Source organism: Lepisma saccharinum, chromosome 16, assembly GCF_977018435.1.
Source record: "Lepisma saccharinum chromosome 16, izLepSacc3.1, whole genome shotgun sequence".
In the NCBI taxonomy this organism is placed as follows: Eukaryota; Metazoa; Arthropoda; class Insecta; order Zygentoma; family Lepismatidae; genus Lepisma; species Lepisma saccharinum.
Window position 1 is genome coordinate 8,364,917 of NC_139244.1, and position 126,146 is coordinate 8,491,062.

At 38.5% G+C, this 126,146-nt stretch overlaps 2 protein-coding genes across 2 annotated transcripts; one reads left to right on the forward strand and one right to left on the reverse strand.

The window, feature by feature from the left end:
* Positions 1 to 13,922: 13,922 nt before the first annotated feature.
* On the reverse strand, positions 13,923 to 34,750 carry Rab1 (RAS oncogene family member Rab1). Its single transcript, XM_083137666.1, has 7 exons — positions 34,567 to 34,750; positions 29,486 to 29,558; positions 26,828 to 26,875; positions 23,675 to 23,722; positions 20,630 to 20,857; positions 18,827 to 19,039; positions 13,923 to 14,797 (listed from the first exon to the last, which is right to left on the reverse strand). The coding sequence occupies exons 1-6, from the start codon at positions 34,587 to 34,589 to the stop codon at positions 18,842 to 18,844; spliced, it is 618 nt and encodes a 205-aa protein (XP_082993792.1). The 5' UTR covers positions 34,590 to 34,750; the 3' UTR covers positions 13,923 to 14,797; positions 18,827 to 18,841.
* Positions 34,751 to 39,039: 4,289 nt separating this feature from the next.
* LOC145999877 (uncharacterized) lies at positions 39,040 to 97,970 on the forward strand. The gene is made up of 7 exons (XM_083137147.1): positions 39,040 to 39,107; positions 63,627 to 63,809; positions 73,637 to 73,789; positions 74,782 to 74,996; positions 93,943 to 94,036; positions 96,595 to 96,828; positions 97,767 to 97,970. The coding sequence occupies exons 1-7, from the start codon at positions 39,050 to 39,052 to the stop codon at positions 97,850 to 97,852; spliced, it is 1,023 nt and encodes a 340-aa protein (XP_082993273.1). The 5' UTR covers positions 39,040 to 39,049; the 3' UTR covers positions 97,853 to 97,970.
* Positions 97,971 to 126,146: the final 28,176 nt, after the last annotated feature.

A 126,146-nucleotide genomic window follows, 5' to 3' on the forward strand; every position in this document is an offset into this window, starting at 1 on the left:
ATTGCAAAATTATGAATGAGTACTAGAAAAAAGTACACGTAACTCCCACCCACATTCGAAAATAAATAACTATTTGATTTGACTCTAAGCCAGAGATCCTGGGTTCGAATCTCGGATTGGCCATTTGTATTCTTTGTGTGTGTGTCCTTTCATCAATTTTGTCGTACCAAAGGTGGCGGAAAAGCGAAGTAAAATAAACCAAATTGAGAAATCAATCAATGATTTGATTTCATTTTTGTTACTTAGCGTCGCTTTTTTGTCACATTTGGTTAATTGCGAAGATGATACGATGAAATTGATGAAGCGACGAGCTCAGGGAACGCCCATGCCCGGGTCGGGGTTCGAACACGGAACTCCTGGTGTCGTAGTGCGCTGTGATAACCACTCCCGCACGCTTCGTTCATTTGGTGACAGATAACAAAACACAACACACTTTTTTTGTAGTTTCTTCAATGATATTCATTTGACTTTTCGAGTTCTGAGATACATTTTTCATTCCAAATTATTTCATTATTCACTGCAACACATAGGACAAGAATGCACATCATCACGGGTTCGAATCCTGGCCTGGATTGTTCATATGAGGTCCATTCAACAATTTCATCATATCATCACTCAATCCTCATTTTCGCGATAACCAAATATGGCAGAAAAGCGAAGTAAAATAAACCAAACCAACAACAATATGAACACGCGTTCTCTTGCCCAAATAAATACATCCGTATTTATGACTGTTAGAGACCAAGAGTAGTATATTTAAATAAAACACTACTAAAACGAGAGTCAGAGAGAGCCTGAGCACATATTTGTAATTTAATCATTATATATTTCATATTTGGAAAGGAAAAAAAGAAAGAAAGCATAACATTATTGTCTGCACATAACACGTTCCCATTTCATAAATAATAAAACTACATCCCATATTATACATACGCACATATTGTACAACGTGTAAAAGGTTGTGTAAATACAGAGAACATAAGTACTGCAGAAAATTTTACCCTGTGTTCTTTATAGGATTTACAAAAAGTTATGAGAATCCAATCCCCTATCTGTCCTATAGGAGATAGACTGGGGGACCTGAAAGCCTGGGCTTTCAACCATTGCAGCGGGGGACGTGGGGGCAAGGGAAGTAGAGGTAGAAATCTTCCTTTTCCTTGGGCCGGCCGTTTCTACCTGGAAACTGGCCTGGCTGAAGAAGAGCGAGCTAGGGTATCCAGCCAGCTTTGCCCGCGGAGAACACCGATGACGAGAAGAGCGTGGAAAAAAAGGTGTTACATATGAGCTGTGGTGGCTTTAACAAGACAATAAATATTGTGATTTGAATATAATTCGAGATGTGAGATTGATTGATCTATCTCTGCTAGACTAGCTACTCCTCAGTGCACGTCACTGCTCCTCCTGAACTCTCATTCTTTCTTTCTTTCGCTCGTTGGCATCCAGGCTGCAAACTCCTACGAAATCAGGGTACCAACTCCTATAGCGTTCTGTATAGGCCTCAGCTCACAGATAGCCTATCTAGCCTAGTCAAGTAGTCGCTTACATGATATCGATAATAAAAAGTGGGAAGGCGATGTAGAGTATATCTTGGGAGTTGCACATGTTGTAACTGGCGGGAAGGGTGGTTAGCTAATTCTTGAACTCTTCCACTCCACTTTTTACCTATCTAATGATAACAGCTATAATATTGTAGATCAGTGGCGTGCCCAAGATTTTCGAAAGAGAAGGGTTATGTATACCTTTTCTTGGTAGTCAGCCCTCATTTTGTCATATTGTTCTACTCTACCTTTGACGTTCTTTTTTTAAGGAATACTAGACCAGAAGGAGTATAACCCCCACCAACTCCTCCTTGGGCACGCCACTGTTGTAGATGATTTTAATGCGGTTCTCGTATAGTTTCTTGATGGTGGAAGGGGAAAGGACACACTGCCCTGTGCAACTGCTCACACACAAATATATAACTGCAAATTTCTCTCCATATGCTCTCTCTCTCTCTCTCACACACACACAGACACATACACACTATTTTTTTTGTACTTACTAAAGTAACACTTTCGCATACTTCTCTCCAACATAGTATCTTTCGACGAGGTACTCATTCAAGTCCATGTTGTAGAGTTCCGTGATCACATATCATCGCTACAGCGCTGTACCATCGCTTATTGTCGTTACTTCTAAAATCAACAACAACTTTCAGCACGAAGTCACATTCCAGGATGTCGTGGAAATGATTTCGTGCTCCTGCGCATTTGTCATGCAGGAGCTGCAAAATATTTTTGCTGCCAAACGATTGTTTGGTTTTATTATCGGTAACGCGATGCACTTTGGCAAAAAAAAAAAAAAAAATCTCCATTTTTTTTCTTTCAGCCTGTATCCGAAATCATCCAGATTATAGATGTCTTGGTTACCGCCAACATCACATTTACCACTGCAGTCTGTTTCCATTATTTCTCCACGCGAAAATTACTTACACATAAGAAATAAGAAAGTCACTCCACACTAAAAACTAACAATCGAAGGGCATACATAGGAGCCAGCGAAATTGCTATTAGTAGGCACCGGCAGGGGTTTATCCAGGATTTTTTACCGGTGGGCAGGGTGCGGGTGGGGGTTTAAGTGAATATTTTGAGCAATTTTGAAATTGTTCGCCCTGATCAATTTGTGCGGATATGTTTCGAGATAGAAGTCTTAACGCCAGCGACGTGCGGTGATGTCGACACTTGGGGTAGCAATCAGTGGCGTGCCCAAGGGAGGTTGGTGTGGGTCATAATCCCCCTCCCCCCTTTAGGGCCCAGTATTCCTAAAAATAGAACGTCAAAGAAAGAAAACGATTGCAAAATGAGGAAGGACTACTGAAAACAAGTACACGTTAAGCGCACCCACTTTCGAAAATCCAAAACATGTTGATTTGACTATTAAGCCAGAGATCCCGGGTTCGAACCCTGACCTGGGCATGGGTGTTATTTGTGTTTGTCCCTTCATCAATTTTATCGTACCATCTTGACGATTAGCCAAAAGTGTAGGAAAAGCGAAGTAAAACAAACCAAATGAAACAATCAATCAATGATTTGATTTATGCTACTTAGCGTGGCTGTCATATTTGGTTAATCGCGAAGATGGTACAATAGAATTAATGAAGAGATAAACACAAAAAACACCAATGCCGAGGTCGGGGTTCGAACCCGGAACTCCTGGTGTCATAGCGTGCAGTGATATCCACTACCCCACGGTTGGTTGATTTGGTGTTTAAGTCCACTTTATGTACATAAAAGCTAATCGGGACTGGACCCACAGTTTAAAGTTGGATACAAACCACTATGTGCTTCCACCTGGTACCGATCCGGGGCCACTTGCACTCCCCCACGGAGGTCGGCCGACAACAAAGATGAGTGGAAAGCTCTAACTATTCAGATACGAGAAATTTACCTATGAGACAAATAATTTCCTCCCAGTGCATCTGCAGGGCACTATGAAATCAGGAGTCCAGAGTTCTCTGTTTATAATTGTCCCTCGTGACTTCCATAAGGTCATTAGCTACTTATCGCTGGAAGGTGGCAAAAATTAATATATTAGAGGGGATGAACAGGTAACAAAACACACTTTTTTGTAGTTTCTTCCACAATATTCATTTGGCTTTTTTAGTTCTGGGATACATTTTACATTCCAAATTATTTTATTATTCACTGCAGAGTACAACACATAGGAACAAGAATGCACACTAGTCACGGGTTCGAATCCCGACCTGAATTGTTCTTTGTGCGGTCCCTTCATCAATTTCATTATATCATCACTCATCCTCAGTTTTGCGATGACCAAATGTTTCAGGAACAACAATTAGAATGCACGTTTTCTTGCCCAAATTAATACATCCGTATTTATGACTGTTTAGCTTACCCATTTTTTTTATTGGAGGCCAAATTATTAGTATATTTAAATAAAACACTACTAAAAAGAGAGCGAGAGAGAGAGCGCGAGCAAATATTTGTTATTTAATCATTATATATTCCACTTGAAAAAGAGAAAAGAAACAATACAATTTTTTTCTGCACATAATACAAGTATGTTCACATTTATATACAAATATAACTACATCCCATATTATACATACATATTGTACAACGTTTAAAAGGTTGTGTAAATACAGAGAACATAAGTACTGCAGAAAATTTTAGAGGATTTACAAAGGAAACGAAGGGAAACCCATCCCCTATCTGTCCTATAGGAGATAGACTGGAGGACCTGAAACCATGGGCTTTCAACTTTGGGAGCAGGGAGGAGGGGGCAAGGGAGATACAGGCAGAAATCTTCCCTTTTGCTTCGGGCGGTTGTCTATACCTGGATCTGATAAGGCAGAAGAAGGGTATTCAGCCTTGCCAGCTGATCACATCGAGGGGCGAGAAGCACGTAGAAAGAAATGTTGCATCTGAACTGAGGCTTCAAGATAATAAATAATGTGATTTGAAAATAATTAGAGACGTGAGATTGATTGATCTATCTCTGCTAGACTAGCTACCCCTCAGTGCACGTCACTGCTTAACGCACCCAACCCCCTATCACCAAACTTCACTGGCGTACGCAGAACTTTTTTTTCGGAAGAGGCTAAGTTAGGGGAGCCGGATAAGCAATAAAATATATTGTAATTACCATTGGCGTAGCAGTTGCCCCCCCCCCCCCCACCCTCTAGCTACGGGCCTGTGCTTCCTTCATTTCTTGCACTTCTCTTTCTCTCTCCCTCCACTAGCTCCTTTTCTATTTCGATTTTGTTCTTTCTTTCTCTAGTCTATCTTTCCCTACTGTTTTTCTCTTCCTTGTTCCTTTCCTCTCTATTGTGAGATATGCTTATCTTTATTTCTCTCAATCCCTCCCTCTGATACTCTGTCTTGGTTTTTCTCTTCCTTTCCCTCTTTTAGTCTGTCTAGCCTCCTCCTTTTCATTTTTGATGTATCCATTGAGATGTATGGTAATCAGGAAGCACCATGCTCCAGCCTCCCTCACCCAACCCCTCCCCCCTCAGGAGTGTCGTCCCCCACTGTACCTATTTATTTCAGAAAGGGTGAACCCCAGCGCCGCTTTATGTAGAGAGAAGGCCGGAAAAATCCGACCTTAAATAATTATATAACCCGGCCAGGAATCGAATCCCTGCCTCTCGCTTGCCAGCAAGATGCCGAGCCGAGCAGACTTCATTTTTTAAAAAGGAAAACTTCCCTGTCATTCTCCATCAATACTTTCTTCTTTTTAAAATCAGTTTTAATCAATTCTCTATTTTCTCACTTAGGACAAACACAAACATCTGTGTCTCATCCGTGAACCTTGTACATGTATAATACAGATTCCCCCTAATACCGGTGCGTTCAAATTATTTGAGGCAGATCGAAGTCTAAAAATGGTGTTCTGAACTAGGATATCAATATAGTAACGTCACATCTACGTGTTATCCCAAAAACAATCGTTTCCGAGAATTTGAGATTATGAAAAGGAATTCACCTTGGCTTTTCTGTGGCTCTTGAGCCGAGGATGTGTTTAGAGGGGTTCCAGGGAGTCTGCTACCCCTAAAGATTTATCAAGTACTGAAATTAAATAATAAAAATATATATTTTTTAGTATTTGTTGTATAATCGAAATTTATTTATTTCTGCCGAAGGTATTGGGAGGCAAGGATTATATTGGGAACATACGGTTGTGAAGGGCAGTATTAAAGATTTAGGCACACTGCTACTTAAAATAATATGCATACAATACAGAGGTTGATTAATTTATATTGAGCCGAATTCGAATGTGCCACGTACCTAAGAAATGCCATGTTTCCACCACCGGTTGTGTTCGATCTGCAAGCTACCACTACTGACTAGGTCCCGGCATCGGAGTTTCCATTGCAGGAGCTGGACCATGGGTATTGCATCCCACTCCTCGTTACAGGCTTTCCACAGGTTGGAGACTGTGCGGACTCGACGATGGGACAGGTGCTGCTTGAGGAGTCCGAAAGCACAATAGTCCATTGGGTTGGCATCTGGACTCTTGACGGGGATGTCAGAGAAGGGAATTGCAGAAATTCCAGTTTCCTGTTCCATACGGCGATAGAATTCCAGGGATGTTTTCGCCGTGTGGCTGGATGCCTTGTCTTGGTGCAGTTCAATCTGGTTCACATCTTGTCTGGTTTCAGGGTGTGCACACTGCTCTTGTGAACAACCTTGAGGCGTAAATCTCTGTGAATGGCGCGGTTGATTGTCGCCTGCAATGTGCGACATTTGCTGGTCATCGCAAGGAGGTAGCCATACGCTGAACAACACACAATAGTGGCGGTGTCCTCTTCACGGGAGGCCGGTTTCTAACTGCAAGCGTCGGTGTGGTGGGCCCAGGACTCTGTGCCGCATATTTCCGTATAATACGAATTACAGTGGCACGACCTACATGAAAATTACGCACTTTACACATTTCTACGATGCAGTGAACTTACCGTCGGAAAGGCAACAATGTACCCCTCCCAGAATCTGTTAAGTTTCGGCGGCATCAGACTACGCTCGACCACACTGCTCTACTAACGAGATACTGTTGCTTGCCTCGTGCCAATCTCACGGCAATGTGTTGTGCATGCGCGGTACAGTCGCACATTGAATTCGGCTCAATATAAATGAATCAACCTCTGTATTAATCAGGAACTTTACTTTTGTCTACTGGATCTAATATTTTGGTTATTAAAAAAATATTTAATTTCCTAGCCAGGTTAGGTGTTTCTACACATTTTATTGTGATATTGACTACATGTAAGCTAAATATTAAATACGTGCTTTTATATCCCTGTTCTTACACTTCTTTTCTACCTATTCAAGTAATAATAATACATTATTAATTTAATGTGAATACTTAAATTTAATCATTTATATTATTATTATTTCTGAGACTTGGTTCGGACCCACTTCCCCGAAATATGTTTCTTGGTACATGCCTGCTTTTGAGTAATAAGTGTCCCGAGCTCGATACCTACTGGAGGCACGTAGTGATTCGGATCCAATTTTAAATTGTAGGTCAAGTCCCGATTAGCCTTACTGATAAAGTGGACTTAATTCAGCAGACGAGGCTTCACGATGGACAGTATTGAGAAAACACATTCAGAGCGACACACAAGCAACACGTCCAGCTTGTCGTTTTCTTCTGAAAGCTCCCTTCATCTTCTAGGACAGTCAGATTTTGAGCACGCCATTGCACAATATGATGATAATGAATTGAAATAAAGACGTCAATAAGCAGAGGGCAATGCCTGCTTCGAACCAACACAGTTTCATTCCTCAAAACACCACAGGATGTAGAAAAAAAAAGTAATCAAAATAGCGGTGGACAATTTGCCTACCATTTCCTTTGCCGTTGACTGTACATTGCACTCATAATTTTATAACACGCATTAAACTCCTAAAAAGCAGAGAACTGGAAATAAATACAACTGTAGGAAGTTCGTCACTTCCTACATGAAAGAATCGCCCCTGGCTGATATGCTTTCGGGGTACAACACCTTCGACATCTTAATTATCAGGTTTATTCATGTCCCTGCATATTTCATGCATTCCCTTTGTATGCCCACGTATCCCCCCCCCCCCCTCTCTCTCTCTCTCTCTCTCTCTCTCACACACACACACACACAAAATACATCCGTTACCTTAGTACATACCCAAAAATAGCATTACGTCCTCCATGACGGTGCAGTGGTAGCAGCGTCGCATTGTAATCAAGGGGCCCAGGTTCGATTCCTGGTGGAGGGACATAAGTGTTTGGTCAGATCCAACCTTAAACTGTAAGTACAGTCCCGATTAGCCTTACTGTGCATAAAGTGGGCTCCAAACACCAAATCAACCAACCAAAAATAACTTTGTCAATTAACACACCCCTCTTCTTCCACCTTGGTATGGAGTATTCGATGGATGTCTTGAAGGTTAAAAGGAACGTCAAAATTTCTGCTGAGTAATCGACCCATCTTCTAATTCAGAGATATCATAAAGATCACCGGAGTTCACTTACATTACACTGGATGTATAAGATTTCTGCTTAGTCGTTTAAATTTAGCCTGGATCTTCTACTGTAATACACAATTAACTGAAAAAGCTGCTGCATTTTAAAAACGAACATAGATAACTCTTGTTCGCAGAAAGCTAAGTGGATTATGTAGTTGCCTTGTAATCATGAAGTCCCGTGTTCGATTCCTGGTGGAGATGAATTGCTCAGTAGACTACACCCCAATTATAACTGTACAATTCGACATAATTAGCCAATATGAGTGTGGAATGAAGTTCAAACAAACAATATGGCAGCCAGTATGTCCATTAGCATAATGGAAAATTTAAGGGATATGTATTTTGAAATGGCTGAAGTTCAAATTCTAATTCTAATTCTAGTTGTCAATGCGAGTGAAACAGTGACGGCGTTACGGGGTGGGGGCTAGGGTATTCATGGATCTCAGCCCCCTTGTAGCCTCTCCCAGATTTTTAAACTACAAATTTTCTTACATAATATTTTCCATTAAAAAACTTTCATTGGGCAGGTTAGCCAACACTGCTGAGGTCCGTGACGCCGTTGAAGATTGGTTCCGCAGTCAACCACAGACGTTCTTTGCTCAGGGTATCCATACCCTTGTAATGCACTGGGATACTTGCTTGACTGTTGTAATGCACTGGGACACTTGCTTGACCAGACAAGGTGACGACTATGTGTAGAGGATATGTCATCCATGGATCACTTTTACTTCCTGTATGTTCATATATTCCAACCAATAAATCGTTACAGAAAAAACCAAGAGTCTCACTTTCATTTGGGCAACCCTTATATATCCAGAAAGTTGACAGCGAGTCAGGCGCAGTTGACCCTATAGCGCACAGGATCAGTGAACCTCCAGTAACATACGATAATCACCTTGAGAATAAACAATGTCTTTACCTTTTCACATTATTTTGCTAACATTTTTACACAATAAGTCATGTATTTGTGTCCTTAACATGGCAAACTCTTTTACTGAGAAGGAGAAACCACGAGTCAGCCCAGGCTAGTGCAGACTCTAAGTTGAACACCCCACAGGACAGCTCATGCCATTGTGAAAGCTTCGAGCGGGAACAAAATACATGGAAGAGGATATTGCCGAACCATATCTCCAACAAACGGTCATGCGCAGTTCGTTCTCTCACAGCTTCCTCCCTTCCAGCGTTGCCTTGTGGGGTTCTAGTTCGAAGCACACACATTGCATATTCAATCTTCTCTTTATAATTTTTTACGCTGAACTTCTTGGAATAAATCCAAGATTGTGGCAGAGATGGATGAGTAGAAATGAATAAAAGCTGGAATTAGATGCAATGAATTAAAATAAAAGACATTACATTACCAAAATAGCTCGTGCATGCATTCACAGGTTTTTCCTTAAAGGTGGAAACAGTTTGGGTTTGCAAAAGAGAAAGAATGGCACAAAGACCTATACCCTGAACCAGCTAACTTTAGAAGAGGCAAAAGAGAACAAACAAGTCTCTGCGCAAGTAGTGACGTGAGACTGCTCCACCAATGAACAGTGAGAGGAACGGGATTGCAGAATGGGAGACTGGAGTTACCCACATTAGCTGCTTTGCTCCGGCTTTCACCACTCAATGCAACCCCCCCCCCCCTCCTTTTTTGCCCGCAATGCGCGGACCTGCTCCACAGTTAGCTGGGACAGCTATTAAAATCTTTTGGGTGCGTCAGCACAGGCTATTTTGCACCCGTCCAGCAAGGCCTTGAACGTGTTGCAAATGAAGTGCACCCCCGTCGTCCTCGCACCAGTGTGACGAATAACAACATGGCTCGTGTTCGTGAGCTTGTCAACAGGATCGCCTAGTCACTGTGAAGCAAATTGTGGCAAAACTTTGTGTGAGCTATGGAAGTGTCCAATCAATCATCACAAAGCACTTGGGCTTCCGCAAAATCAAGCTGCTGAATGTTGCTAAAAAAGATGACCGAGTTCGCATTGCTCGCCAGCTTCACACTCGTTTTGACGTGGAAGGGGAAGCATTTTTGCATCGCATTGTTACCTGTGACAAGACATGGTTGCATCATTACACCCCAGCATCCAAGCGTGCCAACATGGAGTGGAGGAGGAAAGGCGAAGGAAACCCCGTGAAGGCCAAAGTTCGGTTGTCTGCGGGGAAGGTGTTGGCCACGGTGTTTTGGGACTGGAGGGGGATCCTACTGGTGGATTGCTTACACGAATGTCGGACCATCAACGCACCCTACTACTGCAGCCTCCTGGATCAAGTTAAGGTGCAGTATCGACGCAAACGACGAAGGTGTCCCATCCGCCAGGTCTTGTTCCTCCACGACAACGCCAGACCCCATACAGCAGGTGTTACGCGGCAGAAACTGGTGGAAATTCACTGGGAACTGCTCCGCATCCACCGTACAGCCCAGACCTTTCACCATGTGATTTTCACCTGTTCGGACCCCTCAAAGCAGCACTTGGGGACGAATGATTTGCGACCAACGATCAGGTGGAAACCTTTGTGCACAACTGGTTGGCTACCCACCCAGCTTCATTCTACGAGAATGGCATCAAGAACCTACCACAATGTTGGGAAAATGTATCACTAAGGGCAGAGACTATGTAGAAAAATAGGATGTGGCAATGTGTTTCCTTCAATAAATTTTGTTTTTCCGCACAAGGCTCGTTCATATTTGATTCACCCTCGTATTTAAAAAATTAACACAAACAATTTATAGAAGGGGAATCTACTGCATTGTACAAAAAGAGAAGCCACAATGATAATGTAACAAAATATGAACTTTGTGTTTAAGATTCAATTTAGCTAATCAAATATTAAAACAGGAACATGCTGTTGATAACAGCATCTATAAGTGTAAGAGGCACGTTCAGAAAGAAAGTTCTGATGGCGTTCGAATACTGCTATAGTAGTTTGAGCATGACACAACGTGTATATGCAGATCGAAAGAAGTGGCATGTGTAATGTAGTGCAGGCACAGTGCTGTGAAGGGGGTTGATTTAGAACAGTGATGTACCTGGTACAAGCTATCTCCCTGTCTCGATTCACAACACACAACAATTATTTTGACAAAATCATGTTTCCTGCTGGCTGCTTTGGGAAGGAGGGGTTATAAGATTGCCACTTGTCCAAACAGGGAGGTAATGTTAGGTTTAACTGGTTGTTTGCAAAGTTTCTTGATAGGTAAACGTAGCAACAGTGGGTAACTGTCATAAAAGTGGGAGTTAGCTTTCGCTCGACTCTAGGAGAACAATGGCAGTTCTCATATCTTCCACCAACTGCGAGGCATGTGCCATAATCAGATTTTTGCATGCTCAGAAGTGGGGGCCAGCAGAGACCCACCAGAAATTGGGAGAGATGTAAGGACAGGACGTGAAAAGCGACATTATGGTCAGAAAATGGTGCAGACAATTCACGGAAGGTTCTTTTGTGTCACTTCAAGTTGGAGACCTGACCTCATGTGTCCCGATTTACATGTCATCCTTCAGCTGAAGAGGATTCTGGCAGGTCATGTGTTTCGACAGTGAAGCTTACTTTTTTTGAAGGCAAACACATAACATGTACCAAATTTATTGCCATGCTACAACACATTCCTGAACAACGGTGGTGAATATACTGAAAAGTAAGAGATGTGTCACTAACTAATACAATAAATGTCAATTACTATGTTCTGGTTTTAATTTATGGCTAACTGGAACTTACTTTCTGGACACTCCTCGTATAAAGCTCCAGCCTATTAAATTCAATAAGAGTAGACGTAAAGTGAAAATTCAGTAGAGCTGGCACAGGAACATCAATTACTTCCTTCAGTTGTATATTAATAATATATCATGAGGTTAAAAATACAGGGGGAAAGGAGTGCAATCCAGATGTTTGAATCTACGGATCAACAAAGAAATTGTCAATCAAGAGAAAATTCACTGACATTTCTCACTTTTTTTGACCTCTGAAATTCCATGACTTTTCCCGGTTTTCCAGATCTGTCACCACCCTGATCATATTATGCACCATAATTTAGGACTCTGAATTATGTTTAAAAATTGCTAGCAAACCATCATCTTAGTTTTAACAGTGAAATTTCTACTGCCAATACAATCCACTTCTTTAATAGTTTAGTGTCTAATTTTAAGGTTATTTGAGCAATGGAATGAATGTATCTATTTGTAAATGTATAATGCAACTATTCTAGCTCATGAATGCTGCAAAATGAAATTTGAACTGAAATGTTTAAATTTCACTTCATGCACAGATAAACTATCAATGAGATTACAACTCAGAAGTGGCCAAGACTGTACGATATGCCTCCACCAGGATCCCTATGATTAAATGGTGACTTACCACTATGCCATTGGTGAAGCTCACAAAATGTAATTATATTCTAAATATACAATCGATGATTTTGATATAAGGAAAGAAAACTCTCTCTTACATGATTGCATGCTAGGTCTTGAAACCTGAAAACTACATAAGGTCACAGGCACACAATGGAGAATATTTATTTAAAAAATAAGTGTTTCATTGGCAATGAAATTAACTATTTCAATTACTTACTGGCATTTTAGTGTTTAAATGTTTAGTTTAGTGTAAATGCTTGGTGATGGTTTAGTATTTAATTTTATGGTTACCTAAATAACGACACAATAAAGAGGTGTTAAACAATGCAGCTTTTCTTGTGTGGCATGAGGCACAAAGTCATGTGTTGACAACCAATGTCGGGCATGCTTGGGAGTGTCATATAGGACCCACTTTTCGTAACTGGTGAGCACTTGACCAAATATGGGTGTGTTGCTGTGGCAAGAAAGCAACGAGAAACAGGCTGTCACTTGTTGTTGCTTCTTGCCTTCTAACAGTGTATGAGGTACCCTCTTGCTCAACTTGAACGTCTTTCCTATGTGATGCAGGTGCAGACTGGCTGTTTTATCATAAACCTGGAAGTGGTTGGCAAGCTCACCACACCTTAAACTGCTATCCTCCTGTATGGCTGCCTTCAGGGCCTCATAATCCAGGACCTGTGGTTGGCCACTGCTGGGTTCATCACAAAGTGACAGATCTCCCAACCTGAACTTCTGGAACCAATTCCTATTGGTGCGTTCATTCACAGCATTATCCCCAAAGGCTTGATGTATTCGGCAACTTGATTCTGCTCCGGACAAGCCCACCTTCAAGTCATAAAGCAGACAACCCCAAACGAGTTGCTTCAACACTGCTGCTACGAGTCCGCAATATGTGTGTATTGGGCAAGACCAATGTCCCCACTCCTACCCTGACCACTTTTCCGGCACGTGGCACACATATTTTCCTATCTGTGATCACTTCTTCCCATGTGATGTTAAAAACTGCAAGAACTTTTTTGGTTACCTTGTACTAACACTGGAAATGGTTGGTATGCAAGGCTTTTACAAGTACAGTTTTCTTAGTATCACATTTGAATATCAAAAGATATGATAACACAGGACCAGAAATTAAATGTGTTTATGTGGAAAAGGTAAAATCTGTGTACAAGTGTCTAACATTTCAGGTAATTAGTCTTTAGTTTTGTTGATATTCAGTGGCACAGGTATATTTAATTTGGGGAGGTACAAGTTTGTGTAAAGTTTTGGAAAATGTGCTTGTTATACATGTGTATATATGGTACATTTTAGTTTCTAAGCCTGAAACACAAGAGTGTTGGATCTTGGACAAATGTGTTGATATTTGTAAAAAAGACAACGTTTTGCATTTTATGCCAAATTCATATTATTTTGTGATTTTGAATGGACGAAAAATGTGTTCATAAAATGTGCATGCATATTTAACATTTTTGAGTGTTACCACAGTTGCAAACAATCAAGATATCCAAGTCTTCAGTAAGTCTTATTCATGTTAATAACTGGATCCTCGTAATTCTGATGGCACTCTAACAAGGAAAAGAAAAGCACGAAAGATAGATGGTACATTTATTTTCAGAAGAAAACACTTACAATAAACTACACAAATTTCTATGCCTTACTTTCGTTTTATGGAATGACGGATTCGTACACTACACTCCTCTGCCATACAGGGAGTGAAATTCATTAATTCTATGGTTGTTATGGTGAAGATATAATTTAAGAAAAATTAACAATGACAAGCAAAGGCGTGCAAAATTTTATTTTATCTGTCACCCAGATATCAATCCTAAACCTCAACAAAAATTTTCACAAATGCGAAGGTTGTGTGTCTTATAATATATATAGGTATATATATAATGCATATCCAATATATTTGCGTGCATGTGTGTGTATGCCATCATTTCCTTAGATGTCGCACATACAAAACACACAAACAAAATACATATATACATGCTCGCACACATACACTCATTACACACACATACACGCACACATTTGCTATGTATATATTATTTTTTACAGGTGTGTATCTTTAGAAATATCATTTTTTTCTTTAAAAATACAAATTACAATTTGGATTCCTCCCAAATGTAAACGTACAGGGCTATTCCAGAACGAGCACTCACCAAAAAACTTTATAGAGCACATCTAACAATGTTTTAGAAAAAAAAAAGTACATATTATATATTAGTGCAGGACTGCCACAATATATCACTTGCTACATGTAGCAGCTTTCCGGGTCAAACCTGCTGATAAATAATGAAAAATTGTCTTCAGACTTGACGTAACACTCACGTTAACTTGGATCTACTCTTTGGATGAATCTATTCGCAGAAATCTTGATACCTTGCAAGGATTCTGGAACAGCCCTTTCCGCAGCACTTCAAGAAAACACCTCCATAAAAAGCATGATATCCTCTGAAGAACCTGATCCAGGGGAAGGAAAAAGAAGTTATGTAGAGCTGACTTACGACTTCTTAGTACTGATGTCCATATACTTACTTAGTCAAGTCACACACATGGAACTGTCAAGTGCATTATTAAATATTGAGTTTGTAACATATCATTATTTCATCTCAATATACAGGATTATTAAAAATGATTGAGTTTTTCTGGTAGGTCACGAAAAATTTGGCATTTATAACTGGATCATGAGACACTCTCAAAGTCTCCTTTCATAACAGGTAGTGTCCTGTACAGTGTGTCTTAAAAGTCCTGCAGGATTCTAAAAATCTATAACTTTAAAATAATATTACAATATTATTATTGTTTTTTCTTTAGAGGAAAACTTAAAATGTTCTGCTCACACTGTTGGATGACGTGTGTCCAGGTGATCACATGATTCCAAGATCGCATAGATGAAGGAAAAACCTCAGTGCTAAAATTTTGTGTTTTGGTGCAGAGAAGATTCCAAACAACATTTGGAAAGTATCCTGAGATACAAAGGTTGTTTGCTTTACATCAGACCATTTTCGATTCGGTGCTGCCACTTGGCGTATCATGCTGGAACTATGGGTCTGCTGGCGGGAGCAGTGTTGTGTCTGACCTTGTAGGTGCGTGAGTGTTGGTAGTGTGTTATCAAATAGCGCCGAAAATCAACCGGTATTGGAAGGGTTACGAAATGGCCCTTTTTCAAATACTGCGAAAGCTATTGTGGCCCATTGTACACAACAGACTCTCCTTGCGAAACATTCACCCACGAAAACCACCAGGAGAAGGGCTGCAAGCAAAGTGTCACATACCGTGACATTGACGGCAAGGGGCGCAGCAACTTGGTTCGTCAGTGCAGGGAAAGTTTCCCTCGTGGCTTTATGGTTGTGACGGGATTCAGATATGAGGGTAAGTTGTTGATACTCAAGGTGGACAAAAACGTGAAGGTGAATGCCAGCTACTTCCAAGACTCCATTCTGCCACCTATCTATCGGAGACACATCCCAAAATTGTATGGAATGGACGCGAACCAGGTGATGATCCAAATGGACAAGGCTTCAAGTTATCCCGCCAGAACATCACTACGTTTTTATCAGGAAATGGCAGAGGAATTAGGAATTCGTGTCATTCCGTTTGAAGACATTCCTGTGAAAAGCCCAGATGCCAGTCCAATAGATTTTTGCGCATTTGGACTGTTGAAACGTCGTCTTCAACATTGCCACCCGCGCACCCTGAATGGTCTATGGAAAGCTTGCAGGGAGGAGTGGGACAGAATTGCCATGCCTGTCCGGCACAGGAGCTTGCTGCAATGGAAACTGCGATGCCGGGCAATAGTCCACAATGCTGGGGGTCCAATAGAACATGATCGGTGGTGGCGGTGCGGTATCTCTTAAATCTCTTAAGGTGAGTACCCGTGAAAAATGGTCAGATATAAAGCAAACAACCTTCTGTAGCATGAAAAGTTTAAGGTTATGGGAAGCTTAGCAGGTTTGTCAAATAGTGGGAGGCCAAGAACGGATGACGATGTGGTGGATGTAGTGCAGAAGAGTGTGCGGAGTCCAATGAAATCTCTTAAACGAAGATCCCTGGAACTGTGAGTTACGCAGTATGTTATGCAAGAAAATGAAAGCCGGACCCTACAAGTTGAGATTAGTGCAGGACCTGTTAGAAGAGGACTGTGACAGGAGAAAGGAATTTTGTGAATTAATGTTAACCCGAATAAATGGTGATGGTCCCTTTCAGTATCTCTGATGAGGCCACGTTTCATATTTTGGGAAGAATTGAATGATGGACACAATTGCCGAATTTGGGGGTTGAGAATCCACATGAGTTCAAGACACACAAGTGGGATAGCCCCAACGTCAATGTGTGGTGCACAGTTTCCATGAACCATCTCATTGGTCCATTCTTCAAGGACACTGAACAACACCAAATACCTAAACATATTACAGATGTTCCTTGTCCCTGATCTTTAGAGGTTAGGCATCATCAATGATGTCCACTTCCAGCAAGATGGTCCCCCCTACCCCAAAAAACAAAACACTTTGCCCTTGAAGTTCGTGAGTTTCTTGGTCAATTTGGGGAGAGATGGATTGGCCACAGAGGACCCACACCTTAGCCTGCAAGGTCACCCACCATTCCTTACGCCTTGCGATTACTTGACATGTCAAGACCCAGGAGTATGCACAGATTTTGATGACCTGAAGTTCAAGATTCCAGATGAGCACAATCAGAATGCAAATCTCTGATTCAAAATGAAGATTGCAAGTGTGTTTGGGCATGAATGGTGGCAAGCTGGAAATGACAAATTTTTAAATGATGAAAAGATTCTCTCGGGCTATTGACGAGGTGAGTTGAGCCAAAGAGAATCTTTTCAATCATTTGTCACGGGAAAGCTTCAAAACTTCCTTATTTTTAAAGTTCCTCTGTGCAACAAACAATATTTCATTGTAATAAACCTATTACTTGATCAGACAGGTTTTGGAAGATGGCAGGTCACAGTAGTGAGGTGTTTTTGTGCTTAAATTTCACCATACCCATTTATCATTGTTCAATGACAAGTTCCATTCATTGGCGGTAAGCACAGTTTCAGAAAACAGGGTGCCAGCATGAAAGACCAGATGCACAAGTAGACCAGGCTGCCGAGGCTTTCAAATGGAGTAATACAAAATCCGAAGGAACTCTGCAAACCACAACCAACAGTGTGACGTATCTTTGTGGAAGTGACTAATGAAGTCCTATGCTGCTACGAGCCTTTATGATTACAATTGAAAGTAGACTGACTGAAAAGTGCATTGGACAATCATAAAGGACTCTGATGAAAATAAAGCCCAAAAATTGATTTTTAGAGCCGTGACACACCATCTTGTAAAGCCTGCCTCCTAATGGCCAAATGCTAATCTACTGGGTACTATCTGTAACAGAATAAAACTTTCAAGCATCTCCATTAATTTGCATGGTTTTAAATACCATATGTTTCATGAGAAACAGAAAAAAATATTGAAATCCCAACAATAATTTTGAATAAGCCTGTATTTTGCAACTTTTATTGCTGAGAACTATTTTCTGTTAATTTTGTGATTCACCTTGTCTTTGGACAAGCAATGCTTTATGATCTGACATGCTGGAAAACTAGTGTTGAATAGTTATTTCACAAGAAGTCACGTTTCTCAGATGTTAGCCCTTGCAAACTTCACACTTCAGTGTGCAGCTTCCATACAAATCAAAATTACTCTTGAATCCAGGTTAAATCTATAACATTTGTTTCATACCATTTCATAGTATTAACGTATCTCAGGTCAAATGAAAAATATTTAGTTTAAATATGAGAATATGGATCAGGCTGATACCAGTTACAACAATTATAGAGCCTGCGTGTCCTGCAGAGTTCACAAAATAAAACTTTTGTGAAGTTGAAATACACTGGAAATTATGCAAAATTTTCATTAATTTTGCACCAATATGGCACAGAACAAGTAGATCTCATGACACATATGCTGGGGCTAATTTAGTGGTTTCCACTAAATTAACTACTCTGGGTGCTTCTCAATTTAGAAGAAGAAAGTCCCTGACTTCTCCATATTATTTTACAATAAATCTCTTGTCGTTTATGGTCGTTTCAATTTCAAGCATAAAAATCTTATTTTTTTTTTGCAACGTTGAATCAACAATCAGTTGAATTTTGTTCATCGGTATCAGCTGATGCTTCTCCAGCATTCTCATCATTCGTGGGGTCCCCAAAAATGCAGCATGACAGTGTGTGAAAAAATGTATTTTGCGATTCTGTAACAGGTATTTTAAAATTCTGGTGTAATTTTTGTTTAATATACATTAGGTTGTCACACATGTTTTAGTAATTAAAAATGAAATAAATTATTAAAAAAAACTTCCCAAATAATTAATAAATCTTACATTGTTACATATACTGGAGGATTTACACTTGAGATATTTCAACAGTGTCAAGATTAAAACAATTATGCAACTAAATATGGTTAAAAGACCGCAACTAAGATTCCTTTTACTTACGCACTCAATCTAACTTCAGCAGCATCCTGATGATTTAGTCTCTATTGGTCGTCCTTGATCAATTTTCACTTTGTTTGTAGTGTCAGCAGCAGACGAGGGAGGACCAACTCTATTCTTAATCTCAGCTGCCATGGTCATGAAAGCCTGCTCAACATTTGTAGCGTTCTTGGCAGAAGTTTCCAAGAATGGAATTCCCAACTGGTCAGCATACTCCTGAAAATACAGTTTTACAATGAACACTCATATCCTACTGCTATTCATGAAAGAATTTCTTTCTTTTAAAAAAATATTAAGTCACATTCATTATCTCAGTGGATCAGAGCATAAGAGATGGGATTTCTTAGTTTTGGAAATGAAAATTTCTCCTCGTAAAATTACACAAACAATAGTACATCAAAATGTCATCTTGAAATTGGTGCATTCTAATTTGCACATATAAAAGCTATTTTCACTTAAATCTGCAGTTTATTAACAGTACACCAACAAAACATACAAGAATACTATTACAATCTCTGAAACACACAAGAAAAAAATGGTTTTTCATCAAAACAATGCACCTGACCACAAAAAGTGTTTTGGCAATGGGAAAATTAAGGGATTTGCACTACGAATTGTTGGAAGACCCATTCCCCAGATTTGGTTCCCTCCAACTTCTCTCTCTTCGCAAATCTCGAAAGTGCTTCTCACAGGTCGGCATTTTTCATCAAATCAAAAAAGATCGCAGCTGTAGGGGTATTTTGCAGACCTTATGGGAAAAAAAAGCACTTAAGGGAGAGGAGATGGCAATGGAGTAATGTATTGACCTTACGAAAAATTATATTGAAAAATAAAAATTTGAAATTATAAATTCATTCTTTTATTGTTAGGCCAAGAACTTTTCAGACCACCCCCTTATTGTGTTAAAAACTGGATATTGTGAATGCATAATGTTTAATTCTCAAATATTTTAAAGCAAAAGGCTGATAAAATTAATGCATGCAATTGGAGTTGATTACTTTCAATTGTTACAATTTTCAAACGTCTGTATCAGTAATAGCTTTTGTACAGCCATCAGACTTTAAAATAGCTGCCTCGTTAGGCATCAAGCTGACTGATTGCCCCTCTGAAGGTTCTAGGTTCAAGTCCTGGCATTTAAATTTGAATTTAAAATTTTGGATGCATCAGCACTAAGGCTATTTTAGCCCCTTACCATGACTAAATAACATAACTGTAATGTTGTACAAGTAAAATAATAATACATTCTGACTTTGATTAACAGCTGAGGCTGTAAAGGGACACACTACACACATGAGGACAAAAAACAGGACAACGCACAGAATTATACTGGCTATAGGGTCAGATGGCAGAGCCTCGTTAGTCTGCAAAATGCAGTCCAGGGTGTACTACGTGGAAGGATCACCCTAAACACCCTGGCATTTACATTTGAATGTGTGTGTGTGTGTGTGTGTTTCCCTTCATTAACTTCACCCAATCATCCAAATTTATCTTCACCACAGCCAACAGATGCAAAATATGAAAAACTCGAAGCTTATTAACAGATTTTTACTTGAATGGATCTAATGGAAACTGGTAAGGATGGAAAAGATTGGATTGATCTCGACAGATGGAAGGCTTGTGTTGCTGCAGCCATAACCTTCAGGCTTAGAATGAGTTACTTGGAAAATGGCATTGCGTTTCTGTTAAATAATTATCCAGATCGCAATCTGTTCAAAAATTATTGGGAAGCACATCAGAATCTACACAATTTCTGCTTCGTCACACCACTAACTCGTACTAACCATGAGAAGGTGATGCAGTACTTACTTTTGCGGTTGTGTAATCGACCACCTTTTTGGTTGTGAGATCACATTTGTTTCCTACAAGCAGTTTATTCACATTATCACAAGCATAGCGATCAATTTCTTCTAGCCACTGTTTAACATTGTTGAAGGACTCTTGGTCAGTGCAGTCATACACTACAATGATGCCGTGTGCTCCTCTGTAGTAACTTGATGTGATGGTTCGGAACCTTTCCTGTCCTGCTGTATCCCACTGAAAGGAAATTGTAATGTAGTACACCTTGAATGTGCTAGTGTTAAAAAAATTTGTGCATTAAAAATTGTGTACAAAATTAATAAAAATCCTGCAAGAACAAAAGATAAAAAAATTTATAGAGCACCCACAAGGAAAAGAACCTTCGACGAAAAGTCTCCGTGCACCTTTCGCTTTCTCTGTTCAGCTTGGGCCATAAGGAAGCATGCTCCACTCTGCCCCTCCACTCCATGCGGGAGTTTGGTGCACAGGAGTCGTGGGTCTGCACAGTTTTTTTTGCTTGTGGTTCCACTATACCTGGGCACCCCAAAAAACTTTCTAGTGTCCCCCTCATCTCCACTTTCCTCCAATAAAAACAAGACCATGCTACACATTTATGGATTTAATGATTAAAAGTGCTGCTATTAAAAAACATGTTTGTAGCCTGTAGGTGCCACATGATACTGCAACATACTTATTACGTTATGCAGCAGTAAACAATTCTTGTTACACATATCCAATTCTTTTAAATATAAATAGCCATGCTTCTGTCATCAGAAATAAGGGTTTGGTGATACTCAAGGGGGCACAGTGGGTAGCTGCCCAGAACCCTGACTGAAAGAATTCATATGCAATGCAAATAAACTTAAATCAGGTTGCTTTCAACACGTTATCTGCCACATGCTAGTTTTATGCCCGGGTACACCTGCAACTCATGCAGCATGCTGTAACATGCCCGATATGTCAAGGGTGGCCCCATCGACAAAATTTTGCAGATAGTTAATGAAAATCTTATTTAGTGATGCTGTTATTGTTACAAATAATACAAAGGCAGCCAGGGGCATGGTGCTGATCACATCACCTGCCACCCACCTTTGGCAGTGATCAAGAAAGTGTGGGGCCAACTCCACACCCCCTATATGCCTTCACAGCTTGGTGCAATGCACAGGGGAGCCCTTTACTTTAAAAAGCATGGATGAACATTAACTTATTTTATATATATTTTTGCCTTTAAATTTCACTTAAATCTAATTAAAAGAAAAAAATTCACTCGAACTGTTTTCAAGTCTTTCCAATTGTACGTTTGGCTTTGAATTATTGCTGGCCAGCTCCTCAAATGATATTGGTAGAATAGTATATGGCACTCACATTACAAATAACAGAAGACTGAATACTAAGGAAAAAACAATAATGCTCAGAAATAAAACAACAATACACAAAAAATGATGCTTGAAAAAACAATATGCTGAGAGTCAAAAATAAATAACTAAATATTAGTAATCATTGATTCTAGAACTGCACATGACTCCCACACATAACATAATTTAAAAAAATGTCATCCAATCATTAAGAAACTTATTGCTTTCAAGGTTTTTATTGTATTCTTGGGGGAAAACATCATGGCCCGAGAAATATATTTTTCTTCAATTGTGGCAGGCAATGTTTAAAATTGAAAGGAGAGGTACTCCAGCTTGATGATAGCAAATATATGGCATGTGCTGCCTAACCTATTAACAAAATGGCCCAGACAGAGCAACACACATGCAGACTGCTGTGTCACTTCGGTATGAAAAGTTGCATTTATCTGTGAAGGTTCATTTCCCAGCAGCACATGTCACCTGGCTCTTGTCGCTTCGATCTGAAAGCTACCTAAGCTAAATGTACTGCTATCCTTCCCAATAATAGGCTTTCATGTTTTCGAAATAGAGGACATGGTTCTATAATAAGTACACACACGTTTTAACTCGTCTCAGTACTACCACAATTTGCTCCTTTACATAGCATTTTTGTCCAAGGTGCAGTGCGACATATTATTTGGTTGTCTTACGTAGAATTTTCATTTACTTTGTGTCTCATTCCCTGTGAGACTCACACTGCATTTGACACCACTTTGTTATTGTCACACATTGTATAACTTATGTTGCATACGGAACAGATATTTCTCTAATTGAATTTTCAAGTACAAGTGTTAAAACTATACTTTGGTACAAAAAATAAAATACTGCATGCACATTGATAATTTACATTGCAATTAGTATGAATGGAAAAGTTTTTAATTCAGTGTAATTTGAATTTTCTCCAAATTTCACATTAAAAAAATACAATTTGATACTACCATCTCAGTTTACATATAATAGAGAAGAAACCCCCAACAGTTAAAATGTTGATAATGTAAACAATGAAGTAATAATCACAAATTAATCACGTGACTCGCACTACTCTTCCTTTTTCAATAACCAAAAAAGTGGTTCTTCAAAAAATTCTCACTCCATCCAACAGTGTTGCCCGATTGTTTCTCATACATTGACGTCAGCTGCTGATTCTTGCTCCTTGAGTATTTATCAACAACATTTTGTATTTCATTGAGTTGGCAAAAAATATTTTTAAAACACTTTGGTGTACATTTTTGTGGAATTAGCCTTGTATAATTAGTCTTAAATTAAACTTTTCTAATTTTATAAAATGTTAATATCATTTCATTATAATTGCACTAAAAATTACACAGTACTACTACAATCGTTGACTGTACTAACTTTATACGTGAGATTTTCAAAATGCTTACAGTGTTTATAGCTAACTGTCTCCTTCCCCAACAGGTTAATTATTTGTTGTCTGAAATTCATACATTTTTATAACCGTTGCATATCAGATTCCATCTCCCACATTCTTGGAAGTTATTTAATATTTGTGTGCATGATGGGGAAAAATAGTATCAAGAATAAAAGTTAACAATTTTAAACATTCCCTTCCACAAAAAAACAGAACTTTAGATGGATGACATTGTTCAAGATATAGAAATCAGACAACCATTGTCTTATCAAATGATACTGTACTTACAATCTGAAGTTTTATCGTCTTCCCATCCAGTTCAATTGTTCTTATTTTCTGAAAGACAAAATAGAATACATTGTAATGAAGTAATATCCAGAAATGCATAAACAAACATTTATTTATAAAACAAGCACATATAGGGTCCGGCAACTAAACTTGGCAGTTTTTAATTACAATTAAAAAAAAAAAAAACTCTTGCAACGAAGTCAATTTGATACATGTTGTACCACATCTCAAAGCATTTTAGGAATATAATTTTACTGTGGATAAGGAACTTCAAAGAAACTGCATCAGCAATGAACGGAACACCTGGTGGACATCGTGCCCATTTCTGTACAAAGCAGCTATCAATTGTAATGTTTTCAGCATTGGCTGGTTTTCTTCTACAAGGTAAGAGTATAGTTCCAGTTTCCATTCAAAAACAGGGAAGATGACATTACCGCGGGACAACCAATGTGAGTTGCAACAATACAGAATAAGATAATGTTTTTCATTAACGCATTTGAACGCATAACTGTGCTTCGCCTCCTGTGCGAAGCACAGTTTGAATACCACTGCTATAGGGTATTTCTGAAAGTTAAAGTGTGGGGTTTGGTAGTAGAATACTCCTAGCTTGTAGACGGAAACAGCCAGAGAGCACGTTGGTTACTTGTTGAAATTCATGCTCCCTCCAAGATTACCATGTAAGGATTTTATCTAATACGAGGGTGAATCAAATATAAACGAGCCTTGTGCAGAAAAACAAAATTTATTGAAGGAAACAGAAACATTGCCACATCCTATTTTTCTACATAGTCTCCGCCCTTTACATTTTTCCCAACGTTGTGGTAGGTTCTTGATGCCGTTCTCGTAGAATGAAGCTGGGCGGGTAGCCAACCAGTTGCGCACAAAGGTTTCCACCTGATCGTTGGTTGCAAATCGCTCGCCCCCCAGTGCTTCTTTGAGAGGTCCGAACAGGTGAAAGGTCTGGGCTGTACAGTGGATGTGGAAGCAGTTCCCAGTGCATTTCCACCAGTTTCTGCCGCGTAACACCTGCTGTATGGGGTCTGGCGTTGTCGTGGAGGAACAAGACCTGGCAGATGGGACAGCCTCGTCGTTTGCGTCGATACTGCACCTTAACTTGATCCAGGAGGCTGCAGGAGTAGGGTGCGTTGGTGGTCCGACGTTCGTGTAAGAAATCCACCAGTAGGATCCCCCTCCAGTCACAAAACACCATGGCCAACACCTTCCCCGCAGACAACTGAACTTTGGCCTTCATGGGGTTTCCTCCTCCACTCCATGCTGGCACGCTTGGATGCTGGGGTGTAATGATGCACCCATGTCTCGTAAGAGGTAACGAAGCGATGCAAAACGCTTCCCCTACCACGTCAAAACGAGTGTGAAGCTGGCGAGCAATGCGAACTCGGTCATTTTTTTAGCAACATTCAGCAGCTTGAGAACCCACCGAACTGTGATTTTGCGGAAGCCCAAGTGGTTTGTGATGATTGATTGGACACTTCCATAGCTCACACCAAGTTCTGCCGCAATTTGCTTCAGTGACTCGGCGATCCTGTTCGACAAGCTCACGAACACGAGCCATGTTGTCATTCATCACACTGGTCCGAGGACGATGGGAGTGCACTTCATTTGCAACACGTTCACAGCCTTGCTGGAATTCCTTACACCACACCTTCACTCTTGTCCACGAGAGGGTACCATTCCCAAACTGGGCCTGCAGTCTCCGGTAAATTTTGGCCGGTTTGACGTTTTCCTGGGTGAGGAACTTGATGACTATGCGTTGCGCAACAGACACTGGCACACTCTGCTCACTCATCATGAGAGCTACTAAACGAAGCATGCGACACGCCGGCTGTTCTGGTTCCTGACTCACGGCAGCCCCACCTACCGGCCGCACATGCCCAATCACACCCTGCTACCCATTCCGATGCTTAGCCAATCAAGGCTCGTTCATATTTGATTCACCCTCGTAGCAACCATCTGCTTCACCCTAGCCCATTGGGAAGAAAAGAGTGGCCTGTACATATTCTTTAAAATATGAGGATGTTAATGTAAATTAAAAAAAAAATATGTACCTTCTGGACCACACTAGAACAAATAAAAATATTACAACATAAATTTAAGCATACTGTTTATGCAGACATGGTGGCCTAGTCGGTAGGGTGTCTGATTGCAATGTGGGAGACACGGGTTCGATACCCAGGGTGTATGAACTAAGGTTGGAATTTTTTCGGACTTGTCTTCACATAAAGCACCTCTGGGGTTCACCCAGCCTAAAATCAATGGGTACCTGGGGGCAACCCTGAGGGGTAAAGACAACCAGAGAATGGTGCTGATCACATTTCCAAAGTGACACACCGAGAATATGTGAGTTGTCTTCATGGCATGGTGGTACATGCATGGTGAAATTTACTATTACTGTTTATGTACTGAAACATTTATTGTGAAGTGAAATATTAGTCCGCATAATGCTTCAAAAATATATCGCATCATAATTCATTGTACAGTAGAAAGATTGAGTTTGTGTTCTAATGCCACTTAATGCACAATAAGACAAATCGGGACTGGACCTACAGTTTAAAGTGGGATTCAAAACACTATGTGCCTTCACAGGGTATCACCTGGGACCCCTTGATTATAAGATGACGATGCCACTACTGCGCCATCATGGAGGTCCCATATGGTAGGAAGAGGAGCACAAATTGATTCATACCGTTAAGCTACATATGGATAAGAATCCAGGCTGTGTGAATTTCAATGAACACAGTCTAAAACTAATTGAGAAAAGAAATGTAAATGAAATTACCCACTTTTCAATACTGAGAACATATCAAATAGCCCATTCTATTGTATTAAAAAGACCCCTCATAACCAAACTAAAAATTGGTCATCGTTTGACACTTGGGACAATTTCAAACACCGCTTTTGGGTGGACAATTACTTACGAGCAAAAATTATCAGAACTACCTGTAATTTACTGGTGGCAATTTCACTCCTAACTTACCACCCTTTACACAAAATAAAGATAATTTAGAATTCTAATAACTCAATCCATTAATGACAAATAACATCCATTATTCCTACATGTTAATCATGTCTTCTCTTATATTAAAGTAACCTATAATAAAAATCTAATGAATATTAATAATTTAATATACTTACAAAGTCTACTCCAATTGTGCTGATATAACTTTCTGTGTATGTGTCATCCTGTAACAAAGAAAACAATTAGTACTTCTATAATAAGTACTACAAGTAAATTTTATTCTCGACAGGTAACGTATTATCCATTTATCCATTTTCTGTATAAACAAAGTGATGAATGCTAACAAAATTTATCGGTCATAAAAATATGCACAAAAGTGCACACATTAGTTTGTCAGAGAAGAGAGCCTGCTGTATGGATTTTCAGAGGAGGAGGTCGTCATATATTGTTGGGATGGATTAGAGAACCGCTTTCACTTGCTCGTACTCGATCGAGTCGCCCACACTAGTGTTTACAATGGAATATCATTTTAACATCACAATAATATTGTTAAAGATCAGTCCTGGTAGTTTCAGCCCACAATCATCTGTTTCATTTTCATATATCACTGTACTGGTAAGATACTCTAAACTACATTTTAACACTGAGATAACGACTATGTTTACTGTCCTTCATTTCACGATTCATACTTGAGGCTCACTACCACAAACTAATTACAGATATTAGTGTACTACTAGGCTTCGAGTAAAGAAGCTCTAAATTCCAAGTGCTTTCTAGCATCGTCCATGCGAACTATTTGGTGCTAGAGCGAAATCCTCTCACTGATGCACCCTAGTATGAAGGGCATTCCAGTGTTACGTGGGTTATTTTACACACAAAATTTAAGGTTCTACACAAGAGATTGGATTAAAATATTCATAATGAAATGATTTCATAGAATTATGAAGTACTTTATGGTGTCCAACAAATGAAAAAATCTTCAATATGATTGCATAGGCTGAATGCATGAAAAGCATTAACAGAAGTGTGTTGCATGTGTGACACTTTAAAAATGTAGCAAATTTTGACTTCATTTGTCTGAAGCATATAGCATGCAGATGCTAGTAACATTTGTTGGTGAAATGTGCAAGTTATATGCATTCACAATATCTAAGCCTTAATGCAATTAAAAACAATAATTTTCATATTAATTAATTTTGTTATTAACATGGAGTAGGGCCACTTTTCATGGAATGGTCCTATAACAGGTGATGCACAAGGGAAAGTAATTAAATAACAACAATGTTATTAATCAAGTTTCTTTACAAGAGTACCTAAAAAAAATATTGTATTATTTTTCAACATAAGTCAACCTGCTTCGTGACACACTTTACACTCTAGAAAAACTGTCCCGCTGCACCATCATTTAAGGTTGCTTAAGCTTAACGCTGACACGTTTCACTAATCGTGATGGAAAGGATGAATGTTGATTAGATGAAAGGACAGTCACAAAGGGACATTCACACCCACGCTGGGAATCAAACTTGCAACCTTACGCGACAAGACTAGTCAAACAATAGGCCACCAAAGCAGCAACGAATAGGAAATCAGCCACATCAGGCATGTGTAATTCATTCCATTGTGCCAGGCACAAAAATAAGGTATCTGTGTTTATAGGCTCTCCACTAGCAATAAGCAACGAACACTACAATGATAAAAGGAACCCATATGCTTTAATGCTTCTTGAGGTACAAGAGAATAATCAGTCTTGAATTGCAGCAAAATATACTTTTGCCATGTACATAAAGGCACCTATTTAATTCCACCCATCACATTATCATCAGAACTGACAAATCTGCTGCGACATAACAAAAATGGCATACATGAAAGGCACCTCATATCTCCGATACATTATAAACTCACATTATACAGGATTCAGAAACATAAGAGAGAAGCATGTAAAATAATGATAAATACATATAATAGATGCATTCCATGAAAATGTGGCTCTACTCCATGTAAATATAAAAAAAATGAATCAATCTTGAAATTATTGTTTTTCATTGCACTGAGGTCTAAATGTTTGTGAATGCATATAATTTGCATATTTCACCAACAGAAATTATTAGCATCTGTAGCATATATTCCTCACAGGCAAATGAAGTCAACTACATTCTTAAAGCGTCACACACAACACATTTTTGTTAGCAGACACCACACCGTATTTCATATTTCTATGAAATCCAATCGCATGTCTAGAACCTTACATTCTGTGTGTGAATGTAGCGCTGGAATGCCCCAACAGCGTGTGACACACACAATCAATAGAATTAATAATTCCTATTAACTAGATAAGGTAAAGGTTCCTGTGCATACAGCACCATGCCATGAAGGCACGTTTAAGGGATGAGGAGTAGGGCTCCACATCTTATCCATCTCTGCAACTTCAAAATTAATGTGAACTCTCACTGTTAATCCCAGTGATTTTACTAATATGGCGTGAGACTAAAATTTACCCACAAAATACAACGAAGTCATCAATAGAACAATATAGTCTTAAGAACATTTATATAGTAATAACCAGGAAACAGATCTACATGGGTGAGAAATGTTTTCTATATTCTGAACTGAAAAATAATGCAAACGTTACAATTCCCAGAAAAGATGCACCCTATTGCTGTACAGTCACAGACACTTCTGGCTTGTGATCCCATTGACTTTAAATTCAATTGTTACGTTCCAGTACTCTATTCAAAGTGCCAGACTGTACAAAGAACTCTTATTCAGTTTTAATTTTTTAACATCATTCATATGTATAATTATTACTGGCAGATCATTGAAAAGAATATACTTACTGCAAATCTTAGCAACAGGCAAGACTTTCCCACACCAGAGTCTCCAATCAGAAGCAGTTTAAACAAATAATCACTGAAAAAAAAGGAAAAAACTATAATTTATCTCTTTATAATTTAAAATTTAAAAAACAATGAGAATTATATTGACTAAGACAAAAGAGTGATTATTTCTCTTTGGTTATAAAGTTGCACATCTGAAAATAGAAGTTAACAGAAAACACAAACTTAGGCATCATTTCAGGGCCGTTTACCCACTGTACCCCCCCTCGAGAATTATGTCAAATTTTCTTTAAATCGACATATTTCAATGTTTTACGTAATATAAAAGTGGTTCCAGCTTTAGCAAAGCACAAATAACGGAACTGCTTATAACAACGAAACCTGAAGAAGAGAGAAGTTATCTCTCGAAACGTCGTAATTGAAAACTTATAATACTCGCAAAAAAAAATAAAAAATTGTAATTTATATTGATACTAGGCTCATCTAGTTCATGCATTCCTTTACACTCGCACATCTACTTGCTTACAAAGTGCAACACTGAGCTGTCTACTTCAGTGATTTTGTTGTCACGCAAGTATCTCGTATATACACAGTTTGCACTACAGACAGTGTAGTGTATAATCACAGGGTATGTGCTAACAAATCAAATGAACAATGGAAGCAGCAGACAGGCATTTGTTGAATCTCTCGAACTTAAAACACCACTATCGTCTTCTTGGTTGACATGATTTCTATGCACCAGCCAAACACTGGGGTGCACCTGCACTACACCTTGTGAGTGAACTAGATGGTGCTATTAGGTGTAGTGTATACCAGTGCCAGGCAATTGTGTTCAACCAAGTAGACGATGTATGCAAGAAAAATGTGTGTGGTGCTTTCATAGTTCATTTCATTGTTTAGCATACACCACTCCAGAATAGCCCTGTCTAGTTCATTGCACTTTTTGAATCTCTCTGCACTCGTGCATCTAGTTGGTTACATGGTGCAATGCCAACTCCTGCATTTCGTTGATTTGGTATCAAGTACGGTGTCTGCACCATTTGCACTACATTCTCGAGCAGTGCAATGTGTGGTGTTAAAGTCATGTGGTGCATGCTAACTAAGCAAATGAACGTTCAAAGAAGCAGACAGGCATTTATTAAATCTTCTGAATTTGGAACACTAGTTTTTATCAACTTGGTTGAAGATCATTTCCTTGCACCAGCTTGACATCGGGATACACCTTCACTACACCTAGTGTCAAGAAGTGCAGCAAACTAGAAGGGCTTTTAAGTACAGGAGTCATAACATCCTTAAAAAAAGAAAAAAGAACTAAACAAAAAAAAAATCTTAAGTCCCCTAAAGAAGGTAAGATGTAGCATATAGGATTAACTTCTAGTTGGTTGCATGGTGCAACACCGAGTCGTCTAGTTCGTTGATTTGGAGTCTAGTAGCGTATTTGGTGTCTGCGCCACCTTCTGGACTGGCGTATGGTCATGTGGTGTGTGCTAATCACATGAACATTTAAAGCAGCAGACAGGCATTTGTTGAATCTTCTGAACTCTAACACCGCTTTCAGTCTAGTTGGTTGAGCGTAATTTCCTTGCACCACTCGGACACTGGATACACCTGCACTGCACAGTGTGTTAAAAAGTGCAGCCAACTAGACGGGGCTATTACTGCCTCATTTTATTATCAAATCACATGTTCAAAATGTTTCAAAGTTGGCCTCTCCCTGAAGGCACGCAGAATTTCATCCCACTCTATGGAAGAACATATTTAAGCAACGGTTTCAACTGCTTATAATGATTTTTTGAATTTTTTTAAGAATATTAGAAAGTGATTTAGAATACTGGAAACAACTGTGGAAGTTTGAAAAAACTAAGGTAAATTTCTCGTATCGGACAAACAGCTTAAATTTCCTAATTTTCTTTATTTCGATATTCGTACTTACGTATTCTGCATTGACGAACATTGCTGAAGGTGACATTTCGCTTATTTCACCGAAAATAGCTATATTTGCGACATATCGAGTAATTTTTCTTGCTTGCTTCTTCCCTTCCTTAACACGGGAAATGGCCGTCACAGTTTCACCACCGTAGTCAATATGCAATGTTTCCACCCCACCTAGCGTAGAAAGTGCAAGATCGGCACAATTGCTCATTATTTACTGGTGAGGAGGAAAGTCGGAAACGTGTTCGGGAATGTAGTTTTGATCCATTTTAATGCGAATGCATGTTGTTTTCTACTAAAATCTATTTCCGACGAGCTATTGCTGCTGCCGCCATTTGATTTCTGCAGGAGAGCACAATACACTCTATTGATGCTGCTAGAAGCCGATGTTGTCCGAATGTCGGAAACGTGTTCCGGAATGAAGTTTTGATCGATTTTAATGCGAATTCATGTTGTTTTCTACGAAAATCTATTTCCAAGGAGCTATTGCAGCTGCCGCTATTTGCTTTCTGCACGGGAGCACAATACACGCTATTGCTACTGCTAGAAGCCAATCTTGTCCGTATATGCTAAATTGAATGAAAGAAGTGCTAATGGAACCTAACCTAACAGGCCTAACCTAACCTAGTAGGCATACCTCGTCCCCGTGATGGTCCGTGGGGCTATCGTGAACTTTTGGCCCAAAAATTATGCCTACTAGGTTAGGTTAGGCCTGTTAGGTTAGGTTCCATTAGCACTTCTTTCGTTCAATTTAGCATATACAAAATAATGTATATTTCTTACATTAACGAGTAATTACTGTTGATCCTTATTTCCCAGAAACCATCCACGGGTAGCACCAAAAACCATTGACGTTAGCCCAAAAATTCACGATAGCCCCACGGACCATCACGGGGACAAGGTATGCCTACTAGGTTAGGTTAGGCCTGTTAGGTTAGGTTCCATTAGCACTTCTTTCGTTCAATTTAGCATATACGGACAAGATTGGCTTCTAGCAGTAGCAATAGCGTGTATTGTGCTCCCGTGCAGAAAGCAAATAGCGGCAGCTGCAATAGCTCCTTGGAAATAGATTTTCGTAGAAAACAACATGCATTCGCATTAAAATCGATCAAAACTTCATTCCCGAACACGTTTCCGACATTCGGACAACATCGGCTTCTAGCAGCAGCAATAGAGTGTATTGTGCTCTCCTGCAGAAAGCAAATGGCAGCAGCAGCAATAGCTCGTCGGAAATAGATTTTAGTAGAAAACAACATGCATTCGCATTAAAATGGATCAAAACTACATTCCCGAACACGTTTCCGACTTTCCTCCTCACCGGTAAATAATGAGCAATTTTCAACACGTTGATCACGTTCAAATTTAAACGTGTGACCAGTTACATAAACGCATGTTTGGAAACACTGGCCCGGATTACGTCATCACGCACAGGCTACATCCACCTGGAAGTAAATGGATGCAAGAGCTTTCGTGCAACGGTCACACATTTATATCGAAAAATAGATGATTTACCGTCAAAATTCAATGAACGATGCGAGAAAACACTTCCCCGAACTTCCAGAAGTATAAAGAAACTGCATTCGGTAAGTAATTTCTCCTGTAAATTTGATGAAATCCGTTTGTCCCTTACGAGAAATTTACCAAAACGAATTAGCACAGTTCAGAGCTCCACTAAATATTATTAATTTAAGAAATTGTGATTTGAAAAGTAGCTTACACAAGAGTGTACACTTTGGTAGAAAGCAGTTGCTCTTGGTTTAAGGTCAACGCAGATATTTGTGCAAGGTTCAAGGGGGTTGAGACCAGATAATATGTGATCAGATATTGGAAGCAATAGGGGCTTTATTTTAATAAGAGCCCTAACCCTGACCTTTCTACCCTAACAAAACATTTAGTTGATGTAATACCTTTTCACACACTGCATGTGAAGTACATGGTAATTTCTACCCAAATGAATGGCTGCGCACACGCAGTAAATATTCACTAACATCAACACATATGTACAGATGTTGAAACATGTAAAAAATGTCTGTGTATCATGACTAAATTTGGAACTAAACAATCTTGTTCAACAAAAGCATGAATTGCCAAAAGGTCAAGTTTCCAGTGAAAATGAGATGCAGTCTCCTTTAGCAACAAGCAGCTACATAAATAAATAATCTGTTTTCCAGGTGGCCTTAGCAATGTAACTTGGTGGCAAATAGTCTCACATGACTAGAACTTTCATTTCACTCTTATTGCATGAACTACTCAACAATTCTATCACATGTGGCGAACTATTTATACCAAAGTGTATAGTTGCATTGTTTGGTTCATTGTGTGGTGCCATGTATTGCACAATCTTAAACAACTACTGCAATAACAGAGCTAATGCAACTGAATGAAAATTGAATAAAGAGGTGAACTGTTTGCAAACAACACATTCATCACCATGGCTTATGCCCATCACTAATAGACAGTTAGCTATTAAATATTTCACTGTAATGCTTTCCAGTTTGCCCAAGATAGAGCATACAGTTAGTCCTAAAGCAAACTTCATTCCCTTTGAAAAATTGGTTCTTCCTGTTGCTTGATCAAAATGCACAAAACATTACAGGGAGACTCGAGATTTGCTTTGGCCAGCACGTATTATATCATCGTACTTTACTTTTTTATGTGTATGTACAATTTGAACGAAATAGATATTATCATCTATTTCAATGAGTCATAATTGGTCCGTCGACCAATGATCATATTATGAAGCCACATTCGTATTACAAATTGCCACGAATGCATGGTACGTGGTAGACACTGAATAAAGTAGTACAAAACTTTTCCCTTCTTTACTAAAACACAGGCATTTTTTTCCATGATCAGGAAGTATGACTTTTATTTTCCCATACTGCTACCAGATCCTTAGTAGTTTTTACGCTTGAACGAAGAGAAGCATTCACAATAAAATGCTTACTGTAAAGCTACGTTATGGCCCTTTCTTATAGGCACCTTAAACATTTTGATAAAGCTTAATCATTTAAAATTCTATGTATAATACAATGTATTTCTCATTTACAAAAGAGTGTAGTTTATGCAAGAAACTTTCATAAGATGGCTGGTCGTATGACAATTTCCTCAACATTATTCCACGTAGAAATAAACTTAAGGGTACTTACTATTCTGGGTTCATTGTAGACATTACCGTACACAAATAACGTTAGGGAGCACTGTGGATAGTTTCTTAGTTCTATCTGATCAATATTATACAGAATTTGTCTCACTGTACACAGTTCCACTATGGCTTCCACCACCCCAAGGCCAATCCAATCCTATTGGGGTCTGCACCATTGACGTAATGCCAAGGTGGCAGCACTGATGAGAATATTACGTATCATATCCAGTCATGTCTGTTGCCTGTCAAAAACAACAAATTTCGCAATGAAACTCTTTCAATTCTTCAAGTGAGACAATCGTTAAGTATCTAAATAATAACTGAATTGAACTAGTTACGGAGGGAATATTTTACTAACATGAAATTAGTTTTTTGGTTCTAAATTACAGTACAGTTACCTCAATGACTAATCATCGTAACACGTCATTGAGGCGTGATGCGTACCTACGCACAGTACGATGACGACAACCACCAATCGCAAGTGATCGGTCGTCTGCTCCACAGTTCCCTCTTTTAATATCCGCAATGATTTTACTTTTAATGTCATTGCGTCGGGAGGAATTGCCTAATTGTCTCACTTGTATGTCTGTCCGCATAAAAAGTAGTTCCCCAATTGTTCTCACGACATTGGTTCAACACCGAAATGTTTAGCCCCCACCGGGAACGTAACCCAGGACCGTACACACCAAAGGCAAGAGCGCTGAACGTCAAGATTCGGCTCGGCGCAGGAGTTTGTCCAGGATTATCCGCCGGTAAATCTAGAGCCAAAATGACAATAAATCTGTCCTTTAGAAAAAAAATAGAGGATTTGTGGAAAATCACTGTTTCATCGGGAGTTCAAGTCAATTATTGTTTTGAAAGCACTTTATGGCCAGGTAGGCTAATGGGTGGGATGGCGGAGATTGGGTCCCAAAACCAGGGGGGGCAAGGTGACAAAACTGGGGGGCAAAGCTAGTACATTTCCCTTCGTAGATATGATTTAGCATAGTGCGGGGGCAAAAGTGGCGAAAACTGTCCCCCCTAATCGCAGCCACTGGGTGGGATGTGAACCATCGTAAATGTGCCTCCACTGAAGGGTCAAGCCCTGTACACTTAGGTGAAAAGGCGATAGCGTTACAACTACGCCATCGGAAATCTAGAGAAATAACTTAGAAATATGCCCATAATCATCCAGCCATAGGGTATCCAGGAAGAATGTTTCGTGAATATTCTGTGGATTATTTCTAAATATGTTTTTGGGGCTCTGTTGCAACGTAAACCGGATGTCATCTGTATTTATATATTTTATTTGATTCAAATATGTTGTGGATACGGAAAGGGTGTATTCTGGACTCGGAATGGACCTATCTGGACATTAATTACACTTCGTTTGGACATGATATAAGTATTTTTTATGTATATTTTCGATGCGAAAAGAGCCGACCACTGTGACGATGTGATTGGCCCAGCGCGCTATGACGCCAGGGGTCGCGGGTTCGAATTCTGGTCTGCGCATTGCTGTTCTTCGAGAGTATCCCTTCAATAATTTCATCATATCATCACTCATCCCCATCTTCGCGATTAGCCAAAAGCGGCAGTAAAGCGAAGTAATAATAAACCAAGTCAATCAATCGATGCCAAAAGAACATTAGTGCACTATAGCACGCACTGGAAATAAAATTATTAACTTTTTATTATGGATGTTTTGTTTGCACTTGAATACAAAAAATGGATTAAAATGGGTACAAAGAAATATTGGGTCAAGCAGGAGGAGGCGCCAAAATCTATTCTCGCTTCGAGTAGAGATTTACCCCCGTCCGTGGCGGAGTTCTGGAGGGGGCAGGGGTGTCCTGGCCCCCCAAATTAAAGAAGACTAAAAAAAATAACACATGATTAAGTTCAATTACTACATTTTTGTTATGAAGCCATACAGCAAATCTTGACTTTTGGCATGATGGCATGTGCGGTAATTGCACCGCAATTGCGGGTCTTAGACGATTTGATTGATGTGAACAGTTTGAAGAAGGAAAAACGTAAAATCACTTTGTGTTGAGTCTACAGTTACTGCTAAGGCATCAAAAAAACTTTTCAATTTAATTTTTCTAAAATTTCTCAAGCTTACTACTGTTCCGTAACTTTTTAAAAGTAATGCAAGTATTGTATCAATAAAAAAAATGAAATGCAAAATACAATAATCGTACTGTTTTGCTTCTTATAAAACTGACAACCAATATACTAATTAATATTTGTTTACTCAAGCGAGGAAGTTTAACATTTTCAAATCTAAAAGGCCTAAAACTCAGTGTTTTTAAGTTGTTGTTTTTTTTAAAAAAATCCGGGGGAAGGCCTCCGGACCCCTTAAAAACTAGGGGATATTCAATAACCCTCAGGTACATCATATGCTTCTCCCAGAGTCTGCCCCCCCTCCCCAGGCAAAAGCTCAAACTCCGCCCATGCATGGCGGAGTAGTTAGAACAGCGTGCTGCGACGCTAAGGGTCCTGGGTTCGAAGTTCGAATCCTAGTCTATAATGTGCATGTTCCTTCATCAATTTCATCACTCATCCTCATCATCTCGATTAGACAACAAGTAAAATAAACCAAATCAATTAACCAACCAAACCAGGTAGATATTTCAGCACACTGGAATTCGCGATTAAAATTACAACCTGAGCGCTAGTGTCGCTTCCAATATGGCCGCTCTATGTAGGATAAATCTTTGTTTACATTCAGTAGCAGTACGTAATAGCAGCGTGTTGTCATTGCTGGTATGGAAGAGACGTATAAAATACGAGTAATTTTTAAATATTGCGAATGCGATGTGAATTATAGGAACTATAACGAAGGTGAAGCTGTGCTGAGAGCGAAGCATTTAATTATGACAGGCAAAAATAACATGGAAAACTCAGACGAAACTAATGTATACGCACGCACTGGTTCTTCAAAGCAACACTGTTTCATCTGCACTTCGGTTGTAACTGCGGTTCTCAGAAATGATTTGAAAATAAAGCAATTCACCTGTATTGCAAAGCTTGGGCAGGAGAAAAATGTAAACATGCCGTTGCAGTTCTTTCCCCAAAGAGGCAGGCTGGTTTAATAATTGATTTATTGATTGACTTGCTTTATTTTACTTCGCTTTTTGTGCCACTTTTGGCTAATTTGCGAAGATGGGGATGAGTGATGAAATTGATGAATGGACACTCACAAACATCCATGCCCAGGCCAGGATTCGAACTCGGGACCCCTGGCGTCGTAGCGCGAACTGATTTAATAACAACACAGGATAATAATAATAACAACAACAATTTCATTGAGGTTATCTTCAGTCTTCTTCACTGAAAATTGACTTACTAAATGAAACAGCAACATTAGCATGTCAATTTCCTTTTTCTGACTTATTATTATGATTACAGACATTAATTAATTCTCAAACTATTTTCATCCTCGCACTTAATCGACTTGCACCTGTTCCAAATTATATACATACTACATTGTTTTCTAATAAAAATGTTACATTCATGAAGAACAATTTATAAAACTTTCTTTCATCGTAATAAAATCATATTTCGGAAAATAAAGTGAACAGACTCGTGCGTTCTTCGTAATTTCCTTGCCGCAATTCAGTTATGCCAATCAGTTCTGTTTTCCCTGATTTATTTACAAATTTCATTTTCATGATTCCACGGGGTGGAAATACATGTAAGCTTTTCACTTGTCCTGAACCACAAAACGATTTAGAGGAAAATAACTTAACAGTATGTTCCCCATGCTTTGAACGGTTTCAACACAGCCAAGTGCAGCGAAGTGTCCTACTTGGAGTGGTTCCTGAAAATCTCACCAGATGGAATATCGGATAATTTTAATCGCGAATTGAGGATTATATTAAAATTATCACATTTGCAGTGTTGCACTTTTATTGATTGTTGAACTTAGATAAGAATGTGCGTTGTAAGAGGAAGTAAATTCACTGATGCGGGTGACAGGTGAAGATAAACACAGTCGATACAGGCCGTGTCCGAAAGGTGCAAGACCGTACTTGAAGCGAGCATCCTCAGAGTATGGTCTTGGAGTTCGGTCTTGAAGTCGTGGACTGGAAGTGAAAGTCTATCGAATTGTACTTCGACTGCAGCGCCAAATACGATCAGTAGATAGAACTGAGGACACGTTGTTTTCCTCGCGTTTTAAACACTTGTTTATAACCATGGAAATCACATAGCATTTTAAAATGTTCGTACACATACATTTCCACACATTAGAAGAACTGTAACCAACAACTTGCTGACCCATAACGCATATTTAACCCGCGTTGCTGGCTTTCTATCTCAGCGATTCAAAACAAATGAGCAACGAGTGTGGATATCACGTGACCTACTCACCAAGCATCTGTGCCGAGAGCTGCGTCCTTGGGGCTTCTATTCTTGGCGCTTTCGAACCATTTCGAACTGTACTATTAGGTGACATCACTTCCGTCAAAACCATACTTCAATTATCTTTCGGACAGAGCCAGTGAATGATGGGGGAACAAAGGCGTGTCTCTTCAATCCTGTTAATACTTTGTGGATTCACAGGTACGTTTATACTTATAGGCTGAGTGAGTAAACAGAAACACAAGTTGTTAATTTATTCATTCTAGTTTTTGGATTTTTAACTAGTTATTTTTTAGAGATTTACCTACGTTTCGGAGGCTGAATCTGCCTCCGTCTTCAGGGTAGCGTGTAGTCTATTAGATCACATAAATGGTTGCCTAGGAGGATTTCTTGGTGGCCTAGGCTCCACCGCGTCTGTCGGTCACAAGGAGCTCTATATACAAAACATTGCCAGGTAAGATTATGAGTGGCCCAGGCTCCACTTTGTCAGATGACCACGTCAAGACCACGATCAAGGCTTCGTGTGGCACCATTAGGTTTCCACCTTGATCTCTGGAGACTGGGCCGTCCCGGATTGCACGTTGACGTAAAGCGGGGTTGGTGTGCAATGTGTATGAATGGTCTATAGAGACTATGCGTGAGATCTTATATCTGTGGAGGGATAGTGTCCGAATTGTTGTTTGTGGTCCCGTTGTTGTTTGTGATTTTTGTAGTATTTTAAAAGAAAAAAGAGGCTATATTACCAACATATTTCTACTATTGCCGGCCTCCGTGGCGGAGTGGTTAGTTCTTTGTGAGTGTCCATTCATCAGTTTCATCACTCATCCTCATATTCGCGATTAACCAAAAGTATCAGAAAGGCGAAGTAAAATAAAAAAAATCAATCAATCAATATTTCTACTTGTCACCATGGGCGTCCGGAAGGGAGGGCCGTGGCTTCTCCCCTGGAAAATGAAAGTCAACCAAAAATTATGTATTTCACACATATAATTTCATTTTAGCCACAATAATATGTGTTAATTATAGCATGAACACCATAAATTCAAATTTAAGCAATGTTTTTTTAGGGAACAACACTATTTTTTGGGAAAATGTGCCTTGTTTGCCCTCCTGGAAAAAATACCTTCCTTGCCCCTCCCTGCGGACGTCCATGCTTGTCACTTCTTGTCTGTTATAGGAACTGCAATTAGATTTTTGCGAGCTTTATATGCCTTGACCAAAAGGAGAGATGGCCACACCCAAATGACAATTTTCCTCCGTATATATTTACAGCAAATATTTTCCGCGATTCAGTCTTTTTCAAGTTAACGGTTTGTGATTTTGATTTGATTTGCTTCATTTTACTTCGCTTTTTGTGCCACTTTTGGCTAATTTGCGAAGATGCGGATGAGTGATGATATGATGAAATTGATGAATAAACACTCACAAATATCCATGCCCAGGCCTGGATTCGAACCCGGGACCCCTGGCTTTCAAGTTAACGGGAATGGAAAGTTTCTCGATGATAGGTCACTGTACTACGTCGCATATTTTACCGTTAACTCTATGGAAGCAATGGAATTATGAAAATAATGAAATACAACACAGGCCCGTAGCTAGAGGGGGCAGAGGGAGCGGCAACCGCCCCCCCCCCGAGAGCCTGCTTTGCCCCCCCTGTGAAAAATACAGAACACGTTCCTACCTGAAATTCTCTCAATGATCTTTACAATTATATCATGTGTTACTCTAGCAACATAACAAAGACACTTATTGATTTTGTGATTTATTAGGGTGTATGGGATTCCGTATAATGTCGTATCATGATTGGGGGAGGGGGAATTCTCTTCCAGATTCAGACTTCGGAAAATGATTTCGCAATTTTCAGTATCTAGAACAGTTGTGACATTTTGAGTAGTCTTGTATTAAAGGTGCCTAATGTGTTTGGATGTGTTGCTATGAACTTGGAACCAGGCACGTATCCAGAGGGGGGGCTTAGGGGGCTCGAGCCCCCCCCCCCGAAAGTTTTAGGTTTACACTAGATAAAATGAGGTTTTTGGTTTCTTGTGATGTGAAATAAAATAATGTGACAATAATTTAAGGAGAGAAATAATTATCGAGACAAGACGGAGAATGTTCTATAATCCTGTTATTGTTAATAACACGTATCCAAGGTAGGGTTGAGGTGGCTCGAGCCCCCCCCCCCAAGGATTTTTTTTTATTTTACACTAGATAAAATTAGGTTTTTGGCTTTTTGAATAATGTGACGATGATTTAAGGAGATAGACAATTATCGAGGCAAGACGGAGAATGTTCTATAACCCTGTTGTTGGTAATATTGCACGTACACTTCTCTTGCGCTTTCGGTGTTGTCGCAGCGCACTTGAGCACTATGTAGAAACTTGTCAGCATTTGGAAGCTGCACAACAAAGGTAGCGCCTAACGTAGGGCGATTAGTTTTAATTTCTAATCTCTGGAAGGTGGGAGAGGGTACGTTCTTGAATGAGAGAATGAGTCAACTACTGGCGATATTAACGAATCGTTTTATCTGCGGAACGTTCTAGAATATAATGAGGATATAAATACGCGGATTCAATTTTTCGGTTGATCTGTACAAAGAATTGGTTAATGAGATTTCAGAGGTAAGTGTGACAATTCATACAGTCTATTAGTGATCAGTCAGCGTCCTCTGGTTGCTTTATAAGATATAGTGATTCGAAAATGAAGACATTGACGACAGCAGAACTTCCGGGGCCTCAGTGTAGTGCTAGTTCGGTTGGAGGGCCGAACAGATCAAGGTCTCTCTCTCTCGTTCTCTCTCTCTCTCTCTCTCTCCCTCCCTCCCTCTCTCTCTCTCTAAAGTGAATATTTCAGCAGTACCGGATATTGGATTGGTTTATTAAAACAGAAATAAGCTGCATAGATAAACTGAAAATCAAAGTTTTGAGTGATGATTTAGTTTATCCAGAACTAAATTTCGTATACGCAGTCCGAGAATTTCATCGTATAAAAAAATACTTTGTTTAAGCCTACTGGGTTCGAAACACATTCAAACACTTAACTACCATAAAGAGACAGCCGAAAATTTTATGAATGTCGAGAAGAGAAAGCAAGAAGATGTTGCATATGTAGACATTTTAAGCGGAAATTGCAGGCTCTACCAGAACCTGAATCAGGGCTCTACCAACTGAGCCACCTAGCCATCCTTGACTTCAACCGATTTTTCGTTAAAATGTCTACATAGTACATGTCCTGTGTATATTAAATCGTAAGATGTTGCCTGTATAATGAACAAGCACAGAAAATATAGGAGAGAGAAGAAAACTGAGGAGCATTCCCACCGGTTGAAAATATTTTTTTTCTGTGGTCAACAAGAGCTACTACTTCGATGTGACAATGACTGGGTCCTAATATGGGAGATTTCACGCCGTGTCACCTGAAGATTAGGTTTGTGCGGCCTTTTGTGTCGCTACGGTGTGAAACGTTGCTGATGATTGGCGCATTCCAATCGACATGCATCGCGTGTCCCTTCGGTCTGAAACCTTCCTAAGTCTTGAAAATCCAAGTCACAAGAATGGAAAAATAGGGCCTTGTTAACGTTAGGTGTGAAGACAGGCAGACGACAGCACCCTAAAGGATCATATTCAAACCTGTAGGAAGAACGCATCTTACTTCAATCTCCAATACGATGATAAAAACTTCTGGTGAGTTCATTTTAAAAAATGTGTCCGAGATAAAGAGAGGCGTGCCCAGGATTTTCGGAAGGGAGAGGGGTTACGCATACTATTTTTGGTGGTCAGTCCTGATTTTGCCATTTTTTTCCTATCTTTGACGTTCCTCTTTTTTTTTTTTTTTTTTTTTTTTTTTTTATTTATTTTTTTTTTTTTATTTATATAAAAAGGAATACTGGGTCAAATGGGGTTATGACCTCACCAACCCTCCCTTGGGCACGTCGCTGGAGATAAATTAATAAGCATTTGATCATACTGGGAGACGAAACATTAGATGTGTTGGGAACGGAAGGATTTTCACTGTGCATTAATTGTTTCGTGATCCACCTGTATTCGAGAAGACTTCCTTTGTTTCGTGCCGATATACGACAAGACAGCAGAAGCTGTGACAGGCATTTTTGAACACTTGTGAGTGCTAAGGCCTGAATCTGAACAATTTGGTGTGTTTCGGCTTTTATAAGAGCTGCAAACATGGGAGGACAAGACACTTTAGTGGGATCATTTCAATGGAACCCGACAGTAACGAAACTCGAAATAAAATACATACACGAATTGTACTCGTTTTGTACCGAAATGTACCACAACAATTTCGTTTTGTACCAAGTTCCTTATACCAGATATCGTATACCAAAATACCGGGTTCCAGTGAAACGATAAAACCCCGACAACCGAATTTCGACGTTTTTATGATGTCATCGAATTGTACTCGTTTTGTACCGAAATGTACCACAAAAATTTCGTTTTGTACCAAAATCCTTATACCAGATATCGTATACCAAAATACCGGGTTCCAGTGAAATGGTATTTTCGAAATCCGAAAAATGAGGTTCTGATACTGCCAACGAATAGTACTCGTTTTGTACCGAAATGTACCACAAAAATTTCGTTTTGTACCAAGTTCCTTATACCAGATATCTATCGTATACCAAAATACCGGGTTCCAGTGAAATGGTATTTCCAAAATTCGAAAATTGAGGTTCTGATACTGCCACCGAATAGTACTCGTTTTGTACCGAAATGTACCACAAAAATTTCGTTTTGTACCAAAATCCTTATACCAGATATCGTATACCAAACTACCGGGTTCCAGTGAAACGATAAAACCCCGACAATCGAATTTCGACGTTTTTATGATGTCATCGAATTGTACTCGTTTTGTACCGAAATGTACCACAAAAATTTCGTTTTGTACCAAGTTCCTTATACCACATATCGTATACCAAAATACCGGGTACCAGTGAAACGATAAAACCCCGACAATCGAATTTCGACGTCTTTATGATGTCATCGAATTGTACTCGTTTTGTACCGAAATGTACCACAAAAATTTCGTTTTGTACCAAAATCCTTGTACCAGATATCGTATACCAAAATACCGGGTTCCAGTGAAATGGTATTTTCGAAATTCGAAAATTGAGGTTATGATACTGCCAACGAATAGTACTCGTTTTGTACCGAAATGTACCACAAAAATTTCGTTTTGTACCAAGTTCCTTATACCAGATATCGTATACCAAAATACCGGATTCCAGTGAAATGGTATTTTCGAAATTCGAAAATTGAAATTCTGATACTGGCACCGAATAGTACTCGTTTTGTACCGAAATGTACCACAAAAATTTCGTTTTGTACCAAGTTCCTTATACCAGATATCGTATACCAAAATACCGGGTTCCAGTGAAACGATAAAACCCCGACAATCGAATTCGACGTTTTTATTATGTCATCGAATTGTACTCGTTTTGTACCGAAATGTACCACAAAAATTTCGTTTTGTACCAAAATCCTTGTACCAGATATCGTATACCAAAATACCGGGTTCCAGTGAAACGATAAAACCCCGACAATCGAATTTCAACGTTTTTATGATGTCATCGAATTGTACTCGTTTTGTACCGAAATGTACCACAAAAATTTCGTTTTGTACCAAAATCCTTGTACCAGATATCGTATACCAAAATACCGGGTTCCAGTGAAACGATAAAACCCCGACAATCGAATTTCGACGTTTTTATGATGTCATCGAATTGCACTCGTTTTGTACCGAAATGTACCACAAAAATTTCGTTTTGTACCAAGTTCCTTATACCAGATATCGTATACCAAAATACCGGGTTCCAGTGAAATAGTATTTTCGAAATTCGAAAATTGAAATTCTGATACTGCCACCGAATAGTACTCGTTTTGTACCGAAATGTACAACAAAAATTTCGTTTTGTACCAAAATCCTTATACGAGATATCGTATACCAAAATACCGGGTTACAGTGAAATGGTATATTCGAAATTCGAAAATTGAGGTTCTGATACTGCCACCGAATAGTACTCGTTTTGTACCGAAATGTACCACAAAAATTTCGTTTTGTACCAAGTTCCTTATACCAGATATCGTATACCAAAATACCGAGGTCCAGTGAAATGGTATTTTCGAAATTCGAAAATTGAGGTTCTGATACGGCCACCGAATAGTACTCGTTTTGTACCGAAATGTACCACAAAAATTTCGTTTTGTACCAAAATCCTTATACCAGATATCGTATACCAAAATACCGGGTTCCAGTGAAACGATAAAACCCCGACAATCGAATTTCGACGTTTTTATGATGTCATCGAATTGTACTCATTTTGTACCGAAATGTACCACAAAAATTTCGTTTTGTACCAAAATCCTTATACCAGATATCGTATACCAAAATACCGGGTTCCAGTGAAATGGTATTTTCGAAATTCGAAAATCTAGGTTCTGATATTGCCATCGAATTGTATTCGTTATGTTCTGAAACGTACCACAAAAATTTCGTTTCGTACCAAAATCCTTATACCAGATATCGCATACCAAAATACCGGGTTCAAGTGAAACGATAAAACCCCGACAATCAAATTTCGACGTTTTTATGATGTCATCGAATTGTACTCATTTTGTATCGAAATTTACCACAATTGAATTTCGTTTTGTTGATTTCTTGATTTTTTGGTGGTTTAGATGTAATTCGAGTGGCAGTCCTCATTGTTCCGACGCCCCATCTTTCTTCCTATGCTCGGTAATAGGCTTTTATGCTTGTTTTTGTAGCATTCCAGAGTAATACAAGTCATTATTGCCCTTGCTCACTTAACGCTCACAACAATGAAAACCCCCTGGCGGAGTGGTTAGAACATCGCGCTACGACGCCATGGTCCTGGGTTGGAATCCAGATCTGGGCATAGATGTTTGTGTATGTCCATTCATCAATTTCATTATATCATCACTCATCCCCATCTTCGCAAATTAACCAAAAGTGGCACAAAAAGCGAAGTCCAATAAACAATAAAACAACAACCACAACGCAACAGGAGTAAATCGAGGAACTAACGAAAACGCAGAACACTGTGATAGAAACATTTTTTTGCCCTCGGAATAAGTTGTCTTTCCCTTTCTACCCTCACCTTCCCTTTCCCCCCCTCGTTGGACACCCCGCGCTGGACAAGAAATAGGTGTGAAGCCCAGTTGTACCGAGTGTCCAGCATTGCCAACCTCCCAATCAGCAAAAGTGTGCTGATTAAGCTCTTAAATTTTGCTAAATGTAACTAAATTGTGCTCGGACGACTTAGGTCTTAAGTTCATTTTATGCATCTATTTTGGGGGAGTTGTGATGTGAACATACGTTGTTGATTAGTTTAAAATATTGGTAATTTCCCCCCCCCCCCCATTAAATTAAATACAATGGTTTAACCAATATAATTGGTTCAAAATAACGCTTGAAAAAGTTTGAGAAAATTCGACGACTAAGGAATTAGGCTGCTTGTTTTATCTGTGACCCCAATTTTCTACCAATTTCCTTCAATAAAATGTTCCTCCTGAACTAAGTAAGGAATGATAAAGAAAAGATGAAAAGAAGATGGTGAACAGATGTGGCTGGATCGGCATGCTACGTTTTGTTTAAAACAAATAAGATCTGCAATTTCTTATTTTATTAATTTTTTTTATTTTTAAATTATATTCATCTGAATTCAATTTATCTGTCTCCCAGGAAAGCATGTTTGTAGATAATGCTATATTTTACCATTATGCCAAACCCTGGGTGCTAGTTACCAACAAAGTTCAAATTGTACTACGTTTAGCACAATTATGCTTGGGTTGACATCACTGCGTGAGGCCGGACTCAATGTGTCCATTTCGAACGAACGCGCCCCTAAAATTATGATTTCCCGCATGAATCACATAGAATGTTATGGGACCAGCTGATGCCCTCTGAGAAGTGGCTCGACATGCGACGGTAGAGCCCCTGGCAGGGATGGAAATTTGTGGAAATTATCGTAAGGCCTAGAATTTTAGTTTTCTTAAGGCGTCGTTTAATGGAATTGTAAGTAATAAAATAATCCGTAATAGCCAAATAGCCAAATATATTAGGGTAGGTCGGCCTCCGGGCCTCTTATGACGCTTCGCCACTGGCTCGTAGGCAGGTAATATATTTTAATCTTAATCCTCATTAGATGGGATACAAAAGATAATCTGTTTAGTTTTTCGATACCGTCTGTGGTTTTGCCGTAATTTAAAAATAATCTTGTAGTACTTTTCAAAGATTTTGCCTTATAACTTTTGAACAAAGTAAATAACAATAAAAGGTTTCGAATAAAAGTTGTACCCTATTTTATAAGCTTTAAAACGATATACATTTTAATGAAGAGTATGAAGAGTATCCTCCGAATGGAGGATAGTACCACAGTCCGGCGGTTAAGTCCGGAATCATTGACTTCTTATTAACAAGAAAAAAAATTAGTAGAATTAATTGTTGTACGTACCACTTACGTACATATACTTAATATATGTTCAGTCGAGTAGCCAATCGCCATCTGCATTCTGACGGCCATCATCTTGAAAAGAGTCCGCCATATTGGATATTTTTGATTTGATAGAGCTATCTCTGGAACGGTGGCACATATCAACTTCCGTTGTTTTGTTCTTTTCACAAATATTCCAAACTGTGCAAACTTTAATAATATATCATAAATGTATTTTCGAAAAATAAAAATTGTAGTTTTGTAGAAAAACTCACTACTATTTATAATACTTTATGTGAATAACGGCAAGCTGAAAGTCTTAATAATTCTCGAACTAAACAATAGTATTTTATATCTTGTAAGGTTACGAGATGTTTATTATGTAGAAGACTTTAGACGAACTGAACACTTAACATACGATTTTTTATCTTTATAAATTTTCCTAAATAATATTTTGAAAGGAAATACAATTTATGAACAATCGAATATGATTTCTGAAAGTTGGAGTTATTGATATTTATCTAGCATTAAATTGTTTTATTATTTGAAAGAAAAACACTCTATTATTTGTCATTGATGATACGAAAATACTGAAATTTGTTTTACAAAATATTTTGATATGAATTTCTCATTACATCGGTCTTCAATTTAAATCCTACTTTTGGATAATGTAGTAGTACGGACAAGATTTCCCATTCAACACCAATCCCCTATACTCTATCCTGGGAATCTCTGGAGCAAGGCCACGCATAACGGCAGAGAAGGGGAGAAATCGAAGCGAAAAGACGGAGCAAAGCAGTACACGCTGATGCAAACAGCTGATAAATGCAGTCCATTTCCCCCCTCCACGCAATTCCGTTTTTCGCAAGTTTTCATTGGTCGAACCCTCTCGAGTTACTACTTGCGCAGAGACTTACCTTCGTTCGTTCGCTTGCTCCATAGATTCCAGGGACAGAATAGAGTACCTCGTGCTTGGTTATAATGGTCTTGAGCGTGAAAAACGAACTGGGGATTGCACAGAGATTTGAGGTATAAAGATTGGTTTATTTCATGAAGGTGAAGAGTGTGAGGTTCTGTCTCATTTAAGTTGTTACAATGAGTGTTTTGGGCTCTTTTAATCCTTACTTGCACTATCTTGAGTCAGCTTCTGCGTTACAATTGACAAGGTATACATCCTTATGCAGTTTGTAGAGTGCACAGGTTGAAGTCTCATGAGTACTTGCTGTAGTTTCTCACAAGTCAAGCTTTACGAAATAAAACCCTTGTAGTAGTACCAAGTCAGAAGTATTTTGGTTTGCTCCAGAGTTTATATCTAGCTTCTTCCAGCAAGAAAGAACACCACCATTCATTTTAACATGGTCACTTCAACGTGGAGCTGGGGTGTAAGGGGTGCTCCTTCCACGTAGTGCACCCAATAGTCAACCTCATTTCTACGTAGTACACCCTGGACTAGACTAACGAGGCTCTGGCGACTGGCCCCATAGCCAGTATAATTTTGTTTGTGTTGTCCTGTGTTTTGTCCTTATTTGTGCTGAGTGCTCCTTTACAGCCTCAGCTTTTAACGAAAGTCAGAAGATTTTAATATTTTATGATTTTAGGTATGCAACGTTAGAGTTGTTCTGTGTAACGATAAGGGGCTGGACCCCGTATAATGTGACGGATGAAAAATAGCCTTAGTGCTGACGCACCCAACATTTTAAATTCAAATTAAATTCAAAATCAAATTCAACGTGGAACCTCCCAATATGATGGCTCTCTTATCGTCTCCATATAGTTGTAGTCAGCCTAGAACCAATGAATCCAGTTCGATATTTTAAATATTTTGTTGATCGTATTCAATAATTGGAACTGTTCTGGTTTCAGATTTACTGCTTTTATATAACATGTCAACACCAGGCGTTTTTTTTTTTTTGCTTTCAAGATCTTAACTCATCCGATGTTGAAGGCTGAAATGTTCTGAGCTTAAGTCACTCAGTCACTCTCTAGCATTCTTAAACCCGAAAGTTTATGGCGACAGCAACACAAGCCTTCAATCTGTCCCTATCCTGGGCAACATCAATCTTTCCCATCCTTACCGATTTCTTACAGGTCTCTTACACTCAGGTTTCTCAACAGGAAACTTTTCTTTCCTCTCCCACTCGTGCCACATGGTCTGCCCACCTAAATCTTCTTCATTTAATTATTCTAATAACATCTGAACATGAATGTATATTATTCAGTTCTAAATTATGTAACCTTCTCCACTCACTTGTCTCCTCGTTCCTTTTAGGTCCAAATATTGTTCTAAGGGTTTTATTTTCAAACACTCTTAATTGGATACTTAAAAACATCCATGCCCAGGCCGGGATTCGATCCCGGGACCCATGCCGTCGAAGCTGATGTGCTAACCACTCCGCTACGTGGGCGGCAACACATGTTTGTTTTCTAGAACCTATTTATATATTTTGTTATTCCAAACTTTTCTGTAAAGACTTCACAGTATTTTAAGCTAAAAATTGGTTACGAAAAAGGGGTACTGAAGGGGGTGCGGAAGAAAATCAAGGGATTTGCGAGCACCCCTTCGCACTCCCATGGCGTAGCTCCATGGCTCTGGGGGTTAACATACGTCACCAACGATTCCGAGCGAAAGGGAAGAAATAGGCTAAGACGAATATGTACGAATGTCTGTTATTCACACGTAATTTAACTGTTAAAGGGCAAATAGCTGTAATGGGCCTCCCCCATGGCGCAGTGGTAGCGTCATTGCCTTGTAATCAAGGGGTCCCGGGTTCGATACCCGGTGGAGGCACAAGTGGTTCGGATCCCACTTTTAAACTGTAGGTCCAGTCCCGATTAGCCTTACTGTGCATAAAGTGGACTTAAAACACCAACTCAAACCAAAACCAAATAGCTGTATGGAAAATAAACCATCGATTTCACAAATATGTGATTGTTGAAAAAGAGTTGAACGTGTGTAGTAGAAGTTAGGAAAAATTCGTGGGAAACTGAATAGGCAGACAACGAGAAGTGGTTTTCCATTCTGGGAATAATATTTGTTCATTTTCTTCCAATCGAAGGAAAGAGTTCGTCTTGTAGCAATATACTCGTATTTCTTCCATCTTCCATCTGTTTCCTTCCGGTCATACGTATGGACTTAATGTCATTCTGCGTGAAGCCTCATTTAGAAATATCTATTGTTCGTAATCGGTTGTTTCAGGCACATGGGACGCAGTAGACGCCATAAACGGCACTGACGTGCAAGAATGCTTCCATTTCAGTTCCAGCCGTGTGAAGGTGTTCTGTTCACACGTGTCGCCTTCTGCCGTGCAAGTAGTAGCTGAAAAGCATTAACTGACTGAATAGATTCTAAAAAATGTAACGTTAAGGTTAAAGGAAGAGTTTAATTTGTTGTAGAACTTCGAATGTATCAGAACCTCAATTTTCGAATTTCGAAAATACAATTTCAGGGGAACCCGGTATTTTGATATACGATATCTGGTATAAGGATTTTGGTACAAAACGAAATTTTTGTGGTACATTTCGGTACAAAACGAGTACAATTCGATGACATCATAATATCGTTCAAATTCGATGGTCGGGGTTTAATCGTATCACAGGAACCGGTATTTTGATATACGATATCTGGTATAAGGATTTTGGTACAAAACGAAATTTTGAGGTACATTTCGTTAAAAAAAAACAGTACCATTTGATGGCAGTATCAGAACCTCAATTTTCGAATTTCGAAAATAACATTTCAGTGGAACCCGGTATTTTCGTATACGATATCTGGTATAAAGATTTTGGTACAAAACGAAATTTTTTGGTACATTTCGGTACAAAACGAGTACAATTCAATGACATCATAAAAACGTCGAAATTCGATTGTCGGGGTTTTATCGTTTCACTGGAACCCGGTATTTTGATATACGATATCTGGTACAAGGAACTTGGTACAAAACGAAATTTTTGTGGTACATTTCGTTACAAAACAAGTACTATTCGGTGGCAGTATCAGAACCTCATTTTTCGGATTTCGAAAATACCATTTCACTGGAACCCGGTATTTTGGTATACGATATCTGGTATAAGGATTTTGGTACAAAACGAAATTTTTGTGGTACATTTCGGTACAAAACAAGTACAATTCGATGACATCATAAAAACGTCGAAATTCGATTGTCGGGGTTTTATCGTTTCACTGGAACCCGGTATTTTGGTATACGATATCTGGTATAAGGATTTTGGTACAAAACGAAATTTTTGTGGTACATTTCGGTACAAAACGAGTACAATTCGATGACATCATAATATCGTTCAAATTCGATGGTCGGGGTTTAATCGTATCACAGGAACCGGTATTTTGATATTACAAAACGAAATTTTTGTGGTACATTTCGGTACAAAACGAGTACTATTCGGTGGCAGTATCAGAACCTCATTTTTCGGATTTCGAAAATACCATTTCACTGGAACCCGGTATTTTGGTATACGTTATCTGGTATAAGGATTTTGGTACAAAACGAAATTTTTGTGGTACATTTCGGTACAAAACGAGTACAATTCGATGACATCATAAAAACGTCGAAATTCGATTGTCGGGGTTTTATCGTTTCACTGGAACCCGGTATTTTGGAATACGATATCTGGTATAAGGATTTTGGTACAAAACGAAATTTTTGTGGTACATTTCGGTACAAAACGAGTACTATTCGGTGGCAGTATCAGAACCTCATTTTTCGGATTTCGAAAATACCATTTCACTGGAACCCGGTATTTTGGTATACGATATCTGGTATAAGGAACTTGGTACAAAACGAAATTTTTGTGGCACATTTCGGTACAAAACGAGTACTATTCGGTGGCAGTATCAGAACCTCAATTTTCGAATTTCGAAAATACCATTTCACTGTAACCCGGTATTTTGGTATACGATATCTGGTATAAGGATTTTGGTACAAAACGAAATTTTTGTGGTACATTTCGGTACAAAACGAGTACTATTCGGTGGCAGTATCAGAATTTCAATTTTCGAATTTCGAAAATACCATTTCACTGGAACCCGGTATTTTGGTATACGATATCTGGTATAAGGAACTTGGTACAAAACGAAATTTTTGTGGTACATTTCGGTACAAAACGAGTGCAATTCGATGGCATCATAATAACGTCGAAATTGATTGTCGGGGTTTTATCGTTTCACTGGAACCCGGTATTTTGGTATACGATATCTGGTATAAGGATTTTGGTACAAAACGAAATTTTTTTGGTACATTTCGGTACAAAACGAGTACTATTCGGTGGCAGTATCAGAACCTCAATTTTCGAATTTCGAAAATACCATTTCACTGGACCCCGGTATTTTGGTATACGATATCTGGTATAAGGAACTTGGTACAAAACGAAATTTTTGTGGTACATTTCGGTACAAAACGAGTGCAATTCGATGACATCATAAAAACGTCGAAATTCGATTGTCGGGGTTTTATCGTTTCACTGGAACCCGGTATTTTGGTATACGATATCTGGTATAAGGAACTTGGTGCAATACGAAATTTTTGTGGTACATTTCGGTACAAAACGAGTACAATTCGATGACATCATAAAAACGTCGAAATTCGATTGTCGGGGTTTTATCGTTTCACTGGAACCCGGTATTTTGGGATACGATATCTGGTACAAGGATTTTGTAGAAAACGAAATTTTTGTGGTACATTTCGGTACAAAACGAGTACTATTCGGTGGCAGTATCAGAATTTCTATTTTCGAATTTCGAAAATACCATTTCACTGGACCCCGGTATTTTGGTATACGATATCTGGTATAAGGAACTTGGTACAAAACGAAATTTTTGTGGTACATTTCGGTACAAAACGAGTACAATTCGATGACATCATAAAAACGTCGAAATTCGATTGTCGGGGTTTTATCGTTTCACTGGAACCCGGTATTTTGGTATACTATATCTGGTATAAGGAACTTGGTACAAAACTAAATTTTTGTGGTACATTTCGGTACAAAACGATGACAATTCAATGACATCATAAAAACGTCGAAATTCGATTGTCGGGGTTTTATCGTTTCACTGGAACCCGGTATTTTGGTATACGATATCTGGTATAAGGAACTTGGTACAAAACGAAATTTTTGTGGTACATTTCGGTACAAAACGAGTACTATTCGGTGGCAGTATCAGAACCTCATTTTTCGGATTTCGAAAATACCATTCACTGGAACCCGGTATTTTGGTATACGATATCTGGTATAAGGATTTTGGTACAAAACGAAATTTTTGTGGTACATTTCGGTACAAAACGAGTACAATTCGATGACATCATAAAAACGTCGAAATTCGATTGTCGGGGTTTTATCGTTTCACTGGAACCCGGTATTTTGGTATACGATATCTGGTATAAGGAACTTGGTACAAAACGAAATTGTTGTGGTACATTTCGGTACAAAACGAGTACAATTCGTGTATGTATTTTATTTCGAGTTTCGTTATTGTCGGGTTCCAGTGAAATGATCCCCACTTTAGTGGTGTTCAGGCTCGAATCAGAGAGAAATATTCGAGAGCTGTCTGCGTCCACCTCGCAGCCCACAGTTTGAATCTCACATTGTCGAGTGGATTGTCCATCCCGTGCATGTGTAACAGCTACGTAAAAACACTCAAAGACACCATAGACGTTTTTATGCCTGATGAGAAGAAATGAACAAACACACATACTGAGATGGTTCCGGCACACAATGTTAACGCATAGAAACAGAGGAGTCGAGTGGTAAAAAATGTTCCGATTTCACGTTCTGATTAAAATGACAGCCTTACAGTGGCGACGATTTAAGGGATAGTTGCTCCCCATTTTTTATTTTCTTGTCTCAACATTATGGCCTCTTAATGTTAAGCCTTGTCTACCAAGAGAAAGTAAACTTTGCTTGCAACGCCCTCCGCACCCCCCCCCCCCCGCCCGTTTTGGAAGCCAATTGCCACCACTGGTCTTGAACATACAATTGTGAGGTTCTTGAAAAAATGGTGTTGAGCCCCCCCCCCCCCCCGAAAGGAATTCCTGGATACGTGCCTGCTTGGAACTGCTTAAATTTTTGTTTCCCAAGTCTACCTTTTGGTAATAGTGATTCATGTGGTAGAGAGAGGGAGTGGATATTTGATTTTTGTTCCTTATCGTTGCTTTTCTGCCACTTCTAGCTAAACGCAAGAATGAGTGATGGCGTGAAATTGACGAAGAGACACTCATAAACAGTGCCGCAACCACATGGGGGCAGGGGGCATTGTCCCCTCCTCCCCAACCTTGGACGGAAGTCCATTCTAGGGGAAGCAAACATTGAAGTAAAAAAAAAGACTTGGAGCATCTAAGAATAGCAGGGCAATTGGATACTCATGATGGAATTAATTTTTACGCCTTCCTTGTATTTTTCTTCCAGACGGCCAAGGACACTTGCAAGGGGCACAGAGGGGCAATTGCCCCCCTCCATTTCAAATTTTATACAAATAAAAATACATTTCGTAAAATTTTCTTGCTCGCTTCGCTCGCAAGATCTGCTGCTGTTATGGTCCAACTTTAGAGCCATAGCTATGGGGTGGCGGGAGTCGGCCCTGGATTCCAAACGATCTGTAGTAAAAAAAAAAAAAGTTAAAGAGAATGCCATAGCGCCCCGTGAAGTTATTTGCGCCCTGTTAAAACAATTTCTTTCTATGAAACTTAATATGAAATATTAATGATGACAAGTCATTGATCAATCAAGGGATTCCTATTTGTTTGTCAGGTGCCAAAACATGTATTTCAACTACAGGGTGGCCAGAAAGTCCCTTTACAACTCTACTAATTTCATCCCTACATAAATAATATTTACAGTTAGTTGTCCAAAACATCCGTATGTGCACCTCCATGATCCCTGCACAGCTTGATACGCCCATTGATGGCCATTGGCAGTAATGCGTGCAGCGTGTGGAGCTGCATTGTGCTCCTTGCATTTCCAAGTTCTGCAGAACGCTTTCTGGTCGACTTGCAGGATGAACTCATCACTGACACACTAACGTCTGCACACGTTTCCTCTCGGGTTGATGGACGACCATAACGAGGGGCATCCAAAACACTTCCCAGGCGAAAAGCTTTCTTCTCCCACGTGATCAAAGTCTGATGACTTGGTGGCTCCTTACCAAACCGTTCACGAAACCTATCCATCACCTGCGACATATTTTCGTTGTTGTGCTTCCGTTCATGGACCCATACAATTGTCACTAAGCGCTCCTCCAAAGTAAAGTCACTGGTATCTGCCATTGTTGTTCACCAATCACGGGAAGGCGCGACAATGAACTGGTCAACGCACAGACTTTATTCTCCCTCCGCGAGCAGTCACGTGGCAGTTATGCGGCAGGCACGTGGCAATTCACGTGAGGAGCACTGTTGCTATATCAATGATCAGGATAGGAGGTAAACATTTTAAATTTCTTACAATCTTACATTGTTACACGCATTTAGTTCGGGTGTAAAGGAACTTTCTGGCCACACTGTATAATATAATACAATTCACACAATATTTTGCAAAATGGCTAACGTAACCAGTAGGCAAACATTGTCTGTAGTAATGCAAGAGTCTCCTCTTTCAAGGAAATAGAGTCCGTGGTGGACTAAGGGACCCATGTTTTAATGTTTTAGTAAGTACAAAAAAAAATTATTACACATTTTTACACAATTCATCAAAGTGTAGATAATATGTAACCATTATTATTTAATTAAATCGATTTTTCTTGCATAACACAACCTAATGGTGTTGTTGGATTCACGTTAGATTCCTTTGTGAGTAAAAATCTTGCATACTGGAAACTAGAGGGAATCATTATGAAGCATGAATTATAAAGGACTCCCTTAATCAGTTTTGCAGAGAGGCCCAAAGCTGTTAGTACATATTAATAATCTATTAACATTATCGACCTGTAAATATCAAGTAGATACAGTCCCTATTAGCTTATTTATGTTAAACTTTATATTCTTTGCAGTGGCATGCCCAGGATTTCGAAAGGGAGGGGTCATGTCTAAATTTTTTAGTAGTCAGTCCTCATTTTGCCATATTTTCCTACCTTTGACGTTCTTTGTTTTAAAATATTGGAACAAAAGGGGGGTATAACCCCCACCAGTCCCCTCCTTGGGCACGCCACTGATTCTTTGGCAATCTGGAAATATCATTATCGAAATATTGCTATTTGATGTTGCTCGAAGTTTTATTGTTCGTTGTTGCAGTTTCAAGATATCATCCCTTTTCTGTTACTTATCTCTTTTGGGGGAGGGGGCAAGTGCCTCTGTGTACCCTGCTATATCTGCCAATGCGATACAATATATTAAGAAATTGCACCCTCTAGGATTGACTTCGCCCCCCCCCCCCTTACAAAGAATTCATGGTTACGGGCCTGATACAACAGCCCTGTTCGGCGGGCCAGGCAACTTCGTCGGCTTGAAGATTTTGCACGTTTAGCGTTCGGTGGGTGGAAGTTGACGTCACGTCTTTACAGCCATCTTGTAGCCGGAGCAAGCCAATGAAAAGTTGACTCGTTCCGTCTGCACAAGATCTTGCAAGATTGCGGCGTCCGTGGAGATATATGCGGTTTGGAATAATAGTAGTAACACCCTCGTATACGTACCAGGTTTTGAGTCATGTGTGTTGCCTAAATTCAGGCGGCAAAGGTGAATTTGTGTGAATGAATTCTTGGAATTGTGTGGGAGGAAATGTGGGTGACGGTTTTAGTCACAGATTAGAAATAGATTTTAGTGGTGACGGTTGGTTTTCTTGAAATTGTGATATGCGTTTCCGGTTTGAGGAGCTGACGTTGATGAGTGTGTTTGAAATTCTGGGAATTGGTTGTGATAAGAGTGGTTTCTGGGAATGGGGAATGCGGAAAATGTTTTTCTTTTTTCCATTTATTTTTTGATAAGAATAGTAGTTCCTGGAAACCGTGCGAGTTTTGTCGGTCGTTAATTGAAAAGAAAATTACGGTTCAAGAATATAACGGAAATGTTATGAAATTCACGGTCAGTGTTCGTATGTTTGAAAGGGGTAGAGGTTAAATTGTCTGAAAGGGAACATGTCTGAGCATGTTTTGGGCTTAGTCTTCTAGGAATTGTGACAGTTTGAAATATGTTTAACGGAAAACGTGACGTAGGAAAAAATAAGGTATGAATAGAAGGGATACAAGATAATAGGATCATGCGAGGATGGATGTGTGCGGTACAAGACTGTCTGTTAATGGCGTGAATTTCTACGAGAGCTGCTACGAGGAGTTCTGGGAAACTTGTTCGATCTTGCGGCAACCTGGACAACGATCGATCGACCCTGTTTCGGCTGCTGAATTATTTCCCGTTTATGTATGTAGCGATACGTGAATCTCCCTGGTGTGGATGTTACCTGTTCAACGAATTAGGAAAAATAATTCATTATCACTTCGAGACGTTGGAGGAGATAGAAGAGAGAAAATGAAGAGCGGACGAGAGAACAGGATTTCCAAGTCACAGGTGTATGTGCGAACTACGTCACAGGAAGGAGGAGGACAAGATCAACGAAGTTTTGAAGGAGAGTGAAAGAGTGGCTTTCCTTGTTGGCGAACAGAAATTCCTTGTGGTGTTCTGGCTGTGATCGTCCGTTGTGGAGTGAGGATTACTGGCGCTGGTGTCGCAGGAGAGAAGGCATTTTTAACTTCCGGAAGAAAAGGCGAAATCCAGTGTAAATTAGAAGGATATCCATGTTTCCCCGTGCTTCCTTCCGAGGGTTTTGGTGTTCGCCGATCGTTGTTCCCCGACGATCCTGAGGATATTCTGGATGTACCTTCATCGCCGATACCAGGGACGCCATCACCTACAGTATCCGATTATTTTTCCTTTTGTGACATATGAAGGTGTTTACTTACCACGATTGCTGGACTCGCACCGAACCATATGCTTGCTATCAATTACCTATCAGTGAATTCGAGATATAGAACATACAGAAAGTGGCCTATAGGATTATGTCAGACTTCGGAAGAATTAGTTACTGCAGGATTTTACTATTCACGCTAGCGACACGGTATTGTGTTCTCATTGTTCGTATGGACTTTATGATTGGACATCCAAAGATTGTCCGATTCTAGGACATTACCTGTTGGGCTGTTGATACCCCCAATGTCCTTTCATACAGAGTGTTGCGGCGTTACATCGTAACTCCAAGAGTTCATTTCCATTAACAGTTGACCTTCCCAGTTTCCGGAAAACACTTGTTACGTACCCAATAGGACCAAGTAAGGTGAATAGTTTGCCAAAGACGAATAGAGATGGCAGCACCAGGCGTGCAAGGTTAAGAATTGGCATAATATATGTGAATAATTGTTTAAATAAGAACAAAGCAAATTGGAAAGATGAAAAACAATAGAATATATTATAAGAAGACAAAAATAAATATGAAAGAAGTAAATTAATATATATATATATCTTATAAATCAAATCAATGATCACATGTAAGTTAATATGAAAATTAAGGAAGTCAAAGCACTAATACAAGTTTGTGTCTTTGAACAGATATTGCATCTGTTTGGTTGATTTACCATTCCTATAGGGGAAATTTTGTTTACATCAGTGGCGAGCGCGTTCCGATCGCAGACCCAAGGGAGGATATTAGTATTATTCCCAAAGCTTAGAGGAAAAAGTTGGAAAAGAATAAAGGAATTCGTTAAATAGTCAAAACCGAAATAAATTGAAATCCAGAGGGAAGTCCAGATCCTACATATCAAGAAAGAAGTCCAGAAGGAAGTCCAGATCCAGATCTGTCCCTTGAGAAGGAAGTCCAGATCCAGACCATCCATTAAGAAGGAAGTCCCGATCCAGACTGTCCATTAAGAAGGAAGTCCAGATCTGTCCATTGAGAAGGAAGTCCAGATCCAGACTGTCCTTTGAGAAGGAAGTCCCGATCCAGACTGCCCATTGAGAAGGAAGTCCCGATCCAGATCTGCCCACTACGAAGGAAGTACATATAGAAGAATATCCAAATAAAGAAAATAAATAATAAAAAGAATATTGAGATGAAAATTGACTATAACGAGAAAATTATAGAAGAATGTAGCTTATCATGTAAAATTCTTACTCCATGTATCCTGTGTTTAAATAATATATTCGTTTAAACGTCTCCATTGGAAGGCATCCTGTCTGGTTTCGTTGTCTACAAAGAACCCTACCCTGTAGATAAGCTAGCTGAGTTTTAAGATTAAGGTTTATGAACCTTTGCACCAAATGAAGGTAGCATAAATAAATGGCGACCAACTTTTGGGGCTAGAGAATTAGGAACCAGACAGCGAAGAGAGAAAGAATAATTGAAAATGGAGGAAAAGGATAAAGATGGAAAGGAGAATGGGGAAGCTACAGTGAAGGAAAAACAAGAGAAAATAGAAGAAATGACCGTGATGGAAATGTGCCAGAAGTTATTGATGATGATGGAAAAGTACAATAAAACGTGCGAGGAGTTGAATATAATTAGGCACAGAAGGATCTTGAGAGAAGAAAATGAACGAAGAAATGAAAGTACGGAAAGTAAAATTTGGGAAAGCGATTCTCACACAGAAATAGCTGTTTCAAGAACAGAAGAAAATGACAGCAAGACAGAAGTAGATGTTTCCAGAATAGCAGAAAACGAAGATAAGATAGAAGTAGCTGTTTCAAGAACAGAAGAAAATGAAAGCAAGAAAGAAGTAGATGTTTCCAGAATAGAAGAAAACGAAGACAAGATAGAAGAAGCGAAGGTCCTGATAGAAGATAGAAGTTGGAAGTTGAGAGAGGAAAGCTTCAATGACGAGCATGACAGCAAGATAAAAGAAGTAGCTATAAAGTTACGAGAAGAAAACACTCAGGAACTTAAAGAGGTCAAACAAGAGGAAGATGAGAAAATAAAAGAAGAAGAAAGAGGAATAGAAAGGGATGAAAAATTTAGTTGTCAATATAATGATGAAGAAATCCATGTCAAAATGAAGATGAAAGAAGAAATTTCCAGTGACGAGTCTCTGACGGAGGAAGAAAAGAAGCATACACATAACCGAAGATGTAAACAAAGAAGAAAGAAAAGTAAAATGAAATTTAGATATATTCACGTAAAGACATGGAAGAAGAAGAAGAGAAAGAAATTAAAAATAGAAAGGAACCTGAAGAAAGTTAAGAATGTGCAAAGAAGGGTCGACATAGATCAAATGGATTTTGATGCTACTTCGCCAAAGAGAAGGAAGAAGAAGACGAGACGGAAAAGACAAGGAGAGCATGCAATTGATGAAGATGTAGAACATAAGAAGAAGTCTTGGCAGAAACCAGATTGGAAGAAGAGAGAAATGAAAGTAATTTCTTTACTGGAAGAAAGTTGGAAGAGGAGGAAGAAGGATCTTCAGAAGAATAGAAAGGAAAATAGAAGAAAGAGAAGAAAAAGGGGAAGAGAAAAAGAAAACAAGATATTGACAAACGACGAGTATTTGAAAGAATTGGAAGATACAAATAGGACTGACTAGTGCTAAGTATGGAGATGTTATGATTTACAGACTGGCAAGCGTATGTTTCTAAAATTATTAAAGTTCTCTGAAAAAGTTCCAGTTCACCAGAAGAAAAATTTAGTTACTGTAAAAAGATATACGTATATATATGATAGTCATCGTTGGAGGAAAATCTATTCTGCAAGTGATATCTTAAGAAAGAATAATGAGTGCTAATTTATATCACCACTCCATTGAACAATGAGACTGATAGTGAAAGATCAAACCAGTAAAAGTAAAGATGCCAAAGAAAGTAATATGGAAAATGGAAATCAACTTTTCAATTGTACGAACAGAAGAACGAAGAAGATAGAACAGTTAGGCACAGAAGGAAGTTAATCATGAAGAAAACTCTCAGGAAAAGGAGAAGAAAATATGAAAGAAGATCGAATAGTATCAGTAAAACATATTCTTTGTAAGCTTAGACGATTAAAAGTCATCGTGTATTTAGAAAAGTGCAAATGAAACGGGTTGTAATCCCAAAAGTTAAAGAAGAATCGGTTGTATTACAAGAATGGGTTGTACTCACAGAAAATAAATATATCTAGATACATGCTGATATGAAATTAAGGCTGATGTGAAGAATTGTTGTAGCTGATAGAAACACTTAGATGGTCAACTTAGAGAAGAGAGAGAGTTCTTTGAAACGGAAAAATCTGAGCTAACTGATAATCTGTAGAGAGATTGCTGAAAGAAGAAAAGGGTGAAATGAAAATTACTTTTTTGGCAGGACATCGTCAAGTAAAGACTATCTTGGAGAGAACAGACGAGCAAACTTGCAGGAGATGAACTATTGAAGAATTATATTTTGTAACTAAAAATAATTGAAGAGGTCACGAATTTTTCTGGAACGTGGTGATAAGATATCTAGAAACAAAAAATAAAAAGAAGAGAGAGAATTTAGATAACATTAGAAGATATAATTGTACAGAAGAGAAGAAAGAAAGCGTCAAGAAGAAATAATAGACTTGTACATATATAATTTGGAAAAAAAATGTATCTGCATATATATATATATATATATATATATATATATATATATTACGACAAATTTTTTTTATGGCCAACGGGGGGAATATTGTGTTACGTACCCAATAGGACCAAGTAAGGTGAATAGTTTGCCAAAGACGAATAGAGATGGCAGCACCAGGCGTGCAAGGTTAAGAATTGGCATAATATATGTGAATAATTGTTTAAATAAGAACAAAGCAAATTGGAAAGATGAAAAACAATAGAATATATTATAAGAAGACAAAAATAAATATGAAAGAAGTAAATTAATATATATATATCTTATAAATCAAATCAATGATCACATGTAAGTTAATATGAAAATTAAGGAAGTCAAAGCACTAATACAAGTTTGTGTCTTTGAACAGATATTGCATCTGTTTGGTTGATTTACCATTCCTATAGGGGAAATTTTGTTTACATCAGTGGCGAGCGCGTTCCGATCGACGCCCCACAGCACTTTTTGGTTGCGCAGTTTAACTGTAGCACCTACTTGGATGCGCATGTCAATCGGCTGCACCAAGTATACACTCTGTTGTACCTAGTTAGTGGTGGCGCGTTCCGATCGCAGACCCAAGGGAGGATATTAGTATTATTCCCAAAGCTTAGAGGAAAAAGTTGGAAAAGAATAAAGGAATTCGTTAAATAGTCAAAACCGAAATAAATTGAAATCCAGAGGGAAGTCCAGATCCTACATATCAAGAAAGAAGTCCAGAAGGAAGTCCAGATCCAGATCTGTCCCTTGAGAAGGAAGTCCAGATCCAGACCATCCATTAAGAAGGAAGTCCCGATCCAGACTGTCCATTAAGAAGGAAGTCCAGATCTGTCCATTGAGAAGGAAGTCCAGATCCAGACTGTCCTTTGAGAAGGAAGTCCCGATCCAGACTGCCCATTGAGAAGGAAGTCCCGATCCAGATCTGCCCACTACGAAGGAAGTACATATAGAAGAATATCCAAATAAAGAAAATAAATAATAAAAAGAATATTGAGATGAAAATTGACTATAACGAGAAAATTATAGAAGAATGTAGCTTATCATGTAAAATTCTTACTCCATGTATCCTGTGTTTAAATAATATATTCGTTTAAACGTCTCCATTGGAAGGCATCCTGTCTGGTTTCGTTGTCTACAAAGAACCCTACCCTGTAGATAAGCTAGCTGAGTTTTAAGATTAAGGTTTATGAACCTTTGCACCAAATGAAGGTAGCACACTATTCTTATCAAAAAGAAAAATGAACAACTCCTCTAACAGCCGCAATTCCTGGAACTCCCCAAAACCATACTCTTATCACAACCAATTCCCAGAACTTCAAACACTCTCATCAACGTCAGAAACTCAATAAAATGAAAAGTTTTAATATTAAAATGATGTTTGTACAAAGGTTTTGTTATTTCTGTTCCAAAACTTTATCAATAACATGTATGTTTTTATTTTGCGTACAGTGGGATGCACAAGTACTGCTCAGCAAATTGTCCATGACTATTTCCATTAACTTTTCTTTCATCTTACGTGTTTCTAATAAATATGGTTTCATTTTTGCTGGTGCTGAGGTTCTTTGGCGTTTTGTTTCAATTCTTGAAGCTCTCGCTGGTGAAATAAAGAAAAGAGACATGGTGATGTACAATTTGCTTGGTAATACTTACGTATCACACTGTACTTGCGAATTTGAGCTAATAGTTTTAACTGGAAATTTTCTTTTCATTCTTATTCTTTGCCTTTTTTAGTCGTTGGCGGAGTGAGGATTACTGGCGCTGGTGTCGCAGGAGAGAAGGCATTTTTAACTTCCGGAAGAAAAGGCGAAATCCAGTGCAATTTCACTCTGGACCACGACGAGGATGTGACGAAAGTAACTTGGAGGAAAAACAACCAAATAATCTACGTTTGGGTTCCTGGTCAACTGCCGATGGGTAAGTTCGTAACAACTTCCAGTCACGCAGTAGGTCAGAACCAAGTGTGTCGAGAATAATGATAATAACAATAATAATAAAAACAATGATGATAATAATACTAATGTCTACATTAAAATAATTATATTAAATTTATATTAAATAAAATTAATACTAATCAAAATATAGGCCTATGCATTAATTAATATCCATGTTAAGAGCCGAGTGGACTAGTCGCTAGGGAGTCGGGCTGCTACGGGTTCGATTCCCGGGGTGCGTGATCTAATATTGGAATTTTTCCGGCCTTGTCCGCACATAAAGCAGCTCAAATCAATGGGCACCTGGAGGCAACCCTGAGGGGTAAAGGCGGCCGGAGCGTGGTGCTGATTACATCACCTCCAAAATGGCCGATATTAAGAATTTGTAGGGCCCTTCCCGCAAATCCCCATATATGCTAAATGCACGGGGAATTTTACGTTTACCTTACATGAGTAGGGAAAAATACTCATTGTCTAGCTTTTAGTTAAGATCGAAATAATTTGTATGAAAACAAATCCCCTGGCGAAGAAATTGTAATGTAGCATTGAATAAGTTTAAAAGGATGTTAGATCCAGTTGGCTAAAAGTAAAGTTCCTGATTAATAGTTTATGCATCTTATCACAAATAGTAGTGTGCAAGCACAACTCTTTGGTACTGTCCTTCAAAGACGTATGATCCTAATATAATCCTGTTCGATATCCGGTGGAGGCACATAGTTATAGGCTTAAAACAAATCAATCTAATATAATCCATGCCTTCCAATAAGTTCAGAGGAAATTATAACCATCGATTTATACAATAAATGCTAAATATTTTCATTTTTTTCAATTTCAATACTTGGTAAGTATTCCTGGAGGGTCCGGACCTCTGGAACCCCTTAAATGTTCTTGAAAACTTTATAAATACAGGGAGGTGGGAATGGGAGAGATGATAAGAGATTTAAACAGAATTTCGTTTGGGGGCTCCAGTGTTTATGAAAAATTTCCAGGTGGAGTCCACTTTGGTGGTCGTGGCTACAATTGGCGTATGCAGGAGGGAGCTGAAGGGGCAACAGCCCATCCCGAAATTTTGAGAAAATTTAAATCGGAAGAAACAAAATCAGAAATACAAACTCCGTTAAAACTACCCAGATTCTATTTTTGTCTTTGAACAACTTTTGAAACGAAGGTTAATAATCGTAACTACGATATATTTTATAGCGTATCTCGTTGCCCCCTTTGATAGAAAAATCTTGCATACTCTAGTGGTGGCAACTTGTTTTCTATTCTTCCAAATATAGTCTATTTTTCTTCAGCCGGCTCCCGTGGCGGAGTGGTTAGCACATCGCGCTACGATGCCAGGGTCCCGGGTTCGAATCCCGGCCATGAATGTTTGTGAGTGTCCATTCATCAATTTCATCATGTCATCACTCCTCCCCATCTTCGTAAATTAGCCAAAAGTGGCACAAAAAGCGAAGTAAAATAAAGCAAAGCAAATATATTTTTCTTCCCTTGTTCGGCTGTCAGTTGTAATATCTTTCCTCCTCGTCCACTCTCTCTCTCTCTCGCTCTTCTTATCTCCTTCTATCTATGTTTTCTATATCTCTATCTTCCTTCTTCTTGCTTCTCCCTCGTTTTCTCTGTTCCTCTGTTGTTCCTCTCTTTATCCATTTTTTCTATATTTCTTTTCCTACTGTCTCTCTTTCCTTTTCTCTCCTTCTCTATTTCTTTATTTCTATCTTTCCCTATTCCTTTCTTTATCTCTTCTTCTGTTTCTTTCGGTCGTCTGTTCTGTATTCTTTTTTTCTTTTTTTTCTTCCATCAACAGCCGAATCCTGTCCTTAACCTTTTTGGGTAATTCGTGGTTATTAGACCGTAAACTTGCCTAAACGTATCTTGTGTGCACTGGCGTACGTAAAGCGGGGGCTGATGGGGCTACAGCCCCCTCCGATCTTTTGAGTAAATCAACATTAACGAATAAAAACAGTGAAAATTTTGGGAAAAACGAGAATGGGAGATTCAAACTTCCCTTAAGATGAACCACGATGGCAATTTTTGAGAGTGGGAAGTTCCAAATATATTAAATATTTTATTGCGTATTCCGCCCCCTAGAGAACAGCTATATGTATTATTCACCCTTACATTTCCAGCCCCTACCGAAAAATAAATCCTGCGTACTTCAGTGCTTGTATGTGACGGCTAGGTGAAGTAGGTGCAGCGGCACCTAATAGAATTTTTGTTAATTATCCTATCACATGTACTAGTATTTATGCATTGTCTGTTGGGCTGCATTCGTTCTCGACAACAGCTTGTGCCATCCGGAAGTATAGAGCTCTATATTCTGTCCCAGGAATGTGTGGAGCAAGGCCGCGCAGAACTGTACAGAATGGAAGAAAACGAGTGGCTGAAGCGAAGCCGTGCGTGTTGTCACTACTTGCGCAGAGGACTCGTTTTCGTTCGCTTGCTGCGCATGTTCCTGGAACAGAGTAATAGCTGGGGAAGCGATATCCATTTACACAGCGGTAGGTAGCTGTGTTACATTGGTTGCTGTGACAACCGTGACGACACTGTTTTGGCTGCGAATTTTATCATTACACGACTGCAGAGCTATGGACACACAAAACCAGGCACGCAGCCAGAGGGAGAGCTCGGGGGCTGAACCCCCTCCAAAAAAATTTAATTTTTTTTTTAATTTTTAATAGTATACAGTGGTAATTCCTTTAGTAGTAGATAAATATACCCTCCTGTTTATGATTTAGTGTGGGTTTGGTTAGAAACCCCATTTTCTCGTTGGCAAGACGAAAACAAGAAGAATGTTTTACATTTGAATTTCTGAAATAAATTTAAAGAATGCATAGACAAAGTGATCATATAAAACCTGCTTCGAATGTCATAATCGGTTTTCTTTTGAAGTCACTTGGCCAGTGTTATATAAAAGTTATTTGTTTGAATGTCTTCATTTAAGAGCCTAGTTTTCAGAATAATTAAATAATATTTCGCCTATAGATAGCAATTTTCTACATCCTTCATGCCATCATTTATTAATGCATGTTCCTTTTTATATACAGTAAAAACTGCATATCCCGGAACCTCTATAAGAAGGAAACCTGTAAATACGGAAAAAAAAAGTCACCAGAACGGACAGATTTTTATACCTGAAAATGACCTGCTTAAGGCGGAAACCTCCTTAACGCGGAAACGGAACACCATTTAAAGACCAACGAGATGTTTTTATTCTCAGTAAGACGGAAATTTCTTCCTTTATTTTTTTCGCTCGCAAGAAAACAATGCAATACTGTAAGTGGAACACGCCTCTGTTGCCACTCGCTTATCGGTAACATTGTCGATACGGAAGAATGCGCTACAATACTCATAGCTGTTACGATTCAGTTTCTGTCTTTCATCTCTTACCTCTTTCTCCACCTTTCTTTGTCTATTTCTCCTCTGTTCTTTCGTCATCTTTCTATTTTTCTTGTTATCTCTCTTTGTTTCTTTCTTTATCTTCACTTTTATCTCAATCTTTCTTCACCTCTCTTATTCCATCTTTCAATCTTTCTATTTCCCTCTATGCACATCGCGCTACGACGACAGGGGTCCCGGGTTCGAAAAGATACATAAGGACGTACTGTACGCATAGGCGTAGCTAGAACTTTATATTTGGGTGTGCACAAAGAAAAAAAATAGGTATTGTACCTTTTTAATAGCATATTTTGCCACACAATCACTTGGCTCTTTAACTGCACTGATGTTTGTAAAGGAATATAAATTCACTAAATGACAGTGTTGAAAATTTCTGAATATACAGGGTGGTGCACGAAATGATCCACCATTTTGTTGTTGAATAACAACTATATTATAAAGAATCTGTCAATGAAACATAAATGACACAAAGGTTACACTTTGGAAAAACGTACTACTGCAATACATGTTCAATATGGCCACCGTTTTGACTTTTAACCTCAGTCAAGCCAACACTAATATTTCCAATTACCCTACGGCACATGGGTTCCGTAATTTCACTGCAAGCCTGAACAGTAAGTCTTCGCAGTTCCATTAAATCTTGAGGTTTTTTTCCGAAAATCTTGTCCTTCAAAAAAAAAAAAACCAAAGAAAATAATCACAGGGGTTGAGATCTGGGCTATTTGCGGGCCAGGATTGTCCACCAGCGAAACGATCAGGAAATCTGTTTGAAATTACACGAAGATTTAAAACGTCGTGCAAAAAATCCAGCACAATATTTGCTGTGTGTGGCTTTGCACCGTCTTGCATAAACCACTGCGTATTGAACGGTAAAGCTGTGGCAAGAAGCTGTGGAATAAAACTATTACTGAGCATGATCAAGTAAGTTCACTATTTACTGTCTCCTCAAAGAACAAGGGTCCGATCAGACCGTGACTGGAGATAGCGGAACAGACCGTAACCTTCGGTGCATGGCTAACTTTTTCATGAAGCACTCGTGGATTCTCAGCTGCCCAAAAGCGCACATTTTATTTGTTAACCACACCATCCAAATGGAAGTGCGCCTCGTCAGAAAACCACACGTTATACAGTGTTGCATTGTTACCCTCGGCCCAATTAGCGAAGGTCAATCTCTTCTGTTTCTGTTCATTTGTGAGTTTTTGCACCACGGTAATCTTGTACGGATGCATGTGGAGATCACTTTTAAAAATCCTTTGAATAGAACGTCTTGATATCCCAAGTTGTGTTACTGCTTTTCTGATCGATTTGCCAGGACTTCTCTGCACAGCGACGCGGACGGCTTCAATATTCTCAGGCGAACGCACGGGTTTACCACGATCACGGTTTGATTCCAGTACTGTTCCTCCCACTAGAAACTTTTCATGCAGTTTGTGTACCGTTTTACTCGAGGGGGGCCCACCGAGTTTGGAAATGTGCACGAAAGCGCCTCTGAGTCCCCACTATGCTCTTTGTTTCGGTGAAAAATAGCACAGTTGCTGATCGCTGTTCCGTCGTAAGTCTTCCTTTGTCCGCCATGTTGTATACTCTAGCCCGATGGGGACAGGTGGATGCACTACGCTTCAGTTTTCATCACACGATATTTCCAATGACTACTGCAACTACTGTTGGCACACATGACGTCATTCCTCATCTAAGATCTGAAAAAAATAAAAAACAAATGGTGGATCATATCGTGCGCCACCTTGTATGTACCTAGTAGAAAAATCAAATTGCATAGAAATTACACACACACACACACACACACAATTTTCATAAATGTTACAAACAAATACATCAAAATACACGTCATGTATAACAAGAGACGTCTGTCAAAAGGTACAATGTTCTTAAACTCATGAATAACTTCATTTACATCAATAGACTAAGCTTTTTCCTGTTCCACAAATAGCAAGAACAGGGCTTCCAATCTATCCTGCTTCTGAGTTTCTCTTAATTTAGTTTTAACTTGGGTAAGCTTGGAGAAAGCTCTCTTACACGTGCAGCTTGTGACAGGTATAGAAGAAAGGCGGTGCAGTACAGAGTAGAATGCAGTAAATATCTTCTTTCTCCAATGACATAAAAAAATCGAAAATCTATAGCCACCCGTTTCATCAGCGATAATGCACACGTTTGTACCAAGTAATGACATTTTCAACTTCTTACAAACTGCCGCTTATTTTCTCTCTTATTGAAATATCTGCCTTTAATTCTCTTTGATAAATCAGCCCATTAGGGTGTGCCTAGGCACACCCGGCACACCCCGTAGCTACGCCTATGACTGTACGTTCTTACAATACTGTAAAAAGTGTACCAACATGTTGTGTAGTTACATAATTGTAATATCTGCTATGCTTATTGCGACTGTATCGCATTTTTATTCATGTACGTACATGCATTAGTACTCTACATTATAAGTAATGCGAAATGTAAATCTTTCTTTCCATTATTTCCTGCAGCGCTCTATACTGTATTTAAAGTCAACCCTGTATAAGAAGGAAAATTTTGCTCGGAACCATCATGTTCCGGGATAGACAGGTTTTACTGTATTTTGTTACATTCCCATGAAGAGAGTGCTTAACTACAACCAAAAGGCAAATTCGTTATAATATGATTATGAACAGTTCTAACTTTAAAATTTAGTCAAAACATGTGCGTTAGACAATTATAATTTTCGAAACACGTAAAATATTTTCATTTGATTGGATGAAGTGCCGCCTGCAGAGCCTACTCCCACGTGTTTGTGTCCAATCTTTTCGCTTTACTGCCTAAATCCACTGATTTTTCTGCTTCAGGTCTGTCTGAAAACGATGCATAGATATCTGAGAACAATTATTTGTTCCCTATCTCATGTTGAAACAAAAAGCCACATATAGGTTGTCGCCTTTTATCCTTTACACCTTTGAACTCAGTGGTATTCTTTTCAAAACCGGAAGTGCAGTTCTCGCCCGCGCCAAGGAAGCACATAAATGTAAACATCCGGCGAATAGCCCCTATGAGGGTTATTCCTGAGTAAACAAAAAATAATCGATCAGACAATTCGATTATAGATGGCGGGGAAATAACTTCCGGTTTGGGAAATTTTCCAATGTAAACAAGTGGAATACAGATCGTCACCGAGCTTATTTTCTTATAAAAGATCGGATACAAAATGGATCACTTGAAAATGTTGAGTGATATAGTAGAACAAAGGTACCTAGAAAAGATTGGCAATTTCCCTGATCCTTTGGATGAAGATTTACGGAAAAATAGTAGTATTTTCCAAGACAATGTTGATCCTCTACCAACAGTTTCGTGTTAAGACTTCTGCAGGTTGAAATAAAGCTTACATAAATTATAAGCATTGAAATACTTCAATTTTCGACATTGTGTAATCAAACACAGTCCCTTTAAGTTTAGATTAGTTTTATTATATGGCATAGAGAGAGCGTCGTCAGAAATTTTTGTAGAGGTTAAAGGCCAGTAATAAAAGTAGAATGTAATAATAATAATAATAATTGCAATTGTTATACAATAAATAATTACTAAACTAATGAAATAAACACATTTTATTCGAAATTTATTATTATTATTTATTTATTAATGCTATTCGAGTGCATAGTTACAATACTGAAATACACAGTTATTGTATAATATTTTATTATTAACTTTTGCAAGTGTCGTTCAAGAAAAGACTTTATTTTACTAATAAAGTTTACATTGATTACATTAAATTATAAAGTTATTATTTATGGAAACCTGTATGATTATAAACAGTTTAAATTTTTAAATATAGTCAACATATGTGCGTTAGACGATTATGAGTTTCGAAACACGTAAAACATTTTCATTTGAATTACTCCGGTGATGCAGTGTCGAATATAGAGCCTATTCGCTCGTGTTTGTGTCCAATCTTTTTGCTTTACTGCCTGAATTCACCGATTTTTCCGTATCGGATCTGTCTGAAAACTATGTACAGATACCCGAGAAAAAATATTTGTTCCCAACCTCGTGTTGTAACCAAAAGCCACACAATGATTGTCGCCTTTTCTTAAATCACTGCTTTTACACCTTTGAACTCCATGCTATTCTATTGAAAACCGGAAGTCAAGTTCCCGCCAGCGCCAAGGAAGCACAGAAATGTAAACATCCGGCGAATAGTCCCCATAATAGCGTATTTGTTTCTTTTAGCAATTCCATTTCTTCTGGATCAGATGATGTAAGGATCACCTGTTTGCCAAGGAGAACGCTCCTGATGATTTTTGTAATGGATGAACCCGTGAATAAAGTTAGCCCCGGCTGACCCCCCCCCCACCCAAAGCGGCCGGGGGGATTTCCTCCTCACCAATAATCTTGGCCTCTAAAATCCTCCCACCAAAAATGCCCGGGGGGAGAGTTTTTGTTATAACAAACAAAAGATAAGCAATTACTTTTAATTTCAAATATACTTTACTAATAATAATATCGAAAACACACAAATTTGCAATGGCGTCTCGTCCCTTGGGGCTTCCGGGGCTTAGCCCCTAAAGAAAAACGGACGTATTGACGTAATTTTCAATCACCATAATACAAAACTATCACACAATCTTTTAAAAGGCGATTTTTACCCACGTAAGTTCATCGTCTGCTGCAATGGATACGACAGCGCTCCTAGCGGCATTGATGTCAGTTATCGGTCTCGGGGCTCGTTGCAGAGGAAGGCGTGGTCTACGCTACACGCTAGAACGCTACAGTGAAGGTCACGTGCTAGCAGAGAGAGCGAAGGGGGGAGTGCAGTGGGTTTGGGTGTTGATTCGGGGCTAGTTCCGTCGCGTCGCGTTCATTCGATCCCGCGTGTTGTAGTGTAGCGTTGTGGTGGTTTTTATTCGCTATGAACAAAGTGGATTTCTTGTTGGCAACACCATTTCAGACATTGAGTGACCAAGAAAAACTTGTTGTTAAACAATTAGGTCCTGACCATTTGAGTGTTACATTAATACAAAAACACAAATCACAATTACGCTCTTACAAATTACAAAATTTGCTGAGCGGATGAACAGGAGAGCACAGTTCTTGTTTAAATGAGAACCAACGTTCGTAGAAAGGTACGTTTCACAGCAATACCTGTTTCTTTTGTAATTCATGTGAATGGTCATTATATTTTAAATTCTTTAAAAAAATAAGTCCAATTTTGTAGTTTAGAAGAAGGTAAATACCTGTTTTTTTGTAATTCATATGAATTGTTATTACCTTTTAAATACTTTTTTTAAAAAAATAAGTCCAGTTTTGTAGTCTAGAAGAAGAACAATACCTATTTTTTGTAATTCATGTGAATTGTCATTATATTTTAAATTCTTTAAAAAATAAGCCCCAGCCAAATTTGAGGCCACGAGACTCCACTGCAAATTTGTGAAGTTGTGAGTGGGTATTGAATGCTTTCTCTCTCTCAAGAGATCATTAACAAATGTACATCAATACGCACAATAAAAGTAAAGCAAGAATGCAAAAAAATAATAACTATGAAATCTAATTGATTTAACATAAACACAAACTAAACAAAAACTTACACAAAATAAAAACCACTTCACTATTTCATAATTTATTAACATCTTTAACCAGTTGTAAAGGAATTAGTTAGCTGCTTTACAATATCTGATACGTATAAAAGTAACAAATTAATTTTCTTTATGTAATTAATAAAAATAATATATTTTAATTGAGTAGCTAATCTATTTTTATTTTTAATAACATTACAAATATGTATATCGTATAATTTACACATATGTTTGTGGGGGAGGGGGTCTGAAGATTAAGACCCACCAATTTTCAATGATTTCGCACCCTGTGTTACGGTGTAATCCAGTTGCGTACCCACGATTTTCGGAAGGGAGAGGAGGTAGCTATACCGCGCTTGTTAGAACCTGTCCCGTTTCCCGCGCTAGGGATCGCTCGACAGTTTCGGTGCCAATGACAAACGAGGAAAAAATCGTCTGCTGGACAGCGAGGAGCGAATGGAAGCCAGAAGAGAGGCGCTTACGTAGACGCTGTTGCCACGTTGCGTATTTTAATTGGCTGCCTGGCTTTGACTTTCCCAAGCACCGAGAAAAGCCAGCCATCAGCTAGCGCGGGAACCGGGACAGGTTCTAACAAACGCGGTATACGTATATTCCTTTTTAATAGTCCGCCCTCATGGTGACATCTTTTCCTGTCTTTGAAGTTCTCTTTTTTTAGGAATACTGGACCAAAGTTGCGGGGGGGGGGGAGGGTATGACCCTCACCAACCCCTCTTTGGACAAGCCACTGGGTGTATCGTATTTTACAGCTAGCGAAAATGAACCTGAACCTTGTTAGCAATGATCCCCCTGCTTACAGCACACAAGTAAACCATGAGTCAAACACTTCTTTTCATATTTCCAGTGGATTCCAGGCTTGAACCTCTACTAGAACCGAACAACGATGATTGTAATCTGAGGATCAGAGAAGCCAATCTAACAATGAGGGGCAACTACAGCTGCTTCGTGGAATCTACCCTTGGCCAAGACGAGAAAAAATTCCAATTAGCAGTTTTCTGTAAGTGGAAAATATTTTCGGCGCTCTTATTCTAATTGATTGATTGGCTTTATTTTACTTCGCATATCATCCACTTTTGGCTAATCGCGAAGATGGCAATGAGTGATGAAATTGAAGGGACACAAACAATTTTTTTTGAAAACCTACTCCAACAAACATGGGCTCGCCAGAAACTTTTTTTGAAAGAGGTAGGTTCAGTCCATTGATAAAATTTCAATAGTAGTATTAGTAACATGATTTTTATTACACAAAAATAACTATTAGTCTATAGACTAATAAAATGAACCAATTGTATTCTATTATTATTATTACATTTTTGGGGAGACTTTTCAACTCGATCCACTAGATGAGTGAATATCCAACGTAATTGTTTTCATAGCATGAAAACTACCTGACTACCATGCTAAAGGTCCCTGGTTCGATCCCCGGCCGGTTCAAATCCGGGAACTTTTCTAACGTTGGAAGCGGCCCCAGCGTCGAATGGCATGGGTACCTGGGGGAAACCCTGGTAGGTAAAGGCGGTCAGGGGTGTGATGCTGATCACATCATCCTTACTCACGACCGGATGAAGAAAGTGTGGGGCGTTATCCCCGCACCCCCTATACGCCTTTATGGCGTGGTGCTAAGCACAGGGAAACACTTTACCTTTTTTTTTTACTGTTTTCATCGCATGCATAGTTATATATTTTCTTATTAACATTTAGACACCTCGTTATAGAAAAGCTTTGAAAGTTAAGGGGGGGAATTTGGCCATAGTTTTTATTGCGTGAGCTCTAGCATCATTCATTTTTGAAATTTTGAAAACTGTGGAACTTCCCTTCTCCCAATACCCATATCCACAATCATGATTTTTTCATTCACTGCCAATTCAAGAATGGGAAGCATGTTTAGAGAAATAAGATAGGATTATTGTCATAATTTCGAAATAAAAAATCGCAATGAAAAATGTATTAATTATGAATTATTAAAAGAGTTACTTCCGTTTACTTCAGACTCTAATGGATCCTCCTTGAGTGTAAGTCTTCCATACTGGCCCGATTGTCTTGTTCAATGGAAAGTAAGCGTTCCAGAAATTTCCCCACGTCCTGATGTTTGGTGCGGATTCCATTTGCAAGCAGGGAATGAGTGGTTCAACATTCCTTCAACTCAGAATGTACAGGAAATTGGGCCAGACATGTATTCTTTCAACCTATCTGCAACAACACCAGTAAGTTCGTACAGATATATCAAACATTTATTATTATTAATATTATTATTAGGACAAGGCATTTAAAGATCTAAAATTGTTAAAGTTGCAAATAAAAATGTATTTATGGTAAATAGTAAAAAATGACCAGATTTAAGAAAGTGAGAGACAGAAATGAGAGAGAAAATAGAAAGGAGGATAATTTAAGTAAACTATTTAAAAAACTTAAAGGCTGGTTTACGTACGCCACTGATTGCCGTGTAACGCACTTTTCTGACGACCGTGTTTACTTCCTGATTGTACAAGGGGTGCATTTTCTTTTTCCAGTTAACTTGTGGATGCGGTTTAATTTCTTGCTCTCTGATTGGCTGTTGGAAAGTTACGGTGCTGTTATTGTGAGAATGTCTTGTTTGCGCTGTACGTTAGGTTAGGTTAAGTTAAGTTAGGTTATGCAAGGTTAGATTAGATTAGAAAGCAGCAAATTTGCGCTAAAAATAGGAAATAAGACATTCTCCCAATCACAGCACCGTAACTTTCCAACAGCCAATCAGAGAGCAAGAAATGAAAACGCATTCACAAGTTGACTGGAAAAAGAAAATTCGCGTACGGGGGGGGGGGGGGGACGAAGCGAGTGGCTATTTTAGAAGGCAGTGTCTGCTGCCACGTTCTTTTTCTGCTGGAACCTCAAAAAAGATGCCCGTGGCAGTAGACTCGGTCTTTGTTTTATCGTGATTTCATCATGCTATGTATGCAATTACGTCTGTAACACATACTGTGAAGTTGTAGCGATTACTTTCACAAAAATGTTTTAAGATTAGGTCCCTTAGCATTCTTCTAACAAACCTAAATGCTCTCGTAGTTAGGTTAGGTTCTGTTAGCATTAAAATAATATCGCTAAGTGCTTTCTAAAGAAAAAGGTTCTAAATTACCTGTACATTCATTCCCACTAATCATAAACTTGCATTTTTCTCTTCATCTGTTCTTAATATTTGAAACATCCGCTTAGCAGACGAATTACGTGGCAGGAGCAAATTTGACGCTTATTCTTACTGCTGACACGTGCGTGGCAGCAGACTCGGCCTAAATAGAAACTGGACTCGAATTGATTCCTTTCATAAACATCACAGAAAAGATAATTTTATATTCAGAGGAATCCCGCTTACGGCCGTCACCCTTCACCACGCTTGACTGAGCACCGGTAGTTTTCTGAGCACTCTTGGTAGTTCTGATACTCGTCGTTAGGGAGAGCGCACTGCGCCTTAGCTTCAGTTTCCCTCCAGGAGGTCCGCAAGTCCCCACCAGGAGATGGCGTTGAAATATTTTAAGGTTATTCTTCAAATTAACGCGAGCTAATATCACAGGTGGTAGGGCATATTATTACGCCTAATATTTTTGAAAACTCAAAAGCTCTGAGTTTTGTTTAGCAAGCTTGAGAATATTTTTTAATGTTTGATATAAATCCACTTTATGCGCTTGATAGGCTAATCGGAAATGGACCTACAGTTTAAATTTGGATCCGAGCCACTGTGCGACATTTTTCCAACGGTGATCTGGCCCGAGAACTCTGGATAACAGGTTTTTGTTTTATTTTTTTATTGACTTTTCTCCAGAATGTTCAGTTTACCGTAACAATGGAAGGGATTGATAACAACATACAACAATAACCATCTATTTCAGAGCCTTGCACCCCTATATTTGCAAAACAGTAATCTCTAGGATATGCTCCCTGTTCACAGTACCATATATTGTTTACATAAAACATTGCGTGTAGGTTGGAATTGTTTCTTGGTGAGGTGAGTTACGTACGTGACTGAAAATCGCCCCTCCCAACTATTACTTCTGGATCCGCCACTGCACTTCGTTGATGAACAATTCATTCTTTTTTTATACTTCTCCGCGATGCATAGATATCAAACAGACACCAATTAATTTGCTGTCCATCCATGTTTTGACTCTATAATTTTACCATTAGAATTACACAAAGTTTTCCCTGATAACTCAGGAGGGCAAGAGCCCCCTCTGGCTCCCCTCTGTGGGCGCCATTGGAGGAAAAAAGTGAAAAACAGTTGTGCTGGATATTCATTCAACCGGTGGACTGAATAGTAAAGTTCCCTACATTGATTTAGTTTATTTTACTTCGCGTTTTGTGCCTTTTGGCTAATTTGAGAAGATGTGGATGAGTGATGAAATGATGAAATTGATGAATGCACAGTCACAAACAACCAAGCCCGAGCGGGATTCGAACCCGGGACTCTTGGCGTCGCAGCACGATGTTAAGTTCCCTGCGGATATATGCTAATAATAATAATAATAATGATAATATAATATGATAATAATATAGCGGTAATAAGCAATGGCGGCGATTACAAGGGGATTTTTTGCCCCCGCACTATGCTAAACCTTATGTACTAAGGGAAAGTAAACTGTCCTGCCCCTTGCCCCCCCCCCACCCCCCGTGTTTTGAAATTCAATTCCCGCCACTAGTAATAACAGTTTTCGAATGAAGAAGGTTTTTTTTATTATTTTTTAATAGTTATTAATGTCCTCATCCGTGGCCTTGCGGTCTAAGGCGCTGTGCTTTGGGCTCCGACTGCGGGACGACATTGGTTCGAGTCCATCTGGGTTCAGTCTCCGGGTATTCGGCCTGTGTATAGGACCGGTGACAACCCACCATCGTGAGGAATTTAGGAAGCTACGAGTGAGTAGCGTAACCCGGTCTTTCCAACAGCCAATCAGAGAGCAAGAAATGAAAACGCATTCACGAGTTTCTGTGCGGCGCTTGGCAGAAGCAGTGTTGCTACAAGAAGGGATATTTCGTCTGGTGAAAGAAAAAGATAAATTTTAAGAAAAATATAGAAATTGCCGGAAGATGAGAAGTTGTCGGACTTCTGACTTTGTTCTACTTGCATACCTGCCTTGGCGTTTTATTTCTATTATGTACGTGTATATAATTTATACAGATAAGGGTGTTTAAAAAATATATACAATAAATAAGAATTGTTGCGGTAAAACAGGTCAAATTTTCGGTGGAGGCGCGAGAACTTCTGAAATATATTATTTTTCTGAAAGTTTAAAATGTGTTAATAGAAAGTTATGAACATCATCTTATGTATATTGCAACTAATTTTGGTTGTCCCTCAGCAATGTCATATCCCGTGTTTTTGAACTGAGACAGCAACTGCACTCACACCTTTTAGAAGAAAAGCATGCCAATGCTGAAAAGTTTAATGATAGCGCCTTTGTACATAAATTGACATGCCTTTCCGACATTTTCAACAAACTGAATGTTCTGTTACAAACATAGGCGCCGACTCCATGGGGCTTGGGGGGCTCGAGCCCCCCAATGTTAATGATTAGGGGCCAGAGCCTCTCAAATAATTTTGCTTAAGAAGATCTAATGTATTATTTTGCTTATCTTGTAAAGTTTACTCTGAATTGTGCAACATGAACTTAACTTGAAATACACATTTGAAATGTTCTAGACCATCAACTTTAGGGGGCTGAGACTGATAAATCATCAACTTTGGAGGGGGGGGACTATGACCAGAGACAGCAAAACACAAGACTTATTACTATATACTAAGTATATAATTATGAGTATTGTTAACATTTTTACTAAAAAGAGTTTCAAAATAACGAGGTGATATGACAATTATACAAGTATGTTGTTTAGTGAATTCTGAACAATTTGAGGTCTTAAACACGACTTTCAAGCAATATTGATATGTACGATATTTAGTTATCCTCGAAATGTCTTCCTCTAGTACAAAGAATAAGGGGCAAATATATTCTATGTTATTAGAATATAAATAGTATCCTGAGAGATGTTTCATACCGAGGCGACAAACCACAAGTGTCGCTTGGAAGCGAACAGTCCGTAATCAATGCAGCCTTTCGAACCGTAGGGACACAAGCTCTGACTGCACCGTTTGCTCAAGGAGATTTTACACCAAAGCGACACGCGACAAACGAGACCAGGATTTCACACCCAAGCGACACGGGTCCTTCGGTTCAAGGCAACTTTCATACCGAAGCTACACATGTTGCTTGGAAACGAGCCAATCAAGAGCAACATTTCACATCGTAGCGGCATGACGGAAAGCACACGCCAGCGTTCGGTTGGTGAAATCCTCAAGCGATAAGTGTCGCGTGCCGCTTGTCGCTTTGGTGCGCAATCTCCCTAAAGCAAGATACTCATTGTATCGCGCATGCGCGAACAACAAACCACGGCAACATGTTGCAAGCTATTGACGAAATGGCCCAGTTTGAGCGACGCAGAAGCGACAAAGCGACACGTGTGGCTTATCTCGCCTAGATCTGTTGTTGTAATGTGCGGTTTATCGTGTCGCCTATCTGTTGTTCGCACAATTAGCAGCGAACGCTTGCTAATAGACTGAAGGCACCATGTCGCTTGTCACTTAGTTGGAAACTCCCCCTGTAGCGCGTCGCTTCGGTCTGAGCACCCTTCCTTTAAGGAGCTTTCCGACCGAAGTAACAAGTAGCACGCGAATACGCCATATGAAGTATCGTTTGCTGTTTGGACTCTCAAGTGCAATGAATGCTATTTTACTGTCTGGAAGTGTGTGTCACTAGTGTGACAGTGTGAACATCCCGTGTCGCTTGTCCCATTGGTTTGAAAGTGTATATCTTTAAAAGAAATGATGATGATGATGATGATAATAATAATGAACCTAATTCATACACAAAAATTTAGTTGCCAAGAGCATTCCACGCGTATTTTTTCTCCCGTATTATTAACGAAATGCTACCTTCATTTGGTGCAAAGGTACATAAACCTTAAACTTAAAACTCAGCTAGCTTATCTACAGGGTAGGGTTCTTTGTAGACAACGAAACCAGACAGGATGCCTTCCAATGGAGACGTTTAAACGAATATATTATTTAAACACAGGATACATGGAGTAAGAATTTTACATGATAAGCTACATTCTTCTATAATTTTCTCGTTACAGTCAATTTTCATCTCAATATTCTTTTTATTATTTATTTTCTCTATTTGGATATTCTTCTATTTGTACTTCCTTCTCAATGGACGGTCTGGATCGGGACTTCCTTCTCAATGGACAGTCTGGATTGGGACTTCCTTCTCAGTGGACGGTATGGATCGGGACTTCCTTCTCAATGGGCGGTCTGGATCGGAACTTCCTTCTTAATGGACGGTCTGGATCTGGACTTCCTTCTTAATGGAGGATCTGGACTTCCTTCTTGATATGGAGGATCTGGACTTCCCTCTGGATTTCAATTTATTTCGGTTTTGACTATTTAACGAATTCCTTTAAGCTTTGGGAATAATACTAATATCCTCCCTTGGGGCTGCAATCGGAATGCGCTCCCACTAACTAGGTACAACAGAGTGTATACTTGGTGCAGCCGATTGACATGCGCATCCAAGTAGGTGCTACAGTTAAACTGCGCAACCAAAAAGTGCTGTGGGGCGTCGATCGGAACGCGCTCGCCACTGATGTAAACAAAATTTCCGCTACGGGAATGGTAAATCAACCAAACAGATGCAATATCTGTTCGAAGACACAAACTTGTATCAGTGCTTTGACTTCCTTAATTTTCATATTAACTTACATGTGATCATTGATTTGATTTATAAGATATATATATTAATTTACTTCTTTCATATTTATTTTTTGTCTTCTTATAATATATTCTATTGTTTTTCATCTTTCCAATTTGTTTTGTTCTTATTTATAAAGTTATTCACATATATTATGCCAATTCTTAACCTTGCACGCCTGGTGCTGCCATCTCTATTCGTCTTTGGCAAACTATTCACATTACTTGGTCCAATTGGGTACGTAACACAATATTCCCCCCGTTGGCCATAAAAAAAAATTCTCGTAATATATATATATATATGCAGATACAATTTTTTTTTCAAATTATATATGTACAAGTCTATTATTTCTTCTTGACGCTTTCTTTCTTCTCTTCTGTACAATTATATCTTCTGACATGCAGCATTTTTCCTCATCTCTCTATTACTCTCTTCTTTCTATTTTCGTTTCTAGATATCTTATCACCATGTTCCGGAAAAATTCGTGACCTCTTCAAGTTATTTTTAGATACAAAATATAATTCTTCAATAGTTCACTTCCTGCAAGTCTGTTCATCTAATTTATCCAAGATAGTTTTTACCTGACGATGTCTTGCCATAAAGTAATTTTCATTTCACCCTTTTCTTCTTTCAGCAATCTCTCTACAGATTATCAGTTAGCTCAGATTTTTCCGTTTCAAAGAACTCTCTCTCTTCTCTAAGTTGACCATCTAAGTGTTTCTATCAGCTACAATGATTCTTCACATCAGCCTTAGTTTCATATCAGCATGTATCTAGATATATTTATTTTCTGTAATTACAATCCATTCTCGGAATACAACCGATTCTTCTTTAACTTCTGGGATTACAACCCATTTCATTTGCACTTTTCTAAATACACGATGACTTTTAATCGTCTAAGCTTACAAAGAATATGTTTTACTGATACTATTCGATCTTCTTTCATATTTTCTTCTCCTTTTTCCTGAGAGTTTTCTTCGTAATTAACTTCCGTCTGTGCCTCACTGTTCTATCTTCTTCGTTCTTCTGATCGTACAATTGAAAAGTTGATTTCCATTTTCCATATTACTTTCTTTGGCATCTTTCCTTTTACAGGTTCAGGTTTGATCTTCCATTATAGGTCTCATTGTTCAATGGATTGGTGACATAAATTAGCATTCATTATTCTTTCTTTAGATATAACTTGCAGAATAGATTTTCCTCCAACGATGACTATCATATCTATATATCTTCTTACAGGAACTAACATTAAAGAACTAAAATTTTCTTCTTTCAAATAGATCATCAATATTTGCCCAAACTAATGATTCCACTAATTTTTCTTCTGGTGAACTGGAACTTTTTCAGAGAACTTTAATAATTCTAGAAACGTACGCTTGTCAGTCTATAAATCATAACATTTCCTTCCTTTGCACTAGTCAGTCTTATTTGTTTCTTTCAATTCTTTCAAATACTCGTTGCTTGTCAATGTCTTGTTTTCCTTTTCTCTTCCTCTTTTCTTTTCTTTCTTCTATTTTCTTTTCTATTCTTCTCAAGATCCTTCTTCCTCCTCTTCCAACTCTCTTCCAGTAAAGAAATTACTTTCAATTCTCTCTTCTTCCAATCTGGTTTCTGCCAAGATTTCTTCTTACGTTCTACATCTTCATCAAATGCATGCTCTCCTTGTCTTTTCCGTCTCGTCTTCTTCTTCCTTCTCTTTGGCGAAGTAGCATCAAAATCCGTTTGATCTATGTCGACCCTTCTTAGCATATTATTAACTTTCTTCAGGTTCTTTTCTATTTTTAATTTTTTTCTCTTCTTCTTCTTCCATGTCTTTACGTGAATATATCTAAATTTCATTTTACTTTTCTTTCTTCTTTGTTTACATCTTCTGCTAGGCTTATGCTTCTTTTCTTCCTCCGTCAGAGACTCGTCACTGGAAATTTCTTCTTTCATCTTCATTTTGACATGGATTTCTTCATCATTATATTGACAACTAAATTTTTCATCCCTTTCTATTCCTCTTTCTTCTTCTTTTATTTTCTCATCTTCCTCTTGTTTAACCTCTTTAAGTTCCTGAGTGTTTTCTTCTCGTAATTTTATAGCTACTTCTTCTATCTTGCTGTCATGCTTGTCATTGTAACTTTCCTCTCTCAACTTCCAACTTCTGTCTTCTATCAGGACCTTCGCTTCTTCTATCTTGTCTTCGTTTTCTTCTATTCTGGAAACATCTACTTCTTTCTTGCTTTCATTTTCTTCTGTTCTTGAAACAGCTACTTCTATCTGAGAATCGCTTTCCCCAATTTTCTTTTCCGGACTCTCATTTCTTTGTTCATCTTTGATTCTTCTATTCATATCTAAACTCGTACTCTCGATCGACAGCATTGTTCCTTCTATTATTCTCTCCCTTTTGTCAAACAATCCCAACATCCTTCTGTAGTGCTCTTCTATCTGCATTGATAACTTCTTGAACATTTCTGTCACGGTCATTTCTTCTATTTTCTCTTGTTTTTCTTTTAGCTTTTCCTTCTTGCATTCCTTACATGTATAATCTTCTTCCCTTTTACTTATTGATATGTATTTCTCCTTTCTTATTCCTTCGCACGTCCAATGTTTCATTTCCTTACATGTGACACAGAAAATAATTTCTTCCTTGTTTCCTTCCTCTCCGCAACAAATGAAAGTTTCCCTTTTTTCTCCGTCTTCCTTCATTGTAGCTTCTCCATTCTCATTTCCATCTTTATCCTTTTCCTCCATTTTCAATTATTCTTTCTCTCTTCACTGTCTGGTTCCTAATTCTCTAGCCCCAAAAGTTGGTCGCCATTTATTTAATGCTACCTTCATTTGGTGCAAAGGTACATAAACCTTAAACTTAAAACTCAGCTAGCTTATCTACAGGGTAGGGTTCTTTGTAGACAACGAAACCAGACAGGATGCCTTCCAATGGAGACGTTTAAACGAATATATTATTTAAACACAGGATACATGGAGTAAGAATTTTACATGATAAGCTACATTCTTCTATAATTTTCTCGTTACAGTCAATTTTCATCTCAATATTCTTTTTATTATTTATTTTCTCTATTTGGATATTCTTCTATTTGTACTTCCTTCTCAATGGACGGTCTGGATCGGGACTTCCTTCTCAATGGACAGTCTGGATCGGGACTTCCTTCTCAGTGGACGGTATGGATCGGGACTTTCTTCTCAATGGGCGGTCTGGATCGGAACTTCCTTCTTAATGGACGGTCTGGATCTGGACTTCCTTCTTAATGGAGGATCTGGACTTCCTTCTTGATATGGAGGATCTGGACTTCCCTCTGGATTTCAATTTATTTCGGTTTTGACTATTTAACGAATTCCTTTAAGCTTTGGGAATAATACTAATATCCTCCCTTGGGGCTGCAATCGGAATGCGCTCCCACTAACTAGGTACAACAGAGTGTATACTTGGTGCAGCCGATTGACATGCGCATCCAAGTAGGTGCTACAGTTAAACTGCGCAACCAAAAAGTGCTGTGGGGCGTCGATCGGAACGCGCTCGCCACTGATGTAAACAAAATTTCCGCTACGGGAATGGTAAATCAACCAAACAGATGCAATATCTGTTCGAAGACACAAACTTGTATCAGTGCTTTGACTTCCTTAATTTTCATATTAACTTACATGTGATCATTGATTTGATTTATAAGATATATATATTAATTTACTTCTTTCATATTTATTTTTTGTCTTCTTATAATATATTCTATTGTTTTTCATCTTTCCAATTTGTTTTGTTCTTATTTATAAAGTTATTCACATATATTATGCCAATTCTTAACCTTGCACGCCTGGTGCTGCCATCTCTATTCGTCTTTGGCAAACTATTCACATTACTTGGTCCAATTGGGTACGTAACAGAAAGTATGATGATAATAGGACGTGGTCGACTGTCTAGAATGTTCGTTAATATCTTCGCGACCACTGTACCAAATATCATAGAAATTATCACATTCATAGAAATGCTTCGTGTAAAAGAATCAGACGTTGCAGCGAAAACTCCATTTACTTCCATTATAAGCAGACGAATGCCATGCCCCTGTATCGACACCAGCGCCTCTAGCGGTATTCTTTCTGAGTGGAACCTGCCAGAGAGGCCAAAACCGTCCGTTTTCAACACTACATTATTCAAGGCACTGTACACTGTAGAGAGACATAGAGAGAAAGGAGAATATGATAGGGGAAAAGGAGAGTGAGAAGGAATTAGAGAGAAAGAAGAACGTACGAGAGAGTGGAGGAAGAGAGAAGGAATAAGGAAGACAAAGAAAACGAGAGGGAGAAACAGCAAAAAGAAAATTAAAGAACCCGAGACAGAAAGGAGAGAAAAATAGAAAAAAGGGATAGAGAGGAAGAAGGAATGATAAATATGTAGATAGAGGGAAAGAAGGAGATAAGAAAACGTGAAGAAACAGGGGTAAAGAGAATAAGAGAATAGGAAAGACAAAGAAATAAGAAAGATTTAGAATGAACGAAATACATATTTGGGGAAGCAGTGTACGTATCTAGAAAAATATTTTTTTGAGGGATCCGAACCAAGTCTCTCACAAATAATAATAATAATATTTATACTGAATATGTCTATTGCATCTATTTCAGTTTTAGTTTTCTGTGGATTAGCATCTACTTCCTGCATACATTTTACAATTCTGGTCTTTCTGTTCTCCGTGGCCGACCAGCAGCAACTGAAAATTGTCCCTTGTGACATTGTTGTAGCTTCGTTACGTACAAATCAACTATATTTTATGAAAATTAGTACATATAACACTGAATTACGTATAAATGTATTACGTACAAATTCTACATTTGGAGCCACATGAAAGACTTAGTTTACAAGACACCGGTAAACTAGCAAAAAGAGCTCAGGGAGAGGATCTTTACAGCTGGTCAATACATCAAGGACACCATCACATCACGAGTTAAGAAAACAAATGTCCGTAAAAACCTACGTGCCTGCATTCGTAACGGAGGTGCCCACTTTGAGCAAGACGTATAATGTTCTTTAATTGTATTTTTCATTGATTCCATTCACATGAAGATGAATGAAGTATTATTTCTTGTACACAAAAGTGAATGTTAGCAACATTTGTACCTTGTTGGATAGCAGATGACACAAGGAAGTAATTAAAGTAATTTGTACGCTTCGTGTCATACCATTTTTGTTATTAATGCGTTGCCAAGTAAACTAAGAGTGCATTTTTTTTATCATCACTTGTAAGTTTAGACCCACCTGTTACTTACATGTGATTGTTATTTGGGAAAAACTTTTTTTTTAAACGAACCACTTATTTGTTAGCTATCAGGAAACGCTGAAATAAGTTCCATACAATGAGGAGTTTTTTTCTCAATTCATCTTTTTATGTGGAAAATTGTAATTTTTTTAAAAAAAACAATAGAAATTCTATTATCTCGAAAACTACTAATTTTCGGACGGGGTATCATATGGTCAAATTTATTGCAAATTGTCTCTACTTTAACCCCTTTCAGGGAATACAATACATCTAATTACCAGTCACCCTGTATAGATAAAGAGAGAGAGAGAGAGAGTGAGAGAGAAGGGAAAATATAAAAGGTGAGACAGAAAGCGAAACACAATATAGAAAGAAGAATAAAGAACAAGAAAGTGGATCGTTTCTTTTGATAAGACTAATCGGGAATATGCCTTGACAAATGGATCACATAATGTAAAGTACAGAACTTTATACAGTACAAGGCCGACTAACCTATTGGAAATTACAGTACCAAACCAGTGACACATGATAGAACTGATAAGAAACTACGCATCAACAGAGTTCAAATTCCTGCACGTACTCAATACCCCAAAACAAAGAGGAAGTGAATAAGTAGATAAAGGAAGTGTAAACATGCAGTGCAATGATCTGGTTGAATGTCTTTGTAAAGTTACTGAATCCTTCCTAGTTCCTAGAGCGCCAATTCTCCAGATTTTATAGTAAGCAATGGTTCAAACGCACAACGTGAAAGAGCAAACTCAATTGGCATGTTTCATAACTTTCTTTGCAGTCTTGCGACACTTGCTGTTTGCTAATAAAGAAAAGGTGTTGTTTTTTTTCCTACGTCAGCTACTTGGATGGTTGGCGCGCAGCCATGGGCATCTTGGCCGCAAGGCTAAACCTTCACCTGTGATATATTTGGACATCGGCACGCTTAAAGTATGATGCAGTCATGACTTTACAGTTGGAGCATGGGCGTCGCCACGAATATTTGTAGGAGGAAAGGGGGGCAGGCCTAAGATAAATTTTGAATAGCATAAATAATAATTATTATTATTGTCGGGGTTATTATTGTACAATAATAATTAACAGCTATTAAATAACCCGTGGCTCTACAGCCCGTAAGTGCCTTGGACTATTTCCTGACTGCCAGTCTCCATCCCACACTACTACCTAGAGGTGTGGAGTTCTTCAACCGGTAATGGGGTGCTGTGGGGTCAGGACGTCGAACCTCCAGCCGTTATAGGAGATTTTTATGACCGGGTTACGCTCCTCACTCGTAGCTTCCCAAATTCCTCACGATGGTGGGTTGTCACCGGTCCTATACACAGGCCGAATACCCGGAGACTGAACCCAGATGGACTCGAACCAATGTCGTCCCGCAGTCGGAGCCCAAAGCACAGCGCCTTAGACCGCAAGGCCACGGATGAGGACATTAATAACTATTAAAAAATAATAAAAAAAACCTTCTTCATTCGAAAACTGTTATTACTAGTGGCGGGAATTGAATTTCAAAACACGGGGGGGTGGGGGGGGTAAGGGGCAGGACAGTTTACTTTCCCTTAGTACATAAGGTTTAGCATAGTGCGGGGGCAAAAAATCCCCTTGTAATCGCCGCCATTGCTTATTACCGCTATATTATTATCATATTATATTATCATTATTATTATTATTAGCATATATCCGCAGGGAACTTAACATCGTGCTGCGACGCCAAGAGTCCCGGGTTCGAATCCCGCTCGGGCTTGGTTGTTTGTGACTGTGCATTCATCAATTTCATCATTTCATCACTCATCCACATCTTCTCAAATTAGCCAAAAGGCACAAAACGCGAAGTAAAATAAACTAAATCAATGTAGGGAACTTTACTATTCAGTCCACCGGTTGAATGAATATCCAGCACAACTGTTTTTCACTTTTTTCCTCCAATGGCGCCCACAGAGGGGAGCCAGAGGGGGCTCTTGCCCTCCTGAGTTATCAGGGAAAACTTTGTGTAATTCTAATGGTAAAATTATAGAGTCAAAACATGGATGGACAGCAAATTAATTGGTGTCTGTTTGATATCTATGCATCGCGGAGAAGTATAAAAAAAGAATGAATTGTTCATCAACGAAGTGCAGTGGCGGATCCAGAAGTAATAGTTGGGAGGGGCGATTTTCAGTCATGTAACTCACCTCACCAAGAAACAATTCCAACCTACACGCAATGTTTTATGTAAACAATATATGGTACTGTGAACATGGAGCATATCCTAGAGATTACTGTTTTGCAAATATAGGGGTGCAGAGCTCTGAAATAGATGGTTATTGTTGTATGTTGTTATCAATCCCTTCCATTGTTACGGTAAACTGAACATTCTGGAGAAAAGTCAATAAAAAAATAAAACAAAAACCTGTTATCCAGAGTTCTCGGGCCAGATCACCGTTGGAAAAATGTTGCACAGTGGCTCGGATCCAAATTTAAACTGTAGGTCCATTTCCGATTAGCCTATCAAGCGCATAAAGTGGATTTATATCAAACATTAAAAAATATTCTCAAGCTTGCTAAACAAAACTCAGAGCTTTTGAGTTTTCAAAAATATTAGGCGTAATAATATGCCCTACCACCTGTGATATTAGCTCGCGTTAATTTGAAGAATAACCTTAAAATATTTCAACGCCATCTCCTGGTGGGGACTTGCGGACCTCCTGGAGGGAAACTGAAGCTAAGGCGCAGTGCGCTCTCCCTAACGATGAGTATCAGAACTACCAAGAGTGCTCAGAAAACTACCGGTGCTCACAGGGGGTGCTATTCCGGCTTCCCGCGCTACGACGGCACGTGAAGGTCTTCTGCTAGAGTGACGTCAAAAAGGGGATCCCTCAGCTGCGGGCCGCTTAATAACATGTAAAATCATACAAGTTTATCGCCTCATAGAGGCGATTATAACTCTTGGGAAGCAATGTTTATAACATGTAGTTCTTCTTCACTGTTTTCCCGTACCTTCTTAAGTTAACTGAGGATGGCAAACGAACAAATTCATGCTGAATTCAGCAAAAAGGAAATGAATGTCTTTGGTTCTTTAACACTATTTGTCTACACTTCTACACGCAGCAATAAAGTTTGTTGGTTGGTTGATTGGTTGATTTGGTGTTTTAAGTCCACTTTATGCACAGTAAGGCTAATCGGGACTGGACCTACAGGTTAAAGTGGAATCCGAACCACCATGTGCCTTCACCGGGTATCGACCCCGGGACCCCTTGATTACGAGACACAGCAATGAAGTTCAATGATTATTGGATGAGAGTCTCATCTTGAGACGAGCACAATAGATAGAATACCCGAAAAATCGTAAAGTGAAACAATTTGAAATGCCTGTGTGTGCTGGAGTAGAGTCTCGTGCGCATATTTTCATGAAAATAGTTTACTAACTTAATTAATTATAGCGTGGACATAACTGCAACAGGATCGAGAGAGTAAGATTGAACGGAAAGGATTAAGTAAGTCCCTCTACATGTATATAACGGGTCTCCATGACAGCATAACGCTTTAGGAAACCAGAGGCCCCAGTGTGAACCATAGTAAGGCAAAAGCAATGCTTGTCTCATTCTCCACTCATTAGTTCATCATTCATCCTCATAGTAGCGATCAACCCAGTAGAAATTCGTCTTTAAATGAACGACACATACATACGTATTGATTTATTATTATTTCGTTTTTCTGCTACTTCTGGCTAATCGCGAAGATGAGGATGAATCGTGATAAGATGAGGCGGATGAAGGGACAATCATAAACATGTAAGGACAACACAATACGATTGATTGATTTGTTGTTTTAAGTCCACTTTATGCACAGTAAGGCTAATTGGGACTGGACCTACAGTTTAAAGTGGGATCCGAACCACTTGTACCTCCACCGGGTATCGAACCCGGGACCCCTTGATTACAAGGCGACGACGCTACCACTGCGCCATCGGGAGGCCCTAACACAATACGAGCCCCACCCAAGGATTATACTAGCTACGAGTCCAGACGCCAGAGCCTCGCTAGTCACTAGTATGTAAAATGCAGTGGTATGAGTCCTGTCAAGTTGCATCCACGGGAAGCTCCAAAATTTCGGTGTTGTGTGCGTGTGAATAAAACTATTATTATTATGAAGTTACAGTTACGCAATAATAAACGTCTAAGCCGTATGAATGCAAATATTGCCATCAGTTTCAATAATACGAATGTCTATAACAGTATCCTTCTTATTTAATTTTTATTTAACACGTAGTAGTTTTTTTTTTTTGATACGGAAGAAACATGCATCAAATTATGTCAATATATTGTACATATATTCAGGTAGTGTTGTATTTTAAAAATTTCCACCAGTAGAATTTCAGCAACTTCTTTGCAGGGGCGACTTATTGTTGACAAGAATTAATTGAAGTTACTGCTGCATAACATAATAAGTACGAGTATATTGCAAAATCATAGACAAAATGCAGTGGGTGGAGGATGTCTATGCAATTTATCCTAGTGGGGGAATTTTCTATAAGAGGATTTTCTTAACTAGAGAGATAGCATTCCAAAACCTTTCCCTCTTTGAGCATTGCTGCCTCTCCTGTGAAAAAATCTTGCGGTCGTCCTTGTCAAATTGCGTCATTACGAGGCAAATATTTTTTTCTTATTTTTGGGTTGCTTTCCTGTAACTTTTACCTAATTGGAAAGCGAGGATGAGTAACGAATAGATGAAATAGATGGACACCCGCAAAGGGACATAATGTCCAGGCGGGACTCGAGCCTTAAACCTTCGCTGGGTAGCGAGATCGTTACTGAACCAATTAACGTTCTCATCTGTTTCTATTTTGAGGGCCTGCCGGATGGCGTAGTGGTGGCGTCATCGCCTTATAATCGAGGGATCCCGGGTTCGGCACCCGGTGGAGGCAAGTAGTGGTTCAGATCCCACTTTAAACTGTAGGTACAATTAGCCTCAATGTACATAAACTGGACTTAAAACGTCAATTCAATCAATCTGTTTTTTGACATATAGAGCAAACTAGGGCAATGAAATGAAAATGAAAGATGAAATAGATAAGACACACAATGATACACACCTCAACCAAGGTTCGCTTTTGAGTTCAAAGAGCGTTACGCTAGCGATTCCTCCAGGTAAGGGATAGACGATTTGACGTACACCGAGGGGGTTCATACCTGCAGTTGGGAACATTCAAATGGAAAGTAATTGCTTCCAGTTTCCGAAAGCGACATGGCTTTCATTGTTCGGTATAAGCCAACTTCGAGGCACAGATTTCTCCCAGATGTCAGAATAATCTGCAGGTCCAGTAGTAGCGATCTTGTATTCGTTTACAGAAGTGCTTGTGCTGTTTGTCTTGAATATTAAAGCGAGTAATTTTAGGTCGTATTACGTTTATTCGGTGTCTGTAAACATTCTTGTGCTGTGTACCAATTGGGGCTTTAAGGAATGTGGCACCACATCTATTTCTATTTTGAGGGCCTCCCCGATGGCGTAGTGGTGGCGTCATCGCCTTATAATCGAGGGATTCCGGTTCGGTACCCGGTGGAGGCAAGTAGTGGTTCGGATATGGAAAAAGTTATTCAATTTAAGATTGTGTTTGCATCCTTCCATGAGTCAACTGTTTCCAAGCAACATAAAGTTATGGACACTCTAAAGACAGTACTTCAGTCAAAATTTCCTGAAGTTAACGAAAAGATTATTTCCCTGTATGTCAGAACAAGAACTTTTAATAGAATTCGACATTTGAATAAACTAATGAAACTCAAGTCCATGGAAGCAAGTGCAGCGAGAAAAAGACGACAGTGGGTAGCATCGTCTTCAAAATCATAAGTCTCCAGGAAGGGTAAGTTGTAATGAATTTTTATTCTTACTGATATTTATTTCCGCCTCGGCCTCCACCGTATAGTGATTAACAAATCACATTGCTAAACCAAGACAGAGGCCAGGCCTATTGTTCATGTATTTGTTATTTGACGTCGCTTTTTTTACCACTTTTGGTTAATCGCGGCGATGAGTGTTGATCACATAAAATTGATGAAAGGGCAGGCACAAAGAACATCAATGCTCACGACGTGACTCCAAGTCGGGAACTTCAGTGATGGGATTCAAAGTCGAACACGCGGTTGACTAGATTCGCCATCGAGCTGGCACGAGTTTCCTTGAATTTATTAAGGGATTACGCTTTCCCACGACATTTATCCGTTTTATCCATTTATTATTTATTAATTTCTAAAAAAACATATTTTGATGTTACGGTTTTTTAAACACAAATCAGTTTAGGTAGAATATTTCTGTAATTTTACCATAGTGTAAACTTTAATGTAAGCGAAAGCATGTTTGCATCACTAGTTAAAGATTTTCACATCTACAAAAAAAAAAAAATATCCAAAACCCATTTCCACCTCATGTTAATGTTATGTTAATTCAATTCAAATTGTACGCGGGTTCAGTGCCATGAATCTAACCTTTACTGAAGAGAATGAGATTGGTTCATAGAATGTATCGCCGAAAATCAATTTCGCTGATATCCCGTTGTCGCTGTTCTATTTTCATTAGATACGAGCTCCAATTACCATTTTAATCCTTCGTTTTAAAAGTTATTCAAACACAAAAATAGTTATTGGGGGTCATTTTAATTTTTTTTTACTTCATTACTGTCTTCATTTGATTTTTTTTATTTTCTAAGAATTTCGGCGGGTTACAGCCCCTTAAGCCCCCCCTGCGTACACCAGTGCTTGCCACACTCATCTAACCCATCAAATTTATCATTTCATCATTCATTTTTATTGTTGCGGTTACCCTAAATACGTAGAAAAGCGACGTCATATAACAACAGCGACAGCGACATCCTATGTATACTAGATATATAAATTATAATGAACAAATTATTAATAACAAACATCTGTGAAAATTTGAAGGTATGAAGGATAATAAGTATTGGTGTGGTAGCGAAATATTTAATACATAAAATTGTATTTATTGACCCATACGCAACTTCAGATTTCAATGTAGGGGCGATATAAGAGGATAGTCGTGGTTACTTTTGTTTGATTTGTATAACGCCATTTATTGTAATTGCGTGCTGTAAACTTCTTCATATTATTGCCTAGGTCTTATTCCTTGCGTTTTGCTTATTATTCTTCTGCAAATGGTTAATAGAACCAAGATATGGACAATTAAAAATGAAAATATTTCCCGTAAGCTTCCATTGCTACGCGAGCCTCGCCCCTTGACAGATCCCCTTGGTCACGTCAGAGCTCGTTGCGGCTTCTGGCCAATGGGAGAGCTCCGTGTCTCGGAATGCTCTTCCTAAAATACTTATATATTCCTTGGGTGCTCAGTCAAGCGTGGTGAAGGGTGACGGCCGTAAGCGGGATTCCTCTGAATATAAAATTATCTTTTCTGTGATGTTTATGAAAGGAATCAATTCGAGTCCAGTTTCTATTTAGGCCGAGTCTGCTGCCACGCACGTGTCAGCAGTAAGAATAAGCGTCAAATTTGCTCCTGCCACGTAATTCGTCTGCTAAGCGGATGTTTCAAATATTAAGAACAGATGAAGAGAAAAATGCAAGTTTATGATTAGTGGGAATGAATGTACAGGTAATTTAGAACCTTTTTCTTTAGAAAGCACTTAGCGATATTATTTTAATGCTAACAGAACCTAACCTAACTACGAGAGCATTTAGGTTTGTTAGAAGAATGCTAAGGGACCTAATCTTAAAACATTTTTGTGAAAGTAATCGCTACAACTTCACAGTATGTGTTACAGACGTAATTGCATACATAGCATGATGAAATCACGATAAAACAAGACCGAGTTTGCTGCCACGGGCATCTCTTTTGAGGTTCCAGCAGAAAAAGAACGTTGCAGCAGACACTACCTTCTATTTAAATAGTGGACTGAAGGCTGAACTTAACAACAATGCCAAAGTATTTTCAATTCAATTTCATTTTTTTTATTTGTAAAATAATAAAAATTATCAAAGGTAAAATATGAGTGTTTATGACTGAAGAGAAGATACAAAATCTTACTCTGCCCAGAGCTCAGGTGGGAATTCCTAGAAAGCATATCCGAAACTTTTAATTTGTTTAGTTTCTTTCAATTCTTTGTTATGTTTAATTTTATATTTTTGCAGTTGGGAGAAATTCCTCTAGATACCTTTTTCGTCTGCAGAAACACACTCAACAATCACCGATTCAGCTTCATGGCGGGATATGGGTCATCCTCTTGTAAGTATGAAATATTATCGAGTAAGCTCAGTGGTTCACCAATTTCATATTCTCTATAAAAAATCACGTTTCTGTATCCTCGTTTTTCTTTCCCTCCCTGCCTCTTCCTCTCTCTTTCTTATTGTTGGGCTTTTCCTATTGCGATTCTTGTTTTTAAGGTCGAGTCGGTAGGGCGCCTGACTCACATCGGGGTGGTCGGGGTTCAATTTCCACCCTCTTTATTTTTGGTTACATACACTTTTTCTTTTAAAAAGTTGAATTTGTGTAAACAAAAATTAATTGATGTTACTGCTACATAATATAATAAGTATTTTGTAAAATCAAAGAGTATTTGATTTGTAAGATGGAAAAGTGTATATAGATCTTGCTCAAGATAGGGACAGATGGAAGGCCTGTGTTGCTGCAGCCATGAACCTTCAGGTTTAAGAAGGCTAGAGAGTTAGTTAGTTAGTTAGTTTTGTAAAATCATGTAGCAAATTAAGAGAACAGATGACTGTTATTTTAATGTAATTATTAAATAAATACATACATAAAATAAACGTGTTTTTTTATAGTAACACTAAAGTAAGTTAAAAATAAGGCTATAATTTTCCTCGTAAATATATGACATAATGTTTTACATTAAGGATGACGAAACTCAAGGAGGACCAGGGTGGAAAGTTAGATTGATTGATTTAAGCCAACTTTATGCACAGTAAGGCTAATCGGGACTGGACCTACAGTTTAAAGTGGGATCCGAACCACTATGTGCCTCCACCGGGTATTGAACCCGGGGCCCCTTGATTACAAGGCGACGACGCTACCACTGCTCCATCGGGGAGGCCCTGGAAAGTTAGAGGGTGACAGGTTATAAATTTGGCGAGGGCGCAAAAATTCCCCTCGACCAAGTGAAAGTTTTGGCTTGTTTTGCACACAGCCTCTCAGTAATGGTGTAAAGATGGCCGAAGTGCAATGCTGACCGCAACACCTCCACTATAGCCGAAATGGGTAGCTTCTTCCACAGATCGTAGCACAGTGCTTTACATAAGGGATATATTTGTTATTTTGGTACAATTTCCTTTACTATACGCTGAAACATAATGATATAACGTAATTGGAGCTATGAATCGAATTTTCTTAGTTATAGACCTTACTGATAGTGTACACAGGGTCTAATTTATTTGAGGCTGGGTGGACTATGGAGCTGCATTATGCAGAGACAAGCCCGTAAAAATGGCTACCTTAAATGATCTACCCTGGGAATTGAACCAACGTCCCCGCTTGGCAGTCAGACAGTAGACCACCTTGGCTCCAAATAAATAGTAGAGATAATAACAATCAAATAACAATTATTATGAATTAAATAACTTCCATTGTTTTATTGTGTTTGTGTGTGCATGCATGTATTTTTTTGTCAATTAGCATCCCTTTTCTGCACGTTTGGATAATCTTGACAATTAAGCTGAGTATTAGATGGAATTGACGAAGGAATTCTCATAAACACCCATGACCAGGCTGAAATTCGAACACGGAAGTTTTGATGGCGAGATCAGTCGATCACTTAACACGCTCTACCACCGATGTGAGTTTATTGTGCTTAAAGTGTTTTTTATTATCCTTTCTTTGCATTTTATGCGGCTAATATACCGTAATAGATTATTCTGTTATTTAGTTCCATACACCTCATTCAGGGAAAATATTTCATTAATTTTACGAGGGACGACTTCTCACATGAAAACCTCATTGTTGAAACTCCGAATACTATTGAAACCAATTATTATTGGACTTAGAATATGAACATGTGATCTTTTAAGCTGTGGCGTGTCAAATATTTTCGAAAGGGGGTATTACGTATATTTTTTAGTTGTCGGTCCTCATTTTGCCACTCTTTCCTGCCTTTGACGTTTTTTTAAGGATTACTGGGACAAAGGGGAAGGGGTATAACCCTCACCAACCCACCCAAGGGCACGCCACTGCTTTAACCTCGTTCCTGCATTTTCGTCCAATTTTTCGAGCTAACTTTGATTATTCTGCTTGTATTACTAATTAACTGAACTTTTTTGTCTTCAGGGTGGTCCAAAAGTATGGAGACACACAAATAAATGTTGAATGACATACTGTTTCACAAAACTAACACTGTAGGTTTGTAATAGGGGTAGGGGGAAATGTTATAGTTGATTCAAGTTGGCGGCCGTCATCGTCATATGCCCTATAACATTTTACCCCACCCCTAAATCCATAGTGTTAGTTTTGCGGAACAAAATGTCTTTCAACTTTTATTCCGGTGTCTCCATACTTTTGGACCACCCTGTACAATCGAATTTAACAATAATGCTCTTTTCGTTTTTTCCTAATTTGAAATGAAAGATGTCGATTGCCAGGGGGGAGGAGGGTCGACAGGGGACATCTGGGGCAAGTGTAATTTTGTTTTAGGTGTGTGAAAGCAAGAGTAGCACCAAACTGACTATAATCTTAACTTTATGAAATTTTATGGAGTGCTGGCGGTTCAACCCATTTCCCGTTCCACATACACACCTCGCATGCATGTAAGGCTTACGTTTCTTTCTCTTTTTTTACAGTTAATGAACAATCATGCGCAGAGCCCCAGGTAGGGGAAGAATTCGAGTTGTACTTCAGTTTTGCATTGAGGTCGTGTTCAGGTGGATACAAGCAGGGTTCCATCGCCGAACTTCGCTGCGGCCCTGGGTACCTTGACAAAAGAATCCGCTGCGACAAAAACGGCGCCTGGGAGCCCATGGACAGTGGGACCTGGCCACAGTGTGACGTAAAAGTGGTCCAACCAGGTCTGTCTGGTGAGAACTCACTTCCATTACACTTTTCTATGGCTTCATAGTCATGGGAGAAATTGCACAAGGTGGTAATCTCAAAATACATAATTTTTGGGCTTGTAGATTGGCACATATTTAGAACTGTATTCTGTGTTTCAAGATAGGGCCTAACCAAGTGTCTCACATGAAATGATAAAGTTTATAATTAATAGGTTAATAAGATTAATATAAGTATATATTCAATACTATTGTTATTAAAATAACAATTATATATTATTACGATGTTTATGTAAAATTTGGGGTGTAGTACACCCAATTGTCAAACTCACTTCCATGAAGTACACCCTGGACTGCATTTTGCAGACGAACGAGGCTCTGGCGACTGGCACTATGGCCAGTATAATTTTGTGTGTGTTGTCCTGTTTCTTGTCCTTGTGTGTGCTGAGTGCCCCTTTACAGCCTCAGGTTGTAACAAAAGTCAGATTTTTTGAAAGGCGTATTTGGGGCTGGACCCCGTATAATGTGACGGGTGCAAAATAGTGCTGACGCACCCAAAATTTTAGATTCAAATTCAAATTTATGTAAAATGTAATATTAACTAAATTATTATTAATTGCAATGCAGAGCATCATTTCACTAATCACTAGTCGCTGTAGTAAACAAGATACAAAATAAAAATACAACTTTATGTTAACGAAAGTAAAGCATTCCATTTCGTGAAAATTTCCTGTTTTCCCCCGAATTCTTTACTGCTTTCATGAAAATTTTGATTTCTTAACAATTTGGGACTGTAGCCCCATCAGCCAGACTGTGTACGCCAGTGACGCTCGGCAAGGCATCTGTTGGATGGTCATAGTCTGATATACATTAGAAAATGTCAATGGTGATACGAGAAAGTATTAATTTGGTTTGATATATATTAGTAGTAAGTTTCAAAGTGATATGCTATTTCTCTTTTACAGGAAACGTTGGAAGCCGGACAATATTATTCCATGATTTATGGCTGCTTATAGTTATTATCGTAACAGTGATTTACAGCAAAACCTGATTTAATAGAACTAGAGTGGATAGTGACAGGCACGTATCTAGAAATATGCTATAAAATAAAATTAATGCTTTAATATTATATTATTAATACACGGTTAGGTATAAGAATAAAGATGTAAGAGTGCATATTCATTACGTAGCTTACCTATAGATAAAATCGGAATAATTTACATAAAAACAAGTGCCCTGGCAAATGAAGTTAACGTCAAATAGATTAATAATTGAATATTTATCGACTAACAAAAATGATGTTACATGTAGTTGGAGAAAAGTAAGTTCCTGATTAAAATGTAATGCATATTATTTTGAGTAGTAGTGTACATAAATCTTCTTTGTAATGTCATTCAAAGCCGTATGATCACAATATAATCCTTGCGTTGTAAAAAGTTTAGAGGAAATTAATAACCATCGCTTATGCAACAAATGCTAATATTTTCATTACTTAATTCTAGTACTTGGTGAGTCTTTCGGGGGGTCCGGACCCCTGGACCCCCCTCCTTACATACGTCCTTCCTGTTCTTCAAAGCCGTATGATCCCAATATAATCCTTGTCTTCCAATAAGTTCAGAGGAAATTATACAACAAAACGTCTAAACGAGTATATTTTTCATTATTTAATTTTAGTACTTGATAAATGAATGGCTCGGGTGTAAAACATGGTAAGTGACATTTTGGTCATTTCTGAGTTCATAAAGAAAAAAGGTTATTAGAAGCTATACTGTAGATAAATTGATTTCGTGTTGTGTTTACAATTTTCAGAAGGCTTCACTGAGTCCAGTGCAAATTGTATGACATAGCAATTTCATTCGATTTGATTACTTTACTTCGCGTTTTGTGGCTCTTGGTTAATTTGCGAAGATGGGGATGAGTGATGAATGGACATTCACAAACAATCATGCCCAATCGGGATTCGAACCCGGGACACTTGGCGTCGCAGCGCGATGTGCACAATTTCACTCGAAAATTGAAGGATGGCACATCTTACTTCGTAACTAAAAAATAACCAAAATGTCACTTCTACCATGTTTTACACCCGAACTATTTAAATGTTTTGGGGGGGGTCCGGACCCCCTGAACCCCCTAAATACATCTTTGGATAGTGAATATTTGTAATTTAAAAGAAAATAATATTAAATATTTATTACATTGTTGTTTGAGAATATTAATTCTGGCATTTGACTTAACTATTACTTCTTGTATTTCAGCAATAAAAAGAAAGTGTGCGCCTGTGAGGCTCCTCCCTCCCCTATCGCACAACACTTGAACTTGTACAAAGGTACACTAGGAAGATTGTACAGTGGGATCCATGAGTATTACCCTGCAAATTGTCCATCACCATGTTCGTGCACCTTATTTGACCCAGAGCTTCAAGAATTAAAATTAAACTCAAAACAAGCTGTTGACTACTTCTGCACCAGCATACATAAAAAATCCATCGCTTAAGAACACATAGGGTGTAAGAGAAAAATTAATGAAAATAATCAAGGACAATTTGCACGGTAATACTCATGGATCCCACTACAATCCCCAATCTGTCAGCGTGATGCAACTGAAGGAACACCTGATCATATTATATTTGAATGTCGTCTTAATGTAACTAACTACGCGTGATTATTTCTTAAGAGATCTAAAGGAAGCAGGATATAATGGCGCATACGCCTTGTCAACACTTTTGAGGAACCCAACTAAGAAAATAATATGTGTACTTACCAACTATATTATGAGAGAAAATATTGTATTATAAAATTATGAAATTGTAAAATTATGAAATGTAAAACAAGTAACTGGTGCATAGCTGAAAAGCTACAACCAAATATACATTTATATATAAAATAACTAATACTTCCCAAACTTAAGCCATCGTTGATTCATTTCTCATTCGCATCTTTGCATAAAAAACACAACATGGACAGTAAACTATAGAATATTAGATTCTACTTGGTTCTCTCTCTGTCGTTCTAAGTGCAGATTTTTTTTTGGAAAGGAACAATCTTGATATGTATAGTCATCCTATTAGATTTTACGGACAAAAGTATGATGTAATGAACGGGATAAAATATAAAAAGACTATTCGTTAAATAAGAAGCCCAAGATGTCAAATCTTCAATTGTTTTATGTAATCCCTTTCTTCTAACAACCTTGGTTTTATCGTCGCTCAACAAACAATAGACCGAGAATTAACGCAGCTTTGAAGTGCGCTAATATCTGGTTTTAATGTGACAGACACATTTTGTTCATCCAAATCCTTTCAAGATCTATTGCCTCTATGTGACAGCAATTTGTGTAACTGAAACGGTAAGTTCCATTGTAATTTTACAAAGTTTTGGGGCAAAATTGTTTCAAACAGGAATTATTCTTTTGGTCAACGATTAATATTGGGTGTATGAACTTCAGGGTCGGTTATGGGTTATAGTTTCGATTTGATTTTGAAGTTAAAATTTCATTCTAACAAATACACAGAGAGTCATGCAAATCAATGATTTGCTTTATTCTACTTCGCTTTTCTGCAATTTTTTGCTAATCGCGAAAGCCGTACAAGAAGGGCAAATTGAGTTATCTGAAATGATAGGGGAAAGGCTATCCCAGGGGTGCCCATCCCCCCAAAGCCAATGGCGCATCTCCCCTCCAAATCACGTCATGCGTCTCCCCCAAAATCAAGTCATGCACTCCTAGGGTGACCAGACATATACATTCCAAAAAGAGGACCGAGTATGGTGAAAAAGGAGGACAAAGTAAAAAAAAAAGAGGACACCAAAAAAAATTGCAAATCATTTTGCCATTACTCATAATGTAATCAATGTGAAAAAAACTACCAACACTTTGCTCATATAATTCTGATGATTTTTTCAATAATTTATTCCCTTTAAGCAACGAAAGCAATCTCCTAATCTACTATTTAACACATGACAATCATAACTAAGAATATCTATATCTTGAATCACAGAATTTTAATATTTTTCCAATTCTTGGATATTATATATCCCCATAAGTGAAACCAAATGTAAGAGTAATCTCCGCTTTAACTTATTTGGGTCAAGAAATATGTTTAATGCCAGGAACATTTCTATCACTCTTTCAACAGTGACAGGACTCTTGCAATTTACCTCATATTCGTTTCTTTCATCCTTTAAAAACTGGATATTTTCTTGCAAGATCATTGATGAATTTACACTTTCGCTTCGTTATTTCATAAAAGTAAACTTAATAGTAAAAATTCTCACTACGCGTTTCTCTATCGCTTATGTATGACTCGAAATTGAACTGGCCGACATCTGTAACGGAGTGGTTAGAACAACGACCCAGAACGCCAGAGTTTCCAGGTTCGAATCCCAGACTGGGCATGGGTGTTCTTTGTGAGAATCCCTTCATCAAAATCATCATTCATCCTAATCTTCGCGATTAGCCAAAAGTGGCAGAAAAGTGAATTAAAATAAACCATATGAATCAATCGAAAAGAACTGCTCAGACTACATGTGTTTCGCAAGTCTCAGATGACGAAGCAACGAGTTGGAATAATTCGTACTAATGTCTAGGGGTGTGCGGGACATAACATTTGTTGTTTGGGACGGAAAATTTTTTTAAATCCCGACCTTCGGGACGGGAAAAATTCGAAATTTTCCGACCAAGCCGGGAAATTTTCGGTACGGGAAATGTTAAAAATTTCCCGATGCTGGGGAAATCACGAATTTTATGTCATTTTCCCTTAAGCTTTTTTTTGAAATCTCCTAAACAAAAGCTAACAATTTCTGAGAAGTATCAACACACTTACAATGCCAGAAACATCAAGAATTAACCACTTTCAAAAATTACCATTTGGAAGTTCCCGACTTTTCAGGATCCTGAGCACTCTGAAAATACCGAATGGTCATTTTAAAAAGTCGTTAATTCTCGAAGTTTTCTGCATTGTTAGTGTCTGGAACTTTTCGGGAAATGTTAGTTTTTATTCCAGAAATGCAAAAACAATCACTTAAGGTGAAAACGACATGTAGAATTCGAGATTTCCAGACCTTCGGGAAACTTCGAACATTTCCCGTCCCGAAAATTTCCGTAAAATTGCAAGTTTCTCGTCCCGAATGTCTGGATTTGAAAATTTCCCAGTCCAGATCCCGTCCCAAAAAAAAAAAAAAAAAAAAGAAGTCCCACACACCCTTACCTACTGATGGCTCAGTCGAGAAAGTGATCTTGTTCAGCTCCCAGATTCTAGGTGAGCATTGCTTGAATACTTAACGCGCCCCAAGTGATTTGATGATTCTTATGTGTGGTAGCATTCTCTATGCAGCATATTTGCTACAACGGATGCTATAATCTTCCCAAAACAGGAGGACATTTACCGATTTCTAAGAAATCCTCCCGGACCCTGAAAAGGAGGACATGTCCGGATAAAAGAGGACGTCTGGTCACCCTATCAGCACTCCCCCCCCCCAAATCATATCAATCGCGCCCTCAAACCATATCGTGATCCGCACAAAGTGTTTAATTACGACAGCGTGTCTACCGAAAGTAACTTTTTTCTTAGCTTTACTGAACACTATACTTGATCTGCCCCTCCTCCCTAAACATGGGGCCCATCACTCAAGACCACCCCTAAAATCGTTGGTCAAAATCGAGAATATCGCTTGTCTTGTAATGCAGCTATAGTATAAAAACTTCACATTCACCTCATTAAAGCGCCAAACACGCATCCTAGGAACACATTAATGCGAGCGAAGCAAGCAAGAACATTTTTACATCCATTTCTTTGCGGGCTTTTAAGAATATTAATTTAATAGGATGTCAATACTTTCTTAGTCTTTTCCAGCTTCTCCTTTGGCACGTTCTGGGTCGAAAACGAGTGGATACCATATCGCTAAATACAGTCTCCAAAATTTAATGTTCGAACTCTTTCTCCTCTACAGAAATCCCTTGACAATCTACAATTTAACACCTTATAAATAGCTTTCTATCTCCCACTTTAAATTTAATACTCAATTAATTTTAGACTTACTGTTGATATTGAAGAGTGGATATTGCCTCCTCCAAAAAAATAGTTCTCAGTCTCCAACCAGAATTTCCGCAACAGTCTAAGACAATAGCAATACACAAGAATAGGATATCCCGTCAATTTAATGCTCAATCCCCTTCAATCCTCCTCATAATAAGACCTAGAGTTGGATACTGTTCCCCCAAAATTTAATTCCTTATCCCCCCCAGAACCCACATGTCAATTAAGGCCTAATATGTGAAAGTTGGATATCTCCCTCCCCCCCCCCTTCGATAATGCCCTTAAACACTTTCTTTTCTTCATCTAATGGATTAAATATGGTGCATTTAAGGTGAAAAATCTTTACATATATTTTGGAAAAAGATATAAATGTTGAATTTTATATTATTTGAAGGAAAAGAAATCCCCCAAAAATCTTGATGGCGCAACTTGCACCATAATCCCACGCCCCCTGTGTGCACCCCTGGGCTATCCCTGGACACAAGCATTTTCACGTACTAGGTCATAAACATGGACGTCCAAAAGGGGGGCAAGGGAGGGCCACGGCCTCCCCGTGAAAATGAATGTTAACTTTAGATTATAAATATATCATTTCAGTCACAGTAATTTATGTTAATTATCATAAGGGCATTGCAGGAACATGATAACTCAAACTGAAGGCGTGTTTTTTGAGGGGGCAACACTATTAGGAAAAATTACCTTGCTTGCCCTCCCTGAAAAAATTCTGCGGATGTCTATGATGATAAATATTGACAAAATTGGATTTCAAAAATCCTTAAATAACTAGTTGGAAAGCATACTTTATTTAAATAACAGGATTGATCAAAAACAATAAAGATTTATGTAATATACAATTGAAAATCTAGAGCAATGTTGTTTTTTTTACAAATTTCAAAAACTGTCCGTTAGCACCAAACAGCTGTCTCCTTGTCACCATGTTAAACCATAGGAGCTAATCCCAAGGCTCGACCAACGCCCCTACCACCCCCACCCCCCTCTAACATTTTTCACTTCAAGTGCTGATTACAATATACTTAGCCCTAACTTTTCCCCAGGGCCGGCTTAAGATAAAATTTCCACCTGGGTAAGGTGAATTGTTGGTGTTCCTATACTTTCCACCTTCTTCCAATAAAAAACCATGACCATATGATATATTTACGGTTTTAATGACAAAATATAATGGCCTTATTGAAAAAAAATAAATCGTACACCATGCCATACAGTTTAAGGCACAAGTTTTGGGCTCCAGCTATGGTATGCACACTTATTCGAGTCTCCTGGGGGAAGCATAAACAACTTTTCTCCTGAGATTTCGGCCTGTGTATGGGACCGGTGGCCATCCACAATCGTGAGGAAATTGAGGAGCTATGAATGAGTAGCGTAACCTGGTCACAGAAACCTACAACAACAACTGTGGGTTCATCGTGCTGACCACGTGTCACTCCGTAGCTGGTTGGCTGGCTGATCTTCCACCTCGGCAGGTGGGAGTGAGGCCGGCAGTCGGTAGGTAGGCACTGGCCCTCACAGGCTATTATTATTATTTTCAAAATATTTTAAGTGTTACTGTTAATGAACACGTTTGTTGTAGGTATGAATACCTACACAATGAAATCAAAGTAACAGTAATCTTTTAGCTTAAACTGCTACTTCATTTTGCAATATGTTTATTATGTTATGAAGCATTAGTAACTTCAATTAATTCTTGTCAACAATAAATCCAAACAAATAGCCACGTACCCCATAGAGGTACATAGGGATTCAGATCCCACTTTAAATCTGTAGGCTCAATTCCAATAAGTCTTCTGTGAATAAAGTAAACATAAAATGTACTCAAACAAATAGCCAAGCTTATGCAATCAGAAATAAAGTTTTGACACTAATCAAGGGGGATGGTGCCGTTTGGCACCATGGACAGTTGCCTGGGTCATCCAGACCTGCTTTCCCCCCACCCAACAATATAAAAAATATTTTGACATATTCGATACAAAATGGGCTTTTTCTCACTTTATCAGTGGCTAAGGAAGAAGCAGAATATATATTTTTAGTGCAGTTAGTTCCAGAGCTTCTAAAAACCATCGGTATTACTTATTACCATTCCAGCAATTTCCATCAAGATTAAGTTACAAATGGCGAAATGAATCAAGTGCTCAAAGTGAGGGAGGTTAGTGTCCCCAAGCAAAATTTTCGCAAAGTATCCCCCAGTTGTCTCATTGTCACCATATTAAACCATAGGAGCATCACCCCAGAAATTTTGAAATTGATGAATGGACATTCACAAACAACCAAGCCCGAGCGAGATTCGAACCCGGGACCCTTGGCGTCGCAGCGCAATGTGCTAACCACTCGGCCACAGGGTCCGGCAGTTATATTTGAATTCTTGAGTGTAATAAACATGTGTGCGTTTGTGTGAATGAATGGCTTTAATTTATTAAAAAGATCCTTAGTCCAAAATGGAAGATATGGGAATAATCAATTTTATACAGACAATACACTCTTACCTGTGACTGCTGAAGCATCTTTGTCTCAGAGTATTGTGAATACATATATTCTGCAAACAATATTGTTAGTTTTACATCCATAATGAAAGATAAACTGAGTAATTAGTAAGTAGCCGAATGAATATTTTAGTGTGATTTTATATTGGTGTGCAATATTTGAAATCTTCTCTAGAAAACTACACTCTCTGACTCAGCTTCCATTTGAAGGCGAAGGCCCTAACAAATCGTTTTCATTGGATTACACATCAAATACCTTGGCCACAATGTTCTGTTTTCCTAAACTGGAGTTCACATTCTTTTATTTTAAAATGCTCCCTACCTGTTGTCATGATGTTGGGTCAACACCAAAATACCGTGGCTTCAATTGTAAATTGAACCATGGATTACTAGTCAAACCAAAGCAGATGGCTAATCATATGGCAACGTGGGAGCTCAACATCTTCTCTATAGTGAAGTTCTCTTCTTCTTTCTTCGTTTACAGTGCCCTCTTTACTATTTCATGTGAAATATGTGTAATGGAATTCTCCTTTAACCCAGGAAACCTCATGCGTATGAATTTAACTTTGTATTTATTAGTTTAAATTTGTTTAAATATTGAAAATACAGAATACTTCTGGATAATTACAGTTATGATGATGAAAAATTACAATATCTTGGGTGTGTTGGCAAATATGGCCATTTTACACACTTTAGTGTAAATGGGGAAAATCCCCTTACTTAAAATCCTTACCAGACTTTTTTTTGATTGATTGATTGACGTGGTGTTTTAAGTCCACTTTATGTACAGTAAGGCTAATTGGGACTGGAGTTTAAAGTGGAATTCGAACCACTATGAGCCTCCACCAGGAATCGAACCTGGGACCCCTTGATTACAAGGCAACTATGATACCATTGCACCAGAGACTTAAAAGGGGTGTAAAAAGCCCCTGAGAAATGTTAAGGATGCAGGTTGTAAAGGGATTTACAAACATGTACAACACATTAAGATAAGAAAATATAAAAAAAAAACCTTCCTCATATAAAGTGGAAAATGTCCGTACATCTCACAAAGCTAAAAACATTTGTTAAAACACTCTCATCTCCTCCCAACATGGATGAGTGCTGGGAGAATTAAAGACTTTTTCTCAGGAAATTAAAATATGCACATTAGAGAACTAACGAACTAACTAACTCTCTAGCCTTCTTAAACCCCTAGGTTCATGGCTGCAGCAACACAGGCCTTCCATCTGTCCCTATCCTGAGCAAGATCTATATACTCTTTTCCATCCTTCCCAATTTCCTTTAGGTCCATCTCAACATTATCCCTCCATCTTTGTCTTGGTCTACCTATTGGTCTCTTATCATCAGGTTTCCCAACAAGAATCCTGTAAACTCTACATGTAAATACATTAGAGAAGGATTGCCAAACATTTAACATGGCATTACAGACACAACACAGTGGAGGGTCCAGCCCTTGCAACAAATGACAATGTGTGAGACAGCTATGTCAAAGCCAAGTTAAGATGACTTCTCGGTGGGAGGAACACCATGCACCAATGTTGGGCTTACTAGGGTAAAACTTGTTCCTCATCACATCATCCCACTCTTCCTTACAGTTGTGTGTTTAAAGAAGTACAACCACAAAAGTGGAACATTCTCATGAGTTTTTCCTCAAATAATATGGAAACCAAATTCAAAAAACAGTCTTTGAAAAACCTTGAAATTACTTACCCCTGACATAATGAAAATATATTTTCCTCCCAGTTTATCGCCATGTTTCTCATTGCTGATTGACTATGACAAAACTACAGCGACAAGGAACATCAAACTTCCATAGCAGAATGTGTAAAGTGAGAAGATTTTGTGATAGCTCTGTTTAAAATTTCTCACAAAGATCCACGTGTGAAATTATAGGAAATGGGTATACAGTTGAACTATGACATATCTACAAAATGCTGGGTGTAATCATCATGATTCTTTCTGAATGTTCTAGACTATTCCAAACACATTTATTACCTTTAAAAACAAATGAAGGTTATTTTAGAAAAAGTTGTGTAGATAGACCCAATGTTCAGTGAATCAGAAGTTACACAGCTTCTGTTAACATCGGAAAGTAACCAGGTCTGGTTACTATGAAGTCAAAACAAATAAACCCAAAATGTTTTAAGTAGTGTTATTTCAGCTTTAGTTCAGCTTCAGCATGTAAAACCCTACTGAGCATCCTAAATCTATTTCTAATCTTATTACAGGCTTCTAATCCAACATAAAGGAAACCTAAGCACTGTTGCCACGGTATGTGACATAAAACACTAAATGCTTCATACGCTTTTAAGTGAAGAATTAGAATCTATGTGTTGTTTATGCTAATACTACTGAACTAGCTATTGTTGTATAAAATGGGGCAACCTTCACTAAATACTACAATTTAGTGTAATGTTTGCATTGGTGATTTCTATATGCTATCTTGTATCAATCAGCTGCGCACATTTGATATGTTACCAGTGTCAGTCGGTGAGCAATATGGTGAAACCAAAATGTGATAATGAATTCTGGAAAGCACTTAGTGCAAGAGAAAAGGAAGAACTGGCATCTGCTTGCACCAAATCCACATCGGCATTCTGCACAAAGAAAGTTTCCTCCGATGGTACTTTAGTAAAAACAGAACGTGGCTGTGTTGGTAAAAAGGATGAACACAATATAGATCTTGACGTTGGTTGCCTTACGAACAAACAAGGTGAACGACTCTGCCTCTGTAATTCCCATTTGTGCAACATTACTGGAAGTAATGATATAAATAACACGCTATTATTAACCTTGCTGTTTTTATTTATTATTCAGTGGTATTTGGCATCCTGATGTTTGTATGGCTTGCTTGCTAACTGTAATAACTGAGCACACTACTTTTTATATTGTATTTATATGTGTAGAACACACACACACACTTCAAAATGTTAATGAAGTGGTTGACATGAACAATTCTGTTATTGATGAAAAAAGATATAGGATACGGAACTGATTAATATAACAACAAATGTAACTGGAACTTTCTTAACATATTTTTCCAGGTGTCTGTGGAAAACTGTCCCACGGTCATATTTCGATGTTTTTTGACTGGTGAGATGTTAGTTTGTCATTTTTCAACCAATAGAGGTGATTACAGCACTTAAGGCTTTTTGAAATGACAACTTAATGGGTGAAGAGAAAAAGTTAAATTTTAATGGAATAAAATAACTCTCTTGGTAACTTAGCAGTCTAGGATTTTGTCTGTAGATAAACACAACTTATGTCTGAAAGAGCTTTTAGCTGAGTGCGGCTCTCCTACTTTTTGGCTTCACCCCACGTTCCATGCAATGGTATTGCATGGGATGATTTACTCAGTAACAGCAACATACACTATTAGTGTATACAGGTGTAAAAAATTTACAGTTGAAAATAAAATTATGATTTATGATCTTTCCTTTTGATTGTATGGTCAGTATTTGGGCATATGGTGCCTACATCTGTTAACAAAATTCTAGCTGGCTAATGTTCCAACCAAGATTGTTATTCCATTCACCTTTTCTCTTCATCACTCTTTTTCACTTCATCTGCAAAATCACTATTGCGAAACAAAACAAGTGTTGCACAAAATTCTCTATTAGTCATAAATCACCAGCCACAAAACATCAAAGTAAGGACTTTCTCCTGAGTTAATCTTTCAGTTTTGAACAAATTGTAGCAACAATAATGAAAGTCACTTTTCTTCAATGGTTTAATTCATGGTGCAATTAGGCTAACTGCAATGGAAGAAAAAAGAGAAGGAACTGACAAGAATTCTTTAAAAGTACCATCAATTCATTCACCTGGAGTCAATGCAAAAACAAAAAAAAAATCAAACAGAATTGACAGCTTCCATTTGTGCTCATCTTCCTTGGATGAATAGGTAAAAAAATAAGGATAAAGGATACTACAGTGGAAATTTGGTTTTTCATTTACCCCATAATGCACTTATGTTCCCAGTCCCAATGCAACCAAAGGTTGGAATACTTTCTCAAGTTTTATGTTTTCATGTCCCTTTAAGTTTGGAGTTCGTCTTAAGACCACTTTATGCACAGAAACGCTAATCGGGACTAGACATACAGTTTAAAGTAGGATCCGAAACACTAACCACCTAACTAACTGGGTATCAAAGCCGTGACCCCTTCATTACAAGGCGACGACGCTTACCACTGTGACATTGTATCAACCCCCCCCCCCCCCCCCCCCCGAGACATGTATGCTAGAGGTTCTACTGTAATTTCTTGAGAATATCAATGGTCATTGCTGGTATGCTAAGCATGCTAGAAGTGGAAATTCCTAGCAGGGGGGATGCTTGTTCGAGTTTGGGGATAGGTGGGGGGATGCACATGAAGACAATGGAGAAGGTGGAGAGATGATTATGCAAATATTCATAGTAACCCCCACCCTGGATTTCCCCACTTTGAGAACTGAAAGCTAAAAAAAAATGAAAGATAAAAAGGTAACATTTTACAATTTTTATAAAATAATTATAGAAAGTGGCTGCTTACTGGAACAAACTCAGCATTAATCAATAAGACATCCTGCTAGTATAGAACAACATGAGACAATAAGAACAACATGATTTTACAATGAAATGAAATAAAATAAAAACTATTTCAGATACAACCAAACTTTTTATATTATTTTGAAGCATAGTTTATTACAATATGTTTTGAAGAACACATCATTTAAGTGTCCACCTCGACTTCGTGCACACGAGTGAATTCAATGAACCTAATTTTCGACGACTTTGTGCAATAACTCGGGCCTAATGTCACGAATGCAGTGTTCGATGTTCAATCTTAATGCATCAAAGGTTCGTGGTCTATATGCATAGACTATAGATTTCAAATAACCACACAAAAAGCAATCTAAAGGAGTTACATCACAACTTCTTGGAGGACAACTAACTGTTGCATTTCTTGAAATTATCCTTTCACCAAACTGTTCTTGCAATACATCGATAGTGGCATTAGCAGTGTGACATGTGGCACCATCTTGTTGGAACCACATGTCCTCCAAATCAATTTCATCTAAATTTGGCCACAAAAATCTGTTAACATGAATCGGTACCGGTCACCAGTCACTGTAAATGCACCTCCTACCTAGTATTGAAAAAAAAAATTTAAAAAAATGGTCTGATGATGCCACCACGTCATAAACCATACCATATAGTGAACTTTTGCGAATGCAAGGGCTTCTCGTGAATCTCTTGTGGATTGTTTTCACACCAAAAACGACAATTTTTTTTGTTAACATATCCACTTAAAACAGAAATTAACTTCATCTGATCAGATAATTTTTTGCCCAAAATTATGATCCATTTCAAGTTCAATAGAACGTCTATTTTCATATTTTTTTTATAATAACCAAACGTTCTTGAAGCGTGTATTTAGCCATGATGAATTGTCAAACTATACTAAACACAAATGACAACTAGTGACAGTTATAACATATGAAACATAGTTGCTAGTTCATTTCAAAATCATATCATTCTTAATGGAAAACCTTTTAGTAGGGATTATGAATTCAGTTCAATTGTTTTAACCCTGAAACGACCAAGCTCTTTAACCCATGCCCAGTACTGAGGGGAGTGCAGAACAAACTTTTTAAGTTATTTTTAGCTGTAAATAGTATTACTGTTAGTGGTTTCTAAAAAAATTCATTAAATAATTTATGAGGTACCATCAATTTTAAGACTTTCAAATAAGCAAATTACGAGGCGTATTCGGAAAGTAAGTACCGAAAGGGTGTAAGAAATAAAGTAAATTAGTTTTGTACCTTTTTTTATTTGCATTGCATTCTACAGACCTTAAACTACCGTGCGTCCATTTCGATCTGCAGCCGAGAGATCGGGAGAAGCGTGGCGGGCGGCACTGGCGGAGATGCCGACATTTGCGGCCTGTAATGCTCGCTTATTTTTACGGACATATCCAGACATTTATATAAATATTGCAAAACGAGCACTAACCTGGGTTATAATTCATCATCTGTAATTCATCCAAGTTCTGCAATTATATAGACAAAAAAATACGCTTTAGAAGTGACGATAAGAGTCACAGATAATAAAACATTTTAATCATAGTTTTGACCAGCAACGTCCTGCTTAAGTTTATATCCTTGAAAGAGTTTCGTGTCGATGGGGATCGTTTGGAGGTTTCGAATGTGCAACACTGTATCAAGATTACGCTGCCGACGAAACCATTAAAAGTCAATGGTTTTCGTGAGCTTCCTCGATGAACTCGATGAAATTGGGGCAGCGTTAGAAAGTTATCCAAACAAACCTCTACGCCGTGTTTCACAGGAGATGGGAGTGTCAAAATCATCAGCACATACAGCCACTAAGCTACTAAAATTAAAACCATACTCTTATAACACAGGTTAGTGCTCGTTTTGCAATATTTATATAAATGTCTGCATATGTCCATAAAAATAAGCGGGCATTTCAGGCCGCAAATGTCGGCATCTCCGCCAGCGCCACCCGCCACGCTTCTCCCGATCTCTCGGCTGCAGATCGAAATGGACGCACGGTACTTTTCTACGTAGTCTCCACCATTTTTCAAGCATTTGTCATAGCGTGGCACTGGTTTTTGTATACCATCGGCATAGAATGTTCCCGCCTGTGATGAAAGCCATCCATGCACTCCTGCTTCGACGTCATCATCCTCGTCGAAACGCTGACCACAATTTTCGATATTCCAGGCGATCTGTCACAATTTCGTAAAGGACTGTTTTCTTGAAATTTGTGGAAATTCCATGGAAAGCAACGATATTGTGAAGCATCTGTTTTCACAAATTTGCACGTCAACTGCACGTACCAAATCCTCGGTCACAACAGATGGCCGACCGCTCCTTGGATCATCGTGAACTGTCTCACGACCTTCTTTAAACATAAAAAAAAGACCTCTCACAGTTGACGGTGGATGTCTACCGGTTTCACGATTCTTGCATTGAGAAAACAAATCATAGACCGGACTTCATAGTTGGCGGGCCGATTGATTTTCTTGAACATTTCAAACCTTCATAAACCTACGAAGAAAAAGCATGACCTGCTCCCACTACTGCCTGTGGCTTACTAACGGATGAAGGACGTCAGCGAGAACTCACACGGTTGCGACTGCAGCGCTCCAGCGGCAATATTTGCAAACGGTACTTACTTTACGAATACGCCTCATATTTGATTGATTGAAACTGAAAAAGTTTTAGAATTATTTCTACCACATAACACATGCCTCTAGTTCCTCATCAGGGGGTGTAAGATGGGCCACTGATGGATCTGCTTACAAATAAAATGCAGTATACACAAATCAGTTTGCCAACTTCTGTGGAAAAAAACATTGTAAAATACAGAACAGGTTACTGTTGTACAAGGGTCATTCAAGGTTGACCGGGACTTTTATTTCTGCAGAGGAAATAGGTAGCAGAAGAAACACCAAACTATGTCAGTTTTTCGAAGTATTCTCCGTGCGCGCCGAGGCACCGTTGCCATCGTTCTGGCAGCTCCCGAATTCGTTTGGCGTAGAAAGAACTTGGTTGTTGTCGTAGCCACTGGAGGACATCGCTCCGCAGTGCTTCGTCTGTCGTGAATTTCTTCCCCCCCCAGATGGTCTTTAAGGGGTGCAAACAAATGATAATCACTGGGGGCTAAATCCGGACTATAGGGGGGATGGGGCAGAACTTCCCAGCGCATGTCGGCCAGAGTTGTTGTTGTCACATTGGCCGTGTGAGGGCGGGCATTGTCATGGAGAAGAATGACATTTCCAGACAACATCCCAGGTCTTTTCTTGCGAATAGACTTTCGTACAGCACCACTCAACAATGTGGAGTAATACTGGGCATTAATGGTGCTCCCTTTGTCCAGAAAACCCACATGGATAACGCCCTTCATGTCCCAGAAGACACTTGCCATAATCTTTCCAGCGGACGGCTGCGTTTTGCTTTTCTTGGGGGGCGGGGAACCTTTATGCCGCCACTCCATGCTGCGTCTTTTGGTCTCTGGGGTTGAATTGTGCAACCATGTTTCATCACACGTGATGATGGATTGCAACAATTCATCACCTTCTGCTCGAAACCGATTCAGAAGCTGTTTACAGACCGTCCTGCGTGTCCACTTCTGATCGAATGTCAGTTGGCGGGGAACCCACCTTGCACGGATTTTGCAGAAGCGTAAGTGGTCGTGAATGATTGTCTCAACACTCCCGACACTGATATTCACCTCGGCAGCAATATCCCGCACTGTTACTCGCCGGTTCTCAAGAATCATTTGCTCAACACGTGCGATATTCACTGGTGTGACTGCAGTCGGGCGAATGTGTCCATGCATTTCATTTGTCACCAGCTCCCATCCTTCGCGAAACTGCTCACACCATTCGTACACTCTTGTCCGCGACATCGTTTGTTCACCATACTGTGCTTGCAATCGTCTGAAAATCTCAGCTGGTTTCACTTTGTCCTTCACGAGAAATTTGATTACACACCGCTGCTCCACAGCCACAGACACAGTGCTTGCCGCCATGTTCGCTGCAACTGCTGCGCATGTGCGAAATACGTCATGCCGGGCACTAGTTACTCGTGAAGGAATACATTACGTCACCCGCACGTTTCATCATGATCTGGCTATTCATCGATTTTTTACGTACGAAAATCCCGGTCAACCTTGAACGACCCTTGTACTTCACCAGCAGAAAACTATTAAAAAAAAAGAATATACATAGTACTTTATTCGACACAAACTCCTTATTGTCAACTTCTACAACTGGGGCAGTCCAGCATTACATCTGTGACATTCACACATAAGATGTAAGATTCTAGACATGCACTTGGATTAAAATATTCACAATGAACTGATTTCATACAATTATGAAGTACTTTGTGGTTTCTCCTAACAAATAAAAAAAATCCTTGAGTTGGTGTTTTTAAATCCACTTATGCACATTAAGGCTAATCGAGACTGGATCTACAGTATAAAGTGGGATCCGAACCACTATGTGCCTCCACCGGGTAAAAAAACATAAAAAACAACAACTTGAGAATGATGACAGTCCAAATGCATGAAAAGTATTAACAAAAATGTGTTCCATGTGTAATGCTTTAAAAATGTAGCCAAGTTTGACTTCATTGCCTTTGAAGCATATAAGATACAGCTGCTAATAACTTTTGTTGTGGATATATGCAAATTGTATATGCATTCACAAAGATTTAAATCTTAATGCAATTAATAATAATAATAATTTTCAGATGGATTCATTTTCATATTTACAGGGAGTAGGACCACTTTTCACAAAATGCCCCAACTGTTTAAAAAAAGGCACCCACCCGCAAATCATTAAGAAATATGAAAGAGAAAAGTTAAAAAGATCAATTACTTACGTGTGTGAGTACGAAATGTCGATCAAAACAACGTTTCAGAGGTCATGAATGCCTCCTTCTTCAGGTTAATACGTATTCCTAGACACCTGACATGGTGTCACGTTAAAAAAGTGTCAGTTGAGGATACGTATTAACCTGAAGAAGGAGGCAGTCATGATCTCAGAAACGTTGTTTAGATCAACATTTTGTACTCACACACGTAAGTAATTGATCTTTTATCTTTTTAACGTTTCTCTTACGCACATCACAATATGTTATATGTTAGGAAATATGGTTGGGGACAAACAGTATCAGGTCAGTACCAGGCTTGACTTTGCAGCATTAAACCCATAGTTGCTAACAAGAGTAGTACATGATGGTAATTATGTTTCAGGTTCAATAATACAAGAAAGAAGTACGCAAGAAAAGCAAAGATTAATGATAGATTGAACTTACGTTGGATGACACCTTAATAATTTGACTGCTCACGATTTACAGGTATGATGGCAATAAGTATTAATTTAATGTTACTTGTAAGCATAACATCAGTACAAGCTTTAAGGTGCTACAACTGTCTCGGAGACAGCAAAAACAAACTGTCCTTATGCAATGCCAATCTGTGGCAAGGACTTGAAGGTGATCAGGTAAAGCATCTCGAGACTGTGTGCCCAGCAAAAGAGGCAAAGTTTTGTGTGAAAAGCGTGTATCCTGTGGATAACCACTACATCACTGTTCGGGGATGCAAACAAAGGAATGACGACAGGAAGTCAGAGCTGAAGCTAGGTTGTATGACCACCGAGATGCAGGCTTTAGTGTGTGTCTGCGACACCGATCTCTGCAATTCTTCTCCTTTGAAAACTGCTATTTCGAGCGGACTATTACCGGCTGTTTTACTGACATGCATGTGCAGTACTACATGGCTGGATGAATTGTTTTAGAAAATGTCAGTATGCCAAACCACCTGCAATTGTGTGCATTATATATTTTTTTACAGTTGTAGATTTTACAAAATGAATTTGTAACTGAGTATGTGTTTGAAATTGTAATCATCCTATAGTGCAAATTTCGTACTGATATGTGTGTGTTTATCAGCTAATATCAATAAATTATCAATTATTCTATCCCGTAATAAGGTGACTTGGACTTTTATTCCCAGACTGATGTAACAAAATTTTTTGAATTTTAAATTAAGTATGATTGCAGAGTTCAAATATATACAGTAGACTCCTTTTAAGAAGCTCGGTAGTAAAACTTGATTGATTGTTTTGGTGTTTGAAGTCCACTTTAAGCACAGTAAGGCTAATCGGGATTGGACCTACAGTTTAAAGTGGGATCCGAACCAATGTGCCATGTGCGTCCACCGGATATCGAACCCAGGACCCCTTGATTACAAGGCAACGATGCTACCACTGTGCCATCGGGGAGGACCAGTAAAACTTGATAACCCACACTCCGTTCAAAATTGAGTTAATATGGGATTCAGTTGCTGTATACACTAGCGAATCAAGTTCCTTCAGTAGACAGTGATGGTTAAAAACACACAGGAACATTTGGGAAACCCATAAAGCACAATGTAATGGACAAACTTTCACCTGTGTTTCTCTCGGTTACATACTTTTGTGCGTTATCAAGTCTTACTCCCGAGTCACTCAATTCCAACTCCAAAGGGACATGAAAAAAAAATTTAAATTATCCAAAATCATGCATTATTACAACAAATCAATGTAACAAAACTACTGTATTACAGAATAAACAAAAACAATGAACATGGAGTGGGCCTTACGATAAGAATTGCCATATTTTGTGCGTGGTCCTATAGCGTAAGCCAAAAATCAGTTCCTCTGACAATAGTAATTAAGCTACCAGTAAATGGAAAAAACATGTTTCATTATGTACACTCTATTAAGACACAAAATCACATACACGTGCAACATTAGCAACCTGTCCTCACATAAAGAAGTTTGTGATTTGTGATCGGTAGAGGCATGCACATTTCGATTTTTAACGAAAACGCAAAATGTGAAATATCACATTGTAATGCTAATTTTTCATGTTTCTGAAAGGTGCGAGGTTCATTTTACTACCCTGTTTTGTCACGAAATGATGCGAAATGAACTGCAAAATGCGAAATTGACTTTTAAACACGAAATTTACCGTTTATATACCGACGTGACACTTTCTGAAGTCAGAAATATCCTGAGAGTTATGCAATTCACGGAAAATTGATTAATTTTACTGCAAACATTTGAGAAGCAAAAATGGACCCCTTTATACAGGAATAAACTTAATATTCTGGTAATGATTTAATGTGTTATTAGAAGGGATGTTTAATTTGTGTAATAGTGCAGTTTTTAAATCAAATTTCAGTTTATAATCACATTTTTAAAACAAAAATGTCATTTTACATGTCGCTTTTTCACCGCTATAACAGCGAAATTTCATTTTATTTACTGCTTTTGAACCCGAATTTGACTCTTTGTACCGAAATTTTGCTTTTTTATTTACCAATAATATGTGCCTCTAGTGATTGATTTTGTGTCATTATTTTTACACAGTTAATATTTATCTCTAACGTTAAGCTAATACATGCATCAAGCTTTGACATTGCGAACAAGATACCCTGACTCATCACAACTGACAACTGAGAGCAGATAAGAAGACTTTCACAAATCATTGGTTCATGGAGTTCCAAGGACGAACACCTGCACACAAAATGGGTTATTGGACAGAGAGGATGGACCCTGCATACCAGCAAACATAAACTTTCTCTTCCCTAGGGCTGTAGCTGCCTTCAAATCGTCCCCATAAAAGGATCAAAACTTCAAATTACATACGAGGCATTCCATGTGATATTGCCCCTGAACCTCAAATTTTACAATTAAATAAAATGCTGTAACTTCATCCTTACTTGCGAGTGAACAATCTAAAATTGTCATTTGCATAAACATGCAAGTATTATACATATAATGAAGGTATATTAAATATTGTTCTTTATTTTAACTTTTTCATTTACTTGTGTTTTGTATTGTAACACCATTAAGCCTTGTTTCCATGATATGAAAAACTCAATATGCTGACCAAGGCAGAAATGTATTTTATTATAAAACATAAATTAAACTTAACTTTTCAACCTTCTAACAAGGTCTTCTTCAGACTATGTACCAAGGTACAAGAACAGGACGATATATATACACAAAAATACTCCCCTCCTGATTATTAGAAAGTTGTTCTGGAACCTTCTGGCAGGTGGCTTTCCCTTGTCAACTTTACTTTCACCTGAAAGTGAATGAGGTTCAACTCTTTTTCTCATGCTCTATAGGAGAGAAGAAGGAAGAAGAATAGAGTGTGAGAAAAAGAGTTCAACCACATTCACTTTCAGGTGAAAGTAAAGTTTGAATTTTGTTCCCGGGCGGCGGTGGTAGTGACGTGGTACAGTCATGTTCAAAAAATCTGTCGCATGGATTTTTTCTAAGTCCAACGTCTTACGAAATTATGTTGGTAGCTCTGAAACAAGGAAGTGTTGTGAAATATACGATCCTCCAATCAGAGTGAAGTTCGATTCTGAGGAGCAGGAGGCGTGACTCACGGTCTTGTCCACAGGAAGTTCAACCAATGCAGCATTTCCAAATATGAGATAACGTCCCCATTGGTTAAATATTGTTTCAATAATGCGAATCGGCAGAAAGATTGCGCAAAAGTTTACTTTGTCGTTTTAATTGCCTTTAATCGTTTCAAATTAGTATTAAATTGTCCCAATTATAGTTCACGAGCTTAATATAATGTATTCATGTATGTGTTTGACAATCATATATCACTCATTAGAACAATTTTCACATTGTTTTCACTACGTGAGATGACATTTCATTTACATTTACGATAAAATAGTGGTTTGGGTGTAATAACAGTTTTCATTAATTAATTTAGAGATGCATTTTTATTTGTTGAGTTAATGATTAGGTTAATTCGTTATTTCTCGCGAAAAGAGGGAACCACAGCTGAAAGAAAATACACAACTTCTATTATTGAGGTCAAGAGTTCGTTTTAACATCACTTTTTGCATACATAGGCTAATCACGACTCGGGATACATTTAAATTGGAATCTGAAACATTATGCGACCTGACTGGAACTCGGAAAAGGACACACTGATTACAAGATGTTGATATATTACCACTTGGTCTGGCGAACGCCAATAATAATGAGGGGTTGAGAGGGAGTGGGAGAGGGGTGAAGGAAAGTAGAAAATAAATAGTATTTTTGGGGGTATTTAATGTTATATTTATACACATACAAACCTAAGAAAATATTTATTTTGATACATGTGTGTGGGGGTGGGGAGGGGGAAAAGAGAGGGACAGAAAGATATTGGGAGAGATGGGACGAATAGGTGATTGTGGAAAATGTTTTATTTGACGTTCAGTAATAAAAACAATCAAATCAATGATGATTATCTTATAAATACCATATTTAATGTAAATTTGTTTTAAAAATGGGGACGGGGAGCTGTTTGTTTTACGTTCAGTGCAGGATAACAAGTGGAGACACATAGTGGTTCGTATCTCATTTTAAACTGTAGGTCCAGGCCCCATTAGCCTATCTGTGTATAACGTGGATTTAGAATTCAGTAGAAAATAACGTCGATCTAGTATTTTGGATTTTAGATGCGTTGAGACCACTAAAATGTCCAATTCTTGTAATAAGAAACCTGTCCTCATATTACCATTTTGAAAGAGAGAGAGTTAATTGTATAATATTTCGTTGTTAGTTTCAAAGAAGACTAATTCAAATAGTAACAATGGGAACGAATAAAGCTTACGAAAAGTTTTTGCCACCGTGGGGATTTGAACCTACGACCATTAGAGTGACAACCCAGTGCGATAACCACTACCCCACGAGTTCGTTTCTTCTTACGGCATGATTATGAGTTAAGACCAATTCGTTCAATATGCATTAGAAATATAATCCCCACCCGCCTCTTGATTAACAACACACCCAAACGCTCCTTTGTAGAAATGAAATAAAGGTGGTATGAATGTCACAAAACATTTAAGCAAAATCTACTATAGTTACGACGCAATCGTTTTACATGGAAAGGCTACAGCTTCGAGAATTGAGGTTGTTGTTTGACTGTAATTGTAGGATACCCTATAAGTATCGATAAGCCAAGGCTCTAGTGTGCACTAGATTGGTTCATTTGTAGTGACGTGCTCAGGAATTTGTAAAGAGGTATGTGAATATAAATATGTGTTAATGCTTATTTTTTTAAACAGTGAACTCATAATTTAATATCTATCTGTCCATCTCATTATCTCACTTAGGAACTAATTAGTATTGCAGGAGTCATACTGAAAAGAAATCTCACGTGACAATGACGAGAAATTAGATTTACGGAAGGAATAGTTTTCATATTTTAAAACCTCGAATGGCCATGGGCTATCTCCCGACTGTCAGTCTCCCTTCCACAATCCTACCTAGAGTTATCTTCAACTGGCAAAGAGGTGACGTTGGTCAGCACGTCGAACCCTCAGCCGTTATAGAAGATATCTGAAACCAGGTTACACCAATCGCTCGTAGCTCCCCAATTTCCTCACGATGGTGGGTTGCCACCGGTCCTATACAGATAACAGGCCGAGAACCCAGGACGACTCGAATCTATGCCGTCCCGCTGCAGTCGGAGTCCAAAGCACGGAGGAGGAGAGTTTTCATATTTTGTTTCTTATAAATGTCGACAATACATTTAATATATTACGCACCAAAAATTAGTGTCAAAAAATAGCCGGTTCTATAAGAGATTCGAACCTTCGATCTTCACTCAACTAGGCCGCTATTTTTAACAATTTCCCATTTTCTCACTCAATAACCTTCGTTGAACGTTTGTCTTAAGAGTCGTTAGCAATCTTGTAAACCGTATTAACCTATCTGCTGTCTATCACAAATGTATTTTACAACCTGGAGTAGATTTTGATGTCTGCAATTTAGACCTTGACTTTCGTGGTAAGTAATTCTCTACCGTCTACTATAATAAATAAATCAAAGTCTACATATCTCATATTTTGTAAATACGAAATGTCATTGTTAAATGTTACAAACTATTTCTTATTCCACCGTTAGTTCCAGATTTAGCCACTGCATTCTGGAAACCAGCGTGAAACGTGTTTCCCACACTTCCAAGGTCAGGTGAACCCTTATCAGTTGTATTGAATGCCTGTGAACATGTTACTTCATACGTCATGGTACTGGTGGTGGATTTCTTCCCCTTCCCTTTTACCTTGAACGGAAGTTATCCCCGAATGGGCACGACGAATCAATCACAGAAAAGCAGACTGTCTACTAAATCGCATGCCATGTATTATTTCGAGCTCCTAGGTTTTGGAAAGTAAAATAAAAAAAAGTAAGTAACATTAATTCATAATGGTTGACTTCTTTGGGTATTATTTCATGACTCTTTTCTACTAACTCCAATGAAACTTTTGTCTACTGTTTTCAGTAGATCAATAGGTGTTTTGAAATATCTACTGTGTTCAGATTTTCAAAAAGATATAAATACAAAAAGATAATAAGGGGGTATGAAATTAATATTTACAGCCAAAATATTAAACTTAACATATAATACACTATACTGAATAAATTAATTTCACTTGCTGTTTCTCTACTGTACTGGTTTCAGTAGATCAATAGGTGTTTTGAAACATCTATGTTAAGATTTTTTAAATTTGAATTACAATTTGTGTGCCTGAAAACTTAGGGTATTTTACACCCGTCACGCTATACGGGGTCCAGCCCCTTATCATGACAAAAATAAAAGCGTGTCTGAAAACTAAAATATCCTTACCTGGGTTAAAAGCTGACTCTGTAAAGCAACAGACAGTCAGCACAAACAAGGACAACACACACAGAGTCCTACAAAGATTATACTAACAGTAGGTCCAGTCACCAGAGCCTCGTTAGTCTGCAAAATGCAGTTCAGGGTGTACTACATGGAAGTGAGGTTGGTTTAAATTTTAAATAGATATAAAAACAAATTGTTAGTGAGGAGGAATAAAAAGTTATATTTACAGCTAACATGCTGAGCTAAACACACTACAAGGGTGTAAGGGATGACCTTCCACGAAGTATGTACACCCTATTGTTGCTTCCACGTAGTACACCCGGGACTTCAGTTTGCAGACGAACGAGGTTCTGGCGACTGGCCCCATGGCCAGTATAATTTTCTGTGTTGTCCTGTGTTTGGTCCTTGTGGGTGCTGAGTGCCTCTTTACAGCCTCAGCTTTTAACCAAATTCAGAATATTTTAATATTTTAATTACAACACGACGTTACAGTTATGTTATTTTAGTTCTGGTAAGGGGCTGGACCCCCGTATAATGGGACAGGTGCAAAATAGCCTAAGTGCTGACGCACCCAAAATTTTGAATTCAAATTCAAATTCAAACACACTACATGCAATATTACATGTAGGACTGAAGAGAATATTTCACTTGTAGTTCCTCAACTGTAATTACACATTAGGCCTACTGAAAGTGTTCAGTAGGAAATCATTGATTTTGAGTAGATTTCCGAGAGACACAGTAGAGTACTACAATTGATAACAGTAGATTCTGTCTGCTTTAAACAGTAGAAATTACGTAGGTTTATAACGACGATGAGAATGAAACAGAGGTAAAAACAATGATAATGAAATGCAGAAGCGACCTGGAGCAAACAGGAACGTAGAATGTCTGGCAGCGAGACGCAAGAGTTGTAGCGACAAATTTAGCTTAGAGCTCATAATTGATATTTCTACATGAGGTCAACATACAAGTTACATACAATGAGAGAATTAAATTGAGTTTACATCTCACGTGATATGAGTCGAAATTATTGTTGCACATTGAACTGTGAAGTGAATCAATATTCAATTGGATTAACTAGTGAATGGTGAAGTGCTGAGATTTTGTAACGAGATGTGCCAAATGGCTGACAGTATAATAACTTATGGACACACTGATTTAATATATTTGAACAATCTTATAACGTGCGATTTTGCATGAAATTTTATTACTTGAATCTACATCACTTCATTGCAAAGGCTACAAGGCATTTTATGGGTTGTAAAATTCTGTGTTCGATTCACCGTTCGGTTAACTCTGCGATTGTTATTTCTTATTAAACCGAAAAATTATTTATTGCATTTTACTTATTACGAAAATTCGTATATTATTTGCTTTGCGAAATGTATTGTTTTTCATGCTTTTTACAAGAATACAACTATGCATGGTGAACAAAAAATAATGTAAAATAAATACTATTCACAAAAGGATGTCAATAGTATTTATTTGTTTTGTTTCTTGATAATTTTCCCTAAAATAAAAATGTATAACTTTCGCTGTACATGACATTTCGTCGAATATGACACATGGATAGTTTTTATGCAAATCCTAGTAAAATGAAGAGAAATTCAAAAACATATTCTGAACAATTATTTTCCAAAAATAACATTGAAAAATCATTAGAAAGGAGTGTTATTTTTTTAAAAAATATATATAACATTTTTATTTCTTTAAATTATTAATTAAATACAATACTTAGTTGCTATATATAATAATAATAGGGGTAATCGAACAGAAGTCAAACCTATAATCTTCGGCGTGTAATACTGATAGCCTATCACCGAACCACTTTACCATCATAAAAAAAAATGAAGTTTTTTTCTCGGAAATTACTGGCTAGTGCACGCTGGAACCTTGCCATATGAATATCTACCCTACCACTACAAGAAACCACGTCACAACCTCAATTTTCGAAGCTGTAGCCTCTCCATGTAAAACGATTGCGTCGTAACTATAGTAGATTTTGCTTAAATGTTTTGTGACATTCATACCACCTTTATTTCATTTCTACAAAGGAGCGTTTGGGTGTGTTGTTAATCAAGAGGCGGGTGGGGATTATATTTCTAATGCATATTGAACGAATTGGTCTTAACTCATAATCATGCCGTAAAAAGAAACAAACTCGTGGGGTATTGGTTATCGCACTGGGTTGTCACTCTAATGGTCGTAGGTTCAAATCCCCACGGTGGCAAAAACTTTTCGTAAGCTTTATCGTTCCCATTGTTACTATTTGAATTAGTCTTCCTTGAATCTAACAACGAAAGATTATACAATTAACTCTCTCTCTTTCAAAATGGTAATATGAGGACAGGTTTCTTATTACAAGAATTGGACATTTTAGTGGTCTCAACGCATCTAAAATCCAAAATACTAGATCGACGTTATTTTCTACTGAATTCTAAATCCACGTTATACACAGATAGGCTAATGGGGCCTGGACCTACAGTTTAAAGTGAGATACGAACCACTATGTGTCTCCACTTGTTATCCTGCACTGAACGTAAAACAAACAGCTCCCCGTCCCCATTTTTAAAACAAATTTACATTAAATATGGTATTTATAAGATAATCATCATTGATTTGATTGTTTTTATTACTGAACGTCAAATAAAACATTTTCCACAATCACCTATTCGTCCCATCTCTCCCAATATCTTTCTGTCCCTCTCTTTTCCCCCTTCCCCACCCCCCACACACATGTATCAAAATAAATATTTTCTTAGGTTTGTATGTGTATAAATATAACATTAAATACCCCCAAAAATACTATTTATGTTCTACTTTCCGTCACCCCTCTCCCACTCCCTCTCAACCCCTCATTATTATTGGCGTTCGCCAGACCAAGTGGTAATGTATCGACATCTTGTAATCAGTGTGTCCTTTTCCGAGTTCCAGTCAGGTTGCATAATGTTTCAGATTCCAATTTAAATGTATCCCGAGTCGTGATTAGCCTATGTGTGCAAAAAGTGATGTTAAAACGAACTCTTGACCTCAATAATAGAAGTTGTGTATTTTCTTTCAGCTGTGGTTCCCTCTTTTCGCGAGAAATAACGAATTAACCTAATCATTAACTCAACAAATAAAAATGCATCTCTAAATTAATTAATGAAAACTGTTATTACACCCAAACCACTATTTTATCGTAAATGTAAATGAAATGTCATCTCACGTAGTGAAAACAATGTGAAAATTGTTCTAATGAGTGATATATGATTGTCAAACACATACATGAATACATTATATTAAGCTCGTGAACTATAATTGGGACAATTTAATACTAATTTGAAACGATTAAAGGCAATTAAAACGACAAAGTAAACTTTTGCGCAATCTTTCTGCCGATTCGCATTATTGAAACAATATTTAACCAATGGGGACGTTATCTCATATTTGGAAATGCTGCATTGGTTGAACTTCCTGTGGACAAGACCGTGAGTCACGCCTCCTGCTCCTCAGAATCGAACTTCACTCTGATTGGAGGATCGTATATTTCACAACACTTCCTTGTTTCAGAGCTACCAACATAATTTCGTAAGACGTTGGACTTAGAAAAAATCCATGCGACAGATTTTTTGAACATGACTGTACCATCTTAGCTTCAAACGCCGTACCCTTTTGTGAATGAAGACAGTGGATCTTCGAAATTAATAGGATTGAACCATTAAATTGTGCAATACGGAAGTGCGAAATCTTCTAAATTTCACGTAAGTCATTTTAAACCGCATTTACCGCAACCACCATGAAAGTAAAGTTGACAAGGGAAAGCCACCTGCTAGAAGGTTCCAGAACAACTTTCTAATAATCAGGAGGGGAGTATTTTTGTGTATATACGAGGGTGGTTTGAAAAGTTCTCGGAATCACCACCAGATGTCAGTGCTAGGACGAGGTTCCCGCATAGTAATAGGCCATCCTTTATTAATAAACACGTGGCACGTCAGTGTTCTGGGTAGAGATCTGTGGTGAGGACGTCACTTTGTAGTTGTTCCCGTGCAGTGCTTTGTGAAGATGGAAAAAATCGAGGTTCGAGCGGTGCTTAAGTACTTCGTAAAGAAAGGTATGAAAGCAAAGGAAATTCATGCCGATTTTCTGAACACACTGGGGGACTCTGCTCCTTCATATGCAACTGTTGCAAAGTGGACAAACGAGTTTAAATTTGGTCGGGACAGCTTAGAAGATGATCCACGTAGTGGTCGCCCAAAATGTGCTACTACCCCAGAAATTATTGAAAAAGTGCATAAATTGGTCATGGAGGATCGCCGACTGAAAGTGCGTGAAATTGCTGAAGCTATAGGAATGTCATCCGAACGGGCGTATCACATTTTAACAGTTGAATTGGATATGAGAAAATTATCTGCAAGATGAGTGCCGCGACTTTTAACACAGGACCATAAACGCATCAGAGTGGACATTTCCGGACAATGTTTGACTCGTTTTTAGAAAAACCAAACAGATTTTTTGCGCCGGTTCGTGACGACAGATGCAACGTGGGTCCACTACTATATCCCAGAGACAAAACACAACAGTCAAAGCAGTGGAAACATGTTGATTCACCACCACCAAAGAAAGCAAAGGCAATACGGTCC

Excerpts from the sequence above, each read along its gene's own strand:
- LOC145999877 (XM_083137147.1), top strand. The coding sequence starts at position 39,050 with ATGATGGGGGAACAAAGGCGTGTCTCTTCAATCCTGTTAATACTTTGT. Across the intron at positions 74,997-93,942 it reads ACCTATCTGCAACAACACCA|TTGGGAGAAATTCCTCTAGA; the intron begins GTAAGTTCGTAC and ends ATATTTTTGCAG. Across the intron at positions 94,037-96,594 it reads GGGATATGGGTCATCCTCTT|TTAATGAACAATCATGCGCA; the intron begins GTAAGTATGAAA and ends CTTTTTTTACAG.
- Rab1 (XM_083137666.1), bottom strand. The coding sequence starts at position 34,589 with ATGTCTACAATGAACCCAGAATA. Across the intron at positions 26,876-29,485 it reads GCCTGTTGCTAAGATTTGCA|GATGACACATACACAGAAAG; the intron begins GTAAGTATATTC and ends TCTTTGTTACAG. Across the intron at positions 23,723-26,827 it reads GCACAATTGGAGTAGACTTT|AAAATAAGAACAATTGAACT; the intron begins GTAAGTATATTA and ends TTTGTCTTTCAG.